Genomic DNA, 144,179 nt, shown 5'->3' with positions numbered 1-144,179 from the left:
TGGCAAACTGTTTTTGATGAACTTATAAGGAGGGCAAGAGTCACAAACCAACCTGGAACAGACACAGAAAACGGGAGTAATGAGGCTGAGCAGATGGCAGAGTTCTGAAAGCTAAGAGACATCCACTAACTTCAAGCAGAGAGTCAGTCACCCCAGGAAGGAAATGCAACAGACCAAGAGTCACAGAGTGCAAAGGGGCGGAGAATCGTCAGCATGGAAGGCAGCTACTGTTGCAGTTCGAATATGGAGTTTTCCCAGGGTCCTTCCTGATGGGAAGCCAAGCAACAGAATTCAGGTCATCGGGGGTGTACCCTGATGGTGCTTTGGGGACCCTGGTTCCATTGACCTTCCAGCTCCAGTGAGGTGAGCAAGCTTTCTGGGTCACATATGTGTCTGCCATGATACACTGGGCTGTCTTAAGCCCAAAGAAACAGGATCAAGTGACTGTGGGGGGAAATAAATCCTTCTTCCTCTAAGGTAACATCTTATACATTTTGTACCAAGACAGAAAAGTCACACCTCTCCAAATCTCCCGTGTCAGGCAGTCTTCTCTCAACCCATGGATTTCCATGGTCCTTGGCGTGACAGCGGTACCATGTTGAAATGATTTGCGTGCACCTCGTGCTCAGCTGATCTCCTATCCTCGGTGGGATCTCCATTTCTTCCCTGTGAAGCCAGTCTGAGGGCCCTGCAATAAACCATCTTGTCTAGACCCAGGTTAGAACTTAAGTCATGAAGAACAAGGTCAGAGAAGTTTCTGGGCTTTGGAGCTTTAGGAAACCAAGTTGTGGCTAAACGTCAGGGCAAACGTGCACCAATTCTGTGTCCAGAGGCAGGACTCTTTCTAAGCCGACAGCAAGCAGAAGGGAGAGGCAAGTGCAGTACTAGCACGGATCCTTTCTGGATGGATAGCTGATCCTCTTCTCACCACTGGATTGCTGAAGGGGCCCAGATGGGTGAGGCATAGCTGTGTACAGATCTCTCACAGCTCTCTTGGTCTGATTCAGGAACAGTGACTAACAGTACATCATTTGGAGCGATAAAATTAAATAAAGATACCCAGCTTCTATTGGGCACCTGTTACATCTCTTCACTAAGTGCTCCACATGCATCATTTATTTAAATTGCCTCATAACAACCATAATATGTAGACATTACTGGTAAGCCTATGGAAAAATGGATGAAGAACAGATCTCTGTAAAGAAATCTACCCAGGAGGGAGGGCACAGCTTGCTGTGGATGAGCCAAGAGGTAGATCTCTAGTCCTGTGTGTCTCATGGGCCCCGGTTGTGCCTGGTAGCCTCTTAGACTGTGCAGATGCCTCACAGAGATGAGAGTGGAGTTTTAGAGATCTGACTTTCTGAAGGACCAAACGTGATGGGCTGTCATCCCCCCCCCCCGTAAACTGAGTCAGAGACAGGGACTCTAGTGCACCCATGTGCCCCACCCCAATCCCATTCCTCAGGTGTGCAAAACTTGAGCCCTAAATCTGACCATTGAGGACAAATGGATGAATCTAACCAGACGTTGAAGGGACAGGTACTCTGCTTGAGAGTGAACATCATAAAGGCCCCCTCATGTATTTCCTATAGGGACAGAACCAGAAAGCTACAGCCTTGTGACAGTGACGGGAGAAACTGGTCAGTAGGGAACAAGTTATAGTCAGCTCAGAGGCAGAAGTTCTGGTCACTCCGACCCAGGAGGCTGAGTTTAGTTAATAATGTATCACATATTTCAAAACTCCCTTAAAGCGCTTTGAATGTTCTCACCACAAAGACATGATGGATGTTGTCGGTGGTGGATGCTGACAGATGAGATCACCATGCAATGTATTGAAATATCACACTGAACTCGATAAACATAGACGATGATTATGTGTCAATCTTTTCAAAGGAGAGAAAGACAAAAAAAGAGAGAGAGAGAGAGAGAAAGCAACTACAGAGAGACATTCTCTCCACACTCCCCAGCCAGAGGGACTCTTTGTGCTCCTCGCTGAGTCTCTGTGCCTCATTGGTGCACTGGAAAAAAAATCTTAAATCAGAACCAAGATCCACAGAAATGTGCTTTCCAAAATTCTTCGCACGGGTGTGCTATTAATATGGAAATGAAGACAGAGCTTAATCATGTTTGACTGTTTGCTGGAAAGAAAGCAAACATGTGGGCATGCTAAGTATCATCAGATTTGTTAAATGGGGTCAGGATTACGGGGCTGATAGAGACTGATGGATTTCTTGCTGCTCATTATCCCTATTGAATGGTTGGAATAAATTCAACAGTGAGATAGGCCGGGGCGGGGCTGTCAGAGCCCAAGCACCTGGCACGGTGAACCCCGGCAAGGCTGGGCCTTGACAGTAACCAGAAGACAGACTTCTGTGGTTGCTGACTGTAACCCAGTAGCCCAAGTTCAGCCTCATCTGAAGCAGGCTGGATTCAAGGCTCAGAACAGAAGGTCAAAGAGCAAGATCAAGTACTGACTCCCTTTCTCTGTAATTGATTTCTGCTTACACAGCCTCCTCAACATGCACTGTTATCCATTGAGTCTCCTACAGATCCAGGAAGAGAAGCAAGGGATGTCTTTATCTGGCCAGTCTATGGGTGAGAAATGAGACTCAATGAGGTATGAGGACATTCTTGTCAGGGACTGGACAAGAACCAAGGACCCCACCACTGCACCCCAAGTCGTAGGTCCCATCCTATTCCTGGCTCAGTCCCTCAGCCTCCATGTAACTCATAGACTTCTGCCACCAAAAGAGTTGAATCTGGAAGTAATGGCCTCAAGGTGATTTCAGAAACATGCCCCTCTGATTATTAATCAATTGATCTTTTCATGCTGTATGTATTACATGGCTACCGTGTCGCCCCTAGGAAGATCATGACGAACAAGAAGAAAAGCTCTTGAAAAACTTCATGAAGTTTATCCTGCTTGCTATGATGTATGTCTTAAAGCATGCGGGAGGGGCACAGGCCTGGAATCACAATACAAAAGCAGCAGAGGTGGGAGGGTCATGAGTTCAAGGTCAGCCTGGAACACAGTAATTTCCAGACTAGTTCAAGGAACCATCATGAGCTAGGTCCCACAGGATTAATCCAGAGTCTCTGACGTAACAGGTCTGGGATGATTCTCATGAATCTTCATTACTGACTGCCTGTCTGCCAACCCTGCCGGTCTGTACCTTTGAACTTTTCAGTGATACCAACCAACAGGTTAAGGCTGGTTGGGTGATCTAAAGACACAGCATAAGTAGGGATACTTATTCCAAACTTCTGGGGTAGGAGGAGGTTGTCGGAAAGAGAGAAAAGCTGTGTCTAAGCTGGCGTGGAAATTAGGCATGTCAAGTTAAAATCCGGAAGGGACAGTTCGGGCTCTGAGGTCTGTGTGTGCCACAGTCCTAGAAGCAAGAATGAAAGTGCAAAGCTTTCAAGATGATGAAGTCACTCTAGCTTAGAGAAGATACCAAGCTGGGGACAAGTGGGGAAGGGCTGGACAGGACTCAAGGGACATGACAAAGGAGTTAGACTGCCTAGGGTGAGGAGGAAACTTGAAGCAGAAACCAATTGATGGCACGCACAGGTGTTTCCTCACAGTCCACTTAGGCTGCTGCAAAAGAATGGACTGAGAAGAATATGAGGCTGGTGTGAACCGGGTTGTGGACACAGTGGGAAATAGATTTATGATAAAGACCAGATCATGCAGGTGCAGGGACTGAGTGGGCACCAGGCAGTTTAGGTGCAGGTGCAGGTGCAGGTGTAGGTGCAGGTGCAGATGCCGGGACTGAGAGGGCACCAGGCAGTGCAGGTGCAGCTGAGTGGAGACCAGGCAGGGCAGTACTTGAAACCCAAGCCAATAACATCATTATTTCATTCAAGGGCATGTTCTGAGCAAAGAAGTCTGCTTGTTTCTCTACTCCAAAGCATCTTCAATGCCTGAGTGCTGATAGAACAGACACCACTTTATCTCTTGCCAAACTTCCATCTGAAGGGTTCTGGCTCTGGAGCAATGCACTCCTCATACCAGATCACATAGAAGGAAATAGGCTTCTCCACACTTGACCTAGAAGATAAGAAACCGTGGGCTCAAAGCTCTCTAATGTCTAGTTTGCAAGTAGTGTTTCTTCTTAGAACTGCAACACTTTGACCTTAGAATCTGGAGGAGAGAGTTCTATGTTGAAGAAAGAGTACAATACCAGGCTGCCCCTGCACCTGAGATTTCACATTAATGCCTCTGTATTAAGGAAAGTAGGTTTTATTTTTCTGAAAGGCCACAGGGACAGCCTGTGCTCATCAGTAGGGGTCATAAGACTTCCAGGAGACCCAGGTATACAAGAGTGTGTGCATGTGTGTGTGTGAGAGGAGCTTGTGTGTGTGTGCATGTTTTTTTGTGTGTATGAATATATGTGCATGCCTGTGTGTATGTGCATGTGCTTGTATGCATGTATGCATGCCTGTTTGCATGTGTGTGTGCATGTGTGTGTGTGCATGTGTTTATGTGTGTGCATGCATGTGTGTGTGCATGTGTGTGTACGTGTGTGTGTGTGTGCTTGTGTGTGTGTGTCTGTCTGTCTGGCCTTTAATGCCCACCTTCTCCTATATTCACTGAACATAAGAATTCTATCAGAAACAACACAAATACACACAGAGCTGTTGGACCCCACATGGATTTTCTTTCATTCTGCAGTGTTTTCTCTTCTCGCTTATGAGGTCAAATGTTACGGATCTAAGCGGAACAGCAATTCCACTTGCAAATAGGAAACCGACACTTTACAGTTCAAACCCTTTCATTTTCCAGTTTGAACGTAGAAAAAGCCTTTTTAAGAAACAATATGCATGCCATGAGCCATTTGCTGCCCGGACACTTTGTCTAAGAGCTTGGAGAAGAGATAAAAACAGATTATCTCATCACGGGCAAGAGGGGCCAGCTGGGACAGCCAAAGGAGACCAGGAGCAGTAGAAAGGCCGAGATGGCTGCAGGTGGCATTTGGGCAGGTGCAAGGGGGACTTGACAGCAGGCATTTGGTAGCAGATCTTTATGGGTTTATAGCAAATCAATTGGCTCAGCCAAGGAGAATGACCAGCAGACATGGAAGCCCACAGGAAGGCTGATAACATCAAGCAGGGCCAAATGGGTTTGGTGGAATGCTTTTCATGTCAAACGCACTAGTATTGTAGCCAAGAGGTCAAGGGACATGAAAAAGAACCCAATAACACGGAGGTCCAGGACAGAGGGCTGGGGTACTGTGATTAGAAATAAGAAGGCAGGCAGCCAGCCTTGGCTTACAGGAGAAGGTGGGCTAAAATCCTCTCTGCTGAGTCTCCCGGTTCATCTTGTGGTCCCATTTGTTTAGTGCAGAGGCAGAGGGAACATGGCCTGGTAGAACAGGACTCCTGCCACAGAACAGGGCAACAGTGGGAAGGACCATCACAGGTGCTTCCTGGAGCATGATACAGGGAAAGCCTGGGGACGTGGGAAGCAGGTTTTAAAAGACTGAATAGACAGGTGCCATTGCAGGTCAATAAAATAATCCAGGCAGCCATATCTTACTATAAAATAATACAGGCAGCCCTACCTTACACTAAAATAATCCAGGTAGCCCTACCTTACCATAAAATAATATAGGCAGCCTTGCCTTAATATAAAATAATCCAGGCAGCCCTAACTTAATATAAAACAATAAGGCAGCCCTGCCTCAATTAAATACTCCAGGCAGTCCTACCTTACTGTAAAATAATATAGGCAGCCATACCTTACTATGATTCTACTTACTTATGTTTGTTTTTTCACTACACAATGGGGGGGGGTATTTTATGTCCACTAGAAGCTATGCTCTGGATTTTGAATAGAGATTCCTTCTAAGCTTCCTAGTGATATGCACGCAGCGCCAGCAGCAATAAGTATGGTACCCTGTTTGTTACCCTGGTGATAAAGATGAAGAACCCATATTGTGCAGGTCGCTGGCCAGGATGGCCACCAAGTTGGGTGTATTTAATGAGTTTTTTTTTTTTTACCTGCAGCATTTTCAATACGCAATGGGTGTATTTGCATGTCAGTTTATGGTAGACTGAGAAGTACCTGCACGTGAGCGCTGACGTCTTTGCTGGTGGGTAAAAGGTCAGGTCAAGAATGGTTCATGGTCGGTTTGGCTCCTGAAGGAAGGGGATCGGAACAGCGTAAGAGGAGTAGAGTTATGACTTCAGCACGCCGAGCCTGCCTGGGGAAGCCTCTACCTTAGGACCTACGACTTCCCTTTTGCTCTATGAGGATTCTTTCTCCGGTCCTCTTGCTGATGTCATACAACCAATCAAAAGATGCTTGCCAGTAAGACACGCCCACCTCAACACGAGACTCTCATTGTTCAGGAATCACCTGAAGGAGATGGCTGCCAACCCCCATGCAGAGACACCAGCCAACACAGTACCTTATAGGATGCCTGGTGCTGAGTCAGGGCAGCAAGTTGTTCTCAATAGAGCACCCAACCGAATGGGCTTGGTTGCTGATTCTGGCTGCCCTACCTGTGAACCTGCTCTCTACTCTCCAACTCTCTTCTCTTTCCACATCCCCATCATTCAGCTTTTACATCATGACAACGAAAATAGCCAATGGACACAGCGTTAAGGAGAAGAGATTTATGTTGGCTGTCTGGGGGTTTCAGCCATCCACAGAAGGGAAGTCATAGATGTACTGTGTTATGCATTCACACTGTAGTGGACTAGGAGGCAGGGAGAGTGACCCAGAACTAGAGCCCTGGCTGTAACTTAAAGGCAAGTTATTGTCACCAGGTAGGCTACACCTCTTTAAGACTCCATGGCTCGGAAGTGCCACTGCTATACAGCAGAATAAGCCTATAAGGGGACATTAGGACTGTAACCATCCCATCAATCCACCTCGTCATCCCTGCCATAAGATTCTGTGATTCCCCAGCACCCTTTAAATACGTCTCCTTTCAGCCCATGGCAGTAAGTAGATTTCTGTTGCTGACAACCAAGATAGTCTGGACCAGCTGTATGAAAGCCAGGCTAACAGCACTTTAAACAAAGAATGTCCCATCCGTGTGGAAGAGAGGTGATTTAGAGGAGACCATAGGAGGTGAGGAATGCTCACTATGGCACACGTGTGGAGTGGGGGTATTAGATCAAATTAGACTGTCCCTTGTGGTCCAGGAAGCTAAAAAGTCCACCCTGTCTGTCTGCAGCCAGAGAAGCACAGGAACGAGCCATTCAGTCTAATAGGAAGACTCAGAGACAGGGAGTCTGACAGTGCCTCTTCCATCAGCCTACAGATCCCAGAGGGCCACCAGTGTGAGTCTCAGTGCTGAAGGGCCAAGCAATCTGTAGTCTGAAGACGAAGTACACAGTGTACCCCAGGAGGAAGACCGATCAGGGCAATGTATAGACAACATCCTGTTTTCACATAGTTGTGTCTCTTCCTTCCTTCCTGTTCATACCCACTAAAGGTTGTTGAGCCTAGGACCAGTTAGACTCTGAAGACTGATGCTCTGCTCTCCCTGTGATGAGATATCAGCTACAGAGACACAATAAGTCATCACTCGGGATCATTGTCTGACTTTGAAGACTTGAGAGATTCACACCTATTTCTGTCACATAATCTTTTCATGGGTGGACCAAAGACCATCACTTTTAGGGCTGCCTAACCTCTGTTTAAATGCAAGCTTTTCAGTTTTCTGACTACAAGGCTGAAAGGGTCACTTGATCTCTTTCTGAGCAGCAGTCTCCTCGTCCACGGGAATGTTAGCTGTCTTGTGTGCCCACGTTTGTTTTCGTATATGTTTATGCTGCTTGGGTTTGTTAATCTAGAGGCCACAAGTGAGTGGGTGTTTATTGCTGTCTTTTGTTTGGGATTTTGTTATTGCTTTTACTACACTTAGAGAAATTACACTCAGTCCTTTAGCAGTGCATTATTATCTCTCAGATGTCAGTGATATGGATAGGCGTAAGGCCATTTCATTCTTGTTCATAGACCTTAAATACTGATAGAAATCATAAATAAGTGGATAAATATTAACTATGTTTGTGATCATACCATGGTCTTCTTATGAAGACCACAGATGGGGAGAGATGAGGTTGGTATAGAGCCAGTGGCTTTCCCAACACTGCCAACAAACTGACTGCAGGCCTCCCAGACAGACCTGGAGAAAGTGTGTGTGTGTGTGTGTGTGTGTGTATGTGCATGTGTGTGTATGTGGGTGTATGTGGGTGTATGTGGGTGTGTGTTTGCATGCCTGTCTTCCCTCTGCACAAGGACAAGATACAGCATGAAAGAGAGCTGGCAGTTCACTGTAGACTTTGTGTGTGTGTGTGTGCAGTGTGTGCCGTATGTGTGCATGCTCGTAAATATGTGGTGGGCATGTGTGCTCATGGAGGCTCTCGTCTGATGTCGGTGTCTTCCTTCATCAGTCTCCACTTTCTGTCCTTATTACTCAGGGAGCATCCTTCACTGACCCTGGGGGTTGCTCTTTGGCCACATTTGGCAAGCCGGCAGCCCTGAGGACACACTGACTACAACTCTGGAGCATATGGGCATTATAGATGAGCTTCGTGCTTACCTAGCTTTTACATGGACTCTTAGGATCTGAATTTGGGCCTTTATGACTGTGTGACAAACACTTGTACCAACTAAGCCATCTCCCATCCTTACTGGGGTTTTTAAAGTCAAGGAAGACATGCTTGCGTATTTTAACAAGCTATTTTTTTCTTCCTTTTGCGAGGGGGTCTGATAGAGCCCAGGCTGGCCTCTAACTCATTCAGTAAGAAGATGATCCTGAACTCCTGAGTCTCCTGACTGAACCTCCCACATTCTGGGAATATAAATAAATAGAAATAAGCTATTCAAATAAATTGGGGTGGGGTGGGGGGGCAGCAGAGATCCCTCAAAGAAAAGTTAATTCAAGCAAGAACAGTCTATTTAACTGGGCAACAAACAAATGGTTACTATTTACCTTTCCCATTTCCCAAATAAAATAGTTTGGAAATGGTGTGTTAGGAGCTTTAATTCAGTGAATAGTTAGTGCATAGTCCGAATTGATCCATAGTTTACTATTTGCCTTGATCTTTTAAAATATAAATCAGAAAAAAAAATAAGTTAGTCTATTTTAAACCCATCTTCTGACTGTGAGTGAGCAGGTGTTTTCTCTGGTCCTCAGTTTTGGGTTTGGCCTGAGGCTGTTTGTATTCTGATGCTAATTTTGTGCCCCCAGAGGTGTTCCATCACTAACTCAGGACATCTCCTGTGAACCTTCTCCCCATTTTAACTGGTCAATAAAGGCTACAGTCTGTGATTGGGCAATGGAGGGGAAAGGTGGGACTGAAGGTTCAATAGTGGGGGCAGGTGGAGAGGGAGAGGAGGACAAGAAGGGAGGAGAAAGGACTCAGGAGGAGGAAGCACAATGGAGCAGAACCACGTGGCCAGGAGAAACCGCAAGTAGGAAGGGGGTCTTATAGCTGGGGAATAAGTTAGTATAGTGTTGTATCCACCCAATCTAGGCATATAGCTGATAATTATAGTAACTGGATTGAGTGATATAACACTGTAATATATATATATATATATATATATATATATATATATATATATAAACAGGCTTATTAAGGTTGGAAATTCCACCAAAAGATCTCCACCTAAAGGAGTTGAGAAACAATTTTCTGTCTTCTTGTGGGTTTATGTGGGTTCTCCGTCTTGATCTTTGTGAGGTCCTAACTATCTGGATGAGAGAATGCTGCTGTAGTCTTACCCTGTAATCTAAGATGGGTGAAAGAAGAGTGTATACAGTCCACTAGCTTCTTATCACAACCGTGATGCCATACTTGGTTTTTCACCTGAGCACTGGGGATCAAGCCCAGACCCTCACCTTGCGCAGCAAGCATCTTCTTAGCTCCTAGAACTGCTCTTGTTTTGTTCGGTTGGATGTTTCGGCAGTGCCCTGGGCTGTAAGAGCTGTGTGCTGTGGGTGTCACACATCCTTGCATTTCTTCATTCATTACCAGCAAACAAACAAACAAAAAACAAACACTACATAGACACGTGGTCCCACCTTTGTAAGTGTGTTGAAGAGAGAGACAGAGACAGAGACAGAGACAGAGAGCTGCTGAGACATGTGGTCCCACTTTTGTAAGTGTGTTGAAGAGAAAGAGACAGAGACAGACAGAGAGCCACTGTGGGGGTGGGAGTAAAGAAAACCATGGCCAACTGAAGCTAAGAGCAGCCCAGATGGAACACAGTAAACAGTGAGTGATGGTTTGGAATTCTCAATGGGAAGGTAGCATGGATGGTAGGCAGCTGCCCAGCTATTGTGCTGTCCTAAGGCATATTTAAAACTATAAAGGCTATGTGTGTGCTCTTATCTGGGAACATAAATGGTTAAAGGTGGGTAGAAACCCCATGGCGGGATTTTTAATAGTCATCTAGTACATAAGAGGAGCAAAAAGACTTTGCTGTCTACTCGGGTTTGTAAAATACGATATATGCTATTCCAAAGCTATTGAAATGGTTTGTCCCCAGAACACTGAGCTAAAATGTAAAGCCATCAACCTTATCCTCATATATAAACACATGTGTGGAGGTTCTTAAAAGCAGCAACTGGGTTAATCAAAACGGGTCAGACAATAAGTCGTCTGAGTTGTCATGCTTGTGATAGGAAATCCTGGAGCCCACTGAATCTCCCACAGGATGGTCCTGCCACCTACCTACTACTTTCTGACTTGACTGAAATCAAGAAAGAGATGTGATTACTATTTTCCAGGCAGTAATTTAAAATCAGACAGTGACAAATCAATTCTTCAAGCACATGCTTCCATTCAAGAAAGTGGAGAAAAAAAATAATTCCGAGAATCCTGTTATTGCTATCCTCAGGAGTTAAAACATAGCAATAAATTTGAGTGTCGAGGACTTTTTTTTAACCTGTCCCCTACTACTTTTCAAAGGGAGAGCTGGTGAGAGACCAAGAGGAAGGTGAGTTGGAATAGCTCAGGTGGATCAGGAGTACCTCAGTGATGGAGGTCTCCTGAGCTCCTGTTTTTAAGTCTCTGGTCCCAAGCATACCCTCTCCTTCTAGCAGTCTAATATCTTTGAGGGGATGAGAGTCTAAAGGATAGCTGTGGCTCAGGAAAGGCTGGGGAGGGCTACCCAAAGGTAAGGCTGCCATCTCACCCACTCCCAGGGCAGGCAGCAGAAGGTGGTGGCTAGGCCTTCACATTCAGAATGAGACTTTCATCTGTATCACCCGGATGCTGCTAGCTACCACTTCTCATCTATTTCCTCTACTCTAAAGCATCATAATCACACGAAGCATGCTAGACATGGTGAACATACGAATTATAGTACATGAAACATGAATCACTCTATTTTCCTATAGTTCTGTTGACATAAAATAGAAACATACTTAAAGTCAAATGTCTTATTTTGAGTCATGTATAGTGACAAAGGCCTGAGAACACGAATTCAGGTTACATTCTGAATGGAAGAAGTTAACTGAGATTTTATAATTGAAGAGCCATTACACAGACAAGTATGTTTAAAACATCTAAGTGGAGGCATCGGGCAGGCAGACCAGAGCAAAGGGCCAACATCTTTTCTACAGGTTCCAGCTGTCGTCTTGCAGTAGAGTGGTAGGGTTGGGGGATGCTGGAGGTGCACTAAACATAATAATACATGCTGAGGGATTTACCCAGGAGTCACAAGAATACTAGAGTGGGTAAAAAGGTTAAAGTAAAATGTCTGAAGACAGACCAAGGTAATCCTAACTAATCATAGATTGTTCTACCTACCTATGAGTAGGGTGCTCTGTTCGACCAGGCCAAATGGTCACCTAAAGCTCACAGAATTTCAGCTTCACATTTTTTCTTACAACTCTGCATGACTGGCTGATAATTGGATGGTGGACTATGCTTGTTGATTGAATGGATGGTATGCACATGTATGATATATAAAATATATACATGACAGCCCAATTATCCCTGGGGCTAGGACAACTGCTGGAGACTCCTGACTCACAGAGAGGCTGAATTCATACATACTTCTACCTGAGTCCCTGGCTCCAGACAGTCTGGGCTCTGGACCTATAAAGATGATGGTGGTTCAAACCTTCAAAAATCCAGGAAAACCTGTAAAAACAAAATGGTACCACCAAAGTCTGCACTATCATATCTTATTCAATAGTGGCAGACTGTTTTTCACTTCAGTGTGAGTGGCCCATGTGTTTCTGTGTAGCTAGCGAGATCATGTCAAGAAGCAGCCTGCGTCTTTGGCCCTGTCTCCTCTTTGGCCATCTTTAGAGAGACCAAACAGGCCGATCAATAGGGTCATTTTGAGTTGAGGGCTGGGGGATAGATTTCCACATTTTTCCAGGAGCTCTTCAGAAGTGTGTGTACCTGTGGCACTGATGGAACAGTTCTGTTGTGAATGACAAACCATTCCAGAATCTATTTCACTGGGATACACCGCCTTCTTACAGATTCTCTGGTTCAGAAGCAAGAAGGGATTATTAAACTCCTCCAGTATTTCAGGCACTGGAGCTAAAAAGGCAGATGAAACACACTGGGTGTGGAAGGACCTCAGATAAATCTGGAAACAGATAAATAAAGCCAAAAACATTGTACACAGAAATCAGGGAGGACAGCTCTCTGCAAGGGATTAGAACACACCTCTGGGGTCAATCAGCCTTGAACTGAACTCTAAAGATGAGCGATTCTTGAGCAGTGAGCGGTGAAAAGAAACTAACTCAAACAGAAGGAAGTGCAGTAATGTGCTCTAATTTGGTCAACCACATGCACACATAGCAGAGGTCCTATAATGGAGCTGAGGCGCTCCTGTGTCTTGGTAAATAGCTACTCATTTCTATAACACAAACCTGAAGCAATTAACTTTTAGAAAGCTTTTAGAGGGTTTGTTTTAGCTCACAGTCTTTGAGGTCTCCACCCAGGGTTAGTTTGCCCTGTTGTTTTTGACCTTGAGTGCATCACAGCAGAAGCACTTGGTGGAGCAAAGACTCCCCCACACACCCTGTGAGATTTAGACCATGACAGAGTGGACAGGGAAAGTCCATGGCTCAGATAGGCAGACATGTCAAAGCTCGCTTCCCAGCAGCCAAACAACCTCCCCATAGGTCACACTTCTGAAATCTCCTATCCTCTCCTTTCATATGCATCTCTCTCCAGCGCCTAGAATTAAGCCTTTGGGGATTTAAGGCTGAAACTATAGCACCTAGAGACTTAGCCTTCCTACATTTCTCACACGCCTGCACAAGAGATACTGGTTCCCACAAATGTACTACACTGCCTGGTGCGTACAATTTTGGACAGTAAGTGACACTTCATGGTGATAGTAAGCCACGATGATATTACGGCCATTTTCCTACCTTCGTCGTTATTTTGGAGTGGGCTTCCAATCAAAACAAAGTTTACTGTAAGAGAGCATGGTGCTTTTTCTCTGACTGAAATGGAAGGTTCCTCCTACCTGCCATTTTGAGACTCTTCCTCCATACATTTTTATCTGCTTTTGCTGAAGTTTCTTGGACACGGCTGTAACTCTCAGTCCAGCCCACACTACTAGATTCCTCCTGTTCTCCCATCTTTTAGAAAACGTAACCGTTCGCTGCTGTTGTTATTTAGGGAAGCAAATGCCTAAGTGTGTTTCTTTATCTCAATGTCTTCCAAACTCCCCAGTGCTGAGCATTCTGACTCTGTAACAGTAAGAAAAGAGAACAACAGATTTGGGAGAAAAACACCAAAAACAAAAAACCCTTTGTACATTTGATCAACTAAAAGGCAACCTGCCTCCATGATGCCTTCAGTGGGACTGGCAAGCAGGAAGCTCATGTGTGCACAGGGCTCTCCACCTAAAACTCCTCAGTCAGCAACTCCAACAACACAAGTTTTTGACAGAGCACCTTTGTTTGAGTTTTGCTGGATATTGTAACCATCATGTTGGTGATGTCTTGTATTTGTCTGCTGCTCCTTGATATCTGTTCTTTGCACTCATTCAAAACCAAAGGCTCAGCTATCAAATGTCTTTCTCTGGACCATGTAAAACTCACAGAGATTCTTTTGACTGGTTTATGTTTTCTATGGGATTTTCCTAGAAACTTACAATGCCTAACAGCCTAACAGTGTATTTGTAAGTAATATTAATTAATTATATTATGCTCTGTATGCAGCTGTCTTAGTTAGGATTTTACTGCTGTGAACAGATGCCATGACCAAGGCAAGTCTTATAAAGACAACATTTACTTGGGCTAGCTCACAAGTTCAGAGGTTCAATTTGTCATCATCAAGGTAAGAGCAGGGCAGCATCCAGGCAGGCAGGGTGCAGGAGGAGCTGAGAGTTCTATATCTTCATCTGAAGGTTGCTAGTAGAAGACTGACTTCCAGGAAGCCAGGGTGAAGGTCTTAAGCCCACGCCCACAGTGACACACCCACTCCAACAAAGCCATACCTCCCAACAGTGCCACTCCCTAGGCCGAGCATATACAGCAGCTTTGACTCGCCTCTCAATGAATTTGATTTTTTTGGTTAATGCTGCTATGTCTCACGATATTAAGCAAGTTAATAAGTTAAATGCCATAAGTAAGTAGAAGAAAAGAAGAAATGTTAGAAACGTGCAAAAATGGAAATATCTTTAGTAAAGAAGGATTTGTGTATGGAGGTTAGGATGGCTGGATGACTTTCTGCAATGGAGAAGGAATAGAGAAGCATAAGCTAATTACAAAACTGTGTGAGTAAGTTATATAAGACATGTCGCAGATGAGACCCAGCTATGCTAATCAAACTGTCTTTCAAAGTATCTGGGTTTTGCTTAAACTTAATCTAAATATTACATAGCTACAACTACTGGACAGTATTCAATAATCATTGTAGACATATAAAAATGACAGAAGATTAGAATAGACTTTGGTTTTTTGGCCTTTTGTCTTTTGCCCTCGCAAGTCACCTAGGTCATAGGAGAATATGGGGACATCTTTCAAAATCCCTGAAGGATCATCTGTCTTTTAGTTTACACATTCAGTGGATTATAACCAATATACACCCTATACCAAAGTCAGCACAGAAAAAAAAAGTCCTCCATGCTTCTAAGTGAAGCCATGGTCAAGCAAAATGTTTGACTTATTCTCACACAGATGGGATGTTTGGTGAGAGAAAGTCCAAAGGATCCAGTGTCTTGTCCCAAACTACAACTGGCATTAAGAGAAAATAAAAGCCACCTACATGACTGAGGTGAGAAATTTATTTATACACCAATGAGAAAGTATAAATAAGATTAAAATATTGGTAAGAATATAAAAAAGCAACGGGCTAACATTTAGAGCCCTTAGTACAGATGACTGGCAATGCCAGTGAGTATAGCCCCTATGCAGCTGTAGTTAAAGAAAGCACTGTGTGTTTTCCCTAAACAGAAGCATACTGCTTTCTATGATTCTGCTCATTCTGCTCATGGCTCCTTTGCTTTACAAAATCTACAAAATCAGACAGAAACCATGCCAATCACCAGCACGCCACTGGCCAACAGCTCTAAAACTGGAGCTCTGAATATTTCTAGTAAAAGTGAGCCAACTTATCATCTTAGTAGTGACACTATTAACCTCTGAACCTTATAGAATCCTAGTGCTATTTGAATTTTATCTACCTCTCGCAGGTGATCCATCCTCAGGTGGTCCTGAGTTGATACCCCAACTCCATCTATCTGGGCCCCTTTGATACCCCCACTCCATCTATTGGGTCTCCTTGACCCTTCCTCAATACCTAAAAGTCAGAAAGAATGGAGATCCAACCACCAGCTAAAAGGACTTGGAATGACTTAGCATTTATCTCCCAAATGGCTTTAGGATCTCCGCTCCAGAGGAGAGAATGTGGAAAAGCTAGGCAGATATTTTCAGGCTTAGAGCCCATTGGGGAAAGCCCTCTCCTTCATATTCCCTTTTCTTCTGAAACTCATATCAGAGCTGCCTCAACCACCTGATGAACAAGAGTTACATGAACAACAGCCGTGTTCTCTTCCCCATCTATCTGTAGAAACAAAAGACTAGACGGCTGGCCATGGCCACATCATTTTGAAAAGTTCTTCGGTTTTGTTGCCAACAGTGACTTTCTCTGAAACCTCAATAATTAGCATCCCAAAACTAAAGCCCAGTATCCCTCCACAGCCCATCCCTGTAGAGCCCTGATAATATCCTGTCTTCACAACTTTTATCATCACTTGGTGTTCTCCATTCCCTCCTTGCCATTGTTTATTTTGAGGAAAGACCAATCTCAAGGCAAAACAAACAAACAAATGAAAAAACAAGGAAAATTTCGTCCCCCTTCCCAGCACCCCTCCTCTACTCTATAACCACCCCAGACTGTAAGCAGAGGGTGGGCTGCTGATTATTACAGGGACCTCTGCTGCAGAATTGCCAACCTCCATCAAATGACTATACTGTCATTAAAAATAAGATGAGAATAAAGATTTATAAAGAGAATGCTGTTTATCTCAGCCATCCTCCCACAATGAGCTCCCACAATGCTAGTATCTGAGCTTAACACTCCAGAGAAGAGAGCAATTGAATATCCCAGAGAAAAAACTTAAAGATGTCAACCCAACAGCACAAAGGCCTAATTGAGCCACAACCTTCTACTTTAAATGATAAACAACTGTTAGTGAATTAAAAAAAGAAAAGAATTGGAAATTTAAAATAAAATATTTTAGATGAGATTAGGGTGGTGTGGCTGTATATTAAACTAAAATATTTTAGAAGCGAGGTATGATTTCTTCAACCAGAAAGTGAAAATAAAAATCTTTGGTGGCCTAAAGGATATAAAAGTGTAAGACATTCTTATTGCAGTTGAACTGCAGAAGGCCAAGTTTATGTGTGCATAGCATTTAGGAGTTTTACCCACAATCACTGCCCTGAGCGTCCTAGGACTGTGGTCCCAGCGAGTGGCTCCTCTATGCCCTACTGTCTGCCATCTGTTAGGGACAACTTCTGGGAGTCACCAGTGGATAAAGGCTAATAGCTATTGAGCAGCACAGCCTGTTTGGGTAGACTTGCCTACAGGATATGTACTCTGGCCACGTTTACTGCTGCTTTGCTCTCGAGTGGTTATTGTGAGTCGCCAAATAAGGATCAAGCCCATGTGACCCATACAAACCACGTGACCCATTCAATCCACAAACCCATGAGACCCATGCAACTCCTGTGATCCCTGAGACCCATGGGACCCATGGGACCCATGTGTGCCCTAGACCTTCTCAAACTATGTACTAAATAAGCCTACTCTCTTAAAGTGGGATGCTTCTGGGGTTTAATTATGATGATGAAAGCCTGACTGGCATAAAGGGGCCATGAGATTCAGTTAAAGGGTCTCGTTTTTAACTGTACTCATCTCGTTGAGCCCATAGGTAGGGTGGACAGTCCTGTCTGTAGTTCTCAGGTAAGAAATAAATAAGGAAATGGATAAGGGAGAGCAAAGATGACACCTAGAAGATAAGCATCTGACAGGCAGGACCAGGAGGTTTTATACTGAGCCCAAGCAGAGGGGCTTGCTTTCACAATACATCCTAGAAGCTTTTGGGTGGCACACAGAGAGGGAAGTGGCTTCTGAGGGGTCAGCAATACCTCATCAGTCTTGGCCAGTGTTGCTTCTAAGAATAGTAAAGCAGGTGTGTTGATGAAGTGATTTCATTCTACAATGTTCCTGGAACTGCTCAAAGTAATGACACCATTAAAGCCAAAAGTTACAGCCAATTGCAGGCAAGAAGGACAGAATTTACAACTCGTGTTCCCAGATTCACACACAGTCAAAGCCTCCAATGAACTGCCAGCCATAAATTGTTTCGAGAAATTCATTTCTGATAATTCATAAGGGTAGTCAAGCGGGACAAGAGAGAAACCAGGAAAACAATCACAGGAGAGCCTCAGATCAAGGGCCTATCCTTTATCTCTTATGCAGAGGAGAGAAGAGCCAAGTTGGGCCAGATAGTGTATCTGGATCAACCAGGCCACTGAAATGAGCACCTTTTGTGACCCGTTTTGGTCCCGGACACCAGAGAGCATGACAGTTCTGGCAGCCACTGGGCTCTGCTCAGACTCAACAGCACAAGCCATGAACCTGTTACCGAGCCTGACATTAACCAGAAAGCAATGAACAAGCCCCAATTTTGATGAAATCATCCTTTGGGTTTGGGCATCATGGTATCAATCACCTACAATTTCCATGCTCTCATTGTCAGACAGAGTGAACTCTAATGGTCCAGATGAGATGAATCGGCAAGTTATGACTGCAGGTAATTCTTGTGTAGAAACAAAAAAAGAAACTAGATATGGACTGACTGGGTTAATATGAATCTGAGATACAAATGAGAGTTGTTTGTTTGTTTGTTTTGTTTTGTTTTTTTAAACAAAGACAAAAGCAAGTGGAGGTTGCTAATCAGGTAGCCCTTAAATAGAACCACAAATACATAAAAGTGACTCTGTAGGCTATGTTTCTTTCTGTGACATTAGATGTTTGATGAAGGCAGTTCTCTTAGTGGTGTGTTCTACTCTAAACCTGTGCCTACTGGCCAGGGCAAGTCCAAGACTAAACTCTCTTATGGAACCGGAGGTAGTGCCTTTTACATGAATTGCTTCAGTCCTTCCTGATGAGCGAGACTCCACTGTAACCAAGGAATGTAGATGGGTGAGCTCCTTGCCTCCGGGTCTGTAGAGTCTCCCCCTCAGGGAGTTGAACATGCCAGGCTGTTTCATCAATGCTTGGCTGTCTGAGAGACAGACCAAACTACACTGATGTCTGCGGAGCTGTCATCCACATTCCGCACTCTCAGAGAAATACCAGAAGATCCACTCGGTGTCAATTCCCAATATTCAGGCATCATCATGAAAAATCCCCATTTCCTATCCAGTTAAACATGGCCCATTGTCCCTTACACTTAAAAGGCATGAATGCCAAGTTCGGAAGACATAACTATGGTAGGTTCATCTGTGTTTGCACTGTCCTGTCATAGAGAAAACAATTTGATTCACCCAACTCATGTCTGTTCTCCTTGGTAGGGAAGAGAAAATGAATATGCTCTAACTGTGACTGTTATCTGGGGTCTGTTTCCCCGCAGTGCGTGAAGCACAGTGGCCCAGTGGGATGTCGCCTGCTTAGGTTGTTAATGTTCACTAAAGCTGCCAAATCAGTGGATGGTAACTCAGAAGACAGTTGCTGTGGCAACTCCCCCTTGCCTACGCACTAACCATATTTCCATACAAGTCCATATTTAGACTAAACAAGAGGATGGTGCTGACTTGCATCCAACCCAGGAGTTATTTATCCAACCTTTAAGTAATAATTAACTTCCCACTCCAAGGTCCTGGGCCAACCCATCCCAACCTGTTGCATTGTTCCAATTCATAGGTTTTCTAAACTTAACAAAACATAATCTTAGAATTCTTTCTGAAAACTGAACTTCCCAGGAGGGTTGGATTATGTTAATGTCATTGTAGATTATTAATTGCCATAACCTTGGCAGTGAGCCAAGCTGCCTAGTAGCTCAGTTGGATTAAAGAACAATTCTTAAATATAAATCAAACTATTGATAAGACACCTTCATCATTATGCTGAGTGGTGATTGTTATAATCTAATAGGTTCATGTTATGGTCCTTATCTGTTTATATTTAACATTGATTACTGCAAATTTGCAGCTTAATGTGGTGTATGTTCATGATCTAGGAGTCTGTAGGCCAGGCATCTGAGAACATCACACGCTCCAAGTGATGCTCTAGCCAAGGTTATAGGCAAAACTAAGGGCTCAGAGGAAACTCGCCTCCAGAGACTCTGCTTGTGATCTCCCCTGGCTCTTGGCGCAGTTAAGCATCTCCTGGACTGTCATCTGAAGGCTTTCGTTACTTGCTAGCCATGGCTCAGAGGGCTCACTCTATTCTTTGCTTTGTAGGCATTTACTTTATCACCCAGAAAGAGAGTGTGAAGCCAGGAGAAGTGAGGATGGAAACTAGAATCTTAGGAACATAGTCACAAAGGGGGTGTCACTCTGTTCTTTACCACAGTTTTTATTTGGAAGTGAGTCACAAGCCACGCTTCTACCCTAGGAGGCATTTACTGAGCATTTTCACCAGCAGAAAAGGAGAACTCTAGAACTCCTTTAGCAGCCTTCACTGTGACAATATAGAGAAGGAACAAAAGGTGTAATCTATTTGGAAAAGTTCCCTTTCAAAGGTGAGGTGTAGGGGATACCAAAATGGCTCAGTGGGTAAAGGTATTTGCCACCAAGTCTGGGTTTAATTGTCCAGAACCACACGGTAAAAGGAGAGAACCCAGCTCCTACAAGTTGTCCTCTGACCTCCACGGGTGCTGTGGCTGCACACCTGCAAAGGCTCAGTGAAAAATACAATAGCCACATTCAGCAGTTTTACAGAAAAAAAAAAAGACCAAATAGTTGAGACAACGTTCTAAATCCTGTTGTCATTATCTCAAGCAAGTATAATGTGACTGAGGGGGTTTATGCAAATAAAGTGGGAAGCATATTGATTTAAACAACCTGAGTTGAAAAGAACATTTTTACTTGTGAACTTAACCTACAGAATCAAGGAATAGGCACAGATGGAGCAGGTGAAATGCCATAGTCCAGAGGGCTGCATGGGTACGGCACACCACTTTAACCAGGGAACCAGCTCTGCCTGACCATGGAAGGCTGACACAGCACTTAACCTGGTGAGCAGCTCTGCCTGACCACGGAAGGCTGACACACCCACTGCTCATCCTGGTATCCATCTCTACTTGTTTCGTTCAAATTCTTTACCTCCTGCTCCAAAGTTGTTTTATTTCCCCTTCTTTCTTCATCCTTTAGCTAACTCATACCAAGGAGTTTGGCAAATGAACAGCCTCATTCCAAACATCAGAATTGGATGGCTGCTCACTTTGATTCGTTGTTCTCGTCCTCGCCCACTGACTTGAGAATGGCTGGCAATGCTGATGTCCTCTGAGGGCTGACATGCCCATTTCCTGGTGAATGTTGCTGGTCTCAAACAGGAATGGCTGCCCTCCTATGTGTACACCTAAAAGATCCGACTTGTTTCTCTGGTAGTAAATATCACATTGAGATAAAGTGAAAGCAAGAATTTAATAAAGAGATGTTTGACCCTCTTTCTGTAGATGTTTTGGTACAGCTGAGTGTTTTATAAGCAATCTGCTGCGCAGATCAGGACTAGCCCAATGATTGATAGACACCTTACAACTCCAAGATTTCCCTTGGCGGTCGTAGCCACGGCGTTCATTGCTTGCAGAAATGGCTGTTATATCGTGATACATCCTCAGATTCTTATTCTTGCTTACTTTCTAGTTTTAATACCGGTCTCACTTTTGGCGCAATGGAGAGATGTTAAATGGGGTCGTAGGTAGCTGGGTCAATTGAAGTCAACTGCAGTTAAGTATGTATGAAGGTTACAGGAGCAGAGACTTGTTTGCTAGAAAAAGAGTATCTCATTTTGCACACTTGCTACCCACAGACAGACTTCAAGAGGCTCCTCAGCTTGTTTCCATGTGCCCGGGCTGCACCTCTGCTGTACTCCTTCCAGACCTCAGTCACAGCCTCTTCCTCCATTGTCTCCCAAAGACAAGTTCAGATTATGCCTAAAAACTGTAAAGTATTCACGATACAGCAGATATTAACTGAACTACTTAATAAATGATGCGGTCCCGTTGACTCCGTAATTCTCCAGGATTTCTGACCATTTCCCTTTATAAGAAGATGAGAGTGGGGTTTACACAGGGGGCCTGAGTAGAATTCTTATCAGAGCCCTGTTCCACCAGAAGGCAGAGGCAGGTATCAGAGTGGCCGGGTCTAACCCATCCAAAAGAAACGTCCCATTTTCTTTGTGCAAATGAGATATTAATGGTGTGTAGAAGGTATTAGACAGAGATGACTGTGGAGACAGAAGGCTGCGTCTTCTGCCCTCACACTTAGCTCTCTTCCATAGGAAGGGCACATTTCAGCAATAAGGGGACTCCCACTTCTAAGATAGGAAATTGGAGGGGGTCATTCCAAACTTGCTGCCATAGCTCAAGACTGGATGTGGGCAGGAAGGAAACAGGACATTATGAAGGGACTCTTACTGTCTGCATTCTCAGCAATGTATTCTTCAATCACTTGAGTTCTGAGTTATCTGTGGGGGCCCTCTTTCCTCAAGAAGAAAATTAGAATTCTCACTTTTTAGTTTCTGTTTACCTCACAGGCCTTAATTAAAATATGCAAGCAAGCGAGCCTTTAATGTATCCATTAAAAGTACTAGACATCTGGGTTCTGTATTGTAGGGAAGGTTTTTATCTCTGTTGCTTTCTCATAAGCTTCCCAAGGCCATTTCATGACTCCACCATGCTCCACTGTGCTTCCCTGCTCCTTCCCCTTCCCATGAAATAGTGGGAGTGACTGCGACAGCGGGGGAAAGAAGAGATCCAGCGGATGGACAGTAACCATGTAAGGAAGGTGAGCTGGAAACAAAGCTGCCAACTACTGTGATTCTGAGTCTCTCTCTCTCTCTCTCTCTCTCTCTCTCTCTCTCTCTCTCTCTCTCTCTCTGTGTGTGTGTGTGTGTGTGTGTGTGTGTGTGTGTTTTCAGGGGCATGTGTACATATGCATATGCCTAGAGAGGCCAGATGTTAACCTTTGGATATCAATGTTAGGTATCAATCTCCAGCAGCCATCTACTTTGGGATATCTGTGATTGTTTGCCTTTAAAACATCATGGGTGAATGTTATACATACCAACTACTCCGAACCCTATCCCCCTACCAACCCTGTTTCCTGTTTACCCCTTTCCCTTCCCATCAACTTCTCGTTCAAGTTCTTTATCTATTTACTTGGTCTTGAGACCCACTAAATTAACCAGGGCCATCTGCATGACCGTGTGTTCAGAGTTGGCCTTTGGAGCCTGATGGGTGGGCACACAACTAGAGATAGTAGTTCTACCCCTCCAAGAATCTATAACTTGCCAATAGCTGAGAGGTAAGAGAGAGGGCCCTTTGGGCACTCTTCTCCTCTTGGTTTATTTGCTGACTGAGCTGTTTTTTGACTGGGCCCAGTGCAGTTAGCCACAGTTGTTTTTGAGTTAATGGTGGCAATATCTATATAGACTCTACAGAATGTTATTTCCTGGACAATCACCTTCTCTTCTGGCTCTCACATACTTCCTGTCCACAGTTCAACCATGTCCTCCGAGTCTTGGAGAGGTTTGTTTAGGGCGAGGGCCACAACCATTGCTAATTTTCTGTACCTTGGCAGTCACGAGGCTCTACTTTCACCACCATTCATTGTAATAACAGGCTTCTCTGATTAAATCTGGGGGCATTTTTATCTACAGGGATGATAATAGGTATGTAGAAGACAGGTTGATGTTAAATCACATTAGCTGTCTATCAGAAATATACTTTGCATATGGGCCTATTACCTCCCCAGACCCAGGGTGTTAGCCAGGCTCAGTACTAAGCATTTGGCTTCTCACCCCCATTTCCCAAGGAGGGACTCTTGAATCCACTTAAAGGGCAATAGGTTATCCTTGTATGATAGTAAAGGTGCTATCACATAGGAAGCCCATGTTGCTTTGTCTATAGATTCTTTACACTCCCTTTTTACCTGTCAATCTCCCGCCCCCCCATCCTTCTAATCTCCTGTACCTTCCTCCTGCACAAACCTTACCACCCACAGTATTCTTTTTACACACTTTCACCTGTGTTCTATGGTCTCCTCTAAGGTACTGTTCCTCTGTTTCTGCCCTTGGTTCCTGGCTTCCAGGGGTCCTCCATGTCAGACACCCCAAATTAAAAAGATCTTCATGTGAAAGAAAGTACACAGTGTTTGTCCTGTGGGGACTGAGTGACCTCATTCAGTATAAGTTTTCCAGTTCCATCCATTTGCCTGAAAGTTCATAACTTCGTGTTTCTTCCAAGCTGAGTCACAGTCCTGCATGTGTATTACATCTTCACTGCACAGTCATCGTTTGATGGGCATGTGAGCTGCTTCCATTGTAAGAAGAGCATCAGTGAGTGTGACTGTTTGGGTATTCCTACCATAAGGTATAGATAGATTCCATTGATTATGTGCCCAGGTGTGAGGGCTGGGTCACGTGGTTATTTTACATAGGTTTTTGGTTTTCTGATTTTTGCTTGGTTTCTTCTTTTTAAAACAAACCTCCAGACTAATTTCCAAAGGGGTAACAGTAATCCACATTTCCACCAACAGAGCAGAGGGGCTCCCCTTCTTCACACCCATGTCAGCAATCGCTGGTATCAGTAGTCTTGATGGTGGTCATTGTGACCAGGGTGACACAGAATCTCAGCATGACATTAACCTGCATTTCCCTTGTGGCTAAAGATGTTGAATGTATTTTAAAGTTCTTTTTAGCCATTTGTATTTCTTCTTTTGTGAACCTTCTCTTATTTGTAGGATACCTCTTAATTAGATTTTCTTCTTGGTGTTTGGGTTTTTGAGTTCTTTGTATGTTCTTATTACTAACTCTTTGTTGGATATAGAGCTGGCAAAATATTTTGCCCTTTCTGTGAACTGCTATGCAGAAGCCTTTTGGTTTCATTTGATTCCATTTGTCCATTAATGGTCTTTTAGTCTTAGTTCTTGTTCCACTGGAGTCTATTCAGAACATCTTCACCTGTACGTACACACCAAAGCATACTCCTGGCTTTTCTTCTAGCAAATTTATATTATTAGGACTTATATTGAGCTTTCTGATCCATTTGGGGTTGAGTTGGTTAGAGATCCAAATTCATTCCTCTACAGGTTAACACCCAAGTTTCCCTGTGCTGTTTGATGAAGATAATACTGTTTTTCCAATGTATATATTGGTCATTTCTCTAAAAATTCTAATAGTTAATAGTTGCATGGATTTATATCCAGATATTCCATTTATTCTATTGAACTATGGATCTGTTTTGTGCCAGACCTTAGTGTTTTCATTGTTCTGTGCATTACTTAATTTTCTGTGGCTGTGATTAAACACCATGACCAAGGCAACTTACAAGTGAAGGGTATATTTGGGCTTATAGTTCCAGAGGGATAAAAGTCCATCAAAATCACAGCCAGAAGCATGGCAGCAGATGGGATGGCTGGACCAGGATGCTGAGAGCTCACATCTTAAAACAAAAGCAGAAAGCAGAAAGCAAACTGGGAACGGTGCATGACTTTAAACCTTAAAGCCAGCTTCCAAGGGAATGTATTTTCTCCAGCCATATCTCCTAAAGATATCAAAACAGTACTACCACCCGAGAATGAGAACTCAAAAATTTGAGCCTAGGAGTGAAGGGCATTCTCATTAAAACTGCCACACTGTGCTCTGGAGTAACTTGGAACTGGTTTCAGAGACACCTCCTGCCATATACTTTTTCTCTTGGATTGCTTTGACTCTGCTTGATCATGCTCCCTTTGGTACATTTCGTATATTTTTCTTAACTTGTAGACCTCCTCTTTTCATGGCTTCCCAGTGTTACTCCATATTCCATTCATGTGCTTTAAAACACTTCCCATTTCCTTTGACCGAATGATCCAGTTTCTCTATCATGTCTTCCAGCCTTGATATTCTGCCTTCCGTATTTTATTAAGGAAGTTTCCCAATGAGGTTTTTATTAGGCCTATTGAGTTTTTCATTTTTTGTCTAATTTCAGTTGAGTTTTCTTCAGTTCTTCTATTTCTGTTGATTTTTTTTCATCTTCATGTCACGCATTGTCTTCGTGACTTCATTTGCCCAGCTGTTCTGTTCTCATTTTGTTCACATTTTCTTCATGATCTTTCTACCCAGCCAGTCACTGACTACCTTCCTCTTTATTCCATCTGAACCTGATAAGCATGCTTATCATTTTTCCTTTAAGCTCTCTAGGTTGGATTTTATCCAAGTCGCTTTCCTTGGGGCACCCTGCTGTGGAACTGGTGATTTTGGGGAAAGGCATATTGTCTTGGCTGATCACATTGTGGTTTTTGGTAATGAGACCTGGGTATCTGTTACATTGTTGGTTGTCTTTTGGTATGAGATTTTTAGTCTACCAGGCTGGAATCCCAAAGAAAGCTGTCAGGATGGGTATCTTGATGTGTCTCAAGGGGACAGAGCCCAAACTAGTCCCTCAGGTCTACGGTGGGATTTTCTAGTAAATCTAGGCCAGTAGTTATTCTATGAAGACTCTGTCTTCTATGGGCTGATGTGAGTCAGTCTAGAGGAGGGTCTCAGTTGACATGGTCACCTTGGTTTTGGTTTTTTTTTTAATTTCTTTTTTTATACAAAGCTTATCTGTACCTTGAGGATAGTCAAGGTGGCTGACAAGCCTTAGGGCATTTCCCATTTCTTCCTGACTAGATCTGGGATTATCAACCCATGTTACCATACCTGGCTTTTTAATGTGTGTACTGGCACTGAACACATTCCTTACATTGGTGTAGTGAGCACTGTATTGGCTGAGGCATCTTTCCAGATTGAGGGTACTGAGCCTAAGCTAAGCCAGATGACACATATTATTTAGGAAACGTTCCCCCAGGCTAATCAGAAGTCTAGTGTATTTGGACTGTGCTCTACCTGTAGACTTACTGTCTCTTCTTAACATCCCATGCACAGATTCATTCAACATATCAGTTAACATATGTTCCTCGGGTCCTGTGTGCTTACCATACACCCTGCACACTGCTAAGATACAGGCTTGACAGTATATCTTCTACATTTGCAAAGGCACAGTTTGGAGATGAAGACTGAGCACACACACACACACACACACCAACTGTGAAACTAGCATAGAAGAAAAAAAAAACCAACAGAAAGTAAAGATGACAGGAGGAACACTTATGCCAGATTGGGCAGCTGGGAATCTTGTTCTGTGGAGAAATAGCTCACCCAGAAAGAAGGATGAGCAGCAGGTAGTCAGGCAGAAGAGTGCTATGGGCAGACTGCTCAAGGATAAACAGCTGTAAGGAATAGGGACACAGGAACTTGGGAGGATAAAGCAAACTCAGAATGCATTCCGTGTCTCTTCAGAAGAGAGTGGGAGGAACAGATCTGGATTTTTTGCTTGTTTTTTCTTTTTTTTTTTTTAAGACAGGGTTTCTTTGTGTAGCCCTGGCTGTCCTCAAACTTGGTCTGTAGATCAAACTGGCTTCAAATTCAGAGATCCACCTGCCTTTGCTAACCAAGTGCTGGGCTCGGATGCTTGCACCACCACCACCTACCTGACTACGATCTGGATTTTCAAAAGACTACTGGTTTCAGGGTTGATCAATAAGGACATGAAGTAAGAGGGAGAAAGAGGAAGAGGAAGGAGAGTGTCTTAGTCAGGGTTTCTGTTCCTGCACAAACATCATGACCAAGAAGCAGTTGGGGAGGAAAGGGTTTATTCGGCTTACACTTCTATACTGCTGTTCATCACCAAAGGAAGTCAGGACTGGAACTCAAGCAGGTCAGAAAGCATGAGCTGATGCAGAAGCCATGGAGGGATGTTCTTTACTGGCTTGCTTTCCCTGGCTTACTCAGCCTGCTCTCTTATAGAGCCAAGACTACCAGCCCAGAGATGGTTTCACCCACAAGGGACCTTTCCCCCTTGATCACTAATTGAGAAAATGCCTTACAGTTGGATCTCATGGAGGCATTTCTTCAATTGAAGCTCCTTTCTCTGTGATAACTCCAGCTGTGTCAAGTTGACACAAAACTAGCCAGTACAGAGAGACAGAGATGGAGACACAGAGCACAGGGGACAGATGGACGCTGTATATTTAAGGAAAGCCATCACTGCATTCTTGTCTTGCTGTTTTTGTTGCTGGTTGGAGGAACATGAAGCAAGGGATCAGCTTCAGAGTGAGGTGCCCCCGTGCCAAAACCTGATGTCCCCGTACTCACATGAAAAAAAGTCAGCATTTGTGTGTACTCCTGATTTGTCACAGAGTGTGAATCACCTGCCGACATATTTGGGCAATTTTTCTTCTCTGAACTTATTTCTTTAACACATTTTCTCTTCCTTCTCTTCATCAGAACATTTTCTTTCAAGTTTCTTTCTTCTGCTCTTTCCTTTTCTTAAAAAGTAAGGTGGAAACAAAATAGTTTGCACACCGATGATTAGAATATTATTATCATTTAAATTCCTTGCCTCTTTAACAAGCATGAAACATCACTGCTGATGTAATGATATTGGGATCTGGGCATAATTAGGTGATTAGGCAGACCCCTCATGGGTCGGTTAATGATGTTGCTTATCTGATGTTACTATGTGGTTAGGTTTCTGTCATTGGTACAAAACACAGAGCAAAAGCAGCTTGAGGAAGACATTTATTTCAGCTTATAGTCCACCCTGAAGGTATGTCAGAGCAGGAGTGGATGCTGGAGTCATGGAGAAACCCTGCTTACTGGCTTACTCTTCATGGTGTGCTCAGCTTGCTTTCTTCTACAACCAAGACTGCCAGCCCTGCAGTGAGCTGAGCCCTCCTACATCAATCACAAATCAAGAAAATGTCTTCAGACTAGCCTACAGGTCAACATGATGGAGATTTTTCTTTTCAATCACCCTTCCCTCTTTTCAAATAACTCCAGCTTGAGTCAGGTTGATAAAAAGACTCAACAACAACAAAGAACCCAGCCAACACATTGTGCTAACTAATGTTACATTGTATGTGATAGCACAGACTAATTAAAATTGTTAATTATTATATTTTATGTTTAGCTGGGTTTATATTCCTAGTACCTAATTCACATTGCTACTTTGAATGAGCAATTATTTGTATAGCTTCATCTTCTATTTATTTACCAAACAACCATCAAATGATTTGGTAAAGTTTGTTGCCAAGGGATGATAGGAAGATGTGAAAAGTCTATGATCATGTTGACATTTCTTTGAGCTTCAATTTTCCACCTGTAAGAGAACAAATATCATTTGTAAATGAAACCTAATTTCATTACTCTACAGTGCTATGTTAATATAAACATTATTAGGGTCAAATACCCAGAAGGAACTCGTGTCCAAATACCAGGCCTTGACTACAGGCAAGTCAGCTGGATCTAGTTCACCTATTGTTACTGACATATTTATAACTAGTGGAAAAGCATGTTTCTCAAAGACAACGCAACCAAATAATAGTGATGTGTTTCTGTCCTTTGAATTTGTGAAATATAAAGACTTCTTCCAGGTTTGTTCCAAAGCCTTGGACAAAGATTTACCAAAACCACTTTCAGGCTCCCATCAAGTGAGCTATGAAAATTCATTTCGGTAACTGCCCTTATCAAAGTCAACCAATCAACGTCAGCTTCAATCAACCAGTCAGCAAGAGTCTCACTCAATGATCTCTCAATCCTACACATTCCCAGTAGCCATCATCCACCAGTCCTGAAGTGCTGAACTTTTAAAAACCAGGGGTTTGCTTTGTCCACATAATTCAACTGTAGATCTGTCATAATTCAACTGTAGATCTGTTCTATTTTACAAATAAATCCTGACCTTGGCTTAGGACTTCTCCTTTATAAATGCAGACTCTGGGGGTTTCCCTGCGCTTTTGTCTGAGATCTCCTCATAACTATATGGAATTCTATTGTTCTCACAGATAGTCAATGTGTTAAAGATGTAGCCAAGTGTGATGTGTTGCTCCAGTTTTGACCCAGGGAAAAAAAAAAAGCAAGGATAGATTTGGAAGAATTTGGAAATTTGAAAGCGCAGCATGGCATGACATTTAGAACTTGTTATTCATCTTTGTAAAGAAGACATGCAGTGTGCTTTGTAGAGGGGCTGTGGGGGAGGGATGCAGAAATTTTAAAGATTAAGGGGGTGGGGGTTCTTCAGTATCCCTAAGTTCCTCAGCCTAGTTTTTAGTTGTACAAGTGTTTTTATGCTGTTTAATTTTCTATCATTGTTTCCTCTTGTTTCTCCTCACTGCGCAGTAGCAAGTGACATTTCCCTTTGGAGAAGTGTCAGGCTGTGCAGCTTCTTCACTCTAAGTGAAATAGGGGACAGAGGGAAGGAATATTGAGAGAGCTTCTCCTGAGGGCTAAACCTCTGGGGAATGACAAGGGAGCAAAAATTCAAGGGGAATGTTAAAGTGATGTGAATTTAAATAGCTATGAAATGATTTCCACTTTTCAAATTAACAAGTTAAATATGATGCTCTCAGTAGTAAGCAAATGTGTTAGGAAATGGTCACTCTCATGTTTCCCTGGTGCAAATGTGTAATAATTGGTTTTCTAAAGGACAGTTCTGTAGGAGTTATCTGGAGGGGGGAAGCTCAAAAGATGTATAGAATTCATGGCAATGAAATTCCCCATAGGGCTGTACTCTATGGAAATAATAGCAGAGATACATAATGTATATGGGGGGGGGTTCTCACCTCTGGTGAGGACTAAGAGGGTGAACTTCACAATGTTAACTGAGCTGAGAAGTGCTTTCTTAAAACCAGTGTGATTTTTTTTTTTCATATCTTCCTTTCTGGGTATCAGTTTCTGAATTCCTCAGAACTTTGTGTTGTGTTTCTGATGAAGGAGAAAACACACACTGGCTCCTGAGGGCTTGTGTGGGACCCGTTTCAAGATGCCCTACAGGTATACAAAGCTCAAGGTTGTTGAATAAAATGGTATTGCGTTTGCACACTGCGCTGGGTAGTCTCACTTGTCAATTGGAGGCGAGAATCTCCTGGAATGGCAGCCTCTGGACACGCCTGTGCGGGATCATCCAGAGTAGTTAACTCGAGGTGGGTAGGCCTACTGTGGGGAGCACTGGATAGAAGGCTAATCAAGTTGAGTACAAGCTTTCAGGACTCTGCTTCCTGCCTGAAGAGACACCCCTCCCCCCTCAAGTCCCTGCCACTGTGAGTGATGCCCTCAACCTGTACAGCCCAGGAAACACTCCCCTCTTTATACTGACCTTTGTCTGGCATTTTTGTCACAGAAATGGGACAGTTGCTAAAACACACAAATTACATGATCCTCCCATACACTTAAACCATGTCTAGATTACTTGGGATACCCTACGTGATGCACATTGCACATAGCCGCCAAGTTTTGTTGTTCTACAAATAATAGTAAGAAAACATCCGTTGCAATATGCAATTTTTCTCCAACTACATTCCATCCCAGGAGAGATGAGTCCTTGGATGCAGAATTAAAAAGTTTGGAAGGCTATCATAATGGAGGAGAAAAGAATAATTTGGAGGTGTCTCAGTCGATGTGGCCATTTGAATAAAAATGCTTCCTCCCATCCCATAGGCCCATAGGGAGTGGCACTATTAGAAGGTTGGAGTAGGAGTGGCCTCGTTGGAGGAAGTATGTCACTAGGGGGTGGACTTTGAGGTCTCAGATGCTTAAGCCAGGCCTAGTGTGACATTCTCTTCCTATCCTGTCTCAGGAATCAAGGTGGAGGGTGACTCCTAAGATTGCCTTTCAGTCTCCATAGGTACCAACTCTCTGACATGACATGCTTTGAAAAGAGGGAGACAGACAGTGACATAGCTCAGAAAGTAGGAATACTTGTCCTGAAAGTCGGGCAAGCTAAGGTTTATCCTCAGAACCTATGAAAAGATGGAAGGAGAGAAATAACTCTCAAGTGTCCTACAGCCTGCACTTGTACCTCCTACACACACACACACACACACACACGTGCACACACACGTGCACACACACATATACACATACTATGCATGCACACACACATACACTGATGTGTTAGAATAGCAGCTCATATCTAAACATAGCACACCAGGCCAAAGCAGTTCCACATGTAAGAGATGTATAGGGAGAGAGAGGGGCAAGGTGGTGACAGAAAGAGAAGAGGGACAAGAGACAGAGACAGATGCGGGGGGACTTTCTTTATATATGGGTGTGTGGGACCATGAAAGGCAGTCTGTGCTCTGGTCAAGCAAGGCTTACTCTGGAGGTCCAGTAGAAAATCCTACAAGGGATGGAACAGTGAGCTAAACGCCCAGACACAACTGCCTGACACCACAAGCCCTCAACCCCATCATTCTGTGGCCATCAGTCACATAGGCTGTCCAGACTCCACCTCCACAGTTACCAGGCAATAGCCAGGTATGCTCCTCCCCACAGTTACCATGCAACAGCCAGGTAGCCCAGCCCACTATAAAAGGGGCTGCTTGGCCCCTCCTCTCTCTCTTGTCTTTTTGCTCTCTCTTAAGCTCTTGCTCTTATCTCCGCTCCCCTTCTCCCCTCTTTCCACATGGCCATTGCCAGCCTCTATTTCTCTCCTCTCCTCTCCTCTCCTCTCCTCTCCTCTCCTCTCCTCTCCTCTCCTCTCCTCTCCTCTCCTCTCCTCTCCTCTCCTCTCCTCTCCTCCCCTCTCCTCTCCTCCCCTCCCCTCCCCTCCCCTCCCCTCCCCTCCCCTCCCCTCCCCTCCCCTCCCCTCCCCTCCCCTCCCCTCCCCTCCCCTCCCCTCCCCTCCCCTCCCCTCCTCTCTCTCTCTCTCTCTCTCTCTCTCTCTCTCTCTCTCTCTCTCTCTTTTCTACAACAACACATCTAACCTCCCACTGGGAGATGTAGATCAGGTGGGAGATGAGAGATGCTGTAGGGGCCTACAGCAGAGAAAGCTAGAACTGGGCAGTTTGATCCCCCTTACACCTCCTTGTTTCTTGTGCTTAGGACAGGTAGTTCCTAACCTGCACATTCTCCAATGTTCAAGAAACAATGTTTTTGCTCTACTCGTTTTTTTTTTAAACTTTTTATTGATTCTTTGTGGATTTCTGATCGTGCAACCCAATCCCACTCACCTCCCGTCCCTTCATATCTACCCTCTGCCCTTGCAATGCCCCCTGAAACAACAACAACAACCAAATGACATCTCTCCATTGAAGTGCAGAGAATGTCATTTTTACTTGCAAACATTCATTGTAAGGAGTCACTGGTCTGGTTCAAAACCTCTGGCTTCTGCTACACTATTAGTCCTGGCCCCTCAACCTGATATCCTGTTGTTGCCCTGAGCCCTGAAGATCCTGCAGCTTTGGATCTGTAAGACCCGCCCCTTCACCCGCTCCAGCAGTTCATAGATGGGGTGGATCTTGAGGTTCGCCAAATCAGATCTCTGAAAGCTGAGTTGATCAGTCCACCAGCTCTCTAGAACACGCACCACCAGGGGCTAGTGCTTCTGCTTTGCCTGAGTAAGGGACAGGGCCAGCTCTCCTACTCATGCCCTTTGAACTGGCTATCCCATGCCCGGGCCACCAGAGCCGGCTCGATTCTGCTGCCCTGGCACTGTGTAGGCTGCTGTCTGTGTTGTAGCCAAAGAGCAGCCCGGTTTCTTTAAAGCTCAGTCTGAAGCCTTTGGCTCCACTAGCCTGGGTCACCTCCGTACTGGGTTCACTCGCTCTCTTGTTTCGTGTGTCTCTTTTGGTTGCTTGTTTGGCTGTGTCTTGTCTCAGGGACTCATTAAGCTACATGTGCGAGCCAGATTGAAGGGCTCTTGCAGCTGCAGAGGCCCATTGATATTTCGTGGTGAACAAGTGTCCACATTTTAATCACTCAGCCGTTTGAAACATGCTGATTGCAGAAATCACTGGTGAGCTACAGGGTATTAAATGCCTCTAATGAAATGTCTTTATATTATGACACTGTTTGTGATATTTCATTGCAAAAATTATAACTGAGTCTTCTAGAGAGGGAGGGCCTATTCGTTTTATTTTTTCTATGAACTGAGGGAGAAGAGCACAGAGCCATTTGACAAATAACTGTGAGAAGAAACTCTTGGCCATTTGGATTCTTTTAACCCCTCTGTGACCTTTAGTCAATGGTTTCTCTGCCCCCTCAGGCACTGTCTCCACACTTCTCCTGGAGGGTGGGGAGTATCTCACCCCTGAAACAAAATTCCCACTAATGGCAGTTTCTACATAATTGTTCTTTTTGTTTTTTTGGTTTGTTTGTTTCTAATGTAGAGTTTTTTATATACAAAATAATTGTGAACTGAGACATAAAAACAAAAAAATCAACTCTCATGAATTTAGCCTAAAATGAGCAGCTCAGAGAAGCCCTCCTGTTCCGTTTCTAGAAATATACTTTATCTTTCTCATTAAATGAATCTTTAGGAGTTCGCCAAGGTCAAGTGTTAATATCGGATCTTGGGATTTAGAAATCTATTTTCTATAAACTATTTCTCTCTCTCTCTCTCTCTCTCTCTCTCTCTCATATTCAGGATTTGGCTCTATCCTCGCTAAAAATCTCTGTGAAATGTTAAGTTCTCAATCATTCACATACATAGTTAATTTTTAACTTGTTCTTAAACAGAATAAATATTTGCTTCCTACTTTGGTCAACTTGTAATGTTTTATTGAGACATAATTTATGAACAAAGCTTGACAGTGCTTTAAGGATAATGGAGTATTGAGAAGGACTCTATAGCTCAGTGGTTGTGATAGTCTAAGTTCTTTAATTTTAATTTCTTTTTTCATGTGTAGATATATATGCATGTTTGTATACATGTTTGCACGTATGTGTACTCATGTGTATGGATGGGTACACATGCATGTGTATGTATGTGGAAGCCCAAGGTTGACAATGAAAATCATCACATATCATTCTTCCACTTTATTTTTGAGTCAGGATCTCTCTGTGAGATACAGGGCTTTGTTTTAAGAGTAGTTTATTAGCCAGTCTGTCCTGGGGACTCTGTCTCCACTTGCCAAGGCTGGACCTGTGGATATGTTTGGGTGCAATGACCACTTGGCATTTAAATGGGTTTTGGATTTCTGAACTCCAGGCCTCTCACTTGTGTGGAAATGCTTAAACTGCATCGTCATCTCCACAGTATGGAATACCTGAGATTCTAACACCATGGCTGCTACCAACTGACATTCTGAGCAAATCTGCATTTTTGTGGGTTTTTTTTTTTTTGGCCTTTTTTTATTTACATTTCAAATGCTATCCCGAAAGTTCCCTATACCCACCCCCCCCTTGCCCTGCTCCCCTACCCACCCACTCCTACTTCTTGGCCCTGGAGTTCCCTTGTACTGGGGCATATAAAGTTTTCAAGACCAAGGGGCCTCTCTTCCCAATGATGACCGACTAGGCCATCTTCTGCTACATATGCAGCTAAAGACACGAGCTCCGGGGTACTGGTTAGTTCATATTGTTGTTCCTCCTATAGGGTTGCAGACCCCTTCAGCTCCTTGGGTACTTTCTCTAGCTCCTCCATTGGGGGCCCTGTGTTCCATCCTATAGATGACTGTGAGCATCCACTTCTGTATTTGCCAGGCACTGGCATAGCCTCACAAGAGACAGTCAGGGTCCTTTCAGCAAAACCTTGCTGGCATATGCAATAGTGTCTGGGTTTGGTGGCTGATTATGGAATGGATCCCCGGGTGGGGCTGTCTCTGGATAGTCCGTTTAAGAACACAAAAATGGAAGGAGTTACATTTTTGTGTTCTTAAATGGACAGTATAATTCATAAAGCCACACTCGCTCTTAAGAATGTTTAAAAATAAGCATAACAATTATAAAATGTTTTCTGGAGAGTGACAGCCAAGACTCTATCCTGACCGTGATGTTCCAGATCAATTTCAGATAGGAAGTCAGAAGCTTTTGTCTTAACTGAGAAAGTCGGTTCCACATCTTCCCAAAGGCATCTCCCACGGGACACTTGGATATACAGTATCTTGGGCCTTAAACAGACTCAAGATCTCTAGGAGTTCATGGGCCCCTTGCACTGAGATCTTTTATTTCCACAATAACTCTGCCAGTCTTGCTTTATACAGAAGAAAACAGAGACTTATGATTCTGTACTTCGGGTATGCCTAAGCTATTATTTCTAAATGAATAGACAGAATCCAGCCGGGATGCCCCTCTCCCATTCTGTGAAGGAAATGGACAAAGGCCATGGAGGGAGGCCCGCCGCTGCATTGGCATACCAATATCAGCCCCACCTGCTGTTTACACCTTAGCCTCCAGAGCCTGTGAATGCCTGGGCAGTATTCCAGGAAACTCCACCACGTGCTGGGCAATGGAGGAGCAGGTTCCTGCCATGGCATATCTTTGCTGCCTTCTGTAGCCCTGTGTGGATGATCTCACAGTATGTAGTGAATGTCCATTGAATACTGACTTCAGTGGAAGTAAGGTGTGGCCAATGGGGACAATGACATGCTGATCTGGTGTTGAATGATTGCACTAAAACAACATCCCTGTGGTACAGATGGGACCCTAAGTCTTTGTGCGTAATGAAGTAAATATTTTTAACCAGAATCTCTGTGTTTCGATGCTTAACGTTGTGCCATGACTGCACTTGAAGACACTGAGCAATTTCTCCAAAGGCTTTTATTTACAAAGGATGCATTCATGCTTAATGATCATGTCTTGCCAGGCAGAGGACAGTTGTTAACAAGGTCCCAAGAAAGATGGGACAGAAGGGAAGAATGAGCTGAAGCTGATCTTTTGTTTATAAGGGAGAGAAGGGAATATCTACGGGGCAGAGCTGTCATTAGGGAACAATATGTCATACAGTGGGAGACACAAGCTTTGTAATCACAAAAACCTAGATTCGAATCCTGACGTTACCTTATGCGAAAGAGAAAAGTATTTAATGATTTCTTATGTTGTGCCAGATACTACAGTAGGTAATTAAGGTAAGAAAGAAATCAGGAATAGTTCCTATGAGTACATCTTAAACACATGGCAGCTAAGTACACTGACAGTAACCTACATTGAATGCTAGGGAGGCCAGGAAACAAAAGTAAACCAAAGAGAGGAGACTGGACAGAAGGAAGGCTCAGTAAACCCCCAGGGCAAGCCTGTCTGCTAGACTAGCTGAATGCACAAATTCTAGGTTTAGAGAGCAACCCTGACCCAAAATATAAGGTGCAGATGATCAGGGACTACACTTGACAATAACAGGCCTGCACACACAAGAGAACACTCATATATACTAGCACCACACACACACACACACACACTACATATGTACCACATACACACCACATCACACACACTACACACATATCACATCACACACATATCACACCACATATACATGTCACAACACACATCACACACACACATACACATCATATCCCCCTCACACACATCACATATATAACATCACACACTTCACCTCACCTCACACATCTCACACACACACATCATACACATATAATACACATGTATCATATCACATGTGCACTCATACATATCACACAAATATCACATCATAACACACATCACATTACACGCATACATCACATACACACATCACATCACATCACATCATATCACATCACATCACACACAGACATTACCCAGAGCACTCACATGCACATCACACCATCACACACATCACATCACATTATAACACACACACACACACACACACACACACACCAGAGGTGAGTGAGAATAGTATTTTGTTGGATTGTTATGACAATATGATTTCATATGTACACAAGGTCTTCCATGGCTCTGTGCAAACAACAGGACTTATATAATTACTTATGATGCTTTGGATAATAAAGATGACATCACACTAAGGATGGATGGACCAAACATCAAGGCACATTGGCAGTGCTGGGAAGAGCTGGCTAGATTTCTGCTCTGAGATGGGAGTAGGCGCCATCCTGCTTCTCCATCTCTACCATGCTACTCTGTGCTCACTGCAGGGTTCCACCAGATGACAGAACTTCATGGGGCTCTGGGTTTTACACAAGCTTACCACACACTAACTGTTCTACATAGGCTCATGGAGGACAAGGAGTGGGCAGGAAGAAAAGCAGATGAAGAGAGAAGCAGGAAGAAAGGAAGAAGTCAAATACGCAATGTCTCTTTTCTTGGACATGATGTGGCTGCTCCCTCACCTCCATTATATGTGACACCTTCGATGATGGGCCAGCATCCTATTGCCCACCTATCTCTAACCAGACATCTTTCACCATCTCAGGCCTGATTTCTTCCTATCCTACCCTTCTCTCTCCTTCCCAGAGGGTAGAAATGTCATCAGTGTCCCAGACAGAACCGTGTAAATTACTAATGTCTTCCAGTCATATGAAGATGGAAAGCTCATGTGCACATGATGGACTGAAACACACACACACATGCAAGCATGCACACAAGCAGCCTCATATACAAGCACAAATGCAGCCTACTGATAAAAAGAATTACAATACCTTCAGCACATTTCTTTTCTAATGGGGAAGCGATAAACTGAGAAGACGAAGTTCCTTTTAAATGTTCCCTCCCAGGAGAGAAAAAAGGAGTTAAAACTTTTGAAAGCTGGAAAAAAAACATTATGAACCAAAGTATCAGGCAGAGTCCTCAGCCTGCAGGAGAGGCAAGGACAAGAAGCTGAGTCACTCTGTCACTCTGGTGGCTTGCAGAAAGGCTCAGAACAGCAGGTAGCAGAGACACCTGAAGGCAAAGGAGCAAGGAAGGTTACATTTTCTTTAATGGAGAGTTTATTTTAAGCTGTTTCAAAGGTGGCACTGAACAGTCAAAGCTCTGCCCTGACACGAGGCTACATAACTGCCCCTGCCCACACCTTGGCGGAAATTCAGAAGCTTCTTAAGAGCCCAAACCAGAAATGCTCAGGGGCAGCCAGCAGAACCAGGGACAGACTGGGAGAAATAGAAAGACATCCAGGCCACTCCTTCCATCCTGCAGTGGCCCCCGCTCAAGCCACCAGGCCTGCAATAGTAGAGTCATGTCAGGGAAAACACCCTGGTGCCAATACAGGACTTCCTCTGAACAGAGTGGAGCCCCAGTCACCTTACAGCTGAGCCTACGAGTTCTCGATTCTCAACTATGCGAACACACTTCTGTTAAAAAAAGCAATGTGCATGAATCCAAGATGAGAGCACAAAGACTCCGTCAAATGGGAATGCAGTAGAAGGGAGCTCTCAGATCGGGTTTGCCACATCAGAGCCAGGCAGTACTCAGTACGTTTCCTGTCATTCTAAGGCCCATCTCCGCCCACCAGGACAGGTGGCAGTCACACCCAGACATAGTGCAGTAGAGGAATCCAGGTTTCCTTTGGCAGATCTTGGGCCTGGCAGTTGGAACACTTTCGGTCCAACTGTGTCTCCAGAAATAAACCTCTTAGCGGAAGTCGCATCTCCCAATTCTCACGTTGGCGTCAGTGACCGACGGCCATTTGGTGCTCTCTGTCTTCCCTTTATCCTTGACTCCTGTATCTGCCTCCTGACACCTCAGCCTCTACCTATGAAAAGTTATAGATCTTGGCATATAAACGAGAAGGTCAGAGCCAATGGGGCTACATTCTGCCCCCATCCAAATGGCCTGTTCACAAGGGTCACAGTACCTCAGTCACTTGGAGAGGCTGTTCATCTCTCTACAAAGAAATGGTGCTTTTCATATGATATCGAGATGGGGATTACCTGAGGGCAGAGGATCCTGGCCACCGAGCATGGCATAGTGTGTGGTCTCCTCTTCTTCGTGTGGCCAGTGCAGCTTCCTCAGAAGGAAGGCCTTGGAAATTTGCTAAATCCTCTAAGGAAGAGCTGGATAGGACAGAGTTAAGTGGTGTTAGGGCAAATCTCTCTCCATGAGAACACAAGTGAAAGCAAGGCAAGGTGATGTGACTTTTTAAAAAGTCTGTGGGTGAGTACACAGGCATGTGGAGAAGACAGGATCAACCTTTCATGACTACAAACATGTAGGAGGGGCCCTTAGTACCCTCATCAAAGTCTGTGTACATACGCTCTCACATGTATGTGACATCCTGTACACGTGTATGCTCATACACAATTATGAACTCCCACACAAATGACCTTACACTCTCAGTGGCATGTGTTCCTCCACATACTGATATGTCCCCATGCCTGTGAGCTCCCATAAGTAATCCTGTGTATATACCCTCACTCATACCTCCTCAATCACACACATACACACGATCACTCACACACATGCATTCCCACACGTATGCTCTCACATGTAAACCCCTCACTTACATGGCCTTAGTCACCCATGGGTGTAAGCAGTGTCACCCATTCCCAGACCCGAGCTTTCCCACATGTTGTCTTTCACACACAATCACATGTGCCCCATATCACATATGACATCCTGGCATCCTCTGGCTTCTGAAGGAGAAGGGCACTTGGGATACCACTTTTCCTGGAGACCTATGATGCTTGTGTAGACTCACAGCTATGTCAAGATTTTGTCTGAAGGAAAACTTGATGTAAGTAAAATAAATATATCCCATGCTTCCCCATGTCTGGGAACTTTGTATCTCTCTAGAGGCATGGCATCTGGTGCTCACGTATCCCGTTCCCTTGGGGATGTCGAGGACAGTGGCAGAGTGCACCCCAGGTACCAGGCCTACTTACATACTCAACATGGGCTCCTACACAGAAGAACTCTGAGCTGACCCAGCCCATTCCCCTGGCTGGTGGCACTGCTTAGCCCAGGAAGGTACCTGGGCTACATTTCAATGCACTGCCTTCAACTACAAATTTAACATTTCAAACATTCAGTCTCTCCCAGCCTCCCAGGCCCTCAGCTTGCTCATCTAAGCCCCAAAGTACAAGGAGGTCCACCATCTGGGTAGGTGGGCACTCAGTGGCTATGTGCACACTCACCAGATTTACACACAGACTTTATGTTAGGGCAATTATTTCAGGAACTTTATGTGAGAAGGACAATATTCCCGATTCTCTATGATACTGCTTAATGGAGTACATTGCAAAAAAACAAAAAAACAAACAAAAAAAAAAACCTTATGAGCTTATTGATTGACTAATGGGCCAACCCTAGCAAATACTCTGCAAGCATAAGAGGTATTTATCATAAAAGGAACTCTCCAGAAGTGGTGTGTGGACCAAAACAATAGGTAGAGTGTATGTCTGCTCAGGAGGTAGAGTTTGGGCAGGGGAGGCGTGAATAACAGCATCTCAACCATGGAAATATATTTCACTGCAGGATTATTGTTGAAATTGCACCCTCAGGACTCTCTGTTGTTGTTTGGTCTTCGTTTTCGTTGACGTTGCTGGTTGTGATGCCCCAAGGCAGGCAGGCTGTGGTGGTTGCCATGAAAATGTCCCCCCTACAGGCTCATGTGTGTAAATGCTTGGTTCCCAGTTTCTAGTGCTATTTGAGGAAGAGTTGAAGGTGCGTTCTTGGTGGAGAAAGTATGTCACTGGACGTAGGCTTTGGGTGTTAAACGCTCAGACCACTTCCAGTTTGCACTTTCTTCTTCGTACTTGTGGTTATAGATATGAGCTCTCAGCTTAAAGCTCCCACCACCCCACCTGCTATCCATTGCCATATCATGGCCACCATTATGGCCTCTAACCCACTGAAGTTGTGAGTCAAAGCAGGCTCTCCCTTTTTATTATATTTAATCACAGAAACAGAAAAGTGACTAATACACAGGCCCTGAACTGGATCAAGGATAGAGGAACCAAGACAAGTCTGGCCTCTGTCCTGGAGTAGGGGTAGAGACAGACACACGGAAGACTAAATTATAGGAACCTCCGATCATCAGTGCACCAGAGGGAGGGAGATGCCGGTGCCCTGCACATGGTGAAGGTGAGTTGGGTACACTGGAAGAAACTGCAGCAGCTAGGCTGCGACCTTACCCTACCAGGTAGAGGGTTTTGGAAAGGGACAAGAGAGTGATTGGTTTATATATGCTCAGCCCAGGGAGTGGCACTATTAGAAGGTGTGGCCCTGTTAGAGTAGGTGTGGCCTTGTTGGAGTAGGTGTGTCACTGTGGCTGTGGGCTTTAAGACCCTTATCCTAGGTGCCTAGAAGTCAGTCTTCTCCTAGCAGCCCTTAGATGAAGATGTAGAACTCTCAGTTCCTCCTCCACCATGCCTGCCTGGAGGCTGCCATGTTCCTGCCTTGATGATAATGGACTGAGCCACTCAACCTGTAAGCCAGCCCCAATTAAGTGTTGTCCTTTATAAGACTTGCCTTGGTCATGGTGTCTGTTCACAGCAGTAAAACCTTCACTAAGACATAAATTTCTCTTGGAAAAACACTAATCAGTATGAAAAGGAACAGATTCGTCTCTACAGCCCATCTTGTAGCTCAAGTCCTAACCCTATGAGCAGCCTTAGAAGGTTTAAAGGATTGTACACATTTACATAAAGTTGCCAGAAGCACCTGGAGACAAGGCACTGGGAAGGTGTCAGGGGTAGAGAGAAAAATAGGCCAGCATAAACAAATAACTGCCTTCCTTTCACCCACCCAGCTCTGATAACAGGAAGCAAGGAAGTTGGATAAATTCATTCATTTTATTTTAGGACTTTGCAGGGTCAAACCTGGGACTCTCCTTTGCTGGAGAAATGTGCTACCAGTTATCCTTTACACGGACTCTTGTTTCTCTTACATGTTGGGAATTGTTCCTATATGAACTTAGGACTCAGTTTAACTCAATAACAAAGGATAGCTGGAGGAACTTTTAGTACGTACGTGTGCTGGCTAGTTTTATTTCAACCAGACTCAAGCCGGGAGTCTTTTTGGAAGAGGGACTGTTAATTGAGAGCACACCCCCCCCCATCTTGTTGCCTGTGGGCAAACCTGCGGGGCATTTTCTTACTTAGTGATGAGTATGGGAGGGTCCAGCTCACTAGTGAGGCAGCCTCTGGCCTAGGTCCTAGGTGCTATCCCAAAGCAAATTGAGCAAGCCTTGAGGGACAAGCCAGTAAGCAAGCAGCCCTCCATGGCTTTGTCTCCAGTGCATGCTTCTCAGTTTCTGCCATGAGTTCCTTTCTTGACTTCCCTGAAGGGTAGACTACAGGTTGTAAGATCAAATAAACCCTTTCCTCCACAAGTTGCTTTTGACGATGGTGTTTACCATAGTGGTAAGAGCCCCAACTAAGAAAGTATTCATGGTTTAGGATTATATTGTTACATTGATTTTTAAAAACTGCATTTCCTTACTTATTATTAACATTGATGTGCATGTGTGAGTTAGAGGAGGGGAAGAGGATGAGAGGGGAGAGAGAGAGAGAGAGAGAGAAAGAGAGAGAGAGAGCTTTTCACACAGAGATCAAAGAACTTTGTTCCAGTGGTTGGGTTCTAAGGCCTGAACTGTCTGGTTTTTAGACTTTTGTGGCAAATGCTGTTACCTACTGGATCATCTTACCTGCCCTGTGTTTTTCTTTTTAAAGATAATCTTGCCATATAGTCTAGACTGACTTTGGATTTCTGGTGGTTCTCATGCCTTGGACTGTTGGGGGGGGGGCACCACACCAGGCTTAAAAGTCATTCAAGTTGAACTTGTTTCTACAAAAGCTGGGGTTTTGTTTTTTATTTGATTTTTGTTTGTCTGGATTATTTTTTGACACATGGTCTCACTTGTAGCTGACTTTTAATATGTAGTCAACATTGTTCCTTTACTGATCTTGCACTGTCCATTTCCCGAGTGTTGGAATTACAAGCATGTGTCATCGTGCTCTATCAAAAAAGCTATATTGAAAGGAATTGTTAGGGTTTGTCAAATAACTCCTGGTCAGCCTTTTTTAGTGTCCTGAAAGTGCTGGTTTCCATGGGAAGTAGACCTAGTTTAATGTGGGCGAGGACCAAGAAAGTGTACAACCATTCAGGGGCCCACCATGCAGTGAGCACAGGTGGTGCTCCGAGGACAGAAAGTAAGCAACAGGTGAACAGTCTGGAATCTGGTGCTTCTCAGACTGTAGTGAAAGAAGTAGACACAGTCAATTAAATAAACAGGGAAGGAGAAACATAAAGTGGTCCCGTGAAGGGAAAGCCAGGGAGTAATAAAATAAGAAGATAGTTGAACTCTGTTTCACAAAGAGGTCAAGGGGGACGTCAATGTGGTGCCTGCAGAGGCTGAGAAGTAGATTAAGACAGAACCAGAGGAGGCTGAGAAGTAGATTAAGACAGAACCAGGGGAAGCTGAGAAGTGGATTAGACAGAACTAGAAGAGGCTGAGAAGTAGATTAAGATAGAACCAGCAAGGGAAGCAGAGAGTGTGTGGCTGGGGTAGAGAGAGCAACAACATGCAGAGAGGTGGCCAATCACTGCCAAGTGTGAGACAGGCCAGGATGCAGAAGGAGGTCAGAGAGAGAAGGACATAAAAACTGAGGAGTGCAAAGCAACTACTCACCCTGAAGGGTTAACCACAGCAAGGGACTGCTACCAAGAGGGCCTTTGCTTCCTGACATTGGTTGGCAGTGGCCAGGATCTGTGACACTTCTGCACCTCTCTGAACACTCAGCAGTTATCACAAAAGACCATTCCCCAGTGTGCAAACTATTTTCACACAGGCTATTGCAATCTGGGGAAAACAAACATGAAAAAATACTGAGAATTAATTCCTAGTGAGCCAATCAATAGCCCATCATGGTCACACAGAACAAAACACTCTTGTGGTGGAGGGGGGTTAGAATGCATAGGAAATCTGGATAAATGACAGACCGGCCCTCTTCTTTTCCCCAGAATCAATGACCTTGCAGTGCAATTTAGTTTTAGTTTTATCTCAGAAATGAAGGAGTTTGTAGTAAATCTATTTTCCTTCGTAGTAGGAAGGAACCCCTACCCCCATTCCCCACTCTCTGCTTCCAGATTTGCCACCCCTAGGGAATGACTCCTGAGCTAAGCTTCCAAGGTGATAAGTAGAGTGGAAATGGCTCTGGAGGTCCAGACATCACTCTGCATCTGAGATGCTGGAGAGGAGAGCTCTGACTGGAAGTGGGAATAACGAAATGCTAGAGTAAATGACAGAAATGAGCCGACTCTGATCCTGTGCAGTTCTACTCAAGATTTCTCCCACTTGGAAAAAAATCAAGACACCCCCCCCCCTGCCACCCCAGCCTTCTACATGCACTCTTTACCTGGATGCAAATGTTTTCTGTCTTAGGAAGTACGCTCTTTCCTGCCTCCTGTCTGAGCAATTGTTTCTCAAAGCAGGCAGCCATAAGTTAGAACCAGGTCACAGTACACATTGGTGCTTCTGGGCCTACTTTTGACCACGTAGTATAGAAAGTTTTATCTTCACTAAGATGTGGCCATAAGACTGGCAACTAAATACCATTCTGTAGAAATTAGAAGAATGAAAAAAATCTTAATATCTTCCTTCTGGAATGTTCCCTCTGGTCTTCCAGTGCTCTTCTGGTTTCTTCTTCACTGTGTAAGATTGTAACTGACAACTATCCCTGACCTCTCAAAAGTTGACAGAAAATCACTGTGATTGACAGAGTTGGGCCTCACGTTTCTAACGGGTTTCTTCAGGAATAGGAAGCTTGTTGGATGGGGAAGACTCGGCCTTCATTGGAAAAGCTTTCCTGAACTCATCCCTTTTCAAAATCTAAACGGCACATCACGTCAAGAAGGAGCTTGGAACCTCTTGCAATCACCCCTCAATGCCCCAACATCTGACGTCAGAATAATGAAAAGCTCTGTGCTTCTCTGACTGAAGGCTGACATTCTGTCCTTCATGGATACGTTACTTGCCATAGAGGGAAATGAGGAAATAATTTTCAGAGTTGCTATTGATCTGGCATTGCATTAAGTGTCTGCTGAGCCAAGCTATTTATTGACTAAGTGCTTGCTGGCCACTTCCAATGAGCTCAGCTTTTCCCTAGCAGATTTTAAGGTGGGGTAAAAAAGACAACAGAATAGAATTCTCAAAACTGTCATGCAGCTGTCTTCGTGACCCGAAAAAAAGTCTTTCTTATATTTTACTCACATTATAATATTTGGGTTCGACTTTTACTTTATAATGAGAGAATAGTATAAAATTATCCCTTGAGACAAACTGCACATGGTTCAGTGCTTCTTGTACAGAATCAAATAGCAGAATGCACATGAAAAGACCACACCCATTTGTATGTACAGACTTTTATTTTTTATTTTATTTTTTTATTTTTGGTTTTTCGAGACAGGGTTTCTCTGTATAGCTCTGACTGTCCTGGAATTCACTCTGTTGACCAGGCTGGCCTCGAACTCAGAAATCCACCTGCCTCTGCCTCCCAAGTGCTGGGATTAAAGGCGTGCGCCACCACGCCCTGCTCAGACTTTTATCTCTTTCAGGGCTTGGGCACTGCAGCCAGAACTTCGTGTTGCTAGGTAAATACTCTTCTCCTTACTACTTCATGCCTCCAGACTTCCCGTTTCCCCCTTTGATATTAAATGAAATAATGCTTTGTTTTAAAGTCAGTCCTTTACTTACATGCACTCCTTGAAGCAATTTAAAAATCACAAAAGAAATCAAGGAGCCATCCATACATTTTTGCCCAAAGCCTAAGGACACTTCTACAAACTGAGCAAACCCATTCCCCAAGACACAGGTCAGGAAAGAGCATTAGAGCACCCAAAATGTAAGGTCACTTTCCCCTACAGGACAACTATAAGGTAGATCAGTGTTGCCTTTCCTTATCTTCATATAAATGAAATATCATGGCTTGTAAGCATCCACAAGGTACACTCAAGGTGAGATGTAAAGGTCAAATAAGTCCAAGGTTATGCCTAGAATATTGTACATACTTGTATGTATATGCAAATATACAAATGCAACTGGCTTTGACAGGTGTAAGACTCCAGGGAGCCTTAGCTTACAGGGGACCCCCTGAGTGAACCACGTGGAGCCTGGACCAATGCAAAAAGCAAGAGGAATTTATTGTTCCAGTGCACTGGGGTCATCCCAGTCCCAAAGGAGAGGGGGCGACCACCAGCACCTGTTTGGTGAGGTTTTATATGGTTTCCAGGGGCAGAATAGAGCATCAGCAACTAGGCACAATATGATTATCGGAACAGTGCACCCTTTAAACTGATTGGTCTTTAGGGAATGAGGTGACAAGGACTTCCCTTGTCTGAAGGTGAGCTATGGTCAGCCCTGTGGAATGTGTCCCCACCCTCAGGTCGGCTCCTGCCCTGTGGTCTGAGAAATGTTAATTAGCCTCTCCCTTCCAGAGAGGCAAGTGTTTCATGACCTTCCCAAAGTTCCTAAGATGACCTTTTCATTCCCCTCCCCCCTTTCTTTGTGCATGCTTCCATCTTGACGCTATTGTGGATAGTTATGCAGCTCATATCCCTGGTCCTCTGTACTTAGCTCTTGATATCTTTGTCTCAGGACCATCAACTGTACTGCATCTATGCAAGTTTTAATAAAAGCAACTAAGCAATTTAGAATGTAAGGGCCAAAGGTCAGAAGCAGAAACAAAACGATTAGGGGGTCCTAACAATGCAGAAGTCAAGGTAGTAAACCAGGGGGATCTGTTAAACCAAGACTCGAACCAGCCCTGTCTCTGTTCTCTCTTCTGCCTGGCTAACCAAAACCAAAGCTCCAACCCCAATCCTTTTATTAAGAGGGGCCGAACAGGCATGCCCACCTAATACAGACAATCCAGGACAGCAAGATTAAACTGCATGGGAAATCGCTTTAGCAACACTTTCAAAAGGCTGTGTGAGCCTCTCTCCTGCAGAGTAATAGCAAACACTCACATGATTTCAGGTTTGACACAAATGCACTTCCGTCTGCAGTGGTACAGTGACTCCCTCCTTTAGAAACTTTGCAAAAAATTTTTCTAAAGCTTCTTAAATTCCCTGCAGCCTAGAGCTCCTATATAAATATTCACAAGAGTTTTCCAAGGCGAAAAAAAAATTGCTTCTTTTCTTGGCTTCTCATGAGCAAAACCAATGAGAGTTTACTGCAGTGAGAGGTGACACACAAGCATATTTTATTTGAACATCGGTTTTAAAAGCAACCCTTCATAATTTCTAGAAATGGTAATCAGGGAAGCAGAATATTAATGAGACGTCAGATACATTGGCTTTTATGGTGGAGATTTGCTTCTCCTCCTGAAAATAAAAATAACCTATGTAAAAATAAGTTTTCCTTCCTATTGTACCATAAGAGTCAAAAATTACCTTTTGTAATATATCATGCCTTCTTATTTTAATTGAAGGAACTTTTTTTCCCTTCTTCTTTTCTAATCTTGCATGGGAAAGGAGGAGGAACAGTAGAAAGAGATCTATAGATAAACTCCCACACTCTGAACAGGTGTTGGATGAACTTGTATGAATCTGAGGAAAACCAAAAGGAGATGAAAGACAACATAGTTTCAGTATCTATGAAGCCGCAGAACTAGGCAGCTTTGGCCCTGTGGCTTTGTCTGTAGAGTCAAAGGGCTAAGGTGATAAAATGCTGATTTGTGGGATAATCAAAAGGGAACCTGAGGTAAATGATTGGATTGATAGGCAATTCCTAAGGAAGTAGCCAATGCAAAATAAAACTCAGAGCCTCGATGTGCAAGAGTTCTCAAGTAGATCACAGAGCTGTCAGCTTGCATACATCACTGACTAAGCCTTCTTCCCAAGCTTCCAACCACCTCTTACTCACACCTTTACTTTGATAATCCCTCTCATTCTGGACCAAGATAACAGGCCTCTTGGTTGCTCTGTGGCAGCAGATTTGACACTTGATCAGTTGTGTCTTTCAAGGGAGAGACAAGAAGCAATATGGCAGCAAAGATAGGCATCTGTTTTTGTTTCCTTTCTGTAATTCACAAGTGGTTAAACATGAGGGAACTGTTGTTCTCTGAGTGGGTTGAGAGGCTCTCAACAATAGTCTTGCTATTGTTTTACAAAGGATCTTGAGAATGCTCCATCATCCAAAGCCAATGTAGTATAGCTCTCAACATCACACTGCACAATCTAGGAATGGAAGGTGACATGAAAATTGTAAGGTTACAACCTTCATTTATAAGGAGAACAAAACAAAGATATGAGAAAGACTGAGAAGCCTGAATACCACACATCCTGCTTAACAGTGAGTTAGCTTAACATATTGGAATAACAGACCCCAGCGTGGATTTTGTCTTAGTTGCCTACCCTTCCATCCCACACATCTTCCAGATGCAGGGACGGCATATTGTGTATATTGCTGTTTTTACTGTCCTCTGAAGTGTCCTAAAACTTACAGCCTGGTTATCACAGATCAGAATTCCTTCTGGTCAGCAGTAATTGGACAAGAGAGCTGTTCTAATTCCATACCACTTTTTATAATCATATCCCAACTCACAATACACCCAGACACACATAAAACTGAGCACTGCAAGGCATTTAATAACCTTGCTGGCACCCTCCAGAACATGGGTCTGAAGGGACACTTCCTACACACATGCTGCCATGCCAATTCTTAACTCCTTCCCAGAGAATCATAACTTTGGTCAAATATTATTTTTTTATATCTCAAAATTAATTTTCTAAGATGAAACTTCAATTTATCTCAATACAAAGCATCTTCCAAAATATTTGCTTACTCCAGGAGGAGGCTTTTATTTTTTTCTGCAACAGAAGTTTACTGGGGTTGAGGGTTTTTTGTTTGTTTGTTTGTTTGTTTTTGCCAATTTTAGTTGTGTGGGGGCATCTGACACCAGCTGACATCAGGATGGCTCTGAATGCAGTTGTCATCAGAGCCCCAGGGTGAGAAATGGGGACACTAAACGTAAGTTGTTAGGATACAGATGGAGGTTTCACAAAAATAGGTATTTCAGATTTCCTAGAGCTAGACAGAAATTGATGGAATGGTCCGGGCTGCCATAAAGAAATAGGTCTTGGGCTGGTGAGATGGCTCAGTGGGTAAGAGCACCCGACTGCTCTTCCGAAGGTCCAGAGTTCAAATCCTAGCAACCACATGGTGGCTCACAACCATCTGCAACGAGATCAGGTGCCCTCTTCTGGAGTGTCTGAAGACAGCTACAGTGTACTTACATATAATAAATAAATAAATCTTAAAAAAAAAAGAAATAGGTCTTCATACCTGTTTATCTTATGCCTATGCTTTCTGTAAAACTGCAAACATTAAAAAAAAAGAACAATAGAATTCTCTGTAAACAGGCATAACAACAACAGTATTTCATGCAGATTCTTCTGATATTTACTGCTCTGTGGTATATGTGGTGTGTGTATGTATTTGTGTGTGTGTATGTATATGTGTATATGTGTATGTGTGTGTGTATTTGTGTATGCATGTGTGTGTATGTGTGTGTATGTGTAGTGTGCATAAGTACAATACTCACAGATCTTTTCTCTAGAACCCCTGCAGATGCTTAGCATAGTGGTTCTCAACCTTCCTAAAGCTGAGACCCTTTAATACAGTTCTTCATGTTATAGTGACCCCCCCACCACAACATTATTTTGTAGCTACTTCATAACTGTAACTTTGCTACTGTATGATCGTAATGTAAATATATCTAAGGGAGGATATCTGACATGCGACCCACCCAGGTTGAGAACGACTGCTGTAGATGCTTAGGTTTTCATACAAAAAGTCATTGCCATGTTGCATACAACCTACTCATGACCGCCTTATACATGAAATCATCTCTAGACTACTTAATAAGATGTAGATGCCGTGTAAATGGCCTTTGCACTTTATTAAGAGCTAAGGAGAGGAAAAGATCTCTATGTATTCAATGCTGATACAATTTCATTTTCAAAATATTTCAGTTCATAGCCAATTGACTCCAATGACTTGAAACTTGTTGATTGACTGGGTGATGGCCGCCTTACTACTGTGTGTGTGTGTGTGTGTGTGTGTATACACCTTTGTAAACATGTATGTGCATATATGTAAACACATGTACACTGTGTACATGTTATTATATGTTGTTTATACATATGTTGTTTATAAGTTACTCCTCTTCCCAACTATTCCGGACATCTTTCACGTTAATCCTTGTACTTCTGAGTCTTTCTTTTAAGGACCTGACAGCATAAAAAAAAGGCCTCCTTTGAACGTATGCATCATTATAACATCATTGTGTGAGAGAAATAGGATATACAGTGTTTCTGTTCACAGACAGACAGACAGACAGGATTCTTGTCACCTCCAGACTCCAGGACACAATACCACCAGAGTCAGCCGTGTCTGACCCCTTTACAATTCCAATATTTTAGGGGATGTTGAGGAGCTTAGACAGGTTCTCACTATGAAGCTGTGGCTCTTCTAGAAATCACTCTGTAAACCCTGAGGTGACCACAAACCTGCAACAGTCTTCCTCAGTCTCTCTGGTGCTCACATTGTGACCATGAATCACCACACTGGGCCACACCAGGCTGTTAAGTCTCTTTCCTTGGCCACTTTCAACATATTCCCTCTCTGGGAAATGTCGCAAGGGTGTCTTTTCAGCAGGCTGAGCTGTGCTAGCTGGATTAATTTGCAGACTACAGTTAAAAGGGATAAAAAAAAAAAAAAACCATTCCATTCCACCACAACCATGGTCATTCACGCTCCAAGAATAAAACCATCCTACTAGGTTGTGTGTGTTCCATTTGCCAATGAACACTCAAAGACAACCAGTGTTTCAGTCCTGGATTATGCACATACATGTTTCTTTAAGAAAAACGAGCTTCCTAACTCTTAGTAAGTGTTAAAACTATGTAATATTTGCTATGCTTACATATCTTGCTATACTGCTAAACCTCTATGCTCCCCCAAATATAATAATAAAATGCCTAAGCTACAATTCCTCTCCAAGTATGGAATATATACAAAATATATCGCTTTTAGTTTTGAAAAAAATGCCAGCTAAATAAAATAACTGATTAAAATATTCTTTTACATTTTAAGAAATATAAATGCATTTGAGTTTCTATAAAAAGCCACTTATTATGATAATTTGTTTGTTACAATAAAAATATTATCAATGGTAAAAAAAAAAAAAAAGAAAGAAAAACAAGCTTCTGAAAATGACAACTGTTTATCCACTCTTAAATGCCGGAGGACATTATAACACTATTTCCTTATTACTAAGAACAGTTACTCTTTCAGAGATGAGACATTTTTGAAGGGACAGTTGAGGCTGTTTTCAAGACAAAAGGCTGGAGGATGGTGCTCCAACTCTCTGGAGACCCCAAGTGGGGGCCTCCGGTCCCACATCTCTGTTTGAAACACCCATGGTCCACATGCAGTTGGTACCCAGGATGCATCTGCAGCTCTACTCCAATCCCCGATTGGTCTCTGCAGATGTGATCCATCTCCCTCCACCCCTGAGCCTAGAGCTGGTGCTGTCCTAACTTGGCTTGTCCTGTCCCTCATCCCTGTTATGTTTACACTCACCTCTGTCTCACAGTCCCTTTCAATGACCCAGACTCTCCAGAGACAGTTCCTCAGAGATCCACAAGCTTGATCTTCTAGCTAGAGCTGGTTTCCAATCCCCTGTCCCAGTCTGACTCTCTTTTGTACTCAGACTGGCCAAATGGTGATGTAATCAGCGCATTCTTTGCTCTGGACCAAGGAGTTCTGAACTTTCTTCTGATACTCCCCTCCCGAGCAAGCCTCTCTGACCTTGAGCCGGCCTAACAGATTCCTGCCTAGCTTGCTTTCACCCACATGCCACCACATTCATTACGTTCAAGACCTCATGGTCATCCATCTTCCCACACAATGGACCACCTGTTTCCAGAAAATCCACAGTTGAACTCCAACTACATCCCATCTCTTTAAAACATAGAGCTATCACGGATCCTTCTCAGAGCAATCTGCTGGTATCAGGGTTGAGATGAATTATACCTTGGTTCCTCTCTACAGAGGCTGAGTCTATCACAGCATGGAAAGATGAGTGAAAAAGCCCTGTGAATTCTGTGGAATGAGTACAGAAAACGGGAATGCTGGGATGCTAAGTGGCAACAAACTCAGCCTTAGGTAACTAAGGTAAGGATACTTTGTAACTAAGAAGGGAGACAATGTATAGCCTGAAGGAGCCTTGAGTTTGCCCTGGCAATAGAGTGGCCCTTGTTTCAGAAGGCCTGTCCTTAATATGAGTTTAATGCCTCCCACAAACCATTGTTTTACAGCATCATTCATCCATGTCTGCTGTGGTCCTCCCGGGTATACCTTCAGCTGTATCCAGTCCTCATAAGTCATAAACAGTTTGTCCCCTTTATATGGGCTCAGCATATTATAGACTTCTCCCTTGAGTCCCTTGATAGTGAATGAAGAGCTGTACATGGAAGCAAAGAATAATAAGACCTAGTTCTTATCCCAGGAAACCCATAACCTATTCTATTAACTAGCTGACTCTTGCCCTGGCATGTTACCCTTTTATAATTATTTTAAGATTTTGATTGCTATGTATCAATTGAACATTTCAGTGGATTCACTGGCATACTGTGTTACCTATATGCTAGATACACTTACCAAATTCAACCTTGGTATAGCCAGTCTCCCTCCCGACACCCTTCCTAGTCCTTAGTAGCTACCTTTCTACATACACATTGTTGTGTAAGAAAAGGCAGATGAAGATGTTCTGCATCTTCTCTTTCGTTTCAGCACCTGGGTCATTTCATTTACCATAGTGGCCTGTAATTCTATCCATTCTCCTGCTGGTGAGATTAATAATTCTCTATGGTTGAATAATACTCCGATGTGTACATACAGCATGGTATCTGCCATCACTCTTCTACCCAGGAGCACCCGAGTGCATTTCATAGCTTAGATATGTGTTAGCATAGCGTTGAGCTACAGTGGGTTATCTGAATCACAGGATAGTATAATTTTAGGTGTTAAAGAAAGGTCTATATTGCTTTTAATAATAGTTTCTTACTAATTAATAATTAATAGTGACTTCCTTTCTCTTAGCACCAACATTTGTTATTATTCTTATTTTCTGAGAAGTCTGTTGGTGTGTATGGTGCTGGGGGGATAAAATCTGGGTTTTTGAGTGTACTAAGAGTGAGTTCTGCCAGGTGAATACTCCCCTAGTCTTATCATCATTTTTTTCTGCATTATGCATTCTAATTGGGGTGTCTGTACAGTTCGGTTCACTTTTCTCTAATAAGATACTAAGAATTTTTTTTCCACATAATTATTGTGGATATTTTTTTCCTATTGGGAAGTATATTTGGATATCCAAATTTCAGATCTATTACATTTTTGGTTTTTTGCTAATTTTTTAGATGTTTGTGTACTCTGGATATTAATTCACTGTTAAGAGTAGTTGGCAGGTGAGTCTGCCTTTTCTGGCTTCTGTCTATTCTGTCGACAGTTTTCTTAGCTTTACAGTTCGTATTTGATGCAATTCTCTATTCCTGAGTTGGCTTTAACTTGCTGTAATGGTTGGGTAGTTAGTTGGATGTTGTTATTAATGCCACACATACCAGTTGGTTCAAGTCACAAATCCAATTTATTGCCCCTGACGTCTTTCTGCCTTCTCTTCCTTGTTTTTGGTCTTTGTTCCTGTTGTGATTTGAGTCATTAGTGCCTGGGAGTTTCTCAGTTTAGCTCAGATTATTCAACTGTCGTGTTCTTTCTGAGTCAGTTTTGGGTGTTTGGGGGTAGGAGACTCTTCTCCTTAAGATTCCCAACAACTCGTTCAGTACGTATTTAATCTAAAGCACCTTAGGGGTTCCAGGCATTCACACTGTGAGTTGCTAGACCCAAGGCTCTCTAAGCTTCCTGGAAAATCAAGAATCCAAATTAGAAAAAGTACAGACCAGGCAAGCACCCACTACACATCTTTGTGTGTTAATACTTCTTATTGTAAAGCAGATGAACCAAGGATAGAGCCCTTGGAAGTGGATTTCCTCCCTGGCACCTTAGCCACCAGTTGTGTATAGAGAGCAACTACGTCCTTCCTTGGGTTTATTTCCCTGGTGTTCATCTATGTTGGAGTCTCTGATGATCAGACCTGGACTAAATAATACCGGTTACCTCCGAATTCAAAACTTCTTTTTGTTATTAAGCCAAATCTGTAATGATTTAACTTAAGGACTCAAGTGATTTAATGTTGGTCTATACAGAAATTGAAACTATGCAAAGAAAATATCTCTTTTTGTACAAGTAAAGGTCAAGTTTTTTTGCTGTTGTTTCTTTTTGTTTTGTTTTTTTTTATTTCATTTTTACTTATTCACTTTACATTCTCTTCACTGCCCCTCCTCCCCCTCCTCCTGATCACCCCCTCCAAGATTTCTCCCCCCTTCCCCTCCCCTTCTGCTCTAAGTAGGTGGGGGCTCCCCTGGGTATTCTGCCATCCTGGCACATCAAGTCTCCATGAGGCTAGGTACTTTCTCTCCCATTGACACCAGACAAGACAGCCCAGCAAGAAGAACATATCTCACATACAGGTATAGGCAACAGCTTTGGGATAGCCCCTGCTCAGTTGTTTGGGACCCACATGAAGACTAAACTACACATCTGTGATATATATGCAGGAGGTGTAGGTTCAGCCCATATATGCTCTTTGGTTGATGGCACAGCCTCTGAGAGCCCCAAGGGTCCAGGTTAGTTGACTCTATTGATCTTCCTATGGAGTTCCTATCTCCTTTGGGGCCTGCAATCCTTCCCCCAACTCTCCCACTAGGGTCTCCAAACTCCATCCACTGTTTGGCTGTAGGTTTCTTCATCCTTCTGAGTCAGCTGCTGGGTGGGACCTCTTGGTGGACAGCCATGCTAGACTCATCTCTACAAGCATAACAGAGTATCGTTAATTGTGCCAGAGATTGATGTTTGCCCATGGGAAGGGTCTCAAGTTGGGTCAGTTATTGGTTGGCCATGCCCTCAGTCACTGTTCCATCTCCTTTCCCTGAGTTTCTTGTAGACAGGATAAATTTTGGGCCAAAAGTTTTGTGGGTGGGTTGGTGTCCCAATGGCTCTGCTGGGGTTCCTGCCTGGCTACAGGAGGTAGTCTCTTCAGATTCCATATCCCACTGCCATGAGTCTCAACTAAGATCATCCCCATTGATTCTTGGGTACCTCCCCTATCCCAGATCTCTGCCAAGTCCTCTAGAACCCCCACCTCCCTATCCCTGTCAGACGCAGATTTCCATTTATTCTCCAGCTTTCTCTCTCCTGACCCTCCCCACACCTGATCCTGACCCCTCGCATCTCCCACTCCCTATTCTAATCCCCACCTAGTTCCCTCCCTCCATCTGCCTCCTATGACTCTTTTCTTCCCCCTTCTGAGTGAGGTTCAGGCATCCTTTCTTGGACCTTCCAAGCTTTTGGGGGTCTGTGGAGTGTAGCATGGGTATCCTGTATTTTATGGCTAGTGTCCACTTATAAGTGAGTACATACCATGCATGCCTTTTTGGGTCTGGGTTCCCTCACTCAGGATGCTATTCTCAAGTTCCATCCATTTGCCTGCAAAATCCATGATGTTTTTGCTTTTAATAGCTGAATAATATTCCCTTGTATAGATGTAACACATTTTCTTTATCTATCCTTATGTTGAGGCAAAAGAAGACAAAGCATTGCTATTTGCAGATAATATGATAGTTTAAATAAGTGACTCCAAAAATTCTACCAAAGAACTCCTACAGCTGATAAACACCTTTAGCAAAGTGGCTGAATATAAAATTAACTCAAAGAAGGCAGTCAAGTTGAAATAGTGACTAGTAAATAATTTATAAATAAGTGGTTCTTGGGCTCCGTTCTTTTCTTCTTAGTCCATCAATAAGGAACCCCAATTTAATAGAGATGTTACTTCTCAATGATATAAGAAAAGACATGGGAACTGTTTCCTTTTTACTTAAAAATAGAAATTTATATTCCATCAAGTTCAGGAAATATCTCCAGAAGTTTACAGCCTGTGTGAGATTGAAGACTGCCAATGAGTTGATGTTTTAAATCACATGAATCAAAACAAAATACCATATCAGCCTTCTGGAGAACCTCCCGCCCCGTATCCAGAGTTGAAGGTTCCATAAGGAAGGACCTGGACAGTAGGTACTTTAGTAACTATTTCAGTCTCAGTGTTTTCCATGGAAAAGTTACCAGTGCAGGGAGATATAGAAAATGTGCCATTATGCACAAAGACAGGTATACGCAGATATAGATAAACCATGTTGAAACATAACCAAAGACCTCACAGTTACTGGGACATACTGTCTAATACCTGTGCAGTCTGTCTCTTTTGGTTTAGTGACACTTCTAAAATCAGCTTCAGAACAGTTGAAAGCAGTTAAGAGAGGAGCAGCCCCTGCTTAGTCACGCACTTCAGAAATGGCTTCCCCTGAGTGGAAAATGTCACTTTAAGAAAGCAATATCATTGCGAGAGAAACTTCCGTTTCTGTCTTTATAAAGCCATTGGAAAAAAATTAAAAATTTAATGGACATTATTCAAAAGATAACCCTCCTCACCAAACCATTTCAGGGTGTCAACCTTATTTCCTTACTCACGGTCCTTTCAGAAACCACTGTAAAAACTCAATTCCCGTTATCACCACAGATCCGAAGGCAGAGCTCACCCCATGCCAAGGTTTTTTGACGAAGTTATGTCACCGATAAAATGCAAGTCATACTTGTGTGCATCCTGATCATAGGCTATCACAGCCTTCCCAAGTTGAGAGTTGAATTTTGTTTCTTTTCAAAACACTGTCACACAAGGGCTACATTTTCCCCATTATCTGGATCATGATCTGGCAGTGTGATGTTTCCAATTGCTTGGTAACAATCTGCAACCCTGGGTGCAGTTGATAGCATGGAGCAAGGTTAATTGGATTGATAACATGGCAACATCCAAATGGCTGCATATTTTAGCATTTCATTTACTGGAAGTTCGAAAGCGTTCTTCATTCCCTACCTCATTTCTGATTAGACGCTATCAATCCCAAAGTTTTAGTGTTTGACCTTGTGGATCTGACCTCCTCCCCCAAGCATTCAGCCACTTTGGCACTGACTGGGAACTAATTCAGATAACACGGCAAGGCCAGCCTCATTTTATTTTATGAGGAGAGGGGCAGAGACGATTTTCCATGGGGCAGTACTGGTTGATTTGTTTTTCTGTCATTGTCCAGGGGCACTAGTCCTTTAGTGCTCAGGGAAAGAGAAGGTTTATTTCTGAGCTGACAGAATAGTTGGTGAGCAATATGAATGTCTGCTTCAGGTGCCTACCAAGCATGGCTGCCATGTAAAAATGGGCAGCCTGTTATAGTCAGGCATCTGCTTATCCAGTCTACCGCTTAGTGCAGGCATTAAGTACCCACCTCTCATCGGTTGCTATGAAAATCTGGCTCCAAAGCCCAAAGCTACATCCAGGCTTCCCCAGCCTGCCTGCCACAGTATTCTAGCTGCCAATGCCTTCCTAACCTAAGATGGTGGACACATTACCTTGCCTGTCATCCAGCCAATGTCTGTGGAGGGACTTCAGCTTCCAAGTTCTCAGTGTGAAAAGGCATAGAAGGTTTGACACCTCCCTTGGAGAAGTTCAGAGTTGGGATTTCCAAGATCAGGGAGTTCTGTTATATTGTTCTGCTTGCTATCAGGGATAATTTAGGCTATCATTCTGGCATGCATGGTGTCCTGGACAGAAGGGACAATGTAGGGATGAGTAAAGACGTTGTTGTATAAAGAAGTGTAAGCAGCCTTTCCGATGCCTTCTCCCAGTGTGTATCTAAAGGATGACTTGGAATAAGAGTTCTGGGCCCAAAGCCACAGAGCAACTGTGGCTAAAGAGACAATCAGGATACCCATGCTGTATGATGTCATTAACCAAAATAATTGTGTAGAATGATGTTTGTATGGGTGACGTTCCTCACTGTGGGGAGGAGCTTCCTGGAGGAAGGGCTATTTCAGCTCACAGTTCAAAGGTACATTCCAGCAGAGGGGAAGAAGTGATAGCAGAATGAGCTCAAGGCAGCTGCTCATGTCTGCAATCAGGAAGCACAGAGCTTACAATTTGTTCTTGAAGGATGCCACCATGTTATCCAGTGCCATTTTACAGACAAGAACCAGAGGGTTAGTAACCTCCCTACAGTCTCACTCCTAGTAACTGTGAGAAGCATGCTTTGATGACTAAATCTTAAGCCCTTATTATTTCCTCTGACCAAAAGGGTTTTCAAGAAGCACTGGGTATTTCTCTTCCACCATTGACAACTCAGCCCATAGGGAAGTCTCCCAAGTTACCCAGGCTGGGCCAGTCCAGGTGGCTGCAGCCAACTTCTTAATTCTTCATTTTACCTGGACAACCAGACCATCTGCTGCTCCAGCCACGCCAGTGTAAAATTATTTTCCTTCTCCCTCAAGCCACTGTGGAGTTTCCAAAATCCCTTCAGCATCTTCCAGTCCAATAGACTCTTTCACTCCATCATTCCTGAAGACTGCTGGTTCCATCCCAATGGCACACTATGCCACTTCTAGTGAGGAACACCTTCTGCCCAATATTAAAAAAAACATTGACATGTTAAGCTTTTTGATAACAATAGATCTATACACCAAAGCTATGCTATTTACCAGTGAAATGACCAAGGGACAATGACATATTCCCTATAGGGTTGGTGGCATAGTAAAAGCCATGTCTTATAGTAGTTGCAAGAAGGTTTGTGAAGAGAAGACAGGAACACTAGATACTAAAGTTTCTGTAGCACCCAACACCAGGCTAGAATGGAACAATACCTGGGACTTTACAGGCATTGTGCAGGAGAAGCCTGTTCCACTGTGAGGTGGTCTTGGGTATGAGTAATTATTACTAAGTGTTTGTTTTCTCTCTGTGTGTGTTGCAAACTATTTCTTTGAAGGAAAAAAAATCATACTTGGCACTGAGGCTGTCCCATGACAGGTCAGGAGTATAGCTTCAGGCTGTTAAAGGAAAAGTTGACTACGCTCTAATGAACTCCACCTGTGTCGATGCCGCTAACAAAACTGTTGTGTACAAAACCAGAAGTATTTTCTGGAAAATCCACTGCTTGCACATATGAGCAGGAGCATGAAGTGTGTAAGGAACTGAGCCATGCGCAAGTCCCTCGGGATAGGCAGAGGTAACCCTCTTCCCAACTTGTGTAGGCAGAAACTCCCAGGTGTCTAAAGCCCCTTCTCTTTAAAAAATGAGCTGTTTAACTTGTTAAGAAAAAAAGCCTTTTATATTTAGTGGATATTTGCTGACAGGTATAATCCAACCAATCCCCGTGGGTTTGTTGTAATTTCAGGGAACAATCCATGTGACTGGAATGGATTGTTCTCCAAGGAAGGGACATTACTAGAGGTAATTTCTAAACCGAAGCACTGTAAGTGTCCAGTTTACTATTGGTCTATCCCTAGCCAGTTGATTAATAAAAAGTACTTCTCTGATCTTTTGTTCTCAACATGGTTGTTCTAGTTAGTGTCCTTTCCCTTCAGAGACAAGTTCCTTAGATATACAACCCGTACCTGCTCTGTTGTGTCTACTTCAAAAACCTTCGCCTGTAATCTGGCTTCTAGATTTTCTCTTAACAACTGTTTCCCATGCCCTCTTATAGGTCTTCAAACCTCTTGTCTTTGGCATCTCTCTAGAGCTCCCATGTCCCGGTCATTATCATTTGATGTCACTAATAGCTTCTTCCAAATGCTGGTCTTGTCTTGCCAGGTCCAGAGGAATGCCATGTAGAAAAGGAAATCTGTCACACTGATTGCCAGTAAAATGAAAATCAGTCTCAGAGAGGTCCAGTCCCTACTACTAACTCACCGCTGCTGCCATGTTTACATCCCAAATTAATTAGGCCTCAACATCCATGCCAACTCTGTAAGTTAGGGTAAGAAAGTCTGGATAAGGAACCTTGTAATTCTGAACAAAGGAAGGGTTTCTTAGACCAGTTCCCCTCCCTCCAAAAAAAAAATTACTATCAAAGAAACCTTTATATATCAAAACACAACAATTTTTAAAGCCTCTCAATGTGAAAGCATCATTAAGACACTTACTGGGCAAAGCACAGGCTCTAAGAAAATGTTTCCAGCAACTCCAGACTCCCACATCACATGTAAAGAACTCCCACATCTTACTACAGTTTAAAGCAAAACTAAACTAAAACCAAACAAATGTGAAAAGACTAGAAAAGAGCCACTAGTTACATGTCAATGATGCAACTGTCATCAGTCACCAGTGACGAGATGATTTAAATCCTGACAGCAACAATGTAACGAAGAGGGGAACTAATTGAAGCAGCTGGGAAAACTTGGTCAAAGGGATATAAGAGGGAGCGGACATTCTGGAGAACTCTCAGATAGGTTCTTACAGCCCTACACACAACAAATCCAGCAATTCAGCACAGTATTCCCCAAAGAAAACATTCATATATAGGACCTTGTACACATGCATGTGCATGTGTGTGCATGTGTATCTGATGAGTCAGTGTGGCTGTGTGTATATGTGCGCATGTGAGTGCTTGTGCATTTGTACATGCGTGCCCCATGCATGCATGTGTATACATGTCTGTGTGTGTGTGTGTGCTGCATGTGTGCATGCATATGCGTGTGTGTGCTGTTTGCATGTATGCACGAGTGTGTGTGAGCTGTGTGTACGTACGTGTTCGTGTGTGCATATGTGCACCGTGTGTGTGTGTGTGTGTGTGTGTGTGTACTTTTATAAGAATGCTCACTCTGCCAAAGCTGAGGATTGGAGGGAAACAACCAGAAACATATGCCCATTAAAAGGAGGTTGGCTTCTTCTCAGAATAAAAAGGAGTGATGTGCACAACACGGACTGTGCTCAGAAATGCTGAGTGTGCAAGCGAAGAGCAAGTCCTCTGTGATTCACTTGTCAGTTCAAAACTAGTTATTACTGCCATGCTGTGATAGGAATAAAACCACAGTGCCTTTGGGTGGGATAAAGGGGTTAGAAGTGGAGAAGTTGGGAGCAGGAAAGTTCTGGAATAATGAATATATTCTGTATCTTGATAGAAATGTAAATTCCACTAGTGTATATATTTGTTAAAATTTATTGACAAACACAGGTTAGAACTCTGCATTTCACTGAAAACTATAATTCAATAAAAAGGGTTTTTTTTTCCCCTAAAGTAGAACTTCCCTGTTTGGTGCTATCTATTATCTCCTGTAACTCCTCAACCTCGGCCTTTCATCTTCCTGGTCTTGTTTCTTCAGTATGTCTCGACACAGGTCAGCCGTCCTTCGCTCACCCTTTTGCCTTCTCGTCCTGACATTTATTTATTCAGTACAAATACATGTACACTTAAGATATGACACAGAGAGTGAAGTGTCTTTCCACAAGAGGAAAATAACCTTTCCCAGCCTGAAAGACAGTACTTCGGTGTCTCACAAGCTGCCTCTGCCTTTAACAGTCTACCTTGAGCCTCCCCATGAAGACAGAATGGTCAAATCACATTCCTGGAGGGTCGGTGAGACCACAGAGGGAAGGACCAGCCTGGCCTGTAGCGCCATCAGGAGGCTCTGGCCTGGCATATCCCCACTGTCGGGAAACAGGTCGACCAACAACTTTGGTTGAAATCCTGTCACAGGCAGATGGTGAATTCACACGAGAGTGATCACAGCTAATTTTGTTTTCCCAGGGGCATCGAAGAGCATGGCGGTTTTGTTCGGTGAATGTTAATAAATAATAACAACTGTGGGCTTGAGTAAATGAACAGAGCCTGTGGCATGACAAAGATAGAAAATGGAATCTTGCCACAGCTGTTAGTTAAGACTAGAAAGTCAACTAACTCTGTAATAAAAATGGAGTTTTATGCTCAGACCCAGACCTGCCTAAACATCACTATACCCATTCCCATGCTTTCTTTTTCTTTTTCTTTTTCCTCTTTCTTTCTCTTTTTCTTTTTCTTTTTCTTTTTCTTTTTCTTTTTTTTCTTTTTCTTTCTCTTTCTCTTTTTCTTTTTCCTTTTTCTTTTTCCTCTTTCTTTCTCTTTCTTTCTTTTTTTTTTTCATTTTAAAGAAGAGTCCTAACCAGACTCCAAAAAGGAATGTCATTAGTAAAAACTTGAAAATGTACATTAGGTCCTTAGCAAATTTGCATGGCTCAGCAGACAGCTATGGCAGTATGCAAAGGAGTCAGGCCCTATTAAGAACATGACAAGGGTGTGGTTAAAACATTTCCAGTAAGTATTATGCAGGCCAGGCACTTTTATTGTCCTGGTACTTTTTTTTTAAAGCAAAGACACTACAAAATGGCTGGTTCTAACTGCCATGAATACTTTATCTCTCTTTTGACAGGTTTACTCAATGTCTTAAGAAGCACATGCATACACTATTATCGCTGTTACTCCTACAACAATACCTTAGGTTAAGCATTTTTAAGTGGCACATGTTTAGGGGGCAGGAGAGATGGCTCAGTGACTAAGAGTATGGGCTGCTCTTCTAGATGACCCAGGCTTGATTCCAAGCAGCCACATAGAAGCTCACAATTGTCTGTAACATCAGTTTCAGGGATCCAGTGCATCTCTGGCATTCACAGGCCCCAGGCAGACACAGGCAACACACAGACATTTATTCAGGCAAAGCAAGCATATGTATATTATGTAATTAAAAATACGATTTTTAATTAAAAGTACATATTTTTAGAGTTGGTATATAGGTAAATCACTAAGCCAGTTGGGAGTTGTTTCTTTAGCTAAATTGATATGAAACTTGCTCCAAATAAAGTATTCTCTGAGTTCAGATATTGAAAGAAAATCATTGCTAACAAAGGGAAAAGTTCAGAGAAGTCTCATAGAAGACATGCAGTTGAATTTGATTTTTGAAGGATCACGTGATCCAGCTATGTGGCCATCGAACACATGGCCTTGGCTGAACAGGAAAGGCATAAAATCCGCACAGCCTGTCCCCATTCTTATGAGTGGCCTGGCCTATATTCCCCTTGATGCTGTCCTCAGAACTCTTTCATCCCAGCCTTCCCTCTGGTTCTTTGGCAAAACCTCCCTGGCATGAAGGTCATAACCCAGATTCTCCTGAACCTAGCAAACCCAGAATATTCACTAACTTCTGTGGCTTTAAAACATCGCTACAGAACACACTGCTGGTGAAAATACACTCAGTCATTGAATTCCCCATTTCTTATAAGCTCTGTGAGAACTGAGTACTCTTCTGACCATTCATTTCTGTATTGTCAGTCTCCAAAATGGCGCCACTGGACTCAGTGCTGAAGTAATGAATGACCGAGTGAGTGAATAAATGAAACAATGAGTGAGTGAGTGAGTGAGTGAATGAATGAATGAATGAACAAATGAACTATGTATTATGAACTAATGAATTATGCATAAGAGCTACAACATTGCAGACAGCTTAGTTTAGATGCAAAGAAAGTCAGGAAGGTTGAAGACAGGAAGCTGTACCAAAGCTTAAAATGGTGTCCTTAGAAGCAGGTCACCATCACTGAGTTGGCAGCAAAAACGTCTTGCTTGTCTCAGTGAATGTGGATTAAAAACAGTAAGACGAGCCGGGCGTGGTGGCGCACGCCTTTAATCCCAGCACTCGGGAGGCAGAGGCAGGCGGATTTCTGAGTTCGAGGCCAGCCTGGTCTACAGAGTGAGCTCCAGGACAGCCAGAGCTATAAAGAGAAACCCTGTCTTGAAAAACCAAAAAAAAAAAAAAAAACAATAAGACATCTAAGTTAAGAGTCTACTGTAAGAAGCCAGTGCATTTTTTGGATGTCAAGCTCATGACCACAATTAAAGGAAATTAGAGTTAAGTCTAGTGAGATCGTGAAGATAATGAGAAGAACAACAGTTGTAACAGAAGCACCAAGGTGGCCAGAGTTTACTGAGGGCTGTGGACCTGTGTACCAGAGCCTTTCCATGGAGATCTCTGGCCAGGCCTGGTGCGAGAGTTCCTGCGAAGGGAAGTGAGTGCAGGCAGGGAGGGGAAGCGTCCTCCTTCTGCTGCTGCTGCTGTTGGTTCCTCCTCTGTCTTTGCCACGCCTTCCCAGTTACTCCGCCCCACCCTGCGCTGAGTCGGGAGAGAGACCAATTAGCCAGTGAGGAGGGCAGTGGAGCTTCTTCAGGTAGCAGGCAGTGTTTCAGGAGAGCAGATCTCTTCCCAAGTGGGACAGCTCTTAGGACAGAAGCTCTCGGATGACGGGTAGTTCTCACACACCTTTAATCCTTCTGGATAGGATTCTTTTTTTTTTTTTTTTTAAGATATTTTCTTTATTTACATTTCAAATGTCATCCCCTTTCCTAGTTTCCCCTCCGGAAATTCCCCTCTCTCCTCCCCCTGCTCACCAACCCACCCACCCACTCCTGCTTCCTCGCCCTGGCATTCCCCTATACTGGGGCACAGAACCTTCACAGGATCAATGGCCTCTCCTCTCATTGATGACCGACTATGCCATCCTCTGCTACATATGCAGCATGGAGTCCCACCATGTATTTTCTTTGATTGGTGGTTTAGGCCCCCCGGGGGGGCGGGGGGAGGGTTACCGATTAGTTTATATTGTTGTCTGAATAGGATTCTTATATACAGTTTTGGGGTGAGTCAGGGATTGACAACAGGTACTTCTCATTGGCCTGGTCTGAGAGCTTTGGGGAAACCTTATTTGCATGTGGGAGGGCTTGGTGCTGTTCCTACATGACTGATGGCCACATACCTGGGGTGGGGAACGGGAACTATGAGAGGCTGTAGCTGTGACAGAAGCTAGGGGCCCAGGAGGCGTGGCCAAACTGCATGAAGGCAGAAATCACCACCCACCAGGTCTCCAGGATTTGAGGCCTGAGCTTGACCCGGATCAGACTGTCTGTGCACAGTTCACTGCCCCACAGAGGGCTTCCAGGGTGTGGCAGCCAGTGACACCCTCTGCACCTCACTAGCTTTGCCAGGAAATTCATGGGAGAATTAATAACTTTTCATCCTACAGGAAAGAAAATTAAAGAATGGAGAGATTAAATAATGGAGGAGCTCACTAACTAGTACAACAGGAGGGGAGGTTGTCGAAGGGAGGGCAGGAGGCGGGGTCATGAATGTTTCCTCTCAGACCTGGCTGACTATCTCCCTTCTGAGCACTCTCTGCATAGGGTCTGCATAGGGTCTCTGCTCGCCTGGATGTCGGGAAGTTCAAACATGAGTCCTACATGGATGATTCAAAACCCAGGGTTCGATGTACCTGAAATTCCCTTCCCTCTGTGTAGCTATTGTGGAGCCTGGGCCCTGGAGGGGTTCATGCAGGGAAGACTGTGCCCCAGGTAGCATGTAGAGGACATGGAGCTTGGGCCTTCAAACCACCGTGATTGGACAGCTTGCCTTGCCTTATTCAGGAACACCTGTTACTCAGAGCCACCTCCAACCAAAGCCCATGAATGCTGCTGATTGGACAGCTGTAGTCTGCCATGTGATTTTAGCACTTTTAAAAGATGTCTCATTCTTTGACAGGTCCATTCATGGATACAATGAGTCCTAGTCCTTTTTATTCCTCCAGTACCTTCTCTCGCCCTCCCTCCTGCTAACTCTGTTCTTCCCAGCCTTCTTTCTATGTGTGTATGTGTGCATGCATGTGTGTGTGTGCATGTGTTTGTGCATGAGTATGTATGTGTGTTTGTGCATGTGTGTACATGTATGTTTGTGCATTAGTGTACATGAGTGTGTATGTGTTTTTGTACATGTATGTACATATGTGTGCATATGTGTTCATGTGTGTTTGTGCATGTGTGCTTGTGCATATGTGTGTACATGTATGTTTGTGCATGTGTGCTTGTGCATGTGTATGTGCATGTGTGAATATGTGTGCTGTGCATGTGTGTGAACATGTGTGTATGTGTGTGTTTATGTGAAGAGAGAGACAGAGAAACACAGAGACAGACAGACAGACACAGAGAGAGAGAGAGAGCACTCACCCTTTATATTAATTTTCTCCCTCTGATGCCAGGGCATATTTAACTTTAAATATGCATGGATATTAGTAAAATATTTTGTTTTTCATTATAGTAATATAATTTTCATCCAGTACCCTAAGGTGCTAGATCATTGTCTTGTCTTCACTCAGTTGGTTTCACAAGGTACCCCCCCCCGCCCCCGCCATCTGTCATCTGACCAAGATGACAGTAAGGTACAAACATTCCTCTCTTAGAGGTAGGGTTACTAATCTTTTAAGTAAGCTCTTAGAACCTCAACTTCCTCATCTAAAACAATGGACATTTCTCTTGTGCTGAACCAGGATGCTAATCAAATGAAAGGATGTGTGTAAGCACCCAGTGCCTAGTAGTTTACTGTGTGTGTGGGGGGGGGGGTGTGGGGGGGAGGTGTCAAAACTCTGATCTTCTCCAGGACTTAGTGATAGATTGTGTCACACAATAAATTGACCAAATTTTTAAGAATGCATTTTTTTTTCAAGAATGATTTCATGGATACAATGAATTCTAGTCCTTTTTTATTCCCCCAGTACCTTCTCATGCCCGCTGTTACCAGCTTTCTCTAGGAACAGAAATCACTCCTGGATCTATGCCTCAGAAGACTCACCCACAATCCTCACCCGCCCGCTTCTTGCCCTTCACCCTGGTCTTTCCATCCATGTTGAAGCACATTGCTGCAAAATCATTACCTTTCCAGTTGTGAGGCGTTTTTATACAAAGTCCACATTTTACAGTGTTGTCTGCCACAGTAGAAAAACTAATCAGTGTGGTCTTAGAAACCAAAATCCATGTCCATGTGTTTCCAAAGAAACAGTGAATGAAACCAGAGAGTATGGATTTGAAGAGATTAAGGAGGGGTGTGTGGGATGGCTTGGAGGGAGGGAGAGAAGGGAAAGGAAAATGATGTCCTTATAACCTCAAAAATAGAAGAGAAATATTTTATTTTAAGGTGAGCACTGTAAATGAGGGCCCGCTGTGCGATGGTCTTTGAGGATGGCCCTCTTTAGAACTGGGCTCATTTTCTATCTGAATACAAGGCTGCACTACAAAGCTGCACTCTTCTAAATAAATGGGCATTAAATGGCAACTTCCTGTAAGCCCCTGTGCCGTGTTATGAATAAATATCCAAAACACGTGCCAAGTGGTGTAGTCCAGACACAAAAGAACACCTACTAGATATTGCCAAAGCTTAAGATAGGTTTTTGTTTGTTTGTTTGTTTGTTTGTTTGTTATTTTTTTTTAGAGACAGGGTTTCTCTGTATAGCCCTGGCTGTCCTAGAACTCACTTTGTAGACCAGGCTGGCCTTGAACTCAGAAATCCACCTGCCTCTGCCTCCCAAGTGCTGGGATTAAAGGCATGTGCCACCATGCCCAGCTCTTAAGATAGTTTTTGATAGATGACAGATGTAGGGGAAACCTAGAGAAACAGATGTGGTAGTGAGGGAGGGAGCCCAACAACTTCTGGGATGATTCTAAATGCTCTGCACAAGTCAGCAAAACTCCACTCTGATGTCAGTTAAACTGAGCCTAATGGGTTTGTGGTTCTGAGCCCCAATGGTTCATGTGCTAAAACCTCAATCCCCAGGGTGATGTGGTGGGGTGGCAAGATGATTAGAGAGTGGGAACTACCTTCAAAAGGGGTGAACATAGTTCCCTAAGATGTGTTGGTTCTATCAAGACTAAGGCCCACAGTCTTGATGTCTTCTGCACGTAACAATTCCCTCTTCTTCCTCTTGGAGCCAGGGCTGACCAGATGCTGGTCATCTTGTTATAGCAGCAGAACAGTAGACTAACACAGCAGGTGACCTTCCTGTTTGTGGGTCATCCCTTTTGCAAGGAGACATCTTGTAATAGCAGTGAATATAGACCAACGCATCAGGCAGCCTATATATTTATGGATTAGGCTGTTAGCAAAGCATCAGATTATCTTGGCAATTCACAGTGTGAACAAGCTCTCTAACATCAAGATGTTCATGGCTAGTATTCCTAGCTGCAAGTCTACACAAAGGCTACCCATCCCTTCTTCCACTATCACCCGTAACTTCAATGCTAACATTTGTTCCCCTTATACTATATAATCCCACAATCCCAAATGATACCACAGCACTCCTTTGCTCTATGATGGACACTATGTAAAGTCATGTCACTTTCTCCTGGATTTCAGAGCACTGCTTTAAAAAGTATGTGATTTTACTCTGGGAAAGAGAATAAAGGACATAGACTTTCAGGTGCACATATTGGCTTCAGCTGATGTTTTGCCACAAAAGGATGAGGAATTTGTCTAAACTCACTCAGGGGCAGGAGCTGGCCATCCATCAGATAGGGCCTTTCTTTGAAAAGTGGTCCAATTGCAGACTCAGTCTGCTGGGGAGAGCTGGGCTCCTCACGTCCTGAATCCCCATACTAGGACCTGGATGGGCTTTTTCTCAGGCCAAGAAATGTCCTTTCTTCTGGCTTCAAAGAGTTTACAAACATGCTTATGAATTGCTTACTTTTGTGGAACCTATTAAATTAGAAGTCTCTTCTCTTAATATAACAAGCAGATTAAAAATTGAGTAATTTCATGGTCTGCAAAGACAGTGAAATGTTTATTTGATTCAGCAAGGCATTCTGTAGCATGTATTCATAAACCAAAAGTGTGTTTGTTATGAATAAGGGATTAGTTTATTGCCAGGAAGGTGGCAGTGGAGAGGGTGCCAGCAACCTTGTCCACAAATAATGAAACCACTGAATGCTACCCACATGCTCTGGGTCTTGGGGCAGAACCAAGTTCTGCATTAGGGAAACTGTGAGAGGACAGCCACTCTGAAGGGTCCAAATATGCTTGTATTAAACATAGCACAATCCAGAGAAAGGTTCACTCCACCACTCTCTAGAGGGTCAGAACCTGCTGACACCTACTGATTATGGCTGATTATGTTCAAGCTGTGAGCTGGGCACTTCCAGAGCCAGAATTATAACCAAAGTCTTACAAGGGCTCTGAGAGCAATGTCATTTCAGGGACTAATGTTTATTGAACATTTAAGAAATCCTAGACATTTAATTCTTACTTCCATGCAGAGGAAGCAATTATTCTTTTTACTCTAGTGATGAAATATTTGGGGTTAGGGGCCTTGAAACTTGTTTATAAATCATACAACTGTGAGAGGCAGGGATTGACTCAAATTGAGTTGTTTAACAACAGAGTCTCACATTTTCACCTACCTTGGTATCCAGGCTCCTGTCAACCACCAGTGACAGAGAAGAGGAACAAGAATGGGCCATTCCCTGGAGCTGGAGTAAAGGCTGAAAAAATACTCTGTTCACAGAGGTCACAGTTATGTGAGAAGAAAAGGAAGTTGATTCATCTCAGTGTGTGTGTGTGTGTGTGTGTGTGTCTGTGTGTCTGTGTGTCTGTGTGTCTGTGTGTCTTCGTGTGTCTGTGTCTGTTTATGTGTCTCTTGTGTGTCTGTGTGTCTATGTCTGTGTGCATGCTCACTCACACATGTATGCATGGAGCACATATAAGAGTATGTGGTCTGTGTTGCATTACTGCTGCTACTGCTGCCACCTCTGCCACTTGGTAACAATCGTGGCTCTGTTATGTGATAGGAGGGTTCTTCATTTATGTCCTAACTTTGTCTGCAGGTGTTCTATATCCCTGATGGGGGGGCTTTCTTGAAAGAGATTCTGGAGCCAAGGGAAGGTGACTTTTTCCCAAAAGTTAGAGAGTTTGAGCACAAAGTATTAATGTAGTCATTAAATAATTATCAATAGTATCTTATTGGGATAACTTATTTTGAAATCTACTATTATCTGACTGGAATTGCTTTGAAAATATTATCCATATTATTTATTTCCCTATATAAAACATAAGCTTCTATATGTTCTGGGTGCCAATCCCTATAGTACCCACCAAAGCCCTGATAGCACTTGTGCACCCAAGAATCCTGACTTGGGGTAGGCTCTGACGGCTCCTACTGTGTCTACACAGGGTTGGACTGATGATGCTCTCAGGAGCATCCTTTATCCACCAGAATGGGAGTGACCTTCCATAGGAGTTCATTCTACATACCTTCCACATTGCCCAGGATTCTAGCTGTGTTCTCTTTAATTCCCCAGTCCTTTACTGGGCTTTCCTTGCTCTGCACCCAAAGAAATCCCCACCCTAAGATCCTTGACTGGATTTTCAGCTTCTGACAGAAACACCTGCAGTTGGTCTGGGAGAAGAGTTCAGCTGGCCAAGCAGTTGTCACACGGGTGTGAGGACCTAAGTTCATCTAAAACACCCAAGGGAAAAGAGGATGATGCACCCCTAGAATCCCAGCCCTAAGGATGTGGTGATGAGCAGATACCTGGAGCTTAGTGGACAGCTGGCCTAGACAAATAACTGAGCTCCAGATTCAGGAAGAGAGGTCCCATCACACCCGCTAAGGTGACGGGCAATTGGAAGCGCACCTTCTATTAACTGCTGGCATTCACACTCGTACACATATGGCACACTCATCTATATGCACACAAGCATACATCACAAGCATACATGAACCCATACATACCCTCCCTCCCACCATCTCTGTCTCTCACTCTCTCTGTCTCTGTCTCTGTCTCTCTGTCTCTCTCTTTCTGTCTCTCTCTCTCTCTCTCTCTCTCTCTCTCTCTCTCTCTCTCTCTCTCTCTCTCTCGTGCGTGTGCGCACACATACACACACACACTACATGGAAATGCCATGCACTCCCATATTTAGTACTTGACACAGGATCAGTGCCTCTCACAATGTGAACACTAAGCCAGTCAAAGACTGGGAACCTGGGTACCTGTTAGAAAGAAAAATTTGGGGGCCCTACCCCAAACCTAGGGGGCCAGAAGCACCTGGATAGGCCCAGAAACCTCTGCTTTAGCAGACCCCAGGAAGATTCTGTAAAGGGTAAAGTTTACCATCCAAACACAAGGTAAGCTTGAGGAAGAGGGTAAAAGAAAGGTGTCACCAACCACTCTGAGAGAAACGGCATGCTGTGTACTCTCCAAGGAGAAGTCTGATGTCCTTGGGTCTCACTTAGAAGCTTGCCCTGTGACTTGGTTCACCTTGAGCAAGCAATTTAAGCTCCTGTTTTAGATAACATGAACCAACTGTTCTCAGTTTTATTTGACAAAGTTACTTCTTTGCTCAGGACTGATTGGGTTCAGGCAAATGTGTGTTCCTTGGTTACCTTGGTTACTCATGGTGGATGCTCTCCCAGGCTCCTATGCCCACCATCTAGCCTCCAGCTTCTCCAGCACACACCTCCCGTTGTGCCAAGGAGAAGAGGTAACTGTGGTCTCAGAGAGTCTATGGACGGTGGTATGTAACATCTAGAAATGGCACGACTGACCCAGAGGACAATGGACTGCAAACTCATGATGTCAGCAGAGCTTGAGGATCTTCTATTCAAAATGTTTGTGACAAGACGTCGTTCATGCATTTGATGGAAGGAACGGCTACATAGGGCACTAAACCATTTTCCTGCCTTAGTCTCCTGGGTGCTAACATTGCAAGCATGTACACCACCAGGCACGGTGGGATGGCTAAATCCTAGATTAAGTTGCAGTCAGAAATGGCAGGTCTGTGAAAGGAGGTCCCTTAATCATGACATTAAAAAGCCCCAGCTCAGCTCATACAATCTCCTTCCACCCTCAGGAGACTCTGAGCCATTAGACATCCTAAGTTATATTTTAAGTTTAAATTACTGTGCTTAGGAGATCTTTAAGACAAAATACCTCTAACCTGTAAGCCTCACTTACCCAAGGGAAAATAACTTCCTGCAATGTTGAGGGCTGTTTTCACGAAAAGTCATAAGCCGTATGTTTTCACTTCTGTTAACCAGTTGGCTTGCCCCAACTGCACAGGATGTAGGCTAGGATGTACGCTGGGATGTAGAAAGGACACTAGGATGATTGGACAAACGCAGGAAGTGTGTAGCCTTGCAAGTTTTGCCTTCATAAGTTCTTGGCTGATGTAATTCTGCATCATACACTGGAATCTGGGTATGGACCTGGCCAGTATTTGATAAAGTTTTCGTCAAATTTGGCTAAGAAAAAAAAAAAAGAAGTAGTTCCTGTTTTTCCTGTTTTTGATTTTTCAGGCTTGAATATATTTGCATTTGTATGATGTCATACTTTACAGTTCATCAACATACATACCCTGAGGGTAATTTCATATTCAGCTCTTTGGTTCACTTTAATTTTGATGGTGACCTGTCACATATGGAGAGAGATGGGGTTCTCCACTTGTGATATATTGGTCACATTTCTACTCTAAGGCTTTTGGATTTCACAGTTTTGTTGTTGTTGTTGTCAAGTCGTCTTGTCGTCTCATCATCAAATTGAGGGTATTCAATGCAAAACCCAGAGCCTTGACATCCATTGTCTTCCCTGCCCTTGTCCCAGCAGAGGGCCCTCAACATTTCACTCAGAGAAGTTGCTAATCTGTCACACAGCACAGCACATGCCCCATGTCACAGCATCTGGGGATTTCCCACAACTTGAAGAGTAGAACATGCAGTTCTTTACAACATTGCCACGACAGCTCTGTAAGATCTGGCAAGGCATGGTCCTCTCTGGGCCTTGGAGTTACAACAACATTCTCACCTCTCTTTTGGATCCTTTAGCTTTTGTTTCCAAAGATTCCTTGTGAAAGACACTTGATTACTACATAGTGAGACAGGAATCAGGACCAGACAGAGTATTTGGCGCTCTCTCTTCTCTCTCCTCTCTTCTCTCTCTCTCTCTCTCTCTCTCTCTCTCTCTCTCTCTCCTTCCCTCCCTCCCTCCCTCTTTCCCTCCAACTCCCTCCCTCCCTCCCTCTCTTCCTCTCCCCTTTCTCCCCTCCCTCTCTCTTTCTCTCTCTTCTTCCCTCTCTCCTTCCCCTCCCCCTCTCCCTCATTCCTTCTCTCCCTTTCCCTTCCTCTCTCTCCCTCCCTCCTTGTGTCCACCCTTCCCTCTGTCCCTCCCCCTCCCTGCTTTGCTCTCACTTCACATCACCCTTGGATTAAGCTCCAAGAGCCAGCATGTTACATTAACCTTTGATCTTGGGGTCTCTGGGGTTTAATTTCTTAGTGATACAGTCTGCTGGTGGACTCATCTGAGCATTACCCACTCTGGGACCAAGAAATCGATGGCCTCCTGATAAATAAACCCTGGCCCCTGTGGTAATGGGATGTTGAGGAGGAGAATTTTGCCTTTGGCTGTCTAATTACCGGGTCCCAGAACTCTTAGAAAATACATCCCTAATGCTAATGGAAGCCTGTGTCTTGGCTAAGAGCCACAAAGCCCATGGGGCAGTGGCCTCACATTTTGTCTCTCTATGAGATATCACTTTAAAGACATTTTCACAAGACAGCAATGCCTAGATCAGCCATGGGAGGAACAGTCAGGTTCCTGAAACCATTCGACATTCTTTGGTCAGGAGTTTTGTTTGCTCCAGGGTCAGTAGCTACAACTGTGCCTTCTGGACTTAGAGAATAATCAACATGTGGCCACTGTAGCTGTAAGACACACAGGCAGCGCAGAGTGAGAAGCAGCCAATTGACCTGCCCTCAAAGCTGAGTAGAACAGAGCAGAAAGCCCTGCTCTTGTCACAGTGCTGGGTAGTCTATGCTATTCTAAGAAGCTTTCTGTGTGAGACCAAAGATACCCACCACTTTCCAAGAGCTTCCCCATGACATGGTGTAAATTAGTGATTCTAACAAGGTTCTTTAGTCTCCGTGAGTAAGATTAGCTGAGTTCAGATTCTGGGCCTGTCATTTGAGACAAAGTAATTATCCCCCCTGTACAACAATTTTTAAATTATATATTTAATCTTATTGCATTGAAGACATTGAGAGATAAGAGCGTCCAGTGGTATAGGAAAATAGTTTCAGCTAACTAAGTAAAATATTTTAGAATGTTAAATATGCATATGTATTAGAGAAAGGGGGATTGAGTTAGAAGATAATTTAAATTGAATACATTTGAAACCAATGTAAAGGAAACATAATAGATATGAAATGCCAGCATTAGTCTTAAGCAAGAACTGAAGGAGAGTCATGGAAAACACTTCTACTGTCTTGCTCAACTGCCTTTTTTATATTCCAGACCCACCAGCCCATGGAGGACATGAATCCATGATGCCCTGAGTCTTCTTGAATCAATTGTCAATCAATCAAGAAACTACCTCACAGACACGCCCACAGGCCAACCTGATGGAGGCAATTCCTCAAGTGAGGTTCCCTCTTCCCATGTGGGTCTAAGTTTGTGTCAAGCTGTCAGTATCCATGGTCCCTACCTTGCATATGATCACAGCAGTAGTATCCTAATGTTTGAGACCATGGGCTTGGGCACCCTGTCTTTGTGGTTATAAAACATCAAGAGACCATACATACATATCCATTCTTATTCATTTTTACCCAGCTTCCCCTAGGGTTTTGAAGACAGGTGACAGAAGGCAGGGATGAAGGCATGGGACGATGGATATATCTAGATTAGAGCATTCACTTCTTGCTTGAGTTTTCCTGAAACAGCCCTTGCCAGCTCCTTCCCCAATCATTGTGTCTACAGGGTACACTCAGGCATGATACGTTAATGACTTGGAGAGATGAGTTACAATCCATGTTTATGACAATTCATAGCTAGAATTCTAGACAACTTATTAGGAGAGGTCTAAAGGGACATGACAACCTGCTGAAGTATGTGTCGGTTAACACAAAGACACTGTTCAATTAAAGGATTAATACAAGTTAAATAAACACGAAGTTCTAAATAAAAGCCAAATGTGTGAGGACAAAATCAGGATGCTTAGCATTGAAACGGGCCAAAGAAGGCTTAGTGTTTATAAGGAAACAAAATGAAAAGAAGAAAAGGAGGATAAATACAAATAAACAGGAAATCAGATGGCAAAAATTATTCTTAATTCAATAGAAGTCAGTCAATGTAAATGGGCCAGACTTGTAAAGCAAGAGCAGCTTGAAGACTGGGTTTAGCAGAAACAAGTTACTATTCTTTGCTCTGCCAGAGAATGCTTGAAATAAGCAAACACCACAGAGAAAGTTGGGATAAGTGAAAGATGAGGTTGGAGTGACAGAAAATATGTCACAACAATCAAAAGGGCAGTGGGTGCTGGAAAATGGCTCCTCTTAGTAAGTGCTTGCTTGAGAACCCAGAAAATCTGGAATTGGTTCCCAGAATACATACACACTCACACATGCATGCATACATACATACATACATACATGCACACACATATGCATATACATACACACATACTCACCAACATATGCATAAACACACATGCACACATACTCACCAACATATGCATAAACACACATATACACACTCGCAAACACATGCATACACATATATACACACACATTCAGACACAAACACATTCGCACACACATACACACATGGATACACACATACACGTTCACTCATAAACACATGCACACACACACACTCAGGCACTTACTCATACACACAGACACACCAACTGTGATGGCATGCTTGTAACCCCAGTGCTAAGGAGGCAGAAGGAGGTGGATTTTGGGAATCACTGGTCAGCTAGCCTATACTACTTGGAGAATTCCAGGCCAGTGAAAGACCCTGTCTGAAAAACACAAGGGGAGAGCTGACGTCATTCTCTGTTCTCCATGTATACCTGCACACACATAGCACCCATGAAAACAGGCAATAGAGACATGCGACAAGTAAGACAGTAGACCAGCTACAGCACCGGCATGAGCTCATACAAAATGCAACCATACAGTGGACCTATGGGAAGTAGCAACACTGGGAGGTGTGACCTTGTTAGAGGAAGTGTATCACTGTGAGGATGGGCTTTGAAGTCTCCTCCTATGCTCAGGCTCCACACAGTGTGGAAGAGAGCCTCTTCCTGGCTGCCTGCAGGTGACAGTCTCCTTCAGGATGCCTTTGGATCACGATGTAGATCTCTTGGCTCCTCTAGCACAGTGTCTGCCTGCGGACTGCCATGCTTCCTACCATGCTTCCTGCCATGATGACAATGGACTGAATCTCTGAAACTGCAAGCTAGTCCAGTTAAATATTGTCTTTTATAAGAGTTGCCTTGGTCATGGTGTCTCTTCACAGCAATGGAAACCTAACCAAGACACACTGTTGAAGCAAAAATGACAGAATATTAGATAAGGCAATAGTTTTAGTTTGCAATTGAGACTACGTGGTCCCAAACTGTGAGAATCATCAGCTGGAGATGGAAGAGGATTTAAGAAAATCCTCAAATAAATACAAACATGTGTCTCAAATGCAAGTCCTGAAATGCAAAGATCAAGATATAATATCTTTAAACCAATTTCAGACAAAAAAGGACTATATTTTTTAAAAAGTGAGATCCATGTCTTCCTCCATACTGGAAAATCAGCAGAAAGCATTGGCATGAAGAGCTGAGATGAGCTAGCTGTCATTTGGATGCTATCTTTGATTAAAAAAAAGATAGCCATCCAAATTAAAAACCTAGGCATTGGACTCGGAGTTTTATGCAACGGGAGACATGCAAGGGGTCAGTGGCCCCACTTAAAATGTCTTCTGTCATTAGTTATCAGGAGTAAGAAAATAAAAGTCATGACGAGATGCCAATACACATGGCCTAGGTGGTAATTACATCTTTATACGTCGGAACCGAGTGTGCCAAGGTTTCAAGGTGACTGGAGTTCTCATTAACTTTTGGTGGGAATATAGAATAGATTATAATGTAATACATCTGAGAAATTTGGTGGGGAAAGGTGTCACTGTGTGTGTGTGTCTATGTATGCGTGTGCATGTGTGTGTGTGTCTATGTATGTGTGTGCATGTGTGTGTGTGTATGTGTGTATGAATATGTGTATGAGTGAGTGTGTGAGTAAGTGGACATGTATACTTTACTATAAAGAGCTAAAAGTTCTCTGAAGTGTGTGAGAATGCTTATAATTTATAACACTGAAACATATAGTATTGTACTGATTATCAAATTTTAAAAATCCAGAAAAGATTTCTATCACTAAATGAGGAGACACCACATGCCCTGTTTCGGAATATCAAGATAAAAATTTTGCCCGTGTTAATCTAAAAATTAAATGTAAATGTGATTAAAAAATTCCAAGTGTATTTTTAATTCAACATGTTGATATTCGACTTTTGTTTGGAAGAATATTTGGGAGTAATTGAGTCAATTTTGAAAGAAGAGAAAACTTATACAGCAGATTTCTTACACAAATCTGTAGCAATAAACACATGGTGGCACCGCAGTCCCTCCTCTTATCCCCAGGATATGTTTACCAAGCCCCCAGTGTGTATCTGAAACTGCTAGAATGCTCAACCTATATGTACTATGTTTTTCCCTACACACACACACAGAAGTTAGGCATAGTAAGATATTAAAGATATAAGATAACTGATAATGAAGCCTAACAACTTTAACAACGTAATAGAATAAACATTATATGAATGTTGTCTGTCCCTTAAAAGAATGAAGAGACCCCATAACATTTCTTAAATCATAGTTGAGAGTGTAACTGGACACAAAAAGCATGCCTGTATATGAAGGAGGGCTACTGTAGTGGTATGTACTGTTTAGGCAAGAACAGAAAGCTTTAGGGCGGGTCCATGTGCACAAGAGACAACAGCTTTGGCAGACTCACGGATCTCCTGGGGAAGGTGTGAGGTGGATGGTGTCTGCCAAGCAAGATATCTCACCGGAGAACAGAGTCTACATCCCTCCCTTAATACCATGTACAAAGTGACTCAGATATGTCAGATGTGGAATTAAAAAGCAATAAATATCACACATTAAAAAGTAAGCAGTATTTTCGGCCAAAGGATTTCTTACCCAATGTCAAAGATCTAACAGGAACAGTCAGATCTTCCTGTTTCCTGGGTCCGACTTCCACCCCAATGCTCTGTGACTAAGGTCTCCTTCCATTAAAGCAGTTGATGAATTCAGTATTTAAGAGTCAGGTGTCGATTTTGTAATGTCCATTTGGAGTAGTCTCTGCTTTGGAATCAGCTGAGACAGAATACCATTTCATAAATGTATATTTAGATAACTATAATAATTTAAAAACAGGATATCAATGCTGTGTAGGAAAACCATATTGTCTTCTACAGCTAACCCTCAGTGTCAAGAGGTGATTGGTTCTTTGACCCTTTGAATATCAAAACTTGTGAGTGTTTAAGTCCCTCACACACTGTCTGTCACATTATTTGCTATAACTTATGCTCACACTCCCATTTATTTTAAAACTGTGTGCTTCCTCCTATCAAATGCAATGAAAATTCTGTACAAATAGTTGTCATATGATATTGCTTAGAGAATAAGAGATGAGAAAATAGAGGAATAGATAAGAAAAAAATTTGTATAAGCGCAAGAGAAAAAAATCATGTATTTTTGATTTGCTGTTGGTTGAAATCACAAATACAGAATCCACAGACAGAGGGTGGACTTAAAAGCCATAGCTTTCGAGCATCCAGTATGTGCAAAGGTGCTGTAACAGGCTTCTGGTGGGAAAACTTAGTGACACTTTCATCCAGCTGTGGCTCTTGTATGTTCTGTACCAACCTGTCAGAGAAAATGTGCCCAGTTGTGCAATACTGGCATAGCTGTTTGGGGATAACTAACTAATCACTCTTTGATTAGATTGGAGGCCTCCTCCACAGAAGAGAGTTCATCTTTGGTACTTAAGGTTGGGGAGACCAGAAACCATTGGGGTGAATGTACCAGTGCTATCCTAGTAAGATGATATGGTATCAAAATGCTTCTAAATATTTATGATTATACCCTTAGACAAGTGCTAGCTACTTTCAGTTTTGACCACTCACACACAAAACCCAACAAAACAACAACAAAAAGCTTCTCTTCATATTTACTGGTGGTGAGTGCAGACTCATGGCTGCTCACGATGCTAATAGGTGACTGTTAGATATTCATCCCTAAATACAGCATTTATTCTACCCCAGCAAGAAACTCAGGAAGCATGAAGGAAGCAGGCAGAATGTAAAGAACAAGGACTGCAAAATGCTACCTTTTAGGCACAACGCAGCCACTGTGATCAAGAATTCATAGCAAATGAAGTTGTGTGCACTGGGTCTGTACAAGACTGGTCCTGTTGCCAGTCAATCATGGGAAGGACTGGGGCATCTGGGACCCTAGCTCTCTCAGGGGAAATATTGGTTATTGACAGGTGTCACTGGTTTTAGTTGTTTGAGTCCCCACTGGTAAGCCTTCAAGACTTCAATGAGTCATTCCACGCCCATAGTCATGTGCAAGGCTCTGGAGAGACTCAGTCTCAAAACAATTCAAAATACCTGCCTGTGAGAAAGGATTTACAGAGAGAGAAAGGACTGACTGACTGACTGACTGACTGACTGACTGACAGGCTGGGAGACAGATGAGAGAAGATGGTGATGAGAATACTCAGTGTGCATTATCCCATGATGAAACAGTCAGATAATAAACTTAATTTGGAAAATCCACTGCAATAACAAATACAAAAATGTGTTAAGATAACTTGCTGTTTGCTCTGACGATGGACTTTTACGTATTTAACAAAATTTCTGCATTGACCAGGTAATGCCCTTGTCATTAGGGGTAATGTGTTTTCTCCAGTGGGCCAGTGAAATGGGATAGTACCTTCAGTAGGTGTTTAATAAACTTGTCCTGGAACACAACAAAAGACAACATTTGGGGGCTAGGTCTGTACAAGAGAAAACACAGCTTCAACTTCGTCTGTAAGCTCCCTGATCCCAAACCTCATGCTGAACACTCCCTGAAATCACATCTACTAGGATCTTCTAGGACCTGAAATACAAACTTCCTGGAAGTGTGTGCATGTGTGTTCTTCTAGTTTCTAAAATCAACCCCTCCCTCCCCTCTCCCTCTCTCCCCCTCTCCCTCTCTCCCTCTCTCCCTCTCTCCCTCTCCTTCCCTCTCCCCCTCTCCCCCTCTCCTGTTCTCCCCCCTCCCCCTCCCTCTCCCCCTCCCTCTCCATCTCTCCCTCTCCCTTCCCCCTCTCCATCTCTCCCTTTCCCTCCCTCTCTGTCCCTCTCCCTCCCCCTCTCTCCCTCTCTCCCTTCTCCCTCTCTCACTCTCTCCCTCCCTCTCTCCCTCTCCCTCCTCTCCCCCTCCCCCTTTCCTCCCCCTTTGCCTTCTTCTCTTCTCTGAAGGCCTTTCATTCTCCCTGACATTGTCCTCATGAAACATCCACTCTGAGAATCCTGGTAGCTCTGTTTTCACAGGCATTCCATTCCAATTGTTTCCCCATAACTAGAAGTAGAAGGGAGTAGTTGGTTCTATTTAAAAACATCATCTTTAGTTAAATGAAGTCTTTCCTTAAAAAAGAACGCAAGAAAGTGTTCCCATCCAAAATATTATCAATTGTGGATGTGGAAGGTCCCATCTGTGTCACCAGATTTGAGATCTAACAAGCAATTCCAAGATCAATGATCACATAGTTGACATTGGTACACATCGGGCACCAGTCAACAGCCAGGCTCCATTAGCTCTAGCGTACAGCGTTACATGCAAGTAATGTTTTTAAACAAAGGCTTTGTTTTGTTTGAAGTGGTTCCTTTTGGAATCTGCATCTGGGAAAAGAACTCAGATGCTTTCTGTGTGAACAGAGGTGCCAAGAATTTGAGGGAAGAAAACCAGCTCTGCAGCCGTAGGTAGTTCTGAGAGTCTGAGCATCCCTCCAGAGTAAGGAAGTCTCTAGTTACCATTTGTTTTATCACTTTGTTTGGTTTTTTGTTTGTTTGTTTGTTTGTTTGTTTAGGCTCTGAGGCTTCACAACAGCTATGGCCCCTTCTCCATCTTTTCTCTTCACTCCCCATTTCTTGCTCTCTCTCATACGGGTCTTCAATGACGTAACTAATGACAGTTCTGTCTGCACCGCAATGTACAGCCTGTTTGTTTTAACAATTAAATAGAATGGTTCTTTTCCTTTGCATCAAGGAACACAGATCTAATTAAAATGTGCAAGCTCACTCTGACATATACACACACATGTGCATACACACATGCACGTGCTCACACCAGCATATACACACACATGTGCATACACACATGCTCACGCCGGCATATACACACATATGTGCATACACACATGCACGTGCTCACGCCTGCATATGCACACACATGAACAGGGGAAGTTAAAGCCCAATATAAATAGTGCAAAAGCTCACTAATATTGAATTACAAAACAGAAGAGATTCTATAGGATCAGGTTGAATGTTTCTTTCCAAAATCTTCAAAATCGTCAGCATACCTAAATTCAAAACCTTCCAGGGATTGTCACGGTGAGATCTTCCAAGGCGGCCTTGGTGGTATCAACCTGTAGTTCCAGATGCCGAGCAAGCTGAGTCAGATGGGTCAGATTCATGGACCCAAGTTACAGAGAAAATTCAACACCATCCAAGACAAGTTTTAGCCCTTTTTCCCCAAACTAAACATAAGGATTTTCTAAGGATATAATTCTGTGATAAAGCACATACCTAGCACGTGAAGGCCCAAGTTCAGTCTCCAGTACTACAAAAATAAAAACTGCAAACTACAAATTTCTTTCATGTCTAAAATTATTTATTATTTAATACCTTATTTAAATTACATCTGAGTTAATATATATAAGGTATATATAAAACATAAAAATGAATTTAGGCCTATATTTGAGTCCTATCATCAAGACACCTAATTATATATGTGCAAATATTCCAAAACTCAGAAGACATACAATATTGAAAATGTTTCTGTGCCCAGGCACTTTGAATTGGGGCTACTCAGCTGATAGCATAAGTAGATAAATTAAATAGATGATTCATCAATATCCCTAAGACTTGAGTGAGTATTCTTAGCTAGGAAAGACTTTTTGCTAACTAGCTGGCTATACAACTTGAGTTTAATACAAGAGCTAACTTGAAGCAGAATTGCGTTTCATTGAAATCGGTCACACTTGATGTGTGGGCCACAGAAGATATTAGAGTCAGTGTAAGGGATGGCTACTGAGCATGCTGATGGTGATGGTGACCAGAGAAGGGAGGAGAGATTGCAAGCAGTGTGTCCAGGAGAGCAATGTGCTGGCTCCCTGCGACAGGAGCTTGTGTAGGCAAATGAAGGACCGAGGTAAGTTTGGCAACTGTCTTCTTGGTCCTGGTGAGTGGGGCTGCAGATGGAATATGGACAGGAGCCCAGAGGACTAAAGTGGGCAAGTCATTTTAGATATGGCATCACATCCAAATATGGATGTTTGCAGAGTGCTTGTGGCTGGCTTCTTTCCTGAACCCAATTGATTGAGCCATTAGAATTACGAAGGAAGAAAATGCTACCGGGGTCTGTCTCTGAGGCATGGTGGATGATAATTTTCATTGGATTCTTATTCAACTCATGATTTAATGAGATGCAATCATGAAATCCCTCTTTTAGTATAATCATATTCCTTGAATCATTTTTTTTTCCACAGTGAACACAAATTGAAAACAACTGATTTGCAGGAAATGTGGGGTGGTACATTTCCCCCCCACGTCTGTGCCTGAAAGTTTTAATTCTATACAGCCTAAGGCTGGTTTCTAGAAGCTATTAAGCAACTATGGCTGCCTCAAGAAGCTCAGTAATTTAACAAAATTTCCCCAATGCCCTATCAGACCCATCTTAATAATATAAATCAGTCTTGCATTAAATGTCTAACTGAGTACATTTTTAGTCAGTCATAAAAAACCATCTGCAGATTTACTTAGAATATTTTATACTCTCGGTAAAACGAAAAACCAACAAGTACAAAAATACTATCAGCCTTTCAAGACCTTCCCTCGAACGTACTAGACATTCTTTCCGGTGCATGTGTGAGAAGATAAACTACTCCTCGGGAACAGAACAGCACCACAAACTTGCAATTGGAAAGGGTGGGAAGATTGGCCAACCACTGCTGATAAACCCCCTACATACAATCAAATCCCTCAGAGTCCGAATGGCAAACGCCCCACCCTCAGAGGAAGATGCTGCAGCTGGATCCTGCCACGCCTTTAAGCTGTATCTAAAGGCGGCCTCAGGACTCCTCCGCTGCAGCTGATAGTACTATTCGTGAAAGCTGTTCTACTACACTGTCTGTCTGTCATCCCTGACAGAGAGCCGAACTTGCAGTGTGCAGATGGGAAATGGCTTGAGTCAAACATGGACTGGAAGAACTTGACTAGCTCTCTAGAACGGGGCACATCTGCCCTGGTGTTATGCATTTCCTCATCCCTGAAGCGGCTCACAGGGATCTGCAAAGGAGCTACTAGGTGTGAGAACAATGAAGAAATACTGTGTGCCTGCCTTCTGGGAATACACACCCCAATATAAGGATTTTGTTTTCTCAACATGAGAGCTAAATGTGAAATGAAGTCAACATCTAACTCTGACGACTGCGGACTGCAGCGATACAGATACGGGGTTGAGATCATGGTGTGGGTCCTGTGAGGCCAAGAGAGCTCGGAAAGCTGTATTTTTCATACTATTTAATCCATTGTTTAGCAAAATGGTCAGTTTCTCTTAGGAAGTTTGGCATGCGATCCAATTGCCCAGCAACAGGAGGATTTGGGTGTTCAGTGGCATGCTAAGAAGGGGGCTCTACACTAGATATCAGCGCAGAGGCTCTGAAGTGACCAAGCAGAGATTGTGACTGCTGCAGGCAAGTGGCTAAGCCACAGGGAATCCGGGGTCAGTGAAGTGAGGTGACACCTTGGTGGTCTTAGGTGGGAACTATCACCTCTACTCAACCTTCTGTGGAGAGTCTTAGACAAATGATCATAAGGAAACCAGTTATTAGAAGGTGCTTAGGCTACGGTGTTTGTGGGCGCATGAGACATGGCAGAAGTAGAAAGAGAGCTGAAAAAATATTTCTATCTATTGAGAATGGTCCCCGAAGGTCCATGGGTTGGACTTTGGTCATTGCCTCTGGAAGTTGGTAAAGCTTTTAAAGGAACGAACCTTGACTAGGAAAAGAGTGAGGTCCTAGAAGCAGGCTCTGGAAGGCGATAGAATCTCCTCCTCCTCTCTCCTTACACCCCTTCTCCCTCCTCTTTCTCCTCTTTTTCTCTCCCTATCCCTCTCATCATCCCCTCTTTTTCCTTCTCTTTTCCTTTTTTCTTGGCTACCCTGAGGTAATCAGATCCTGTCTCAGACATGCTGTGCCATGTCCTCATAGAACAAAAGCAGCTGAGCCAAGCAACCATAGGAGAAAAAAAGACTCCAAAACAGTGAGCAAAACAACGAGCTAAACTGCTCATTTCAGGAATGTCACAGCGGTGGAACATTGACAAAGTCAGCAAAGCATGATAGTCTCACCCTATACATATATATATATGTATATATATATATATATATATATACATATATATGTATGTATGTATATATATCTCCGTAATAATTTTAGTAAATAAATCAGGAGCAGTTAAGTGATCAGCAAAATCAATACAATAGAACAAATTTTAGATATGAGAGTAAGACTTGCACGGATGTGAACTTTCTCAGGGATAACTTTTTGTGCCGTACTAGCGTTTCTTCCTGTGGGGGTGGGATAGAGCACAAAATGATGTAATGATCTGAGGAGAGAGGTCAGTGGTCCAGGCACTGGGACAACATCAATCTTCCCTGATGGCTGCTCAAACACAGCATTGTGCTACCTACGGAACAACTGTGGTGCCTATTCAGTTTGCATCGGGCAGCTACCATGGGCCGTGTGGCCCTGCTACACAAAGAATGATTTAAATCCTTACAGGTCAGAGTAGAGTGGTAGGAGAATTCCTCATATTCCCCCAAAATGTTGTACCATTTTAAAACTAAAATCTGAACTATTTCTTTAGTTCTTCACTAAAGGCTTCCATTCAGTGAAGGCGATGTCACCATAGAAAGTAAATCTGTGGATGAGGGATCTATTAATATTGAAAGAGAGCTACTGTGATTGACCTCAAGACCACAGTGTTTGAACTGGGACGGAGTCAAAGAGGCAGACAAGGCTAGCCCTATTCAACATGATTCAGCATGCACATTGAGGCTGCACCCACCAGCATCATTCCACCATAGCAAGGGTGGAAAATTACAGTGGCAGCCATTACAAGCAAAACCAAAAGCAACTATTTGTCTATCAAATACTTGCTATGGCTGGTCCATTCCTAAGCCTTTTGATCCATCCTTTATTCTCATTTACACAAGAAGCCTCTAAGGCAGACAGCTATTATTATCCATAGTCTTCAGATGAGAAGAACTCAGAAAAGTTACGTGTCTAAGAATTGGTCACTACGTGGTAAAGCTACCGTTTGACCTAAGTGCTTGACTTTGAAGGCAGAGTGGTTCTGAGCCCTGCTTGGTCTTCCACAACAAGCCATGGTGCACAGAGCTACCATCATGTAAACATGGTGTAGAAGAGGACATAAGGGGGAAGTTTATATAGGGAAAAAACTCTAAACATGAAGAAAATACACAAAATAGCAAAAGAAATAAAGCCATGACATAAAGCCAGTGTGGGTGCACGGAGCTTCAGGCCTCCGAGCTGCTGGTTTCAAGCTCTGGGTATTTCTTTTCTCAACCAACCTCTTAAACCCTGTAGATGCCCTGATCCGCTAATCAAGAAAAGCACATACGTCACCCATCTACAGCTTCCCACAGGTCTCTTTTCCAGGGAGCTAAAAGCCCCACACAAGTGTGATATTTGCTGTCTGCCTCGGATGTCAACTTTAGATCCAGAAGACACTCTTATCGTTTACCTTTCCCACAAGGGTTTCATCTTTACGTGAGTTACTCATTGTCAACTCATTGTTGAGTTACTGTGAGTTTTGAAATTTCAGACATAGAAAGGGAACAAAGGCTGGCTCATGTTAGTGTCTAAGGATGGACCCCAGGACACACCACTGTACCCCATAGCCAAACAACATGCCTCTCCTTCCTGTAATCAATGCATGCCCCTCAAGAGAAGGATGGGCTGAGAAGTTATGTTTAAATAGCGCTGAATCTAACGCTGAATCTAACTTTCCTGAAACCGTTGTTTTCAAGACTCATGCAGGTGTTTCTGATCATGCTTATTTGGTTACGAAAATGACTGTGATCACCAAATAACATCTCACGACCAAGACTCTGGATTCTGTGCATGAGAGGTTCACAGCTGACGGCAGCACTAATTAGCCCATAGCACTGGGGGGAGGGCTTGGAGCTTGATGAGTCATAGAGACCTCAAGGAAACCTTGATTATCATGAAACGTTAACAGCTAATTACTCATTGGAACAGGAAAGATCAATATGATGCTGGAGAGCTTCACTCTCTTAACTGCCTAACACAGGAGCAATAGGCTCAGTGGAGGAGAGAGATGGCACCCAAGTGTGGTACCCGGAGGAGGCCTAAAGCCACCAACACCATTGTGCTTCATGGATTTTTTTTTTTTTTAGGGATGTGCATGGTCAAGTCACCTGCCATCTCAGAATCAACCACTCTTTCTATAGAAGCGTCTGATAGTCCAGTTTCGAGTGTATAGCCATCAATTTCATGTGCTGCACACAAGATAACCATCGGTGCTTTCTAAGCCAAAGGACTTGGTGAACAATGTGGGTTCTTATTTTTTTTTTCTTCATAGACGTTTGCAATTTTTATAAAGCCAAAGTGAGGGCTTTAGAACTAAACCATGGGAAGATGTGCCTTACCTCACCTAAGAGAACTTAGAACAAGGCAGTGGCAGTGGGTTAGTTCCCAGTAAAGTGTCTTAACCATGTGATTGAGATCAGTCTGCCTGACTCTTGGTAATGTATAGGTGTACTGGCTGATTTTGTGTGTCAACTTGACACAGGCTGGAATTATCACAGAGAAAGGAGCCTTCCTTGAGGAAATGTCTCCATGCGATCCAACTGTAAGGCATTTTCTCAATTAGTAATCAAGGGAGGAGGGCCCAGCCCATTGTGGGTGGTGCCATCCCTGGGCTGGTGGTCCTTTGTTCTATAAGAAAGCAAGCTGAGCAAGCCAGTAAGTAACATCCTTCCATGGCCTCTGCATCAGCTCCTGCTTCCTGACCTGCTTGAGTTCCAGTCCTGACTTCCTTTGGTGATGAACAGCAATCTGGAAGTGTAAGCTGAATAAACCCTTTCCTCCCGAACTGCTTTTTGGTCATGATGTTTGTGTAGGAATAGAAACCCTGACTAAGACAGCAGGAGAGAGGCACAGAGGGTCCAGCAATAGCCATTGACTACTTAATTCCCACAGGTGCCCTTTGTCAGCTGCCACCAAGTGGGCTCCAGTGTGTAAAGGCTAAAACATAGTGCTTATAGTCAATGTCTGTTGCATCTCATCCAAAGAGATCACTTCATGGCAGTGTTCAGCTTATTTGAAGTTTGAGTAAGACTGGATGATCCAATAAAGCGACTGTATGTGGCTCGACACGATGGACCCTGAAGGCCATGCCAGCTTTAGGTGAAATGGTTTATAGAGCATACACTGGTTGCTAAGGGTAACAGTCCTCAGACGGCAGTATCTTACATTCATGAGGGAGTTACTCCTTGCTCTCTTCACAGTTCTATGTGAACAGCTCTAGGAGTAAAGCCAGACTCCCTCTATCTACCGGCTTCACAACCCCTTACGACAGAAGCCTATCAAAATAGCCCCCACTGTGCATTGCAGGATGTTTATCAGCCCTTTGGCCTTCCTCATCTCATATCTAAGTGATGAGCACCGAAAATGTCTTTGGGAAGTCAAGACACCTCTCTTCCCAGGCCCCGACTTTAGCTAATAGCCATCTTCTTCGTGGGCTGTATAGCTCAATGGTTGAGTACTTGCCTAGTATGGGTGCAAGTCTAGGTTCTGTCCCTAGCACCTCAAAACAGATACAGACATTTTCCAGAAATGTGCTGTCCCTTCCTGCAGCATCTGTACCCAGCCAATCAAGTAAACAGGAGTGACCCATCTGCTCCTGCTGCCTAAGCCCTGCAGTGACTTCCCGTGTGAAATCACACTTTACAGCTTAACTGAAATCATTTGGCTCCACCTGGAATAATGGAGACCAGATAATGAACTCCATCTGAAACAGGACCATCTCAGAAAGTGCCACATTAGAAGAAAAAGAAGCAAGAGGAGGCCAAATTCACTTCGAAAGCAAACAACCCTAACCACCTCCCGGGAGCACTCACAACTCAGTCCCGAGAATGGGAGGAACCCTTGTCTCCTGGACACCTCTTAAGGTTCCTACCATGTCTCAAAACCACAACCAAACCAAAAAAGGTATGAAGAGCATTGAGGGACAGCATGAATTTAGAACACAGGCAGGATGCTGGTCCTGATACAAGAAGTTTTGTCTGGCTAGGCTCAGAGACTCCTGTCTTTGAGAACTAGCAGGATTCATTATTCTTCGTCTCGTTTCTGCCTGTGCGAGTGGGGATTCCAAAGTTTATGCACATCTGAGCTCAGGAGCCTTAAAGGTGAAAGGGGAGGGGAGACAGGGTGGCCAGAAAACCTGAAGAGCATGCTGTTCACCTTCACATACGGGAAGGCTTTGAGTTATCGGAATTTTAATTAACAGCTATAACCATTTGCCCATGCTTAGCCCTTCCTTTGTTTATAGAAACATTCACATTCAAGTTGTATTTAACACTGAAGCAATAATGAAACAGTTAAATACCACTTTAGGCATGTTTTCCTAAATGTACTCTGAAATTGCCCATACTTAGAACTACTAAGAGAATTTCAATCATAAATATTCTACTTTCTAATAGGCCAGCAACAATTTATTTGCCTTTCAGTAACAGGGATAACGATTCCTCATCCCTCATTCTGTGTTAATAACTGGTCCATTTGTGGTGATAAATTGCAATTATTTTTTCCTATACACCCTCATTACTATGCAAATTTCCCTCCTATTTACTTTCAGGTAGTGACAATTGCTTGGACAACCCAGATGAGATAATATCATTGCTATTTTCTGGTATTAAATAATGACAAAAATATGTCTTGCAGAATCAATGGAGTAATGAGAACAAAATATCAGAATGCCTTTTGCAACAAGGGGATGCAATGCAAAACGGCTTAGTTAAAAAAAAAAACTATATATAGCCCCAATAAAAGTGATCAGAATTTGAAAGCAGAGCAGTATCTATGCCCCGATAATGCTCCCTCTATGTATGAGAGTCACGTCCTAAATGTGCAGACAGCAGACCCCAGAGATGACTTACAGAGTAAAGCATTTGCTATGCATGAGAAACTGAGCCCATGGAACTCACATAGAACTGGGCACTGGAGCACATGCCTGTCATCATAAGGATCCTTCAATGAGATGGGTGGTGGAAAGGGTTAATCCCTGCAAACTCCTGAGCCAACTAGTTTGGTGTATACTTCGGTGTCAGTCAATAAGTCCCTGATTCAAAAACAAGGTGAGAGTTGAGGACCAACACACAAGGTTGTCTTCTGACCTCAGTACTAATGCTGTGGCATGGCATTCACAGATGCAGATGCACAAATATCATACACACACACCACACACGGGAATTTAAACACAGAGGAATGCACACACACAGGAGTACACACACATACATACATACACACAGACAAACACACACATACACACACATGCACACATGTACACACACATCATACACAGAATGCACACACAGAGAGAAACACACACACACATCCCACCAGGGCATTATCATAGCTGGCTTTGCCTCGCTTCTCCTTGGATTGCCTTCGAAAATAGAAGCTTATGATTCCACCAGTCTGGGGTTTAGGGACTCTCCCTGTTTCTGTGTCTAAGAGAGATCAGGGAGAGAGTCAGGTTGAAATCAGCACTTAGAGGCTCTGGTTGGTAGCCACATTGCAGCATTATTGACAATTTGGAGTTTGATCTATCAAATTACTCTGACAATTTTGCTGTCTACGTCTGTGTTAATATTTAATGGACATCTTAGGAGAAAGCATCTGGGTTTTGTTGTCTTAAATTTAGGGTCTTCATGCCTCTACTTTCTAATAGCTGCGATACAGGTGTGCACCATGTCTGAATTCATAAAAATTCTTTTTTAAAAGTTCTTATATTTAGCCGGGTGCACGCCTTTAATCCCAGCACTTGGGAGGCAGAGTCGGGCGGATTTCTGAGTTAGAGGCCAGCCTGGTCTACAAAGTGAATTCCAGGACAGCCAGGGCTATACAGAGAAACCCTGTTTCAAAAAAAAACTAAAAAAAAAAAAAAAAAAAAAAAAGTTCTTATACTTAAATATTTACTACTGTCACACAAAATAATTACAATTTGTCTTTAAATTTAGAGGGGGAAGGGAAACCTATTAAATTCTTAGAAAAAAGCCAGTCCTAGAATTTTGTGACTTTATAGTGTTTGCACATATAAATATGATTTAACCTAAAAAGTAGAGGACTGTCATCTTGCTGACAAAATGTACAAAAGTGAAAAGAGTGACACAAGAATGTTGCCAAGACAAAACACAAACCAAGAAGATATCTTTGATGAATATTGGCAGCGGTGTAAATTCCCTGGATTTTAGGGAAATTTCATTTTTCATTAACAGGTAAAACCTAGAGAAACTTACATACTTGGAAATACTCCTGCAGTGGTATAGCGAAACTCCAAATATCCTGGGGAATTTAAAGTTTTGATTAGCTATTGTTTCTCTTTGTGATGTTAATTAGATGACAGATAGGTACGTAGATAGATAGATAGATAGATAGATAGATAGATAGATAGATAGATAGATAGATAGATGATGGATAAAGATAGATAAATAATAGATAGATAGATAGATAGATAGATAGATAGATAGATAGATAGATAGATAGATAGATAGTAGGCATAGTAGACATACTGACAAACAGCAGAAACTGACTATAGAAACAGACCAAAAGCTACAAATAGCTGAAATGTATATATATATATATATATATATACATACATATCTTTTCAATTGCAGAAAGCTTATGAAAGCTGTCCATGAAAAATGGACAGGGGAAATTTTGCATCAGACTTAATTATCTTTATGAGCATTCCGTGACTCCATCTTAATTGTGGTCTGTCTAGTGATTTATATGTATTCCAGTCAACAATCCTTCCTACTATCTTAGATCAAAAAGCTCTCTAAACAGATGAAAAAAATATCTTTAACATTACACTGCTAATTTTGGATCTCATTTTTTTTCATCAAAAAGTTGAAACTAGCTACTCTAAGCAATTATGAGTCTACAGTTTTACCAAGGTTTGGAGCTACAGAGGTAGGAATAAGGGAAGAGATGAACCTAATTCATCATAACGCCCATTTTTCTCTTGGATTAAAATAATTTGTCTTGGTGCTCTGAAGTTGGGGAACACGGGAGAGATGCAGACAGAACACTCCACCTTTGGCTCTTTCCAATGGGATACCAGAATGAGTGAGGCAATGGGGCAAATATTTCCAAGCATTGGCAACCAATTATAGAAAATTATGAAATATTTATTGCATTTTTTATGGTGCTGTTTTGTGTGGCACGGAAGTAACCGCAAAGTAGACCCAACCCAAAGAAAGGAACATAAAATATTTAACTTTTTAAGAAAACAACTAACTCTAAATTTTAGCCATAAAGGAATAGACTGACATTGTGTCTGGCTGATTGTCCATTCCTTAGTCGACCCAGCTTCTTAAACATCTGCACTGTGCATAACTTTCAGGGTTCTACTGGGCTGAGAAGCAAAGGAACTTCAAGTGTTTTCCTTCATATTCATTTGCTGAGGGCAGGGGGCATGGAGACAAGCTCTCACTATGAAACTCACATTGGTCCGGTACTGGTAAACTTCCTACCGCAGTACCTCAAGGACTGGTATTATACATGGGCACCACCACACTCAGTTAAAGTCTGCACACATTTTAGTCTTTAAGTGACGATGTGAATGCCACAGATAGTCCCATGGACTAGAGCTGTGCTCACAACCCACTCAGGCTCTCGCATGCTCAGAACTATTATGAATAATGGGGATTTCCTCTCTAAGACACAAGAAGAAAATAGTTGTGTCTAGTTTACAAGATAGAGCCTCATGTGTGCTATGGAGAAGGACCTGTGTCCTCCCTGCTCCCCCACCATCCACATGTCTTCTGGGCTCGCAAGCTTGCAACACTGGAGCTAGGACGCACCCTGATGTTCCTCTACCCTTGGCTTTGCTTATACGATGAAGGTTTCTATTGAGAGAGAAGGCACGTGGGTTCACTCCATCAACAAGGAAAGCTTTGGAACCAGCTTCAGAATCCAAAGATTGGAATGAGACTGGAAACCAGATGAGAGGAATATCACCAATCAGTTCCTCTTGGGGTTAAAGTCTGCGGGGAGAGGGGGCGTGGCCAAGATGGAGCCTGCTCCCTTCTGTTGAGAACAAAAAGATAGATAAAACCAACAAATAGAACCTCAGGCAGATGTTCAGTAATAACAAGAAAAAGAAACCAGGAGGCTGGGGAAATAACTCAGTCAGGAAAGTACCCTGCTGTGCACAAGCATGAGGACTTAAGTTCTACCCCACAGCTCCAGTGTGAAAAACCGTGGGGTGCGGTGGGGCACACCTGTAACCCAAGAGCTGAGGGGTGGAGATAAAGAGAATCCAGAGGCTCACTGGCCAGCCAGACTAGCACAATTGGTAAGCCCCACCCAGTAAGAGGCCCTTCAAAACAACCATGGTGAAGGACACCACTCAGATTCAGACTGAGACTGAGAGAGAAAAAAATCACCCCCGGCTTGTTTCAGCTGTGAGCGAGTCACCATCGTGACCATCACAGTCAAGGAGGACTGCTTTTGGAAAGCTGAAACGGACAGTTTTTTCGTGCACCATGTCAGTTGCCAAGTAAACCTGCTCCTCTCCAAGCTGTTCTGGGCCTTCGGAGGCTTCTCAGTGGGAAAAGACTTGCAATAAGAACAGAGAAGCCTATTCCCTGGGGTTCCCAGCATCTCATGACAAGGTATGAAAGAGCAGGACCCAGTGCTATCAAGACCCAACTTCCAGCTTCTGGTACCTGGATTGGATCAGCATGTAACACCAGAAGCACAGACAGCCGGAAGCACACTGACAGAGATCCCTACAGACTCATTAATGCAAATCTTTCAGGAAATGGCATCCCTGTCACTCTCCACCTTTATCTTATTATCCCTTACAGCCTCAAAAGTGCCGTTGTTTACGATTAAATCTTCATGAAAGCCTTATTGCCAAACATATGCATAATAAGGATTGTCTTTGAAGGGGCATAAGCAGAAGTCCTCAGAAGCTCCCATTATACCCATCCGAGCTTCTCCTCAGATGAGGCCGACAGAACCTGGAATAAGAGCTCTTTGGGTAGGTGATCTGAAGCTGCAAGGACCCCAGAGATTTGCAGAAATGTCTCCCTCTAAGGGAGCCCAGAAGATCTGCTGAGAAGTGTTTCACCCTCACACTGGAGACGGGTTCTTAGAATCTGTACCCTGATCATCACCTCTTCCGATGTGAATCCAGGCGTCATCATGGAGGCAGAGACAGGAGGATCAGAATTCAAGACCAATCTGAGCTCTCTAGTAAGGCTGCATTCCTGAAACCCAAAACACACTCTCCAACAAGAGAAAATGGAAACCCTTCCCCATTATACCTTTGAAATAGTTTTCTCTCCTTCCCTTCTGTCTCCTTCCCTCCTTTCTCCCACTGTCTGCCAGTTTCTCTCCTTTCCTGTCACCTGCCTTCCCTTGCTTGGTCTTCTCTTTATGGCCCAGAGTCCTAATTAAAATAAAACTTCATTATTTTAATTATTTAGTTATAAAGATGAGATGTGACTTCTTCAATTAACGAGGAGGATGGTGCCCGATTAGCTTCCTTCCAGTGTTCTCTCAAGTCCGGGGTCCTTGGGATGCCTGCACTGTCTGTATGTATATGCATACCTTCAGAGAGTCACACCCGTACATGCACACACCCTTGAACAGCTAGCTCTGTGCACACCAGGCAGTGAGAGCTGCCCAACATGCTGAGCTGCTGAAGGCTCCGTGAAACCTGCTCTAAAACCCAAGGCTCAGGATCATTTGGAAAATACCAACCCCCGCCCCCATAAGGGGTCACCCTACAAGAGGTCATCCCCACCAGAATTTGGAAATACAAAAGTTGAATGACTTTGTCTCATAATGCCTTCCCACTCTTCATTCTATGCATTTTTTTCTATCAGATTGGAGAAGATAAAATTGTTACCTGGCCAGAGAGGGCGGGAGCAGTCCCTACAGTGGGGGCAGTGCTATGAGAAATGGCTGTGAAGCCAATGGAAAGGGGTCTCTGTCTGACTGTTCCCAGTAACATCCAAAGACACTGGAGTACCTGGGAGATTGGCTGTGACACTTGATTTGACCATCATCTCTCTCCTCAGTGAATTTATCTTTGGCAGCCCGGAGCTTGGCAAAACACTGGCCAAACAGCTCTTTTTCTGCAGTGGGGCTCTGCATGTTGAACATAGCTCTGGCCCTTAAGAAACTAGCCTACTCGAAGAAACATGATATCTCCCCCTCACTCCTTTCCCCCTCCCTCCGCTTAAGAGCTCCGGCTCCAGGTCATGAAGCAGTTAATTAGGCATTTAAAAATGCTGCATAAAACATATTATGAAACTCGGTTCCCTGGTGAAGCTCATACAGATACTTTGTAGCTTTTCCCCATTGTCTGCAGCACTGGATTTCAGGGGCTCTCTCTCTCTCTCTCTGATTTCATTCTGCACTTCAAAGAGTAGGTGGCTAGTACTAAGAGGTGAGCCACATATTTGTCCATTAGGCCATGCTTTAAAATAATTTCCAGAGTTATTTGCAGGGAAGTAACTTAAGATCTTGTTTTCATTTCACAAGAATATGTAGACTCTGTACCTGCCCTATGGAAAGCACTGACTACAAGGATGGAAAGATGAATTGTGTCCTGGTGACCAGCTAGGGGCAGAAAAGAGGATTCACTAGCATAATGGGCTACCCCAGAGGTACTCAGCCGCATTAGCATTATGCACAGTTCCTATATCACCGACCTCTGGATGCCACCATTATCTGATGCAGGAACAGCTTTCTCTCTCCAGCTTCCTCCCACCACTCCACTTCATTCTCCCATGGTCCTTCTATTGGGTTGGGAAGGTATTATCATTTCTATTTATTCCAGCTGTCATGAGTGATCCTGGGCAAACCCTGGACAAAGCTTACCATGTCTGCTTGCCGACTCAGATTCTATCTCCCAGTTTGTGCATCTTGCTCAGAAGGATCGTGACTTGGACACTGGTGTAGGCCTGGCAGTCTTCAAGGTTTGATGCTGACATGTTTATGCTAGATATGAGAAAGAATGGGTGTGGTACGAAGGCAGAAGACAGAGGAGAAAGAGAATTAACAGCCATATAAGACCAGATCCCCCTATCTTCCTTTTTGCTAATTGATCCTTTAAGAAAACACTAATGAGCCAGTTAGAAAACACGAATGAGTTCAGGCTTGTAATCCCAGCACTTGGGAAGCAAAGGCAGGAGGATCTCTGTGAGTTGAAGGCCATTCTGCTCTCTCTTGTGAGTTCCAGAACAGCCAGGGTAACACAACAAGACATTGTTTCAGAAGGCAGACAAACAAATAAAAACTGTAATGAATAGTCACAATCGACTGACCAATTATGGCAGCCATTTTAGAAGGTTTGTGTCTTAGTCCATATTTTACCGATCAAACAACTAAAAGACTGTACAAAATTCTCAAAAAATTAATACAGGTTTTTTGTTGTTGTTGTTTTTGTTTTTGTTGTTGTTGTTGTTGTTGTTTTATTTTGGGGGTGGGGTGGGGGAAGACTCTCAAATAAAAGTAAGGATTTTTGAGCCCAATGCAGATTTAAAGGCATCTAATGACACAACCCATGTTTTAGAATCTAAGTTTAACAACTACATCTTATACCCTAAAGCAGAAGGAGATCATTGAGAAGAACATGAAGAAAGCAGATGGAAAAGTTCCTGATGAAATGCAAGGTCTTGATCAGAGGAAATGGAGGCATGGAAAGATCACTTCCATCGAGAAGATCCTGGTAGGGAGAAAAAGAGGGAGCCGAGTAACTGAAGGAGAGGCTCTGAGGTGATGGAGGGCCAGGGGTGATAGTAGGACACTGCCTCCATCCACTGAGCGCATTCTCTCTTCAAAGGCAAGAGAGGCGCTCAGAGGAAACAGTTTTGATTTGAGATCTGTAAGAACAATAACGACAAACACCAACCATCCATCACATTTCCAGAAAGGAAGACAGAATGCCTTAAAAAACAACAACAAAAGCAAAAACAAAAAACCAAACAAACAAAAAACAAAAACAAAAACAAAACTCTTAACAGAAAGAGATCATTGGATTATTCCTTCATTAAATTATTCTCAAATAAGCCAATCAAAGTTGTAATGATTACAGCCAAGACTCACTATCCAAGGAAAAATACGTTACTGGTTAAGCCTTCTTTAATTGATGTATGACAGATGATTGGAAAATGAACCAGAATTTTACTGCCTTCAAATAGAAGCTGAGGAGACATGGATGAGACAGCTAAATTAACACCCCAAAGAAAAGGGCCCTTCCTCACTTGCTGGGGCTTGAGGTTTTCCAGTCATACAGCTCTGGGCAGAGAGATGTGTCCCTTTTTGGCTTAATCACGTCCTTTGGCTCAAGAAATCTCACATTGTCTGTTGTAATCCTGGCCCATCACCAATTACTAATGGAGAGTTTGTGGCTGTGAGCCCATCGTCAGCCTGATGTGACTCTTCATGGTTTTATGAGTTTGGCTTGTCAACAAATGAAGGGGTATGTTAGCCCTTCGTTTGTGAGCCTGACCAAACAAGCGATTTCTGCAACAGCGAATTACTTGGGAGGCACATGCTCAGTTGGTTTAGGTCTTTAAATCATAGGTTTGTAAAGATGCCCTTTGTCCCTCAGCTCTTCCGTTTGTCGTGTCTTTTTCTCACAACAAAACCTTCTTCCCTACTTAAAAATTACTTTATCCTTTTTCTAGTTCACTATGTAACTCTTGGCTAATGCAACAAAAACATCAGTCTTTGACAGACATGTTTACAGATACTACACAAATGTAGATGTCCCCAAACATAAAGAGACGGAAAACATAGAACAGTTCTCCTAAATCTGCCGCCTGATTTGAATTGCACTTGCTCTGGTAATTTCTATTGCTGATGACATATTTATTTTTATCCACTGCACTGTGATTTTCAGTTATTAAAGAAGAGAGACTTCATGTTTAAATACATGCAGAAATCTTGCCTAACAGTATCTCAGCCTTTAGTGCATAATTTGAATATATATATATATATATATATGTTTGTGAGATCTGCTTAGAAAATAAATCTTCTCTTGAGAGCTCTAATATTTTGAAACTGAATAGATACTATGTTTGCACACATAACTTAGTAGGATTGCAATATTTAGCAAATAAAAGGATAAGGCACCTAGATTTGAATTTCAGATGAATAGCTAATGTATTTTAACATCAGTATGTCCCTAAAATAAACATGTATGTGTCTGTCTGTGTGTATGTGTCTCTGTGTTTTTGTGTGTCTGTCTGTGTGTGTGCATGTGTCTGTGTGTCTTTGTGTGTTTGTCTCTGTGTGTGTGTGTGTGCCTGTGTTTGTGTGTGTCTGTGTGTGTTTGTGTGTCTTTGTGGGTTTGTCTGTGTGTGTGTGCCTATGTGTGTGTCTGTGTATCTGTCTGTGCATGTCTGTGTTATGTGTCTGTGTTTGTGTCTGTGTTTGTATGTATATATGTGTGACTTTGTATGTCTTTGTGTGGGTTTCTGTTTGTGTGTCTTTGTGTGTGTGTTCATTGCTTCTTATCTGCTGTTAAGTTGTGTAGCAAGCCTAGGTCCTCTGTAGTTCCAGGACTAATATGCAAGCTTATTACTATGCCATTCTCAATATCTGCTTACGACACATTCAATAACAAGACTATTTTATTTTAAAATAGCACTCTCGTTTGAGAGTGCTATTGATGGATGCCATCTTTCCATGGGCATGGGCACCATCCTTAAAAGGCAAAATGTCCCATGAAGATATCCCATACTTGGGGACAGAGAAAGATGACTCTGTCTGCAGTTTCTTTTGTGACATGCAATCCAGAAACAGGGATCTAATATTCTCAGTGATCAGACAGTAAGGTTTAGACTTCATAACCATTCAAATGCTAAGGCATTCTCTAGCAGAAATCTTAGGTCATGGAGATAATCCAGGGGTCTACAACTGGGATAGTAATATACTCTAAATTTGGGTCTTTTGAAGCCATTTCTCTAAATTGCATTTGACAAAGACAAAAGGCTCCTCTTATACTCCAATGAAAATTGCTTTGCTATTAGACAGACCCTCTTTAACCCGTGTCACTTCACAAGGGGATGCTAAGGAGAGCACTTAGCGTTCTTTTCCTAGGTTCGCACATGGGATGCAGGCACCTATTTTCTCACTTAGAAGATCTTCCACCATGCCTCTGACCTTCATTTCTCCTTCTCTCTCAGCATGGAGGGAAAAACCTCCACGTGCCTGTGAGTTCATGCGGAGACCAAAGACGGCGTCAAGGAATAGAGCTTCAATTCATTCAATTCATGAACATAGTTCAATTAAGCGATAGCCACATCCATCCAACTCATAGAATCTACCGTCCTCTCTCAAGGGTGATTAAGGTGATATGTGGATGCTGGAGATTGAGCCCAATTCTGTTCTTACCAGCAAGGAAACTCTGTCTCCGGGATCCAGTGAAGCTTACACAGCACTTCCTGGATCTATTCCCACAAGTACATCCAGCCTGCTAATTTACTTTACACGTGAGAATAATTCAAGAACAGGATGGAGAGACGGCTCAGGGATTACTATCACTTGATCATTCAGGAGACCCTGAGTTCAGTCCCCCGTACTCCATGGTAGATGGTTGACTCACCTGTAACTCCAGCTCCAGGAAATATGATGCCCTCTTCTGGCCACCATGGGTATCTACATTCATGTGGGCATGTCCCCCTCCCCACACACACTACCCACATGTAGTAGTGTCAATCTGTAATCCCAGCAACAGAGAAACAGGAAAGGGTAGATCTCTGGGGCACACTCACTCTGGGGTTCACCAGCCAGACTAGCTGAACTGCTAGTCTGCTGAGCTCCAGGTCAGTGAGTTGTTCTCAAACTCAAAAAAAAAAAAAAAAAAAAGAAGGGAATGGACCCTGAGGAATAAATGGCACCTGAAACTGGCTTCTGGCTCACACATACAAATGCACAACAGCACGTATACATGTTCTTACACAGACAAACACTCAGGCACACACATGATGAACAGGAAGAGAAAATGGGGAGGATCTGTGCTTAATGATGACAAAGGAGTACAAAGATAAACAGCACACTGGAAATGGGTTCACAACAAACACATTGTATTTTAACCCCCCTCAATTATACACTCAGAGCTGATAAAAAAAAATCTAAATTATAGATACATACATACATACATACATTCAGTGTGATGGTTTTTATATGCTCAGCCAAGGGAGTGGCACTATTAGAGGGTGTGGCCCTGCTGGAGTAAGTGTGTTACTGAGGCTTTAAGACCCTCATCCTAGCTGCCTGGAAGTCAGTATTCTGCTAGCAGCCTTCAGATAAAGATATAGAACCCTCACCATGCCTGCCTGGACACTGCCATGCTCCCAGCTTGATGTTAGTAAACTGAACCTCTGAACCTGCAAGCCAGCCCCAATTAAATGTTTTCCTTATGAGAGTTGCTTTGGTCATGGTATCTGTTCACAGGAGTAAAACCCTAACTAAGACAGATGTCCACTATCTAAAGTCAACAACAAAAACCTCTTCAGAGAGGAGAGGGGTAAAAAAAAAAATCAGAATCTGTGAGAGTCGAACATGTTCATCCAGAAATTAGATAGTGAGAATCGAGTTTGAAACAAGAATGGAGGTAAGGCATTCAACAATGTGACGTTTATAGAAATGATTAAGTGATTTGTTTCTTGACCTGACTCTGTGACTTTTATGAGCAGAGAATAAAATATTTTCTTAGTTAGTGGGCAGAGCAGGGAGCTGTGGGCCAGGATGCAGGGAAGACACCCACTCACAAAAAATCCTCCTCACTCTGACCTTTCCTTCAGTAGGTACAACTTAGTCCAGTAGTTCAATTCTTACAATGCAAAGACTTTTAAATTTCTGGTTGTATGCCTAGCCTTCAGTGGCTGCATCATCTCTCCTGCCAACAGAATCAAGTAACAGGGCTCCTGAGGTCTCCCAGAGCCTGAACTAACAATCAGGGAGCCTGTGGGTCTGATAGATCTGACCTTCTGCATGTATGTTATAGTTGCATAGCTTGTTGTTCTTGTGGGAGTCCTAACACTGGGGTCAGAGGCTGCTTCTGCCTCTTTTGCCTGCTTTGGGGACCCTTTCCTTCCTAATGGCTTGCTCCATCCAGCCATGACAGGAGGGTTTGCTCCCAGTCTTATTGTAACTTGTTATGCAATGTGTGGTTGATATCCCTGGGAGGCCTGCTCTTTTCTGAAAGGAAATGGAATCCTTTTGATTTACATTTCCCGAATTCTAAGAATGCTGAACATGTCTTTAAGCGCTACTCAGCCATTTGAGCTTCTTCTGTTCAAAATTCTCTGTTTAGCTCTTTACCCCATTTTTTTTTTAAATTTCAGTTTCTTGGTGTACTGGCTGGTTTTGTGTGTCAACTTGACCCAAGCTGGAGTTATCACAGAGAAAGGAGCCTCCCTTGAGGAAAGGCCTCCATGAGATCCAGCTGTAAGGAATTTTCTCAATTAGTGATCAAGAGTGGGTGGTGCCATCCCTGGTAGTCCTGAGTTCTATAAGAAAGAAAGCTAAACAAGCCAGGGGAAACAAGCCAGTAAGTAACATCCCTCCATGGCCTCTGCATCAGCTCCTGTTTCCTGACCTGCTTGAGTTCCAGTCCTGACTTCCTTTGGTGATCAACAGCAATGTGGAAGTGTAAACCGAATAAACCCTTTTCTCCCCAACTTGCTTCTTGGTCATGACCTTTGTGCAGGAATAGAAACCCTGACTAAGCCACTTGGTTTGTTGATGTCTAATTAATATGTGTGTGTGTGTGTGTGTGTGTGTGTGTGTGTGTGTGTATACTCTGTCAGACCTAGGGTTGGGAAAGATCTTTTCCCATTCGTAGGCTGCCATTTTGTCCTATTGATGGTGTCCATAGCCTTGAGAAATCTTTTCAGGTTCATGAGGTCCTATTTATTAGTTGTTTGAGCTTATTGTTTGAGCTATTAGTGTTCTGTTCAGGAATGTGTCTTCTGTGCCAATGGTTCAAGGCAGTTCCCCACTTTCTTTTCCCTTAGTACAGTGTGGTCAGTTTTATGTTGAGGTCTTTGATCCACTTGGACTTGAGTTTTGTGCAGGGTGATAGATATGGGTCTATTCGAATTATTCTACTTGCAGACATCCAGTTATACTAACACCATTTGTTGAAGATGCTTTCATTTTTCCATTGTTCGGTTTTAGTCTCTTTGTCAAATATTAAGTGTCCATAGGTGTGTGGGTTTATTTCTCAGTCTTTGATTCGAGTCCACTGATCAACCTGTCTGTTCCTATACCAACACCATGCAGTTTTAATTACTATTGCTCTGTAGTACAGCTTGAGATCAGGGGTGGTGATACCTGCAGAAGTTCTTTTATTTGTTTTTAATAAATTTATTAATAATTCAGAAATACAAATACCCAGCAACAGGTTTATTCCCCCCAAACAACACAGTGAGCTTTCGCCTGCCCTTCATGTTTTGATCCACCTTCTCCAATCCATTCTCCACTCCTGAGGCCACTGTTGACAGCTCTCAGAGCATGCTGCTCTCTCCATGAGTGAACCTAGCAATGATTTACGTGCTACAGCCATTGTTTACTATCTGTGGACCCTAAACTCCCCAGAGGTGAGCATGGTGTCTTCTTTGTTCTCTGTGGGATTTAGCATCTGGCCTAGTTAGGGAAAGTGTACCATGAGTGACTTTTTAAAGTTTGATTCAGTCAACAAGCAGCTTAAAAGACCAATAATCTAAGACTGGCCATATAGCCTACGTTCAAAAGAGCAGTGATTATCAGCTGAGCTGGAAATGAATACTTATGTCTCCCTCCTATCTGCTCAAGAGTTTTAAATGGACTACTACTCTACACACATTGCCTTTAAAAAAAAAAAGATTCAGCTTCCTAGTGAGAGCACTTTAGATCTAAAAGTATCATAAGGATTAAATTTACAATTTTAATATGTGATAAGCTAAAGACGAAAAGGATAATATCGTTCCTCTCACTCTTCAGATCTCAATCTTTAACACCCACAACTAAAATACTGCTAACCTTTCCTAAGGGAAAAGCTAACCTTAAGGGAAGCTATCACTTTATAAATAACAGCACTTTCAACTATTTTAGCAAAATACAATCACCATGAGAAGATATAAGCTGCTTTCAAACCACTTTGGGCAACTATCATAATTCATGGCTGACTGTCTTTGTTAAGCTTCTATTCTATTCTAGTGTGAAGACCATGTAATGACCATGGTGACTCTATTCTAGTGTAATGACCATGGTGACTCTTATGAAGGTGAACATTTAATTGGGACTGGCTTAGAGTCAGAGGTTTAGTCTGTTATTGTCATAGTATGAAGCATGGCTGCATACTGGCAGACATGGTACGGAAGAGGTAGGTAGCTGAGAGTTCTACATCTAGATCCAGAAGCAGTAGGAAGGGACAGTGAACCACTAGGTCTGGCTTGAGCTGCTGAGACCTCAAAACCCAAACCCCAGTGATACGTTTCCTCCAACAAGGCTACACCTACTTCAATAAGGCCACACCTCCAGTAATACTACTCCCTATAGTCTATGGGAGTCATTTTTATTTAAACCACCACAGTTTTTAAATATTCAGTTTGTTTCTAAACTAGAAATGTCAGATAATAAGCCCCTCTATGAGTATATTCTCTTTGGGAAAGGAACTGGATTTTCCAATCCCTCTTCAGGCTGTAAGCTTTGCTCTTACAGATCAGCTGCATCTTAAGATGGAATCTAGATCCATACTGCAACTCAAGTGTTTCCTCTGGCTTCTTGCATAGGAAAGAAAAACCTTACTGGCTAACCAAGGCATTCCTCCTTGGTCATTTTTCTACTATTAAAAAATATCATTTCTACAGCTCTTTGTTTAAGGTCAAAGGTCTTTATCTTCTTGTCTAAAGTCAAAGGTTACATGAAATTATAGGGTTTTTTTTCTAGCACAAACTGAGAAACACATAACTTTCCACTTCCTTCCTTTTGACTGAATGAAATACTCACAATTTTAACAAAAGTTATCATAAACCTAAAAGAAACGTCTAATTGAAACAAAACCAATGATCTACCAATACCCCCTTCTTCCCCACCACGAGATCTCACTCCACATGTAGCCCAGTCTAGCCTCAAACCCAGTTGTGATTCTCTGGCTAACTTTAGCCCCTATGTGTTCATATTACTTGCATCAGCCGTTGTGCCTGACTCCACTTTTTCCATCCTCCTTTAGATAAGATGAGTGGATGCATTTTGTAGTTGTTGCTGTCAATAGATATCATCCTCAAAAGACATCAGATGGTTTTCTCGAGAACTCACAAACAGTTCCTCTCGGAGGACTTCCTCTTTCTTCCCATTGCTTACTGTGAGAGCTTGAATAGATGCCAGCTCTGGCTCCCAAGGCTGCAGTGGGACGGTGGATACCGTGGGATCCAGATAGAGAGATTTCTGCTCTGGCGGAAGACAGAAAACCAAGTGGGGAGGAGGGCCTTGGATCAGCTCAATTTGAGAGCTCTACACGGGATTTCCCAGCCTGGTGTTTTAGAAGTAAAAGCCACAGGCATCTGCACTTCTTGAGGGTCAATGCTAAGATCTCTTTACTCAGCAAAACCACAATCGAACAGAGAGGTTATCTTCTCATTCTTCCCTACTGGCTTGTTTTTAAGTAACGAGAGATACTTGCAGCAATATTTATAAGGCAACGATTTCTGATTTCTTGATTGATGCTAATGATCTCCAGATGTCTTGGTTCTTCCTTTCTAGATGCAGCATATTAACATTTTCTTCAGTATACTTAGGGTTTTCTGTTCAGAGTCCTTCCTTCAAGAAATGATTAACGGGTCAACCACCAGTATTGACACCAATATAAATATAGCACATGAATAATGCAATACCTATTTATACATTCATAGCAACGTGAAACACGAACAAGACTAACATAATTAAAAGTAATCTTTATATGTGTAAAAGTCCTCCCTCAAAAACAGCATGATGAATCCTGGGTGTGGTGAGACACACTGGTGAACCTAGGGCTCCAGATAAAAGACAGGGGGCATTGTAAGTTGAAGGCCATCTTGCTCTATATAACAAGACCCTAGATATCTCAAACACAGTGACAGCAGCAGCAATAAAGTAAAACCGACAACGATGAGTTGAATCTTTAAAAAGATAATTAATATCTGATCAGCAATTGCGTGCCTAAAAACCCAGCATAGTTCAAAGTAAGGTCTCAAAGGACTGTGTGTTCATTCAGATTCATTCCAGAGCCATGGATTAACCAGAGCCAAAAATGAAAGCAAACCAAATTATATTATATTATATTATATTATATTATATTATATTATATTATATCTACAGATATAGAAATAATTAGTGTCACACATGCACAATCGTGCATGCACTCACATGCACACACACACACACACATACACACACACACACACACACACACACTGTTGGGCTGGGACAGGAAGAGAAAGAATACTTTGAGACCTTGAGAACGGAAGCCCATTCAGGTACTTTTAACATAGATATAACTTGAACACAGTATGGTACATGAAAAAGCCACTCACAGAAGAACCAATTGAACATGATTCTACAAATTTAGAGACTGAAAGTACAAACGTTTCTGCCGTGGGTTGTCAGGGTGAGGCAAGAATGATCCCTTACTTAATGAGCACATTTCAATGTTATATTATGGAAAAAAACTGAGATTCTTTGGCAGTAACAGTTGAAGAACATGAATATATTTAGCATAATAGAATGTGCATTTGGTTGCAATGGTCAGTTTTGCATTCGGAGTATTTACTGTGATTCTGAAAATGTCCTCATTTCATTATTATGTCCTCCTATGGAGCTGAATAAGGACCATCTCCATCTGTAGGTCTACAAGGCATGCTAGGATGGACCCAAGCCTGGTGTGGACAGAGGCATGACTTACTTATCCTGAGCCTCAGGAAAAGGAATAGACCCACATGTCCCAGTCAGAGGAGTGAGCACTGGTCCAAACTGCAGAATTAGACATACGTGGAAAATTTCAGTGGACAGAGAAAGTATCAATACAGAAGGCAGAGGTAGAAAAGAATATTGATGGAATGCCAGTCTGTGTGGTGGTTTTAGTGAGAACGCCCCCCTCCCAGGCTTATTTATTTAAATGTTTGATTCCTAGTTGGTGGAACTGTTTGGGAGGAACTAGGAGATGTGGTATTGTTGGAAGGCAGTGGGCTTGAAAGTTTCAAAAGCCTAGAAGAGGCTCAGTTTCTCTCTCTCTCTCTCTCTCTCTCTCTCTCTCTCTCTCTCTCTCTCTCTCTCTCTCTCTCTCTCTCTCTCTCTCTCTCTCCCTCTCTGCCTCCAACTTGCAGATAAACTCTCATCATGTCTGCTTGCACACTGCCATGCTCCCCACCATGATGATAAGGAACTAAGCCTGAAACTGTATGCCAGGCTCCAATGAAATGCTTTCTTTGATAAGGTGCCTTAGCTAAGTTGTCTTATCACAGCAATTGAACACTGACTAAGTCATTCTCCATAACAGACACCTTGAATGGTCAGCAGGAGCAGGAGCATGGTGGCCCTGGGTCTTCAGCTTGTAAGTGGGGCAAGCTGGAGCAATTAGAGTTGTGATACAGAATGCCTGTCCTGACCTCCTGAGTTAGGCTTGAATTCCAGGGTGATCCAGACCCTCTAAATGAGCCCGGTGGCTACCCAGAGCAAGACGCTCCTGTGACTAACATGCTGACATGTTTACTGTGTACCTGGGATACCTCATCTGGCATACCTCACACTGTCAAGAACAGTGATCACTCATAACACACTCAGCATATGCTCTGAGCGTTCAGGAAGTTTCCTGCAGACCTCGACATATTTGAACTGTTCCAAAGCCTGTGATATGGGTGCTATTAGGAAAACTAATTCTCAGATAGGAAAAGTAAAACACAGCAAGGAAATGATCCTAGACTCTAAGGGACAGGGGCCATTGCCTCCTGCACCACAGGTAGAGGAACACAGGTGCTGGAGAGGTTCAAGCTATTAAAGTCTCAGAATAACTGGGAAAGTTAAACATCAAAACTGGGATTCTGATTCCAGAGTCAGGCAAGATGCTAACTACTGAGTTTTACAGGCGTTAGAAAACTCTACAGGAGGCTTAGAAAAATCCTACAGCCCAGCGTGCACACGAGTCACTGCCAGCAATTCCACAGGATTGGGGTGTTGAGCTCAAAGCAAATTCAAGACTCACCCCGTTTCCCCAGACTCAGTCACTCAGAGCCCAGCAACTAATTTCTAAAGACTAGATAAGTGGAGAAGACTCGCTGTGGATGTCACTGCGAAAAGCTGTCTCGGGCAGAGTCATCTCTGTTGATGAATTTGTTATAGCAATTGACATCAACAAAAGAAATTTAGAATTTTCCAAGTGAAGGCATTGTTATCTCTCCAGGGACTATCACCCTCCTTCTGTTTGCTGTTTGAAGTTTGATTATCCTCAGAAAACCCATTCCTAGGCACCACCACCCCCATACAGAATTCTTACATAAAAATGGTCTGTGAGAAGTGCAATTCAAGGAGCTGGGAACACAGGTCAATAATAGAATGCTTGTCTAGTCTAGCATGCACAAGCCTCTTTTAATACACAAAGAGAGCGGGGGGAGAGAGAAAGGTGACATACAGGGAGACCAAGACAGACAGACAGATTGGTGGGCAGGGGGCAAGCTGACTGTAAAAGGCATATGGGAAATAGGTCAAGAATTGGTCTCTGTCTTCATCTTACATAGAATCCTTTCTGCATCCACTGATCCCTGCCTGTGAGCCAGCTCTCCAGGAGCCGATTTCAGCACCCACAATCATGGGAAGAGCTCTCAATGAGCAGGACTGAGACCAGTGACAACGGCAACGTGATTTCCAGCAGAAACCAGATTTGCCTCTGGAGGCTGGAGGCCATGAGTTTTGTACATGCTAAATTCCGGGTGTGGCTCAGATCTGCTTCCCCAGGCCCAGGTCTGAAGGTGATCAGACATACATTAGAGTGTTAGGTCCTCTATCTGTCATCAGAATAATTTTTAACACCCCTTACTTAACTCTTTATAAAATGACGCCAATAATAACCCGCAAAACTACACTCTTTGATTTACCTAATTTCATCCAAAGATAGCATTAAGCTGATTGCATCTATCTTTTGTGTCCTGAAATTTTCCAAGGTTGGTTTCAGTGAAACAAGGAGCATTACTTTCCCCCGATGTGGAACACCTGCTTGTTATGGTTTCTTGTGCATACTAGGGTGACCTAAAAGGTGTTCACAGAACCTTCTACAGGGTCTTTTAAAACCACCAATACCCTTTGAGGTCGACGGACTCCAACCCCCCAGGAGTGACCCTCAGAATCATGGTCTCCATAATCTCCATGGTGACCCCGGTAGTAACCCCTGGTGTCCTGTGAACCTCTTGTACTTAGATGGTGTTTAGTCACTGTGGTGGTGAATCCTGGTTGTTAATTAACCAAATCATGTAACAGATAAGCAGCCGAGCCCATCTGTGTGAAGTGTCTGTGATCAGGTTATCCAACGTGGGAAGACCCATGATAAATGTGGACTGCACTTTTCACTGGTACCAAGGTGACAGGAAGCATGAGCGGAGGGCTTTCATGTGGGTCCTTGCTTGTCTTCCCATTTTCTTCCCATTGCCTTCATGTCATGCCAACACGCTCATCTATGCTGCTGCTGCTGCTGCTGCTGCTGCCATTCCTCCTTGACATCAGAACCTAACTTCCTCAGCATTCCCATGTGGCCTAAAGACCTGAACCTATCCGGGATGCATTTAGGCCCTCTGTGTCAGATTAAGACGGCTGAGTGCCTTGTGAACAGTTCTTAGCTTTTATGTTGTGAAGACAGCCATTGCTGACCACCCAGACAATATTGTTTAAACCAAGGCAATATCTATTCTATTGGTCCCATTTCTCCAGAGAACCCTGGCTGATTCTAGCATGAACTATCTTTAAACCCTTCTACATAGATATTAAGTAACAGGATATGATGGGGAATGGCAGGGTTACCCCTCATATTTTTCCTACAGACCCCCATCTTTTAGCACATGGAAAATATGTCCACTGCTTTCTTGAATATATGATTTGAGTTTTGATACCACTTTTAAAATTCCAATGTGGCTTTCAGACACCTGTGAATGAAGTCTTTCAGCTTGTCTAGTCTTTCCCAAATGTCTAGTTTCAAACCCTTGATTCTGTTTACAGCTTAGGTATACAAAATATCCTTAAACTCTCTTTAAAACTACCTCCAGGCTCTCTGAGCAGGACCTGAGAGCAATGCTACAAAGTATGCATCTGAATTGCTATGCAACACAGAGCTGCTCTTTAATTCCTTATTACATCATGGGTTTCTTAAGTAGCTGCTTTAAAAGAAGTATCTTTTATTTCTTTCACCTCACCTTAGAAACTGTTCAAAATGTTCAGAGACTTGGGGAATAAAATTCATAAGGAGGCTTAAGCTTTTCAACAATGCAGACAGACCTTCCCTAAAACAGAAAAGGCAATTCAATTCTTGGATGAGCTTATGTGTCTCAGAAGGAACCACTCCCCTCCCACTCTGCTGCTCCACAAGCATAAAATAGAGCATCAAGCTTGGTGTGTCATGGTGAAGATCCAACATGGAAAATGAGCATGAGATGCAGGAGTGATAAGGGGAGAGTACAGAATAAATATCATCTACCTCTGCCACTGCAGAGGATTCGTGAGCTAAGAAAACGTTTACCAAAATCCTCACTCCAGCAGCATGAAGATGAACTAAAAATGGGCTACTCTTACGCAAGAAAGAAAAGATTTATTAAATTAGTTGTTTCACAGATTTAAGTTCCGCTGACTGTAAAATGGATGGAAAAGACTTGAGTCTTCCAGACAACAATTACAAGAATCTAAGCAAGTAAAAACCTTATCAGACAACTATTTAGAGTATTTGAAATGGCTTAAAGGATGGTGACCTTTGAGAAATGAACTCTAGCCCAAGCGTGTGATTTTCCTCAATCTTCTGTGTAGGTGTGCAGTGGAGCACCCGACTCGCCAGCAAGAAAGACGCCACAACAGGATCCTTCAGCACACATTTATTGGTAGAGCTTGATTGCAGAGGCGAAAAGACCCCGAGCCCCAGAACTGTAGCTGCTTATATAGGCCTAGGAGAAGCGTGTCTACACCTGATTGGTTATGCTTTCAGTACCTCATTTGCATGCCTCGGGCCAGGCAGTGACTCAGCAAAAAACTCTACTGCACATGCGCACATTGGTTGTTTACCCAAACTTATGGGTGGTGGCCAGCAGTAGCCAGTGCCATCTTGTAATGGCGTATGTGGCTTCCCACAGTGCAGCAGAAATGAGCAACACTAACTGGGTGGACAAAGTTCTAGGCTCACAAAGAATCTGGGGAAGAAAGGAGCTTCAAACATGAAAGCAAATCCCTGTGTATACACACATAGTTAGACTCTTGTTAGACACCTAAACTAAACATGAATATGGAGACCTCAGAGGAAACAAATGAGACAGAAAGTCCAGGCTAGACTCTAAAAGAACCAAGCAGAGATCTTTAGCACTGTTCTTCCCTGGGGAGGCAACTGAATGCTCACCATCAGTGAAAACAAAAACTGCTTGTAAGATGAGTGTGCAGAATCCAGAGTCTCCACATTGTGTCTGTCATGTCCCTCACCCAGCTAGGCATCACCAGACCAGAACTGAGACAGAAAAAGGTGACACATGATTTTTCTTTTTCAGTAGTCAATGTAAACAGACATGAGAACGAGAATGAACCTGATGCTGCAATATCAGACAAGAATTAATGGACAAGCGGCTAGAGTCATGGCTCGTCTAGAGTTACTGTTCTTGTAGGGGACTAGAGTTCAGTCCCCAGCACTTGCATCAGGTGGCTCACAAATAACTCCTTCCAGGAGATCTGATGCCATGCCCTCTTCTGACCTCCACAAGTAAACACACACACACATACACACATACTTTTTAAGATTTAGATAAAAATAATTTATAATCTTAGATTTGTAAGTAAATGTCCATCTACATCTGAAACAATGTTTATTTGGTCCACTCACGTGAGTTAGAGCCTCACCAAAAATCATCATAACTGAACTTCATTACTTGGAATTGTGGAATTGCTCAGCCCGACAGAAAGGAGCCGAGTGCTCTCAGCCTTGTCCCTGACAAGGCCAGAGAGAAATCTCCGAGCCATATGCTATAAAAAAAGTTGACTTCTTCGTATCTCACATGAGTGGAAGGAAAGGAAGAAAGGAGTCTAGAAACCTTCCTATCTTTCTCTGCTTTCAAACACTTAAGAAAAAGCTGCAAAGTTGAGATCAAGCAACAAAGGAACAGGTGACTTCCTAGTCTACACCAAGCAGCCACCACCGCATCTCTTCAGACAGCGGAATGATGAAGTCAGTTACAAACACAAGGATCCACATTCCATTTGGAAGAAAATCCCATGTCTCTTTCCTACAGCAGAGGTTTTGTAGATGCTGATCCCAGGCTTCTCCCGTGGCTTTTCTGTGGCTCTGTGTAGTTCCTAGCAGATTATGGTTGAAGACACCCTAGTGAGGGTCAGGAAGTCTAAGTAGAGTCCATTGTTATCCATGCCATATCAGTCTATGGAGGAGAAGTGGGCAGAGTCTCAAAGATGCCATGGCAGAACTAAAGACTTGCTTTTAAAGTCATGAGAATTATATATTTTTTTAAGCGACAGCAAGCTAGATCGATAGGAAATTGTTTCATACATATCATTTTAAAGTTTGTTGACAAAGAGATTCTCAATAATCATTCATTTATTTGTCTTCAAATATGCTCATTAATTAAAAAAAAAATAACCCAACTTTCTGAATACCTTGAGGGCAAGTCTCTTGCAGAGGATTAGAGAACATTATCCAGCCACTCCTCACCGTGACTGTTTGGCACTATCTTCCCCCACAGGGCCATGAGAATACAGGAATGAATGGGTAGAATGCCCTGAGTGTAGCCACTCAGCCTGAGTTAGTAGTAGAATTTGAATTCAGAACTGGGTATGTGACACAGAACCTTAGTATATAGCATTCTCTGTGGGATTACACACACACACACACCTGCCCCGAACAATGACCCTGCTGACTGTCTTAGTGTCTTGTGAACCATCTAACCCTTTCTTCCTCTGAGCTGTGAGACCTCCGTCCACTTTCTGACTTCCCATCTGCCCATTCAGTTCTGGATTCAGGTTCTAGGCAAGTAGGCTTCAACATGACATCATCCCTCAGAGCCCTATTCAAAACATGCTTGAATGTGAACTGTAATTCCTTCTCCTGCTATGTGATTTCACCGTCCAGTTTTACTCTGGACTAATGACTTGACAGTGTTGCTTATACTTTTTCTGACGACATGCCTCGGTCTGTTTGTTCATGTCCTGATACTTTCTCTTCTCCTTCAGGCCTCCGTTTCTTTCTGGTCTCAGGAACTTGCCATCACCAGGTGATCTCCATTGTTTGGCTTCTGTTATTTTCTGACCTGGATTTTCTCTCTTGTTTTCCAGCTATGTAAATTTGTCGGTCATTGCCTTTTAACTTTGACACTAAACCGACTGGCTACTTTCAGCTCTTCCTAGCTGTACCATGGTTTCTGAGACTTGATGGGGTAATGCCTCCATTGCTAAGATCTTTGGATATTGGATATATGCATAGAGAGAGAACTTCATGGACACCAGGAATGCATACCTGGGGGTTACAAGGAGAGAGCAAACTAGAGAAAAACATCAGTGGTTCTGTAATTCTTCCCTTCACCTCATAAAACGATCCTGAACACCTAGGCTCCAAGCTCTCCCCACTGTAGCCTTGTTGGCTCATGTTACTACTTCACCCCATGCTGTTGGCTTTCCTCAGCTTATTGTGTGTCTCTAGTGTATTTTCTTTTTATAGTTTTATTTTATCTATGTGATGGTTTGAATAAGGTTAGCTCAGGGAGTGGCACTATTAAGAATTGTGGCCTTGTTGGAGTAGTTGTGGCCTTGTTGGAGGAAGTGTGTCATTGTGGACGTGGTCTTTAAGACCCTCATCCTAGCTCCATGGAAGGCAGTCTTCTCCTAGCTGCCTTTGGAACAAGAGATGGAACTCTCAGCTCCTCTTGCACCATGCCTGTCTGGATGCTACCATGCTCACACCTTGATATTAATGGACTGAACTTCTAAACCTGTTAGCCAGCCCCAATGAAATGTTGTCTGAGAGTTGCTTTGGTCATGGTGTCTATTCACAGCAGTAAAACCCTAAGACAAACTATCATATATACATAACATAATTGTATAACTTCACCTGTTATAACAGTGCTGCTTGGATCCATGTGTACATGATGTAGTGACTTTATATATCGTAAGTGAGCAGTTCCTTAAGTGGTGTAATTTCACTGGGGCCCACTGGGCCGAGATGATATATCCAGATTTTGAAACTGCTCATCTTTGCTGGACCATAGCTTTTGGCCACCTCGTAAGAAGCAGGATGGTAGGGGTGTCGGCTAATCTAACCTCAAAGGAAAACAAGGCAGTCTGTGTATCTGTTAAGTTCTTATGAAACTGGGTCCTCCACAAGTGCTGCCCTCCGTAAAAGAGGTTTTTACTTGTAAAAGAATAAAATCACTCACCAATTCAGTTAAAAAGAGGTGGGCCAGTGAGGTAGCTCACTGGGTCCAGGCATGTGCTTCTGGGTCTGAAGAACTGACCATTCTCAGCACCTGCCTGTTAGAAGGAATGAATTCTAGCAAGTTGTCATCTGATCTCCACAGGCAGGCCGTGGAAATGACACGTGCATTTACGTGCTCACGAGACCGAATAAACGTAAAATAAAATTAAATGAAAGGAAAAGAATGGGTGACATTTTCGTCTTGTACCCATCTTTCCTGGAGTCTGGAAGTCAGGGGTGATGCTCTGAAACACTGAGCAAAGTGAGAGGGACCACTAGATGCCCTACCCAATATCTAACAGTCGACATATTATCTAAAATACCCTTTCCTGAAACAAAACAAAACAAAGCAGACCCAATCCATCACAGCTCAGAAAGAACCTCAATTGTAAAGCTCAAAGAATCCCATTAGCGAGATGTGCTTCTCTTCCCTTTATCTTGTATAATTTTTCACACCTCTAAATCTACTCTCATGTTATTAAAAATTCCTGAAGTGTCTTGTTTCTCTTTCAACCGGGGTTTTACAGCTGTGGTAATGACTGGGAGGAGGTGAAGGCAACACGTGAGTGAAATTTGTCAGTGTTGGCACAGTAGAGAGCTGCAGAGGGCTTGAAGAGAAAGAGAGAGAGAGAGAGAGAGAGAGAGAGAGAGAGAGAGAGAGAGAGAGAGAGAGAGAGAGAATGGTGGGGAAAGGCGGAGTCATGCCATTCCTAATAAATAATAAGAAAATGCCAAGCCATTGCCATGTCTAACTCAGGTGGACCGCTGGCAGCTCTGCTTGGACTCATAATAATGCCAGCAGAGAACAGAAAACTTGGTAGAGTCCTTGGGGGGAAATGCCAGGGGGTGGGGGAATGGGCTCCATTGAATTTTCATGAGAGACAATAGATGCTCCTACTGAAACCTTGGTGAAAGAAAGTTCCAGAGCAGTAGTGTCCTCTTGTGTAACATTTGTGGAGGAAAAAAAAAAAACCTAGCTACAAAGAAGATCCTCTCCTGACCATTGGAGAGCTGGTCTTGGGATGTTTAAACATAGAGGTCCTACGAGGTTTATCTTCTGGTCTAGTATTAGTTAAAGCATCTGAGGGTACCTGAAAACCAATAGTGTGCTGCTCTCCGGGGGCCAAGGCCAAACCGGGGCACCTTTCGCTTGGACTTCTGAAGTTGTACAAGGTAGAGGACATAGAAGCATCATTGTGATGGTCACCATTATATCACTTTTCAATTCCTTCCTATCTCCCCTATCACCTATCCAGTGACTGACATGGATAGAAACCATTATTGTGGGCTTTGAAGTCACTGCCAAAGCAGATATTAGAATATCATTCCCCAGTGAGGGGAAGGATGGGGGAAGGATGTTCAGAGCATGGAGGAGAAGGAGTAGCCCAGAGTCACGCAACTAGTGAGTGGACATCAGGAGAGGCTAGCTTGCAAACTCTACAGTGTCCACTTCATAGGACTACTTCTCCACTACAGCAGACTGGCTCCCGATATCCACGTCTCTGCTGCCCTCTCCCCAGAGCTGGTCTTTTAGCTCCTGAGCCAACAGCTGTCCTTTGGTTTGTGTTGTCATTGCTAGCGATCCCTTCCAGCTCTCTGTGGCTTCTCCCCCAAATCCCTGGCAGTATGCATCTCAGATGACATCATCCCGATGCCCCTCTTCCCAAATACCCAAGACAGTGTTCTCTCCTTATCTTGGTCACTCCTTAAATGTTGGCTCAAATATCCAGAGCCTGTTAACTAAACATCAGCATCATGCCAGCAAAATGTATTGTGCTTGATGGACATTTTTTTTATCTGCTGCTTCTACACTAAACTGCTTTAACTAAAGCTGAACACTCTATAGTCTTGACAGAATACTAACTTTGAGAGATGTGGGAGGAGGGAAAAAATAGACATCGAACACAGAGAAAAGCATCTTAGGGGGAGAGTACCATTCCTTCCCAAGCACCTTTCCCACCTACGTGTCAAGCAGAGGATTACTGAGAACCTTTTCCTGAAGTATGTCTTTCAGATTCTGGGAAATAGTAATATTATACAGAGTATGAGGAGCTAAAAATAAGCAAGTATTGATTCTCGGCGACTGTGTCTCACAGTGTCGCCCTGGGGATGCTGAGCATGGCTGCATCCCTTTCAGAGGGTCTTCAAAGTTCAAACTGCTTGCCTAACACAGCTAAGACAATTGTGTCTTTCTGATTCCTATGTGCTTGTGAGCACACAGCGGTGCTCCCAGAAGCTACATGGCATCCAGTGTGGGCACTGCGTTGACAGTTTATGTTCTAAGTTTTTTAAAATTCTCACTTTCACTCTCCAACATGGTAAATATTGATATAATCCACAGAATCAGAAACACCTCAGGGTTCCCTCTAATTTTTAAAAGTAGGACTATAGCACATTACCGCAAACCGAATGACTGATAAATGACAGTGTTTGTTTTGTAGACTCTAGTGTCTGAAAGCATGAGGCCCTGGAGAGTTGGTATTCTGTAAGGACCCTTTTAGGGAGGGTATACTGGCACTGAAGATGGAAAAACAAGTTCCAGCAAGCTTCTTCAATGAGGCACTGCACAAGTCAGGAGGTGAGGGCTGTGCTCCGATGACCTGCCCACTATTGTCTCCTTGAAGCTTAGAGTTTCAACATACTCATGGGGAGGGACATAAGAATTCTGATCATAGCAGAATCTAGAGAACTGTGTAAACTTGGTCTGAGAGTTTCTGTTGCTGTCCCAAGAGACAGTTGCTCAAGTGGAATCAACACCCCATGAACTCTCTAGAAAGAAGCCGTCTATGGCCAGGATGGGAGCATGTGGAGATGATATGGAAAATGTGGCACAGATTCTGCAATCCCCACAGACTAGACACCAGGCTGCAAGCAAGCTCCTCACACAAACAGCGGTGAGAGTGTGGGATGGAAACAGAGCGGTAACTTTCTATTATTCGTTATTTGGACATGAGTGCTCACTGGGAGCTGAGGTATAGCAATAATGAATGCCTCGCCGTAGAGAACTCGAATGAAAACCACAAATGGGAAGCCATGATCACGTTGCTGGGTTTCCCTCCTGGTTCATTTGGCCATGCACATGACCTTCAAAGTCGTGACTCAGGCCTGGTGGTTCAGGTCACCCCTACCTGTGCTCTGTAAAGGAGAGAGAAGATGTGTGTGTAGTGGTTGTGGTGGTTTATAAATGCTTGGCCCGGGGAGTGACACTATTAGGAGGTGTGGCTTTGTTGGAGTAGGTGTGGTCTTGTTATGGAGGAAGTGTGTCACTGTGAGCATGGGCTTTAAGACCCTCATCCTAGCTGCCTGGATACAGGCTTCTCCTAGCTGCCTTCAGAACAAGAGGTGGAACTCTCAACTCCTTCTGCACCATGCCTGCCTGGATGCTGCCATGCTCTCGCCTTGATGATAACAGACTGAATTTCTGAACCTGTAAGGCAGCCCCAATTAACTGCTGTTCTTTATGAGAGTTCCTTGGCCATGGTGTCTGTTCACAGCAGTAGGACCCTAACTAAGACAGTGTGGTGTTGTGGAACCTCAACTGCTCAGTTGTGGGGTGTCCTTCTGTAACAAGTGCTTGGACTCTGTCTATATTGCCTCATTGCAAGCCTTGCAAAGGCAGAAACAGCACGACTGGGGTCCTCGGAATAAACACAATTCCACAGTGCTAGCTGTTTGTGCCCAGAGTTGCAATTATCTGATAAACTATGAAGTTGCACCAACACCCACTGCCTTAGAGCATTGGGACTTTAAGAGAGGAGTGAAGGGCCCACTACAAAAGGCCGAGTTGTTCTGCAAGAGCTCGTGTTTGGTATTGATCCACACACTTAATCCCAGCAGCTTTCTTCCAATAACTGAAAACCTCAACCGTGCTAAACAGTCATTCCAGACAATGCGGGAAAGGACTCTATGTAGAATGGTGTTTCTAGTATCCCAAGCTCCCAAGTGCGTCTGATTAGCTATATGATCTTATCAGTCACTATCAAACAAAGAAGCTAGAAGCAAAGGACCCTCCCTGTAGTCGACCTTGAATAAACAGAGCTAATGCTCAGAAGACTAGAGCCACGGTGGCTTAACATTTCAAGTAAACTTGGGGAAGGGGCTTAGCTGGAGACTTAATATGGCTAAGCAGGGAAATGTTTATGTTATGTATATTATACAGCTCACAAAAATATGTATGCTATTTCACATACAAAATTGTACATTAGACCACAATTAAAAAGCTAACACAGTAGTGAAGCAAAAGCAATCCAGCCCTGCTCTGAGATTCCTAAATCATTACAATGGCTGGGTTAGGCAGGCAGAAATGGCTGGGTTAGACAAGCAGAGTGTGCAAAAATCTAACTACCTGAGGGAGGCCTCATCTCTGCAGGCAAGATTTCATACTTGGGCAATAAAATGAATCTAGTTCTCTGTACTTTGAACACAAAGATTATGTTAATCACTGTATACACAGTTGTGGCCATGATAGAATGGCAATTGATTGATAGCCTTGTGTGCATTGGACAGCCCTGCATTGCCTTGGACTGACCAGTGAGCTTCCTGCCACAGTCAGAAGCCACCACCTAGTCCATAAAGCAAGCGTTCTGTTGAAATCTGGACTTTCCTCTAAATACCAGATCTCAGAGTCTGCGTTTCAGCAGGTGAACTCTTGGGAAATATGATCTGAAAACCCAAGTACGGAGGCTGTGAATTATGGAGGTCTGCTTCTTTGTTGTGAGTTCTTGTGTAGGTAATATTGAGCATTGAGTTTATGGTCTTTTGCATTCTACACAAGCATTATACTGGGCCCCCTTTAAACCACCCAGACTGGCCCTACACTAAATGCAGACAGGCCTTGAATTGAGAGCCTTGTCTCAGCCTCCCCAGTAACTCTTATTACAGGCCCCACCACTGCAGGCCTACTGCTATGAATTATTTAAAAAGTGAAAATTATACATCTTACACAGTCAAGATTTCTACAACAGGCATTAAGTTAAAATAACCAGGTTACCGAGTAATATAGATAGAGCAAAATTCTATTTTTATATTAAAAATATACAAACACAAGATTGTTAAATTTAAAACAAAAAAATTAATAGTGGGGCCACTTGGAGATGGGAAGGGATAAGCTTCAAAAAGACAGGCAGGCTTATTTTTTTTTATAAAGAAATGAAATTTAGGAAATAAAATGGTCTTTCATATAAAGCAGTTCCATACATCTAAATTTAGCCTGCCAAGGAGAATCCAGCCAACAACCCAGGACATTAATTATGTTTCAGTCATTTTACTAAAATAGGTATGGGCTTGATTCACTAAATTAAGGTATAATTTTATATACAAAAGCCTTTTCAAACCCCAACAATACAACCAAGTAACTTATGCCCTACGAGAATTAGAAATTTGGCTTTATGAAGTAGAAGTTATTTTCCTCAAATTTTCAACCTGAATGCTACATATATATAGATGTAGCTTTAATAAGCAAAATTAAAGATAAAAATAAAGAGCTGTCCAGAAGCTAACATGAGGGCATTATAAGGGTCCTCAATCGCTGGCCCCTGTCAGCAGAAGAAACACATCAACATGCTCTTCCGAAGTTTGTGAGCTGCAAACGGTAAGCACCCTGTGTTTAATACTGACAATTCATTACACTAATCCATTAGCAGGATGCACAGCACTTAAAATGAGACATTGTAGGGCTGGAAAGATGGCTCAGCAGGTAACTGCCCTGGCACCTCTTGCAGGGGACCTGGGTTTGGTTCCCAGCATCCACAGGTCCAAAATCACCTAGAACTCCAGTGCCAGGAACTCTAAAGACCTTCTCTGCTTCCTGTGGGCACCGGGCACAGATGAGCTGCATTTGCATATGTGTGGGCAAACACTCACACACGTAAGATACAAAACAGAAAGAGGTATTGCAACTAAGCCAAGAATGAGACTGGAGTAGAATGCAGTGTCGTCTCCCACTGTTCGCTCAAACCAAGCAATGGATTCATTCGTTAAAGCAAAATCAGAGGCCATCGAGATGACTCCTTGGGTGGAAATGCTAGCGATACAAACAGGGACCTGAGTTTGATGACCCAAGTAAAGAGAAGGTGTCTTCTGACCACCATATGTAAATCATGAACAAATACATAAAATAATGAACCCAAGAAATAAAAATTTAAAAAGAGAGAGGTCAAAAATATAGGGAGCCAAACTGTCTTTAGGTGGTTTCTCATGACCTTGATCAAAATGCCATCAACCCGTGTCCACCGGCTTTGCTTCTCCTGGGTAATTAATGGAATTTTCCAGTGCTTCCGTTTTTGTCCACTGAAAGAAGAATCGAGTTAGGAACGGTGTGGGAACAGCTACTGAAGGTCTTTACTCTCTGAAAGGCAAGGGACTCTCAAGGACATTCACAAGACCCAGTGTCCAGTTGATGGCTCATAATTTTTAAGACGTTTTTGTTTTCTGCTTATGTGCATCTGTGTGCCCCCGTGTGAGTACATGGGCACCATGCACCTGAAGGAGCCCATGGAGGCCATAAGGGTGTGCAGGTCTCCAGAATCAGAGCTACAGGCAGTTGTGAGCTGCTCAATGTGGGAACTAAGCACTAAACCCAGGTCTTCTGCAAGAGCAGCAAGTGCTCTTAACCTCTGAGCCATCTCTCCAGCCCCTGTCTTGTCTTACTTGATGAAAGGAAAGTTGTATTTGTTTATGTTAACTAGTAGAGTTTCATAGTCTCGCAATCATATCATTTAAACCCAGGAAGAGTATAAATTTTCTCTCTACACATAGATTCATTTATATGTGACATGAAAGCAGGAAAAGAGGAAGAGTAACCAGAAAGTATGGAGGAAGGACAGTGGATGGTGATTGGGGGGTGAAGATGAGCAGAGCCAAATAACATCTGTAAATCAAAATACCATAACGGAGCCCATCATTAGTTATGCAAGCTAAAGAAAATAATGGACAAAAGATTACCCAAAACAAGAAGAAAATCTGTGAACAAAGTATCATAAATTCATTCTTTCAATCAAAAATATTTATCCGAAGAATGTCTGCAGAAGTAGTGGTTGGCACTGTTGACTACTCCCCTGAAATCTCCTTCATGACTTGACAGACTGACTAGGCAAAGCCTTACAGTTTCTCACTGGAGAAGGAGCCCATCATTGTCCAAACTGGACTACAAAGAAGAGCCCTGGTAGCACAGGTGGACCATTCTGCTGACGTGGAAGTTGACGATGATGTTAGGTGACTCTGCCTAGGTTAGACCTGCCACATAGTTGCTATGCTCTGCCCCAAGTGATTCCTTCTCTCTAGACACAGGACTGTCTACTTGTTGTAAATAGAATAGAGAACAAATACAACCTCTGACCCTCAAGGAGTTCCTGGTCTTGCCCAGAATGTCACAGATCAGCCAATATGGTGTGATTCCTGCTGCAATGGGGGATTCACACAAGGTCCTGCGGAATCCGATCTAAATTGAGGAGGTCACTGAGTTGGCAAGCCCTCATTAAGGAATTCAACTGGGTTTCAGGAAGTTGAAGCACTTTTTACAGTAGCCAAGACAAGGAGCCAACCTAGACATGCATCAACAGATGGGCAGATATGAAATTTCTGTCTGTATGTACAATGGGATTTTATTCAGCCAAAGAGAAATAGAAAAAAATAGATGGGAAAAATATGAGGAAATTGGTGAATATGGAAATTACCGTAGTGAGGCAATCCTGACTTAGGATGGCAAATGTATGTAGCATGTTCCTTTGCAAATGCAAATCCTAGATTTTATTTTAATGTACTTATTTGAGAAAAGTCTGAAAGTGTAACTTTAGCTGTCCTAGAACTCAAAGTGTAGACCAGACTGGCCTCAGACTCACAGAGATTCACCTGCCTCTGCCTCCTAGGTGCTGGGATTAAAATACCGTATTTTTATGTATGTGCATTTCATGTAAATGTGAGTACAAGTAGTGAAACTAGAAAGGAGATTGTGAGAGGGGGGAGAAGAGGTTTGAAAGAAGAGGAAAGAAATAAAAGAACATGGGAGAATATATGTGACATGTCACAAGATGAATGAAAATGAAACTCACTTGGGGGCTCAAGAGAAGCCTCCATGGTTGAGAGTTGCTACAGTTCCTGGGAGAAGCCCTGAGTTTGGAAGGAGACATTTGTGATCGAGGGCGTCTGCAGGGGTCCTCCCTGGAGGCCAAGCTAAATGAGACAAGCTGAGCTGGTGGGTATGCAGGTGGCCCGGTTCTGAATTCTTTTTTTTTCTTTTCCAGAGCAGGGTTTCTCTGTAGCCCTGGCTGTCCTGGAACTCACTGTGTAGAGCAGGCTGTCCTGGAACTCAGAAATCCGCCTGCCTCTGCCTCCCAAGTGCTGGGATTAAAGGTGTGCTCCACCACCGCCCAGCCTCGGTTCTGAATCATTAAGGTTCATCTCAACTCAGAAGACAGTTGCTGAAATGTCCTGACCCAGGAAGGGTCAGCCCAGGGCTGGAATGTGGAAAATCATCTAGGGGACCATTCTGGGTGTGAGAGGAATTGGGAGGCTGCTTGGTAGCCCTGCCCAGAGAAGAAAAAGGGGTGGAAGTTCCACTGTAGGAAGAGATGGCTTGGGCAGGTGTGACCTAGAGTCATATCAGAACAAAGTTCCAAAGCTCCAGGGAATTCTGGGAGCCAAGGAATCTTTGTGATATGCACATAAGCTATGGGAGTTGAAAGCTGTCCTTGAAAGTAGTGTCTTTTCTTAGAGATTTTGATTTGTCCAGTGTGCCTGTCCCTTTTGTAATCAATGGCATTAATACCCTAAAAGGTTCTTTGAAATGTGAGGGCAGAGGGCGGGGCTGGGGGATTCTATGGGCAAGCTTTTCTCTTTTTGTGGTGGTCTGAATATGCTTGGTCTAGAGAATGGCACTGTTAGACGTGTGACCTTGTTGGAGGAAGTATGCCAGTGTGGGGATACTTTAAGACCCTCCTTCTAATGACATGGGAACCAGTCTGATAGTGGCCTTCAGATGAAGATGTAGAACTCTCAGCTCCTCCTGCACCATGGCTGCCTGGACACTGTCATGCTCCTGCCTTGATAATAATGGACTGAACCTCTGAACGTGTAAGCCAGCCCCTGGTTGAATGATGTCCTTATAAAAGGTGTCTTGATCATGGTGTCTGTTCACAGCAGTAATACCCTAAGACAACCATTCATAGTTTCTACTTAGAAAACTTCATAATATAGTTTCTCTATATTATGACACCAGTGTGATTCCTGTATGCAAACCCCAAAGAGTACATTCTAGACTCCCAGTCCATCAGATAGGCATTAGCCCAATTCTGCAGACTATCCTATCAGCTGTAAACAGCTGCACCATCTCAAACAGAACCAACTCATAAAAGGACCCTAGGCCAAGACAAAGACTAGCAAGGTCTCACTATCATGCAGGCATGGTTATAAGATCCTGGAATGTTTTGCACTGGCCACTCCTTCACTCTGAACCATCAAGCACTAACTTATGAGAATGATAAATAATGCACCAGCTGCTTATAACATCTATAGGTCCCAGCTGCTTATAACATCTATAGGTCCCAGCTGCTTATAACATCTATAGGTCCATCTCAGATCCCGATGTCTAGTTGACCAAATATCCTTTTTAGATCAACTTTTCTTTTTCCTTCTCCCTTCCCTAAATATAACCCAGTTGGAGGAAATGACAATTTCTAACACTGCAATTAAACTCAGCGCACCTTCCAGGAAGGAATTCCTGAAAATGCTCTGCAGCCGAGGACTGAGTAAGGAAAAAAATCAGCTGTTGTTAGAATTTGGTAAGACCTCAAAAATAGGCACACTGACTTCAAAGTCCCCAGTAGGTCTAGAGTTCATGTGGGCTGCAATTCGTCTAAGTGATTTACCTGGGACACAGTTAAACCAGTTGGGTCCTGTCACGTTTTCTCCTGGCAGGAAGACCTTCCCACATTTCCTGTTGTTCAGGTTGACAGTGATCTTGTACTTCAACCCCTGGGAATCACAGTTAAGCTTCACCTTTTGTTCTGCAAAAATAAAAGTGTGTGTGTCAAGAGAGCACACATTAACCAGGATCTGAGCTTCTGACCCTTGCTTCCAGCTTATAGAAAGATAGTTGGAAGTCTTTCCCCATAAAAATAAGAAATAACCAAGTCTAAACGAACGAGAACAAACATCGCTAGCCTGCCTCAGTCTCCTGTTCTTTACACTCACGGTTTGCTTATAACTTCAAGGGAGAGAAAGTAACACAAGCAGTCCCTAGTCCAGTTACCAGCACGGATTAAGCTGATACAGATGTCAACAGCTGCCAACTTGCAACCAGTCTTATCTTGTATCTCGATAACTTCTTTCTTGGCAAAGGCTTCATTTCCAAGATAATTAACTTCAACTTACTGCTGAGTTTGCATGCTTGCTCCAGATTAGAGAATAGCCTCTGTGTTCTCTCTCACTCTGGGACAGTTCTGCTCACCGGCTGGAGCAGCGAACCTGTGGGTGTCAAGTGTCAATCTGTGGAGTGACTTCATGATCTGTGGTTAAGGGAAAGCTTATTGATCAGCAGTTGCAAAGAGTGGAGCCAACTCTGGAACTTTCTGAGATCAGAAACTAAGCTTTAACATTTTAATTCAGAGAATTAAAAAAAAAAGTCTCTCTAGAGCTATTTTAGACTGTGACAAATTTACCAGGTTCTAGATGTCAGAGGAATCACTGAGGATTTAGTGGTTTTAAGTATGAAAGTAGGAGAGGAAAGAGGTGACTGAAAGAAAGGGGGGAGAGGCACAGAAAAGGGGAGCATATCTTCCTGAGGGCATTTCAATAATCCAATGTATAGCTAGCTTGACGAAAAGGGAGGTGAACTACCTAGTTTTCAAACTCTTTTCACCAAACAATTTCCCTTACCCCTGCTTATTCTCTGAGGTACACAATGCCACTCTCAATTTGTACAAGGAAATCAAGACACAGGCTGAGCTGAAACCACACAGCTCGTTTGTGTTTTGCTTAGCATTTGGAAGCACTCAGCCTTGGAAGAGCAGCAGAAAGGAGATGAGATTTATGCAGCGCAGCCAGGTTCCCTGGCTATGCATGGGTAGACACAGGTTACCGGCGATGAGCCAGCCAGCCATTGAGTGAGCAATGATAGCTCTGTCAAGAAAACAAGCAGAGGTCTTCCTTTCAACAGATGTTCAATGCATACGCCAGATAGCTGTTTTCCCAAAATTCATCCTGAAGTTTGCATGCTAACATAAGAGAAACAACCCTTTCTCAACCATCCCATCATCCCATTAAAGGTAGTTAAAAAAAATCTTTAAAAGTCAGAAAAGCTAAAGTTTTATCCGAGATTCAGATCTCCTTTGGACCAATAGGTTTTGTTGAAATATATATCTGTATATCTGTGAGGACTTACAGGAAATTGAAATAATGAATTTTGCAACTGCAAATGAAACTGCTGTATCTTCTGTGTGGCCACTGAGAACAGCCTGTAAAGAACTTCTGGTCTGGCCACAGTGACGCTTGCTAATTGCTTCTTTGATCTGCACGCAGAACCTTCTAAACGATGCAGAATAAGGTCTATTAAAAACCCGATGATGGATCAATGCTGCAAGCTTGCCCAACATCTATGAGTTTCCATTTCATTTGTGAGATCTTTTCCAAGAGCTTTTGGCTTCTAAAGGACCAGGTTGTACACGGAGCTTTAATAATACAAAAAGAACTTTATTTCCCTTGCGGGCTGAGTGGTCACCTTACCAAAGAAAGTACTAGATTTAAAAAATCTCTTGAGCCTCTTTAATGTGTTTCCTATGCTGTAAGAAACTGCTGTTCTCAGATTAAAAAAAGAAAAAAACTAAAACTAAAACCTTTCAATGGGATACTTGATTCTCAAGATGATGGTGGGAAATATTTTCAATTCTAGGTTGAGGGGTATATAATCCAGTCTTTGATTTGATAATAGATTGGTTAATACCAACAGCTTCCTGCTGCCAGACTTTCTTCTTTAGTTTGTATCTATCAGATATATTGTCTATTATTTCCTGTCTTTACATTTGGGGCACACTTTTGCTGTACCCTGCCTTTAACGTATATAGTATTCCTCTGGATGAAATGCTATTTAAATTTAATTTCTCAAGCACTCTGGAAACCACTTAGTGTGTAGCTATATCTATAAATTACTCTTGGATGTGTTATATGTCTATAATTTCAGCCATTCTTTGGCCATTTCCCCCAACACCCTCCCCACCCCCATCCCCGGGTATCTATTTTTCACCAGGCTCTGCTGCAAGATTTGGAGATTCAGGAAAAAAACAACACGGATCAAAATCACCTTTTCAAGAATTCTTGCTATGAAGGCAGAAGATGCAAGTGCCACTGGCTAGGGACAGTACACAGCAGCGTTAGACTGTAGTGTTCTATTGAAAGGAGCTGTGCCTGTGAGAGAGAAGGCACTTGGAAAGGGGTTGCGATTTCCAATATGGTGCCTTGAGAAGATGTCTTAGAGGAATACACCCCTGAGAAAGGACCTGAAGTGATGAGAAAGCAAATCACAAACTTTCAGGGAAACTGAGTCCCAGTGTTGAAGCCACTGTGCTCTGAGAGCGCACCCAAGGCAGAGAGCATGATGGACAGGAGCAAGAGAGCAGAGGCCGGCATTGGGATCAGCCTATTTATTTGGGGTGAGAAGTGGGTGCGATCGAGCAAAGGAGCAAAGTGATACCTAAGATAGCTGTGTGACAGCGTGCATGCGCACAGGCATGCAGGTGCCTTGTCTGCGCATGCGTTTCCATGTGGAGGCCAGAGGATAACTTCCAGTGTTGGTTCTCCTTCAATGGCCTGCAGCTCGCTAGGAGGCTAGGTTGGCTGAGTAAGAGAGCCCCAAGAATCCACTTGTCTTTGCTGCCCCAGTGGTGGGATTGCAAGCGTGCGCCACCATGTCCAGCTCTTTCACGTGAGGTCTAGGGATCAAACTCAGGTCTTTGTGGTTTCAGGCAAGCACTTTGCCAACTGAGTCATCTCCCACATCTCTCCTCTTGATGCATTCTTTAGGCTGAAGAACGATAGCAGTCCCAGGAAATGAGAAATGGCCAGCACAGGGGAAGAACTGAGGCATAGCACAAAACTTGAGGAGAGGACAGCGCTGAGACAAGTCTTGGTGAAAGTGGTAAGAAAGAGTTGAATGCTGGACCCATTTGAAAGGGAGCCAACAGAATTTGCTACAGATAAGGAGTGGATGTGGTCAGCGATGACAGCGGAATTTTGAACTCCAAGTACAGGAAACCATTCTCTGAATGGGGTGGTCAGTAACAAAGGAGGATGCAGACCAAGAAGATGGAGTGGAGAGATTGGGGTGAGAAAAAGCCTGATACAAAAAAGCAAAAGAGTCTGTGGCAAAGGTGGGGTGAGGTTTGTGATGGCCAGATTTCTAAGGAGACATAAGCCACAATAAGCCAATATCCTGATGGGGGTAGGAGTCAGAAATTGCTCTGCTGTGAAACCATCCTCAGAGAAAGGAGGAAGCTAGAAAGAACCATGATATGTTGTCTTAGCATCAGAACTATTGGTAGAAACTCACAACCTCAATAAATACATTAGTTTAAGAGTGGATATTGAGGATATCACTAAATAGATACACACATAAAGAATAGAGATTCTGTGTGCTATTATGTGTGAATACTTATCATTTATTTCCTGTTTTGTCCTCTGAGAAGACCTGGAGTTTACAACTAATAAATTGGTTAGTGGGAATCGTCAGGACCAAACATCATTTCTGAATGGTATTCTCTAGCAGAAAAAGGGGGGGGGGGGGGCGTGCATTGCTTTTTGGAAGAGAGAGACCTCATTCCAGGACTGAAAAGATGAAAACCCAAGATGGTATATCTTGTGGTGCTGTCAGTAAATGGATGTTTAGAGACAGCTGTCCTGGCTTAAAAGGACACCCAGTATCAGTTAATTGGGGCATCCAAACATGTAATCCAAACATGCAACCCATTGAATGGGACAGGAATTCACAAACCTATGTTAAAATAAATAAAACATTAAACACAAACATGAGAAGCATTGTACCTTGGTAAAAACTGTTGATGACAGGCATGGAGCCCAGCAGAACTCAGAGACAAACGTGCTGAGTGCTCAGGAGGTAGATTAAACTACATACTACACAGTGCTAGATTATAAAGGAAGAAATAATGGTGTAAAATAGACAATTCCGGTATTCACCACTCTAGGTGATCATGTTACCACAACCAACAGTGAGGGGGGTAAAACACCATGTGCTTTTAAAGGGCTACACTCAAAAGCACAAGGTTGTTTGTCTCTTTGGTATTTTATTCAAGAGTTCACTGGGTGAACCATGAAGAAACACCAATGGATCTAAGCTGAAAAACAGCCCCTGGGCATCAAAATCAGGAAAGATGAAGAAAGACAGGACAAAACCTACACATTAAGCAAGAGTAAAGAAGCACACCAACTAAATAAAATGTGCTCTTTTTCTATTTGATGCTGGACCAGAACGGGGGCAAAAGGGTATCGTGAGAGAAAGATGACAAAATCTGAATGGACCGTCCAGATGGATGGCTGATGACATCATCCCAGGCTTACTTGGTTCTTATGTCAGTGTGTGTGCTGTTTGGGGGGGAGTGTATACATTGAATAATTTGAAGTTTGCACTTGTTCTTTAATGGGTTAGAAAAAGAATAGTGACCATGAGCACCTAATATCTAAAGATCATCTGTAGATCATCTATAGACCATCTATACATGGTCTATATAGATCATCTGTTTAAGGATATATCAAATGTAAAATAATAACAATTGAGAAAACCAGGAAACAAGCATACAGGATCCCCAATTTCCACATTTGAAATGATTTTTACAATAAAGCATCAAAATGGGACTTGATTCATTTTCTGTGTAAGTCTTCTCTCTTTACGGAAAAGGGAAACATTATGGAGCAAGCTAGGGTTTCCTTCAAAGTTATGAATGGACAGGACAGGACAGTACAAAAAGAGCAAAAAGGAATTCTCTGGTGTGTTTTCTCATTGCTTATTTTAAGAGAGGTGTCTCTACATAGCCCAGACTGGCTTCAAAACTCAGCGTCCTCCTGATTTAGCCCCACAATGTGCCTGGGCCTGGTTTTAAATGAAAGGAAACTCAGTGTGTATCGGGAGTGTGATGTCCCAATGATAATGTGTACCAAGGCACCGGTTTCACCAAAACAAATGCTAACAAGGGTATTTTTTTTTCTGAGAAGGTGGGGCTGAATATTGTGCTGATATTTTGAGGTCAGAGGCAACGTGGAGGGTGGAGGATGGTAAAGGATGTTGACAATCATGTGATCAGGGGTGGATGCAGCCTTAACCAAACAAGTCACCCAAGGCATCGCAACGAAGCAACGTGGAAGGCTCTCGCATCAAGTGACATGTGTGCATATGGATAGCCACCATGCATAGAAGCAGAGCCATCCGGTATAAAAGCTATTGACACACACAATACTTTCAACTAGGAGCCGTTCTGGGAAGTGAAATTCTCAACCATAAAGAAAACATAGGCACCAGGGGCTCTACATAAAAAAAAAAAAAAATAGTCTGTTGGCAACAAACAGCACAAGTTATAGGTGGCCTTTGAGCCCTTTAAGCACTTCATAGTAAAGTCACTCCTCGTCGGAAGTTCACTCTGTGTAGAGCATCTCAGGGAACTATCTTAATACCAACTACATCCCAACAACAGCTCTATCCTGGAGGCACCTGCATCTTCTTTTGATGAAGAAGAAGAAGAAGAAGAAGAAGAAGAAGAAGAAGAAGAAGAAGAAGAAGAAGAAGAAGAAGAAGAAGAAGAAGCAGCTTAATGATGTGACCTGTGTGCACACCTACAGGTGATTTACAGGAGTCTATACAGCTTTAATATTCTGACTGCTGGTTCCTGAAGTACTATTCCCAGTCTCAGCTTTGACAATTGATGCCTCTAAGTTCCGGCAGTTCCTGTTGCACCAGCTGGGACCACTCAGCATTCAGCATTCTAGTACCTGATAATTTCTCCCACCATCAGCAGACACTTTGATTTTCTCTTCTGATTCATTTCTATCCTACATCAGTCCCCCTCCCATTAATCCTTCTATGGTTACAGAAAAGGAAAAAAAAATAGTTCCCCTGAGCAAGAACTACCAATCACATCCATGATAATTCCAAAGCATCCGGCAGAAATGCCCACTGTCAAGTCCTAGCACCCGTCCAGGGTGTCCGCATACCAATGCACAATGGTGTAACCACCTGAACCCTGCTTCATCTTCTGCTGTATCAGATGTTGCCCTGTTGATTAAGTAAACCTGGACTCCAGTTTGCAAGCCACACCTTCATTCTGTTGGTTGTCTTACTCAATTCAGGTCAAAGTGCAAGTCTCTAAAGGAACAGTAGACCCAGGTTGCTGAAAGATCTCCATGTGAATGCTTTACTGCCTGGGTAGCAAGGGAGTGTTCTTGATCCCCAGGGAGGACTCGCTGGACCTGTTGAAACAAACTCTACTGTAAATTTAGGGAATCATTGTTACAGAGTAGCATTGTTTCAAAGTAGCATTAGCCAATATTTGACAGGAAGTCAACATGAGGGGTACCAATTCCCCATAATGCAGCCCCCCCTCTAAGCTCCTAATGTCTGAGTTCATTAATCACCATTTCTATCACTTCCGGGCACAGAGTATTTCATGTGTGCACATTCTAGTTACACTCAACAATGTTACACCTGCACTCTCAGGCATAGACATTTCCCTAATGGACCATTAACTGTGCTATTTGGGCAGTTAGTTTTGAAATGTTTCTAAAGTGATAGGCACTTGGCAATGTAGCACATTCTCATAGAGACACCCAAGAGTCAGACATTTCTGGTTGATTGGATAGCTCTTTAGACTTGTGCCTGATATATATCTTTTATCCCTGGGAAGGCTGTACCAAATCAGCTTTCCAAAAAGCTCTATGCTCTATCTACTCCAGGAACAGCTAAGAGGCAGAGTGCAGAGTGCAAGAGGGATGTACCTGAATGTACCTGAATGGCCTAGGCAGATTGCGCAGGTGCACAGGGTGGGGGTGGGGGGTTAGGTGTCCAGGGTAGATGTAGAGCCAAAACCCAGCAGATAATATACCTACCCACTGTTAACCCACAAAGGCCTAAGGAGTCATATAAAATACAGGCCGTGTAAACACATCGGCATGGGGCATGGGTTTGCAGGCTGGGACCCTGTAAGCCAAAGGCAGGATCTTAAAAGCAAGAAGTTGACATAATCTGTCTTCAAGCCACATATGAGGGTAGGTGCTGGGACCCCCGAGGAGGAAGAACAACAGCAGCACTATTCTGTTTGGGAGTGAAACATACACAGGGCATCCCCAAACCAATTTCAGGCCTCATCCCTTGACTCCTTGCTACAATGGTTTTAAGTCTTTCCAGAAATTGCAAAACTGCAGTGGCACAGTCAGAGAACACTTTACTTGTTCAAACGCTTGAATACAGGAAGGGGTATCACTCACAAACCCTTGCCTTCCTATTGTCTTTACAAACATAGAATTGTGTGTGCACTTGTGTGTCTGAGTATGTGTAGGAAGGATCCCTCCTTGCAAAGACTGCTGGCTAGCAAGCCCCAAGAAAGCCTGGCATTAAGACTTTGCGAGCGCTCCCTGTTCCAAGGCCGAAGTAGGGCGGAGCCGAGCATGGGGTCCGCCCAGGAGCAGGGCGCAGCCAACTAGCGCCCCCGGGGGCGGGTCAGTTGAAGCTGAGCAGCACCGGTAGTCGCAGGCGCCCCGACGCGCGCTGCAGGTGGCAAGTTGGAGGCGCTGCCGCCACCGCTGCAAGAGAAGCCCGGGTCTGGCAACCTCTTGCAGCCACCGTGAGCCCTTTCCCGCCGCTGAGTCCGAGCTCAAACCCGGAAAAAGCCGAAGGGAACAGCCGCTGTGCAGGGACTAGGAGCAGCGCTCCGGCTGCGTGCCCTTGCGCTACTTTGTTTTCTCCGAGGAAGATTGTGCCTGGGGGCTGGGAACAGGTTCGAAAAGGAATCTAGAGCAAGGCTTCTGCTATCCAGGTGAGCACCTTTCCACCCGAGTGTCCCCTCCTTCCTTGCAGCAGGGGCCAGTGCAGTGCGCCGGTTTACCCCGTGGGCAGTGGCCGGGGCGCCTGCCCTTGGCTGAGGTCGATCCCTAAGAAGCCGGAAAGGGGCTATGATGGCCGGGCTGAAGGCTACCTGCTAGCGCCCTTCTGGAATGCGTAGGTTCTACGAAGCGAACGCTCGGGGTCGAGAGATCGGCAGAAAGGTGTTCTGGGGATAGCCTGCGGGCTTGCACTCTAGCTGGACTCGGCCCCCAGTTCGCCGCGTTGAAGCCGCAGCGACAGTGGGGCGCGGCTCCCCAGAGATCGCTTTCCCCCGCGACCTAGTGCGCTGGACCCGGGGAGCTCGCGAATCTCTGTCCCTAGGAGCCAGAGGCTCTAGAGGACGTCATCCCTCTCTGCTCAGGCAACTCCTCCTCCTCCCTCTCGCCTCCACCCCTCGGCATTGGCTGCCTAGCCAGCGGATTCGGAGGATTCGGAGATTCCGTGCCAGTGCCAACGCGCGCAGTGGTGGCTGCTGTCACTCTGCTCTCTGCCTTTGCAGGAGTTGGGGCGCTTGGGGATCGGACTCCCTGGCCCCCGCCTCCAGATTGTGAGCCTGGCTAGTTCTCTGCGAAGACTCGCTTTCCAGTACCCTCCGTGTTCCCTCCTCCTTGATACCCAAACCTTTTGCTCAAAGAGGGAATTTTGGAGCTTAGATCTTGCCTATCTTGGGTGGAATTGGGAAACCCCATAAGAAGGTGCTAGCCTTGGAGCTGACAGCCAGAACCTTCGTTTCCACCTCAGCACTTCAGTTCAGCATGAGTGGTCAGTGGCTTGACCTCCGAGTTCCAGGCTCCCTGAACGGCAGAGATAAGAGGCAGAATGAGAGGGTATGCTTGCTTTCGTGTGTGTGTGTGTGTGTGTGTGTGTGTGTGTGTGTGTGTGTGTGTTTCTCTCGCACCCAAGTGTGTGTCCGCCGCCCTTTGCAGCCAACTGCAATGAGATACTCCAGTCAGTTGACGGGTATCTCAGCAATGTGGGGCTTCATGCTCCTCTCGCTCTTGAAGCGGTCCCCTCCATCTAAGCTTGTCCAGGGATGAAAATGTTATGGTTGGAGACTGCGCGATGAGGGGTGCAGGCGTTCGCGAGGCGAATTGGGCTGTTTTTCAAAATGCAGGAGAGCTCCCCTGGCCAGGCATTTCATCTTCAGGGGATCGGGCTGTCAGGACCTCAGCTGAGGGTAGAAGGGGGTTGACTGGGCTCCCAGGAGGGCGTCGCGTCACCAGGAAGGCAGAGTTCAAGGGTCAGAACTCCCTAGGGCGCACCCTGCTCCAAAGCAGGAAAGCCAGGGGCGCTTGGGCCGAGCACCTAGCGCGCTCAGCGGCAGGAGGTGCCCGGGCAGAGCTGCACTGGGTTGACTGGGGGACTCCTGGAGCCAGGATCTGTGAGCAGAAACACCAGTCTGGAGGGCCGAGTCTGGTTCTAGGGTACCCGAGAATCAGGCAAAGTTGAGAACCAGGTTTGTACCTCTTGGTGGCTGCCCCTGCGGCTTTAAGAGCTGCAGCCGCGCGGTGCATTTGACTGGAGCCGCCTCTGGTGGTTTTTGCTTTTCCTTCTGCAGAAGGGAAGATGACAGGGTTTTCACTGGCCTGTGGATCCCGTGGTGAACTCTCCCTGGGAGCAAAGGGCAACCCCCAAAAGGCACTCAAGGGCATGGGCATCTACGATCTCACGTGTAGCTGAATCGAGACAGGGCAGGTCAAGGGTTGCCAGGGGAAATAAGGTCAACCCAACCCAGAGGAGAGGTCGAATCCAGCCTTGGGCTCTCTCTTAAGCGGACTTGGTGTTTAATGTACACCCTGCCTCACCCTCACAGACACTGGGCTAGTCGTTCACACACGTAATTCTCTCTGAAGTGCATTGGATTACGACTGGGCCGCAAGAGGACTGAAATCCACAAAACGAATGAAAGTAGAAAGGACTGTAAATCCCTGATCTGATTGCGATTTAAATCTAAATTCCATTTGAATACAAACAGACTCTATAATCTAGTAGCACAGGTCCATGTGGGGGCCCCCTACCCTGCATTTCTTATGACAGTAGAGAATAGGTTAAAATTTGCACAGGCCAGGTTGGAAAACTACTGTCTAGGAGAACGGGGAAGGTTGGGAGCCGGGTGAATAAGATTTGAAATAGGAGAGATTTCAGCTCAGACTGGGATTTAGGTCTCTCTCTTACCTTGCTGTTCATAAGCATTTCTGAGTTGCCTCCTGCGCAGTTCAGACCTAAGCCGCACAGAGCCGTTAGACCAGGCTACCTGTCCTTTTGCTGGGGACTTGGGGATGGGCATTCTTTGTGCTGAGAAGCAGAAAAACTATACTTATACCTTGACATATCCGACTAGAAGACGGTGCTCTTCCTTTCACTGAGACACAAACTGTCAAAGGTGGGGCTCTTCCACATACAATCAGGTGTCTACCCAACACATGAGAACTGATACAATGAAAACCACTGTCCTGGAAAGGTGTGTAGTAATTTCTAGGATCAACTCCAGATTTGATTACTATTGAAATCATTTTAAACTCTTGATAACAGTTTTTTTTTTTTTTTGAGGACTTCCAGGCACTATCCAGTTACAGATATTTAAAAATCTGGCATTGGTGAAGTTGATTCAAACGAGAAGGCACATAGGCAATGACATCATATGGGGTGGGGAGGGACCCCAGATGATGTAGCTGCTTAATCTCTGGGAAAATCCAGTGCCATCTGTGTTGGTTTGAAGGAGAATAGCCTCCACAGGCTCATATGTTTGAATGCTTGGTCCCAATTGGTAGAAGTGTTTGGGAAAGATTAAGAGGTGTGGCCTGTTGGAGGAGGTTGGTCACTGGGGTTGGGGCTTTGAGGTTTCAGAAGACTGGGACATTCCCAGTGGGACCCTCTGCGCCCCAGTCTACTTGTAGATTAAGATGTGAGCTCTCAGCTGCTCCTCCTGCCATCATGGACTCTGACCCTTGGAAACAGTTATCCTAACTAAACAGTTTTCTTCTATAAATGGTCCTTGTTACAGTGCTAAGCCACAGATTAGAAAAGTAACTAACGCAAAAATCCCCACTCCCCTGTTTCTCCAAGATAAAACCTATAGGTTCTTCATATTAGCCCAGCCCCAAACAGTTCACTCTCTTTACAATATGCTACACGATAGCACACATTTTTTTTCTGAAAATGCAAAAAGACACTTTTTTTTAAAAAAGACACTTTTTAAAAAGATCAACAATAAAAGCAGGGTGTGATTTGTGTGGGATTTTTTTTAAAGTGAGGGCAGGCTGGCTGTGAATGGTTCATTAAAAAAAAAAAAATCCAGAGAGTGAGATGAGTCACAGTCCAGTCCAGACAGCCGCTTCCTCATCTACGAGGAGAATAATAATCCCCTACAACTCTGTAAGAATTAATTTGCAGCTCTGGAGCTCTCTGAGACACTTAGGAGAGAAGTGTGAGATGGAGCAAATGAGAATAAAGGGTTTTCTGATTCAGAGTTGGCTTATCAAGGCCAGAGCCACCACTGGAAAGACGGGACTTCTGCAAATACGCCAGGACCTCACCCAGATGTGGAAGTAAAAGAATTGATCTTACAGAAGTAGAAAGTAGCAGAGTGGTCAGGAAGGAGAGGAAGGAGGGTTGGTCAACAGGTGCAAAAATGCAGTTCTCCCAGGGACTCACCTTCTAGAGTTCTATGACCCAGTAGGATGACCACAGTTAAAAGCAAGCTGTTGTGTGTTTCAAAATAGGAAGAGACAACTGTGAATGCTCCCAACACAAAGACACGATGAGTCTTTGAGCTGATGAATAGGTCGATTACTCTGCCTTATCTAATTGCTTATTGTAAGCATGCATTGACATATCATACTCTGCACCGTAGATATGTCCAGTCATGAGCTGCCACTTTAAATATAGACAAGTAAATGGATGAAAATAGGACTTCATTGAAAAGATCCTAGCTAATGAGACGACAGATTTTGAAAGGCACTGAACCTAATCTTCACAATTGAGATGGAAAAACCTACATAGTGAAGAGGCGGAGTTTATGGCCTGTCATCTCACCAGGTCACCCTAGTGACCAAGGAAAAGAAAAGCATTTGTTTTGGCTTAAGGCTGGTTGTATAAAAATCTCTGAACATTTTATTCAGAGAATTTTAGTGATTTGATGGTGCTACATAAAAGGAAAGATAGATGCATGTCCAGAATGTGTCCTGAAAAGCTAAATATGTCACAGCCTGCAGCTAATGCAAGGGACAGTGTCCTGTGCAAAGAAGTGGAGACATAGAGTTGAAAAAAGCCTGTCTTAGGATACCTTGTCATGAGGGAGGGAGGGAGGGAGGGAGGGAGGGAGGGAGGGAGGGAGGGAGGGAGGGAGGGAACAGATTACTCAGTGAAATTCAATGGTGATCCAGTTAGATGGCACTAAGCATACCTGAGAACCACTCTGGGCATTTTAGGCAAGTAAGATTCAGGCAAAGGGGTGATTACCAGTCCTTCACACTGAGAGTTCTGGAAACAGAGAGATAAATAGATGATCGATAGATAGATAGATAGATAGATAGATAGATAGACAGAGAGGCAGAGAATTTATTTCCTGTATGTCTGAGATATGGTAGATATGTCAATAAGTCTAATTCTATTTAAAAAATAAAATAAAAAAAGAGTGATCTGGAATTTGGACTCCTTGTTCCTGCCATGGGTTCATTCTATGTATCTAAGACCTCAGAGTCCCCATCTGTAATGAGCGTACAAAGAGGCTTTGGGAGAACTCAGTAACACACACACACACACACACACACACACACACACACACAGCACCACATCTGGCTTTGCCCTTGGCCTTCAGGGTAGCTCCCCAGAAATAGGTTCTCTGACTTTCAGATTAGGAAGAGGTTCTTGGCTGGGTGAATGACTGCCAGCTCTGGATTGTAACGATTTGACTTCTGTTATAAATGTAGCCTCACTTGCTCCTCTGGGTTCCAAGTGCACGTTCCATCTGGGTGTCCCACCGTCACCTCAATCTAAGCAAAGTCTAGACATCTCATTCTCTCTACAACCACCTCAAAACCTCCAAGTCCCTAGTCACCGGAGATAGAGGACTGGTCTTCATCTTTCACGGCTTCCTTTCTGTGCTCTGCTCCCCGATAAGAACACACGACCGAATGCCAGTGCTGGGTGGCAAGGGCAGCTACTCCCCGTTCTCCCAGTTCCAAGGCCATTGGTCTCTGTCTACTCCATTGCTCCTGCTTAGACCGCAACGATATCAGTCTAGATCACATCAGCTCTCGGGCAGTGTGGTTCTGACCATACTGCTCCCTGCTTCCAAACTCCTCCTACTTCTTAGCCTTGTCCCCAGCATCCTGTACCTAATGCAATCCCTATGCGTGCTGTGTTTCTTTCCTGTTTCATTTTCATGACTGTGTCTCCTTCATTCCATCTTGTCCATTTTGAGCACCTATCAGTTTTCTAGATCAAATCCAAGCACTGCCACCCATGTGAAGTTTCCCATCTACAAGAAAGTACAAGCTTCACTTCTCCCATCTTTCCTTGGCTCAGCCCTTAACAGTGCTTTTGTTCCTTGCTGTACTTTATCGATAGAGAGCTGAAGTTCTATGTCACCAGTCAGTGCCTAATCATAAGTGTCCCTCATAAGTTCCCCCTTGATTAAATGATTGTCCAGAGATCCTTTAGAAGAGGTGGTAACAAAAGAGGGAAGGGAAGTGCCCTACTTAAGTTGAGTCAGAAGGAGGAAGAAGGATCCATCCCCCATGAGCAAATCCTGATAGACAGGAGCCATTATATAGAAACTTCAAAAACTATCCTCTACCTCGTTTATCTAATTACATGGATAATTTAAGCTTTCAGGAGTAGGAAGAATCTCTTCATTGTACAGATGAGAGGATAGCCATGTGAGCACCATAGCGCTTTTAAAAGCAGAATAGATGCTGTGGTTATAAAAGGAGAAATAGGAGCATAAGAATATGTTCTATGGGGGTGTGGTGAGGTATGGGGGAAGACAATGCCTTGGCGGGCCCAGGCCAAGGCATCCCTTCCCCCTGAGGGACCAGGCACACAATGGTATAGTATAAAATAGAGTTTATTCAGGGAATGGGGAGGAGAGTTAAGAGGGTAGCAGAGGCAGAGAAAGGCAGAGACAGGGAGAGAGGAGAGAAGTAGAGGCCAGCCATGACCACATGGAGAGAGGGGGGAAGGGGATGGGGAGAGGGGCGAAGCAAGAGGCAAGAGAAAAGAGGCAAGAGTGAGAGAGAGGAGGGGGCAAGCAGCCTCTTTTATAGTGGGCCAGGCCTACCTGGCTATTGCCAGGTAACTGTAGGGATGAGCATACCTGGCTCTTGCCAGGTAACTGTGGGAGTAGAGTTCAGACAGAATACCAACAATAGATATGGGCAGCCAAGATGATAGTGATTGGGCTGAAAGAAAAATGAGAAATACTAGGCACAGTGCCACGAACCATGGGATGCACCCAGAAGTCCAGGCGAAGACTCTTAGTGTGGGGACCTATAGGACCTATGGTTTGTCTCATATTCACTCTTCAGAAGCTTTTCATCGGATCCCGGTGATTTACAAAGTAGCATCATGCACGTGTTTGCTGGCGTGTACGGATGTTGAAATGCTTCAGGTCTAGATGAAACTCTTTATTCCAAGATTTAGACATGAAGGATTTCTCGTAATTGTATATGCCCCCCTCCTTTTTTTTTTAAGAGTGAAAAGATGAAGTCATTTCTCATGTGCATTTTAAATGTCAGAAGTCAAGTGGGGAAAATTATTATAGAAAGACTGCTGGTTTCAATATCTCAGCAACAAAACGGCTTGCACACACTGTCTTAAATATACATACCTTCAACCTTGAGCATAGAGCTCTACCATCATCAAATCCTTGTTAAGAGTGATGGTGGTTTCAATGAGAATGGCCTCCGTAGGCTCATATATTTGAATGTGCAGTCACCAAGGAGAGGAATTGTTTGAAAGATCTAGAAGGATTAGGAGGCGTTGCCTTGTTGGAAGAAGTGTGTCACTGGTGGAGGGCTTTGAGGTTTCAAAAGCTCATGCTAGGTGCACCCGGTCTCTCTCTCTCTACTCACCCTGGTCTCTCCCTCTCCTCTCTCTACTCACCCCACTCCCCTCTCTTCTCCACTCTATTTTTCTCTCTCTACTCCTCTTCTCCCCTCCCTTGTGGATCAGGATGTAGCTTTCAGTGACAGAACAGTGACTAAGACAACAGTCAATCATGACGGGAACTGACATAGCCCAGTATTGAGGCTTTAAATACTGTGGAATTAGTGACCTGGAATCAGTGCAACTGTGTGGCTATGAGTGTGTAAAGCCACCATACCAGCGTATTGGTACTGCTCGTATGGTATTTGTATGGTGTACATAACTGCAGCGAAATGGAAATGATGCTGTCTGCTCACTGTGTGCAGGTATTTGGCTACCCGTGTGTGGCTCACACGAAGAAGTCCTCTGGAAGGTTACTGAGCCTCTCCTGGACTCAACTTCCTCACTGGTAAATGGCAATAACTGAATTTCCCACATCCCATAGAGGACACAAAAACCAAATGACATCTGATTTGTGGATGCGCTTTATCGGTGATAAAGCGAAGCGTTTGCAGCAGTTTGATTGCTGGTTTCATGCAAGTTCAGCGGTTTAGCATACAGCTCTCCCCACAACCCTTCATAAAACTACAACGGGAAACATTTATAAGATTGGATCTGAGCTCAAGTGCAGCCTGAACCCTGAGACACAGCACCACCTTTAAATTAAAAACAAACGCAAAAAACAACAAGAAGAAAACCTGTTCATTTCTCTACGAACTGACACCAAATTCTGTTAGGCAGGGCTGGGATTGTTTTTAATAGGCTGCAGGTCTGATGTAAAGGCTCCCACAGAATAAAATACATTTTTATTCCACCTAAGTTGTTTCTTTGGATGCCAGGTGTTCCTTTTCAGTTTGCACTGTGAATAAGGTCATATATACAGGTGAGCATGTGTAAGCATCAGAGGTCTGCAATGAGGTTATATTCTGACCCTTGTAAGTTTAAAATATTCTAAGCTGACAGTGATTTTGGTGCATCGAGCCTGAGGCACCAGAGCTCCACAACCCAGAACATGTCACATCTGCCCAGAGCAATGGCTCCTGATACTGCCCTTCCCCCCTCCCCCGCCCCCAGCATCTTAGAAGAAGATCATCTGTATCATCAGGAGCCCTGAAAAAAAGGGATCAAGATTCAGATTCTAGTTCCCACTGCCTCTGTATCCTTTGGCCTCAGTACCCAATTGAACAATCACAAGTTAGGTTTACCTGTATCTGGCCTACAGATGGTGGTGCAATATGAAAATGAGCAATGTGGACCTATTAGCACTGCCACACACATGGGGTGCACACTAACTGCCACCGTACCCAAATGGAGGTGCTCACCATCTGTCTGGGGCACAGTTCCCAAGGCCTCTGTGCTCCGTGGTCTTCTGTAAAGCTGTTTTGGTAATACCTACCTGCAGAGTGGCTGTGGGAAGTACCAGTGCCCATAAATGACTTAAGCGCACGCAAAGTATTCATGCAAGCGCAGCTCCTTTAGCCATGTGAGATATGCCACTGATATTTAATTCAGGACTCATTTTAACAAATTAACTTTCACTTTCAATATTTACATTTTACCCCTTTGACAGTGTCTCTGTCTGCTTACTTTTAATCAGATCTAGGAATAAACCGTAGCCCTGGGTAGATATACCGGATAATCCTCACACAAAATGTTTCCGCGCCTCAAAAGCACTCGACTCCTCTCTCTGTTTTGTTGATTCACTCATCCTGTATTTCTGGATCATTCGATTTGGAAGGGGGTGATAAATCTCAAGGATGAGCTCTGTACTGCAGTGAATTTATTCTCTCTGATCTAGATTATTTGTCAAATAATTAGATAAAATTTCCGTACTTCCATTTTTATTTGAGTGGTTGGAGCTAGTCCTGTTTTTTGAAATACACACACATATACATATATATACAAACACACAGATATATGCATATACATACATACATATATATATATATATATGTACATATATACATACACATATATACATATATATGTGTATGTATATATGGTACTGATGTAACCAGGTTACAAGAGTTTAAGGTGTAACACACCCGTGTTTATGGGACTGGTTTCTTCTGCAATGATGTAATTCTAACCATAGTCAAATCCTCTCAACATGGTTTAGGAATTTCTTCCTTGATTGTGATACAGAGACGTCCCTGTGTTCAATGCATCTTAGGTTCTGTTTCTGACTTCTATGTCGTCTGGATATGGTGGAGGGCTCAGGGCCACTGTTTTCTGTGACACCGAGAGGTTCGGGGATCCTTAAACATGCCTAAACTATTCAACATGTGAGGTCAAGACATTTGGAATTCACCAAGCAGACTGGGTGTCTTAGTCAGGGTTTCTATTCCTGCACAAACATCATGACCAAGAAGCAAGTTGGGGAGGAAAGGGTTTATTCGGCTTACACTTCCATGCTGCTGTTCATCACCAAAGGAAGTCAGGACTGGAACTCAGGCAGGTCAGGGAGCAGGAGCTGATGCAGAGGCCATGGAGGGATGTTCTTTACTGGCTTGCCTCCCCTGGCTTGCTCAGCCTACTCTCTTATAGAACCCAAGACTACCAGCCCAGGGATGGTCCCACCCACAAGGGGCCTTTCCCCCTTGATCACTAATTGAGAAAATGCCTTACAGCTGGATCTCATGGAGGCATTTCCTCAACTGAAGCTCCTTTCTCTGTGATAACTCCAGCTGTGTCAAGTTGACACAAAAATAGCCAGTACACTGGGGAACCACAGATGATTCCATGAAGAGCGGCTGGGGAAGTTGGCCTTGTAGGGGAAGCATTGGATGACCCCAGAGAAGCAGAGTTCAAAAAGGGCCAACCCAGAAGCCTCTGCATCACACTGTGCCCCACAGCGACCTAGAGCCATTCTGTGTCCTCATTCTTTTGGCTTCATTTCTTACACTTTGCTTTTTCTATGAAGGTTGAATCTTGGAATATTAAGCCTGAAAATAAATTTTAACATGTATGTATGTATGTATGCATGTATGTATGTATGTATGCATGTATGTATGTATGTATTATGTATGTGTGTGTATGTGTGTATTTTGTATGTGTTATGGGAGAGGGGTATCCATGTGCCTTGGTACCCCTGTGGCTGTCAGAGAACAACTTGCAAGGGTCCAATCTCTCCTTTCACGATGTGGATCCTGAGGCTTGGATTCAAGTCCTCCACCTTGGTGACAAGTCCCTCTACCTGCTGAGCCCTCTTGCAGGCCCCAGATGTTATTTTTATATGGTCAGATGAGTGGGATGGTTTCCTTTCAGAAAATGTGTGAGGCTTGGGGAATATTATCATGTCACAGCATCTTCCAGATTGTATTTATAAAGGATGAATAATTTGTGCTATTTTTAGCTGCTTGCTTCCTATAAAAAAAAAAAAGGATCAGAGATTGAAACGAATTAGGTAATGGTACAGTGAGTGATGTCACCAAGTGTGCAGGGTGACACAGTTGCCACAGCTCCTCTCAGAGGGAAAAAGTGTCCTGATGGTTCTCTTTAATCTCTTCTATTTCAGAATGGGAGCACTCTCTCCTCCCTGCAGGTACACACACACACACACACACACACACACACAGACACACACACACAGTGTTTAAGTGCAGCTTTGGTCTCTGTGGCATACAGTTAGCAGATGACTAGGAAAGATAAGCCCAACGTTGCTTTCCAGATTGCAGTCTCATCATTGCCTAATTCCCCTGATGATAGTTTGTGCTTCTTTATGGTGGGATCATGGCTGCTTAAGCTTTCCAATCTGTAGTCCTCGAGTGCTGCCTCGATTGGAAGACTGCTGTCCCCTCACCCTGACAGGAGCTTGAGCTGGACTGTTTTGTACACAGTCCTGTCATGATGAAACACATTTGGACATAAGGGAAGGACAGCAACACTTTGCACAAGTAATTTTATTTTTTTGCTATGTAAATTCTACTTAATTCTTTTAACAGCAATGATATACAACTATCATTAGGGTTTGAGTTCTCTGGGTAGTTGTCGCACAGACCTAGCCGGGTGGCTGCTAATACGTTATTACTCTGAGTCAACTCAACTAGCATTGCTTGCTATGTTATCTGAAGGTCTTCTGTAAATACTTCTCCTGTTACCTCTTCCTTGGTTTGAAGGAATTCAGAGAGACTCGGGATAATATTTTTCTTTCAAAGCACAGCAGAAGGAATTCTCTAGAATAAATGGAAAGAGACAGATAAATAGCCAAAGACAGCACATCCTGGAAACTCTGTGAGCTGGCCTCCCTTTGGCATAAGAGGAGTGGTGGTTACACCTGACAGTTCTCCTAGAGGAAGATAAAAGGCCTCTTGGTCCTGCTGGGGGGTAGCAAGTGTCACATCCCTACTGGGATCCCCTTATGTAATGCTTCCAGGGACAGTTGGGTTGAAGGACCAGGTCTCTGTATACAACGCTTACCTTGATGCCTGGAATACAGCTGATCTGAGGGAAAGTCTCTGACCTATAAAATTATTACTTTTGCTGAAAGTAATAATTTTATCAAGACTAAGGAGCAGATTTGACAGTGGAAGGAAATATATAAAACAGAAGAGGACAGTCCTCGCCAGCCATTAGACTTTGCTAGGTGACGTCTGGGAGCGGGGTTGTAGCAGGCATTCAGGAGACCATATCCTGTGCTCTTGGGAAGCTAATGAGTCAATTAAGCATTCCCTTCCCTAAAGATTAACCAAGCTCCAACCCCTTCCTCCAAAACATTTCTTAATAACCACAAGCCAGATCTTGTGAGGCTAATTGCTTGCTTTGTTTAACACAGAATACAACAACTTGGTTTTTCATGCTGCTTTAGAATTGAAACTGAAGCTCATAAACAGTTTTGTATTATTCAAGACAATCTAGTGGCTGCATTGACCAGCTTTGTTTTAGACATTTCTGCCCTGATCATCTCTCCATGCCCACCTTTTCTAGGCCTTCACTAGGATTACACCCTTAACACTAACCAGGGAATCTATGAAGATGAGCATCAACACCAAAGAGGGAATCTTTGAATCTGAGCATTCTATCAGTACTAAACATACGACTTTCCGTAGTTATTTATGCAAGAAACACAGATATTGTCTTGCCACTTAGATGGTCTCATCGTAGGAGCGAGCTGAGTTTGTGCACGTGAGGTTGCTTTGTGGCGATTTATGGCGTAGTGCTTGACTGTGTTGATTTGTCTCTGTTCACAAAGATATGCATTTGGTTTTTGGCATTGACCTAGTAAAGTATCCGTTTGCAAGTGATATAAGCAAGCCAGCATCAGCGACTGGGGGAGACAAGGTCAGTGACTTCGAAATGTTTAGAAGGCTTTTATTTTCCCACACACCGCATTCATGTTGGGGAGAAAGTTGGTTCCAGTGGCCGTGTGCCCCTTTGACCCAGGCTGGAAACGTTGCTGACATAGCCATTCCCATGTCTAGCCCATTGTCTCTGTTAAACCTTGAAGTAACATCTTCTTTTTGAACATTCCTCAAAGCAGAAGAAAAAGCATGGCCAAACAGTCCTTAGCTTAATGGATGTTGCACATTTTTCTTCTGAGAGCATGAAAATGTGGCCTGTTTTTGGCCTCTGGCTTCTTTAGCCTTTTGGATGAAAAGGCTAGGGTGATAGGAGATGGAGAGATACTGTCTGAGCATCCATCCCCGTGTACAGAGGGATGACTCACTTTTCC

At 43.5% G+C, this 144,179-nt stretch overlaps 1 long non-coding RNA gene across 1 annotated transcript; it reads right to left on the bottom strand.

Annotated features, from left to right (window-relative positions):
• Positions 1-44,076: 44,076 nt before the first annotated feature.
• LOC147000376 (uncharacterized) lies at positions 44,077-129,593 on the bottom strand. Its single transcript, XR_015045885.1, has 3 exons — positions 129,535-129,593; positions 123,192-123,329; positions 44,077-44,176 (listed from the first exon to the last, which is right to left on the bottom strand). It is a non-coding gene; the product is annotated as an uncharacterized LOC147000376 (long non-coding RNA).
• Positions 129,594-144,179: the final 14,586 nt, after the last annotated feature.

The sequence above is a fragment of the Mus caroli genome, unplaced genomic scaffold (assembly GCF_978045245.1).
Source record: "Mus caroli unplaced genomic scaffold, Mus_caroli_1 scaffold_18, whole genome shotgun sequence".
Lineage (NCBI taxonomy): Eukaryota > Metazoa > Chordata > Mammalia > Rodentia > Muridae > Mus > Mus caroli.
Note: the sequence above shows the minus strand (reverse complement) of the source record. Positions and strands in the feature narration are given on the sequence as shown.